Genomic DNA, 108,191 nt, shown 5'->3' on the forward strand with positions numbered 1-108,191 from the left:
GTGTTCGAACGGGTAATTAGCCACAGCCAAAGGCGATGCAATTCGGAACGTGCTCGGTTCAGTGCCTGTTCGACTGCAAGTCGTGTCTGCTGTTCAACTGCACTCTTACTCCGCAAAACCAGTCAATTATTTTTTGGTTTGTGTGTTAATTATGCTGATTATTGTTTGCTGTGCCTCGAAAGAGCTATTGCAGGGGTGTTGCACAGGTCTGTCGTTGGAGCACGCCTTACTTAACGCGGCGGAAGATGTACGTCCGTACAAGACCCCGGAATCGTGTCGAGTTACGCACGGCTGTTGGGGCCGTTATTTTTTTCCCACTTCTTTCGAGCTCACCTGCCTCTGACAGCTGCCACCTGTGGAGTGGGGTGGCGTAGTTGAACCAATTTTATTTGGCGCTCGTTAATGACAACTCGGTTGTGGCTGTGAGGAGCAATTTTAGAACCCTTTTTAAAGCTCACAGAAAACCCTCAGAACGTCCTGACAAACTCTAGCCAGCTCTTCTCCACTGTCGATAATGGAAAGGCGGCTTCCGTTTCAAGCTTGTCTCTCAAACTCCTCCAGACGATTGGAATGCGCCCTCCAAATTCCAGGTAACACGCTAATAGGCCGCTAATCTCGGGGCAACAAAAGGCGAAAATGACAACACCGGCGAAGAAGCCATTTTCACGAGGCTCACCCGTGATAGCAAATGACAGCTGACAAGGCAGAAGTCTGTCGGACCGTCACCCATGCACCTAATCGCCGACCATTACGACCCTTTGCCGTCGAGGATGGGCTCGAAGGATATGCTATCATTTAGCGAAGTCCTTGCCGTTTCGGAGTGTGTGTTTCGTCGAGCAAATGCCTTCTAATTGTTACCATCCCGGTTGGGTAGAGACAACACCCATGCGTTGGTGTTGGTGCTTCGACTTCCCCTCACGCTCCCCCTCGCTTCGTCCTTCTTCCCGCTCACGGTCCACGCCCATCCGCGGAACCGCCGATAGCGACGCTTTCAATTTGCGTTAATCAATGTCAATTTATCTTCGCGCGATTGATTTAATTAGAAAGTTACGAAGCCCAGCCCGGCACGGAAGGCCGGCGGTGGTGAGCTGATTCCCTTCCCTGATCCCTAGCCCAGCCTGGCAGGACACGAGCTTGCGACGCGATGGTGCAAACAAGCCAAACATGCAATTACAAAATTACGCTGCGCTTCACTGCACGACCAGGTGACCAGGAGAGCCAGAGACACGTCGGTGTTGCTCCTTCACCTGGTCCGTGGTCGGTGGGAATGGGCGGCAGAAGTACAATCGTTTCTTCGACACGTCGGGATTCCATCATACCGTGTAATTTAAGCCCTATAATTCCACCCTGCCCACTAGGGGTTGAGGCTCGAGCCCTTGAAGCACGACTCGGGCATTAACGGACGCGATTGGCACATCAATAACAGCCATTTAGTGCGGCCTTTGCTGTGAGTGGTGAGCACGTGGTCGATTTGCTTTTTGGGTTTTTAAATGGTTCAGGATTCTTCGCATGCAATCGAAATCGAACTGACTCATTTTCAGTAGAGCTGCGAAAACATTCAAAATTCTAATACGACGCGCATGTGCCAGAACGAGAGGGAACGATAGCAGAAGAAACCCGTTTCTTTCTGCTTAAAGCTTTTCAAATCTAAAATTACACTCCAACACATAGGGCTGGCAGTGTTAAAAAGAAACTTTGATAAAGAGTAGAATTACGCTTCTTTAAAATAATAGAATAGGCAACAACACAAAACACGCAGAGCAAGGATCACAAAGGGAAAAACCGCTCGATTTAATTAGGTCATTTAAATAGATAATGTTGAAAGCCGGGTGCTTCATGTTGCACAATGGCAGATCTGAAATAATGCTAGATTGATGAGATGCAAACATTTGGGACCGTTTGCCAGCGCTTTTCTCTGTCACAAGGACCAACGCACCCCAACCCACCAACCTCAGGCAACCGTGCGCCTCCATGCACGGTTTTCCCAGACGCCATTTTAGGATCATTAATTTTAGCCGGCGGCAACGTACTGCACTAATGATGTGACGAATTATTCAGTCGTCGAAGCACGGATTACGCGTCTCCTTATACCCGGCTTTCCGGGATGGGGATTAAAGCGCTATTCGCACCCAAAAACGCCTCACTACATCATGCCACATTACGCTACCGTCCATGTACCGAGTCCTTGCAGACCGAGGGAGGAATTGTCTCTTAAATAAATAACACCGAAACAACGACGAACTGTATTTTGTAAACACACTGTTAAACGCCAGGACGTATCAACTCACTGTGTAATTTATTATGAGTCTACGAGATAATGCATTACATGTAGGGTAGAGTATAAGTAAAAGGGTATATGTAAGTTGCATGAGAGCTGTTCGGCGACACACTGACCGGTCTGTCCACGGGGTGGAAGCAAAGCGAGGACGAGCGCTGCCCCGATGGAGTTGAAATACAATAAAGGATAATTTAATAATGGCTACCGGGACAGCTCGAGCCACTCGCCCACGAAGCGCTAAACGGGGTCTAAGATCGATGAAGGAACAAGGACGTCCGGTCGGTGTTCACCTGCGGTACTTTTAGGTCGACTTCGCGGCCAGTCCGGAAGACGGTCCACGTGATTTGCTGGTTGAGGCGTTCGAACGTGCCAACGGTGATGGAGGAACACGTGGTGTGATGCGCAAGGATGCCGCTGAAGAAGGAACGGTGCGTACCGACGGTGTTGATGGGTTGCGAGCCGGTGCAGGGATACGGCTCCTTGGAAGGGTCGTTTGGGCACGCATCAACGGAGCCACTGGTGGGGTCGTTAGAGCTGATGATTGCAAACCCGCTCCATCGACTTTACGCTGCTTTATAGGAGTAGTTGGAGCCGATACGATGTGTGGCAAAGGCGCTACTGTTGGCTTCTCGGTTGTGAAGGTTGATTGGCGCGTCAACACGGTCAGCTGAGTCGGGGACTGTTGCTGTTGCTGCTGCTTAACGCCCTTAGCCTCGGAGGATCTCTGAACCGTTCTACTGGTGAGTGTTGGTTTGACAATCTTTGATGTTACGTTAGTTGCAACCTTCGTGGTCTTCGGTGGGGTCTTTTCGACGGTTTTCCCAACCCCAGAGACTCGCGAACGCACTGAACCAGTATCCGTCGTTGGAACTTTCTTTACGATCTTATTTGGTGCCTTTTCAGCTGGCTTGCTGATCGTGGGACGAGTACGTGACCCAAAGGCTCCCTGAGAAGGAACACCTTCTGTCGTACCGTTCTTCTTCACGACCTTTGGAGAGGCTTTTTCGGTAGCTTTCACACCGACTAGTTTCGAGCGTACAGGAGCAGGAACAACGACGGCACCAACACCTGCAGCGGCTTCCTTCTTCACAACCGATGGAGGCGCCTCTTCTACTAAGCACTTGTTGTCAGCAAATACTGGCCATTCTATAAGTTGCGTTTGGAAGCGTGAAGGATCGCGCAAACGGGGTTGCACGGATGGTTTTGAAACTACCTCTAGTTTGGGTGCATTGCACTGAAATGAGACAACGAAATCCATTCGTCAGTATCCAGGATCTCAAAGGAAGCGTCTCCCACATTCGTCGAACCCAACACACTTACCTCGTCGAGAGACCAATCCTTCTCTACAACGGAATCCATCTTCAGTTGGTCGATTTCTTCAACGATGCTGGGCACGGATATCCGTGAGAGTAGATCCAACTCTTGTTCCACCTTATTGTCCGCACAAAGCAATGCCTGCAATCCACCATCACCTCCAGGTGGCATCAACTTAGCAGAATTACGTCCCAAACGCACACCAGTGAGGACATCCGGCAACTCCGCTCGATGGCTGCTTAACTCACTCAAACTCATCCGAGAAAGGCTATTCAGCTCCACATTGTTGAGATCTGTTTGTGGCGCATCCTCCAAAATCAACGCCTCAAGTGCCGTGAAGCCAAAGGTGGCCGGCACAACGCAACCTGAGGGTAGTTTCCGTTTCTCAAGACCAACTGTGACCGAGCTGCCACTGACTTTACCACCTATCATGAACTGAACCGGCGCTGGCTCCAAAGCCGGTGTTGCCCACACATCCTCCGCCTGTGACACCAAAGCCTGCGTAAGACGCTCTACAGACTGCAGCATCAGCTCTGGATTTTTGTGTTTGTCCGCCACCGAAGCCTCTCCATCGATGTACCGATCGACTGGTAGCACTTGTGATTCACCGGAACAGCTGCTCAGACCGGACAAGGCGCCAACCTCACACCCAATTCCTTCGTTCTCCGTCCTGGTGACCTCGGGACACGTGCCGGCCGCGTTGTTGTTGCTGTTGTAACCGCTGCTCACCGGGGGTTGGCCGGTGCGGCTGTTGTCGGTGGTGCTGGATGCACGCTGGTAACGTCCCGCTAGCCGCTCGCTCGGGGCCACACGTTGGCCACCGACTGGCGGTGTTCGACTGGGTCGCGCTTTTCCTACGCCTGCTGACGCTTCGCAGGCACCGACATCCTTCGACGTCACAGGCGTAGTGCGCAAGTTTTTTGAACCGGCCGGCAACGTGGATGGGCCCGGTTGCTGGTCGGGTCGTGGTACGGGTTCTTCCGGTGGCTTCATCGACGATCGCATCCCTGTCCGGATGCACTCCACTAGCAGCTGATAATCGCCCTCTTGATCCGAGTCATCTGGGATACTGCCACCTGCCGGTGGTCTCTGGCCACCTAAAACGAGTTGTGAAAGAATCGTGAGTCCCGACGGGCGATTTAATGGCTACTAGATCATTGTACCCGTCGGTTCCGGAACCGTTCCGTGGCTCTTGCTGCGTCGTTGGTGCGCTTTATCGCCTTTCCCAGCAATCCCGGCCAGAATGGCCTCATCGAGAATGTACTCGTCCGCTTCGGATTCAATCGACGGTGAGCTAACCAGCCCGGTTGCGATCGGTTCCATCCTACGAAGGAGAGAGAAAACAAACTCACAGTGAGTTGGTGGTCACAAGTAACCCCACAAAAGACACTCACCTGCCACGAGGTGTCCGTTGGACCGCCATCGTGTCGGAAGCAACAGTCAACTCGGACAACGTTGAAACGGTGGAGAAATTACACGGACTGTCCTCAACGTGGAACGGGTTCAACTCGTCATTGGCCATCAACGGCTGCAGGTGTACCGGATTTCGCATCATCTTAAACGGATCACGCTCGCTGTCGACCAACTGTAGTGGCCGCGGTAACAACGACCCCGGATGTAACCCGTCGATCGGATGTTTCGGCTTTGGCATTCCACTCAAGATACACTCCTCCAGCAATCGGTCGTTATTATCCGACAGATTCGAGCTATCATCCGAATCGTCTCCTCCTCGCTCACGGTACCGCAGGAAATGTGGTTCCACCGGATCAACCGGTTCACCCGTCGATTGGCCAGTTGCCAGGTGAGGAAAGGTCGCTGTCGGTGGGTTCTTTTTAGCCGCAGCACTTCGAGCAACCACGCTGCTCATTCCAATACTGATGCAGGACGCAAGCAGTTCGTCATCCTCGCCAGCATCCGAATCTCCGTCGGATCCGGGAACATCGCCAACCTCACCCGCGTTCGCTAGCAACTCCGCCGGATTGGGCAACACCGGAGAAGAGCGCCTATCAACCCGCTCCCCACCAGTTCCATCTTCCACGGTAACATCGCGAGAATCCTCCAGCTCAATGCTCAAATTACTCAAACTAGTCGCGCAGGAGAACTGAGCCGGTGTATGCTCGACGTTGAACTTGCTCACGGTGTCCGCGAATGCGCTCGTTACCGGAGGTCTTTCAGGCACCGGTTTCTCTTTTGGTGGACAACGTCGAGGCGAATGCGCCACCGTTTCAGTCGGTGAATCGGGTAACTCCGACGGAGACATCACGCCAGATGCCATACGACTGAACTCGCTCACGATGGAGCTCTTGTCGTCGGTACAAGCCGGTTCCGCACTCGAAAGTGACCCCATCGAGCTGGTGCGAGAGAACATAAGTGGTGTTTCATCGGCGGTGTTGAGAAATGACACCGATTTGCCGGTGGTCGGTCCTGGTAGGCCACTCTCCGTTGCATCAACCGCTTCAAGCAGATCCACTCCCGGTGGAACAGGTTTACCATCTTCTTCAGGTTGTTTCCCTCCACCACCATCGTGTGGCAGATCCAGGATTCCCAACGAAGCATCACGACTGAAATCTGGTGTTCCTTCCTCGCAGTAATTGTACGGTTTATCGGGGGTGTTGCAACCCAAATCATCCCCAGCTACTTGACCTCGTCCTATAGGAATCGGATTAGACTTGACAACACTCGGTTGCTTAAAGGGAACCGCCGAAGAATCACCAGCATTACTGACTCCACTAGCAGTCCCGGCTGCGGCGGAAGTGGCCCCAACCACGGAGGCTCCTCGTAGGTCACTCATCGAGGTAGCACTCGAGATGATCTGAGGTGTCCCCTCGGTGTAGTAACACTTTACCGAGTCTTCCGGGATCAACATGTTCACCGGATCCGCCCGGTAAGTGTCGCCCTTTTCGTCCTCAGACTCAGACTGGTTCTCGGCGTATCGCAGGGAGTAATCCGTCAACTGATCGATATCCGTTTCCTGGTAATCGTACGATGACTGCTGCATTCCATCCTTCAGTCCATAGTTGATGGGCGTTTCCGGTTCCGCAGCCAATCGCTCGTCCACCAACTCCACGCGGACCGCACTCGGATCCACCGGTTCGGCATCGTCAGACACCTTCCCACCCGCGCTCTCATCCTCACTCAAGTCTTCGTCCTTGCGAGCGTAAAACGCACATCCAAGCTCTTGCTCCATGGCGCGCTGCTTGCGTACGTTTAATCCTGGCAATCCATTTCCCACCGGTTCGGGTGTCTTGCCCGTAGGGACACCTTTCACCGGCAGAACCCCACCGTTTGTCAGCGATGCGGCCACTACTGGGGGCTGCTGGTCGACACCCGTCACTGGGCGATTCTGGAGATTTTTCAGCGCCAACCGGGACCCGTTCGAGATGATGTTGTGCTTGCTGTAGATGAGTGACCGCAGCATCGGTACGGCACCATTCTCCCGCAGGAATTGCTGATCCTCGCCGTTATCACTCGACAAATTTCCGAGTGTTCCGCAAGCGTTGCTCACCACCGTTAAGCTGGGTGATTTTAGCTGATCAAGCAGGATCTTGAGGCAGTTGCGTTCACGCAGCACACGCCGGTACGGCTCACACTGCGCGATGTGACTAGATATGTTGCGCAGGATGCCGCCTGCATTCTCCACGATGCTCATCGTCTTACTCGGCGCCTCGTACGTCAGCAGCTCGATCAGGAACTCGAGTGCACCGGTTACTTCGCAAATGCGTGACCGATTCTGCGAGCAGTGATTTGAAAGGTTCCACAGCGCGGACAGGATCGACTTCAGCGTGTTCTCGACCGTACACCGCATTGCGGCCTCTGTCAACACCTTCACCGTGCCGATTTCGACCAGTGTCTGTTTGGTGACGGTGTCCGCACGCCAGGAAAGGTTACGCAACACGGATGCGGTTACCTGCACCAACTCAGCACACTCGAGCTGAGCAACCAGGGCACGCATGAACTCGCGATTCGCGCACAATAGCGCTTTATTATTGCCCTGTCCGAACGTGAGGTTGGTCAACACCATGCTCGCGTACCGGCGCATCTCGATGCACTTGAGTGCATCCGGAACCGGACCATGTGCCAGGTGATCCAGCTGGATCAGTGACGCAATTGTCTGCAGTGCCCCAAACTGGCACATCGCATGTCGGTGCTCCTCGTCGTAGCTGATTTTGGCCAATGTCCCGATGGCCTGAATCGGATGACGCTCCTGTTCCGGTGGTCCCGACATTCCCGTCTGGCGATCTGCGCTCGGTTCCGACCCAGCAGTCTGCTCCTTCAACAGATCCGTGTAGTCGATAAGCTGGTCAATGAGCCGCAGTACCTTCAACTCACGTCTCACGGACGTCTCGTCCACATTGCAGCGGATAACGTTCACCAGCGCGTGCCGGGCGTTCCGGCGAGCTGCCTCATTTGGCTCATTGTGGATGATGTGCACCAGCAGCGGTACGCAACCGGACCGACGCAATGCCGAACATTTCTCATCGTTCCGGGACAGCTCAAGGAATTTGCTCGACATCTCCAGCACGTTGGTCGAACCCAGCATGGACAGCAGTGAGTAAACGCATTCCATTTTAGGTCCAACCTCCGCCAGGTCGCGATTCAACGAATGGTGTTGTCGGCGGGTCGCACTAACGCGCTCCTTTAGCGGCCAAGTTCCACCGCGGGACCCAACCGCGGGTGGTTGCTTTTTAGTAGTCGACGTCGGCAGGATATTCAGCGCCGTTGTCGCTTCGTAGGACACGTTCATGTGCAGGAGTGGCACCACCGGCAGAGGCTGTACCGGTTCAGCCGGAACGTGTTTATACAGCGGCTCACATTCCGGCTCGTCGGTGGCCGCCTCGTTCGCGAGAGCCACGCCGTTCCATTTGTGGTGCTGTTCGACGAGCTCCGCCGGCGGTTTGTTGTCATAGTCGAGAAAATGCGGCTTCCGGGACAGCCCGCTGTCGGTTAGGTCGCCGAGATTGTCCAACTCCTCGATGCAGCTCTCGAGCTCCAGATCGTCGAGTGAGGAGTCGGGCGGTGAGAGTGTCCTCTTCCCGAGGGAACACAGATTTTCGTCCGAAGGTTTCGGCATAGTACTGCTGCTCGCAAACGCACGTTTACTTCGCCAGTGCGCGATGGCCGCGGCCACATCTGATTGAACTAGAAAGGGAAAGTGTGTAATAGTCTCTTCGCGGCAAGCTACCCGTCCAGGATGCAGCACTATTGCTCATGCATCCGGTGCAGGGTTGCAATCCGACTATGCAAATCCCGGCACACGGTGCACGGTGCATCTCGCGGGCCATGGCCGTTGGGCACACAGCTGCATCCCTTGAATGTTTACACTTTTTAACCACAAAAACACTTCACTTTCGAAACTACACAACCGAGCACTCGTACCTGTACGCGTGGCTATTTACTTCAATTATTCACGATGCCAACCTGGGCAACTATTCCTCTTCCACAATTGCGGCACGAAATTTTGCAATGGCATCGAATACGCCCACTATGATCGATATTTTTTCTCAGCTCTTTCTCCCTTTCATGGCGTTCGGCACAAGCGGCTGAGAGTAGCGTTTTCAAAAGCGGGTCGAATGCTGCAGGTACAACGCAGCTAAGACGACCACTGGTGTTACACACTCGCGATGTATTCCATTATATGTGATCACACTTTTTACACAGCTGTTGCTATTGCAAAGAAGTGTGCTACTTGTGCAACAGCACATCTTTTCAAGTTGTACTAAAATCCACAACTTACGAAAGAGTGTGGCACACGAGTGTGACTCGTGTAGGCTCATCGTTCCACACTCTACTCGTCGTATACAATCTTGCCCCTGGTTGCGAAAATGCCATCCTAACTTTTAGCTGATTATTAGCTGATCAATCCAAATACCCAGGATATGTAAGCACACGTGACACACCACGTGCGTGATATGAAAACTGTACGGCATTAAAGATGTGTTATATAATACATGCGCTTTTATGATAGTTATACACCTGTGCACCCCACGTGCGTCTGTTGTAGAAAGGCATTCTTCGGTTATGCAGCTATAATTATGCGATATTGAGGGAAACGATTACTGCTTTGATACCTGGGATAGCATAAATGACTCATACACGACATTATGTGAACAATGTTATTTTTCTATGCCCAGGCGCATGGCATGTACTAAATTTGATTCTATAAAATTTTATGTGGTACTATAATTTTGTTATAAAATTCCCCTAAAAGTATAACATAGAAAAATCGTTGTCTTGAATAACCGTAAAGTACTAAACTAAATCATGAAAAATATTTTACTTATTTTCTTTTTAATTTTCACAAACACACAAGTACATATTTGAATATGAATTGAAGTAATCATATTCATATTGAATGATAATATTAATATAATCATATTGAATTGATGTAATAGTAAAACTAATCCATCTCGAATATCCCAGCTATTGAAACGAGAAACGTTTTACGAAGCTCCTCTCGTCAATAATTATGAATCTTACGGGAAACTTCATTTCCAGAGTGTATACTTTAACTACAACTGATACAAACCATGGATCTTGTGGATTCAATGATCATTCATGATCAAGTGAGCTACGCATTTACAATCATTCTATGTTTGTACGACCCCATTTTGACCTGTGGTGTTCATCAATCCTATCTTTGATAAAGTTTGTTTTAGATTTTAATACTCAGCATTGCCGACGATCAGTTCATTAGAAATCTGAGATGAATAATCGAACGGTGGTAAACACTACTCTCTAAACAGCGGTAATATTTTCTACGGTTCCGATATCGCTTATCCTATTTTAGCCTACATTTGTTCAACATTTACGACAAGGTTGATGACGCAGCCTCGTGTCCACGGATGCTGGAAGATAAAATTTACCGGATAGCGGTTGAAATAGAAATATAAACATCCTAAGGAAATGCTGAACCTACAAAAGCGTATCTACAGAGACCGCACGAACAGATAATTTCTATGATAATGTTTCCATACGTAAGGATTACGATAGGGATGCGGCTTCTATTGAGCCGCTGCTCAAGTGTGATGAGATAGAGCTCTCACGCCATGACGTGAAATCAGAGAAGTCAGATAAAGTATCATGGTGGCAGCATGTCGAACAAGAGAAGCGCCTTCCTGTGTGAAGCGATGACTGATATTAACTTTTATTTATTTTATACTATTTGAAGCCATGCCTACTACAGCAATTTGTCAGAGATGTCCTCATTGGCAACTATCATTTTACACGGCATTAAACTTTACTGAAACATGCTGAAAAATTCTGAAGAATGATATTTCATAGTTCATAGTCTTAAGCATAATCTGTACCATATTTATATGTCTAAAACATTTTTAATTTATTTTTTTATTGAGCATGCTTGGCTATCTTATGTTATCTGTTGAGGATTTTTATGTTCATCTTTTACTGAATGCATGTTCATGAGGATTTTTATTTCTTCTTTTACTAAATGCAATAATCTGATTAATAAGAGATACACACCTTCAAAAAAAAGTCCATGACATATGAGTAGATAATTTATGTTTTATTGAGATTTCATGTGGTATTTTCTTCTAGCTGCATACAGGACAATGAGTTCACATTAGATTCCAGCTCGGCATCCAGACTTCCTACTGGCCCTGCCGTTCGACGCTTCTAGACGCTATGTGATAACCATAAAATCGTTTCAATCACTCTACTTCTTCCCCCACCTCTTGCTTCTCCGTGTGAGTTTTTTTTATTGTAACGCTTAATGTTGTACAGCTAAGATACATTGCCTACGTGCCTCTTTGGGATTGATTGCCGTTTCGATGAAAAAGTGTTACAAGTCAGTAACACTTATCGAACAACGATAAACACGGCTCGTAGATAACATTCTTCAGCTTGTTGAATCGTTCGCCCCTCTTCTCGATCAACCACCTTGTCGCCCTCTACAATACCGCGATTTGTACGAGATTTGAGGGTAACAATCTACACGCCCGTAAAACATAACATATTCATCTACTGTAACTGAAAAATTAGCTGTAAATTAATAGTGGCAACAGTGGTTTCGGAATTTGCTTTCCGTTATTACATTCCTAATATTGTTTCGGTGTGAAGGGGGTCCGTATTGCGCTCCAAAACACCTGTATTCACTCTGTCAGACACCCCAACAGGAGCTGTACAGTCACACCAGGCTACAGTTCTACGTTAGTAACAAAATTAATATCTTTGCGCGCCCGATAGCCCTTTCTAACCGGGGTGAGATAAACGCTACGGTGTGCCAATGGGCACTCGAAAGCCAGCCTGCTACCCGACACGTCCAGCAAGCGCACACGAAGACCTCGTTGGCTCAGGTACCATAAAGCTAGTCTTGCGTGAGCTGTCACAGATTCGAATCCTGCATCGGGATGCTAGTGATCTTCGACTTACTCGCTGCAGTTGCTCGATTCCCGCTTTATCACCCAACTGTCCATCGAGAGGTTGAGACTGCCCAGTTCAGACTGACCAGGTGATTGTTCACCTGCGGGATGAAGCGCTGCCGGGCTGGCATGGAGCTGTTCTTTCGTCTCTGTGGAGGCACCAACCGTGCTTTCTCCAATACCGCCCGACTCGGAGTTGCTGCATTCCACGAATTCACCGTGTAGACTGGGTAGCACTAGTGTTCTTGGCGAGAACATAGGTAACGTGGACAGACCGAACGTGCCCCGGTTGGCTGCTAGAGAGGCCGCAAGCTTCATCGTCTTGTAGTCCTTGCGCAGGTGCTGCCGGATCTCGGTGTGGCAGTGCTCGTTGTTCGTCACGATGATATCGCCGGTGTCAGTTGTAGTAACGCGCGCCTTGCAGTTGTACTTGCGCGAGAGGTTGCATTGCCAGTACTTCTTGTCCTTGCGGATGTACTGGATGCCGAATGAGTGGCCGTCGTGTACCAGGAGTGGTTTGCCCCGTTGACTCAGCATGAACTCTAGCCGTCCCTGGAACCATTTCTCACCCGGTGAAACTGGAGCAACAGAAGAAGAAACAATGTGTTACGAGACATGTGGAGGGACTAAGGTTTCAGTTCACCAACCGATTTAAAGTGAAGGAGGGCGTACGGAAGAGAAAAACGAATGACGTGATTGAATGGATTTCATGCTCGTAATCTGGCTCGTAATGCCTTACTGCGTTGAGACATTCAACAAATGATTCCAAGATGTAATACGTTGCGAATTCGTATACCCAGGATGTATGTGAACCTCGGTTGCAAACCACAACAAACTACTCTACTATGCTGATGTGGAGTTAAATGAATGGTTACACCTGATGATAAGCCAACTGTTAATGCTGAAATGTATTTGAAAGAATGGAAAGTGCGCTGTATGAAAATGATGAGATTTCGAGTTATTAATTAAAATGCATGTTATACCATGATGAATCTATTTGGGGTCTGGTTCAGGAGCTGCGGAATACGACAAAACAAAGGCAAACATGTACCTAAATACAAAATAGACTAGTTCGGCATGTGAAAATCGATAAAGCAAGTGTTTCAAGATTAGAAGCCATTTCTAGCGCGTTGAAGTGACATGAAGATACCTCAGATCATCAAGTGGATACACTTGAATGGCTTGTCGAACCCTTGCCCAATCTGGCATACAATCTTGATCATTCCACAAATTAGTTTATCCGACAGAGCACGTTTTTCGTACTGCTAGTAATAAATCCACACCGGTACCCGAGCGGAGACTCATCAAGGATCGTCCCAGGTACTTCATCTGACAAACATAATTCCCTATCATTCGGGCTGGATGGCCTAATGAACCCCAAAAAACCATCCCGAAATCGCAGTTATCACGCAGCTCGCTGAAACGAGGTTAGTCGTTAATTAACGACATTAATCGTGACATCAGTGCGGATCAAATGAAGAATCGAAAACGCCAACGAGAAATCGAAACACCAAGATGAGAGCATTCTCGAAGGCTTTGCCGAAGCACACCGCAAACGAGCAAGATAGACGAAATGTAAGATTAATCGGGTGCTTTTTACGCTTCAATCGATCCTGACTCCCGTCAGTTCTTCGCTTCAGCCAGCTAGCCTTATCCCGCGCTCAGTCCGATTATCGTGCGTTGAGACCCGTCCGTGAAAATTGCTGAGACGATGACGCAGGCACATGTCACCGGAATGCGTAAACCTGGCCCAAAAAAAAAATAACGTTAGGAAACGAAGTCAACGGAAACCGGCCATCGGGAGATAACTTCCTCGCGCATCTCGGCATCTATCGTGTCCTAAGCCGGCTTGCGGGCCTTAGGTCTGTTATCGGCTGTGTCATCCGGATCCGAGGAATCATCCTATTCGGAAGTGATTATGAGCGGTACCAGAGTGTTCTACTTTTTGCCTAACTCTCTACCCCTCTCTCAGACCCCCTCCCCCCCCCCCCCTCTCTCTCTCTTTCTCCCTTGTTCCACAAAGAATCTCCCCTTCTGCCTTCCACCCCAGCGAGACTCACAGTAAGGAGCCTGCAGAAGTAAAGAGCGAGGTTGATAAAAATATTTTCGATTCCACCCGTGTCCGAGGAAGCGGGGACACGACGGAAAAGGAAGGAAGACGCAGCGATGGGGGTAAAGTTCAGCCCCTAACCTTCGCCCTCGATCATCCTCGGTACCCTGATGGCGAGAATCGCAGACTTATCTCCCACCCGAAGCTGGCCGGGATGTCGCTGCCCAAATATCATGCGCGGCGCGACTGAGAACAGGCAACTGAGATGTCATGTACTCCTTTTCGAGGAGCGCCCCGGGGAGTCCGCTGCGCAGCACCGACACCAGCCGCCATCGATAGTCAAGCGAGATGGGCGAGAGTGAGGAAAAAAAATAGGTACAAACAAATAAACAACATAAAGGTTATTATCAGCAGCCAGGCTGCTGATCCCGCCATTAGCCGACCCGCCGGAGAACCAAGAGCGGCATCCTCCGATAAGCCCCTGCCTGGATCTGCGCCCCAGGGAAGGTTTTTCTATCTATTCACGCGGACGTCCGATCGGTTGTCTTCATCTGAGCGCTCTGGCTTATTATCTATCGCCTGGATGCGCGTTTACGGCGCGTGGGTTGACGGATCGTACCGCTGTTTGCGCTCGATGTGGAAAAGAGAGCGAGCGAGATAGACAGAGACGGTGGGTTAGCCCAGCACTATCGATGAGTGGTGGGCTTTATCCGTTTTATCAGGTCCACCGACTTATCGGTAATTGAGGGTCACTTTTGCACGGAATTGGGACCTCCTCCCAAGGAGGGGATAAGCCACTGGTCCGAGGACCCACCACTCTATCGAGATCGTCTACCGGTGCTGTCTGTTATGCACCCGATATTGCCCCAACGTTTATCGACGGCCACTTGACAACGGACAGCCCAATTCAGCTCGAATGGAAGGGATTAAGCAAGGGACATTCCTAGCAAAGGGTGATACTAAGAGGCTCGAGATGCTTCTGTAGCACACTACGAGTGGATGTGGCGGTTGCAAGGTCTCAACAAACGACTACTGCCGTCTTCGGTTTCGCTAAACGAGCGGAATGGAGCGTTAGTGATAATAAAAAAAAAGCGTAGATCGAATTGTTGGTAAGGCCTAAGGCAGATCGGCAGCTGAGCGCGAGCAATCAGCGTCAGCAGCCACCGCATAAACAAACGCGCTCTGATGTGCCTGTGTGTGTGATTTTTCCCCTTACTCCTGGTCCCGCGTAACACCACCATCCAAGGCTTCCAAGGAGCCTGGTGGAGGAGAAACAACACTAAAAATGAGATCACAATGCGCAGGAAACGGGCATCCTACCGGGAGAGTGCACATCGGTAACCTTTGGAGGGACCTTTCATGCACAATATTTATGATATTGGCCCGACTGACGTGCCAGCCCGAGGGACGAGACAACGGGGTGAAGGCGAGAAGGGGTGTGAGATCGTCCGGGCGCACTGCATGCACCAAGGGGCTGCGCAAGATGTGCAACTGCGCCGCCGATGATCGAGCGATGTGAGATGAGAAGAGCTTGATATTAGTGCATTTCTAAACAGTAAACACGATCCTTATCACGCGCGCAACCCCACGTTATCACCGGTTGCCAGCAGGATAAACGAGCGAGTTCGAAGCTCGCTGCGCACCGACGAACCCAACGTAGTCTGACAGAAGCACATACTAGAACGTACTAGAGGAGCTGGATACTTACAAGGACCTGTTTTTTCGCGGTGTGGCACGCTGTCACCGTGAGCGTCCGGTAGTGGGCCTTTTCCGGTGGAGACGTCTCCATTGCCCTTCGCCGAGCCCGAAAAGGAGAGCCGACCCATTCCCGGTGAGGCACGTCCAGTGTTGCCAGCTGAAGTTGTGACAAGCGTTGGAGCTAACGAAGACGCCGGAGAGCATACTTCCGGCAGCTTTCGCTTGGCCGGTGCCATGTACTGCTTCGGGATGCGAACGAGTGGGTTGATTCTTCTCTGGCCCAGGCGCACCATTGTTTCGACACTGCTGTCGGAGTTGTCCGAGCAGTCTGCAGATTCATGCTTCAAATAGGGCGCAGCACTGCTGGCACCGACCACTGTGGACGGCTGTTGGTTGACAAGCGCAGCTCCAGCGGTGATGAGATCGGCTTCGGCCGGTTCGGTGTTGGTAGCTGCTGGAGGCTGATGGCCTATAGAGGACCCAAGACACCTCGGGTTGTACGTTAGGTCCTGCGGTAGGGCACTCTCCTGCTGCGAGGTCGGATGCTCGATCTCAATCTCCATCCGTTTGGCCATCAGAGCCACGGAGGTGAACTCCAGATGGAGGGCGGCGTTGATGATCGCTGGAAGATCTTCGGTTTTGAGAGCTGCCTGGCCATGATACACGAAGTCCAGGATAATTTGAAAGATGTAGGGCGAGACATCTTTTAGCACCACTAGAAAGTGAAGGGTGAAATCCAAAGAGCGCATGAAGCAACAATTACACTGAGAATGCGGGAGATAAAAAATAGCAACAACATCTACGGTAAAATAAATCTAACACTCCGAAGAAGTGGAGCTGATGGAGTACAAGGGTACGAACACGTGGTCCCCCCCCCCCACCATCCTTCCTTCCCTCTCTCTCCAGACTCTATCAGTGGGCACACATTGTGGTATCGAAGGCCCAATCGATTTCGCTCCAAACTGAAACGCTCGTTCACTGTCCGATATCACGAATGATAAATCTATTAACAATAATCCCACCGGACACTTCATTACGCTGATATCAGTTTAATGCAGGAATGATAGCCGCGGTAGAGTTGTCCAAACCCTCTACTGCTTGACGCGCGTGCGTGTGTGCGGTTAGCCGAGCCGGGTCCTAGCTGCACGAGCAGAGATAATGCTGTTTCAATTACAGTCCTCACCCAGGGGCCCTGAGCTGATGTCCTCACACGATAGGGACGCGGGAACGCCAACTTATGATACAATGCCTACCTTATGATACAATACCTAGCCCAAAATACAATGTCCGCCCTTTCCAACCGGTGCTCGGGGCGTGTTTATCAAACTGCTTTTAACGGTTATATCAGGCCGTGTATCTACACGCCGGAACGACACTTTATCTCAAGCTAAGGCGATAATTTGTACAATTGAACGTCGAAACAAGTGCAAACACCCAAATCGATCAGATTGAGAAGTACCCGTCGATATATCAGCAGGTTGCGGCTCTGTCTTAATGATCATGATGCAGGATTTGAGCTGAATACTGTGCTTGACTTGTACTATTTTTGATTGACGAATAGTTTTGCTGCAGTAGTTCCAATAGTTCTGTTTTCTGTTTAACAGATTCGATAGTACTCACCTGTTGGGTTTGACGGTGTTCGGGCGAAGAGACTTTTGAAATAACGGCTCGAAGCACTCAGCAATAATCGGTGAGCTGTGAAAGATTGTCCTTCGCACAGGATTGTACAATCTTTCAAATGATCGTTCACTAACAGTTTTTGAACACTGCCGAAAATTTCCTCAAGATGTTCATGCCAAATCACGTTTGTTGTTGACATCGTTTCAACTGTGTCTTGCAAAAGCACATCTACCCAGCGCGAAGAGTTCCGGACGAATGATGAAATCTATCTAGATCAACCACTTCTCAGAGAGCATGGCGTGTACTAAAAGTGTAACGTTTAGTACAAGCTTCGATGGGTACAGAGAGTTATGAGAGTAATTTTTGCCGTATGAAATAATTATCGCTCTGTAAGATTAACATGCGCTTTAGTCTCTCTTCTATCGTGCAGTTTCTAATAATTTTTGCCGATTACTGTGAATTCAACGATATGCGAAAAAAAAGGACATGTATGTTGTATCCTGACTACATTTTGCATCAGATTTGTTTTTGAATTTTCTACCAAAGAAACATTAGGCTGCCCAACGCCTACTATATTACAGACTCTTTAATTGGAGCAAATAAACATCTTCAATGGTATGATAAATTTTTTTTGACTATTTAAAGATGTTTGGTTTGGCTTTTGTGAACTGCCGTTTTAAAAATGATTGGATCTCTTTGCTATATATTCCTTCAAATGTGCGGGCATGATATACAAATTTCTTTTTGACAGATATGACTCCAAACGTTATATTAAATACCCAGAATAGCTGATAAAAGATGTGTTTATGATCATAAAATATAATATTTTAATATACCTGGTTGCATAAAAAATAATAATACATAATCAGATAATACTTGCTACTCGTTTGAAACCTGCCCGTTATAGAGTAATACCAAGCTTGTTGCTTGTACAAGGAACAGACAAAGGCTATTATGCTTTAAAGTTTCATAATCGGAAGAGTAAACGCAAATGGGAGGTTTTCATCGTCTGTCATGCGTCACCCAGCGTCCATCTCACCGTGTACTCCGAATTAAATATTTTTTCAGTGTGTTCACGGTTTTAAGAGTTTCAACATGGGATTTAAAGGCAAAACTAAGGACCGCGAACGTGATCGGGATCGTGATGCAATGAAATCGCGGAGCAATGTAGGTAGCTCCAGCAAACCACGAGAAAAAGAGCGTGAAAAGAAAAGGTATACACAACTTTCATGATCCTTTGCATTATACTGAACAAGACACAACTAGTCGAAACATCAAGCACGCACGATTATGTCAAACATATTGCAGCCAAATTGTTTATGATACATTGTTGATAAATGAATTAATGTACTAAAGAATGTTACATTCTACTTATTTTACTCAGCGGGGAGAACAAGGAGCGCCATTCAGACAGAGGCACTTCTAGCACTAAAGAACGGCATCGCAGTAGAAGCCGTGAGCGCAGTAGCGAACGGGGAAGGGATGGGAGAAGGAGCAAGGAAAGGCATAGGCGGCACAGCAGGCCAAGGGAGGACAGCCGTGAACGCGACCATCGTCGTAGAGAGCATCGGGAGCGACGCAGTAGAAGCCGTAGTCGTGATCGGAAGCATCGTAATCATGAGAAGGAACGGCATCGCTCACGCGAGCATACGGACATCGATGCACCTAAAATGGCTGAGCGGTCCCGTGCAGAAAGCCACGAGAAAGAATATGATTATAAGGGGATTGAATTTACGCAGAACGTCATGGCATCGATGATGCTGACGGCAGCGACAGCGAATGATTTTGCTAAATTACTAAACAGTTATAATCAACAGCAGCAGATCCAGCAGCAACAGCAACAGATACAGACTCAGCAAGCACTGTTCGAACAGCATAACGAGAACAGCTGCTCTTCAATAGGATCGAAGGGTATGTATATGCTGCCTAGATCTTGGTCTTGGGTGCATGACTTCTTGTCCTTGAAGAGACATATTTGATATTTCAACACTTTGCCCCACGTGGGTGACAGCAAATTTCGCGGAACCGGCTTTCAATGTGTTAACAAGTTTGATTTGCATTCTATTTCAGGAGAGAATTGTAACGCAGCGGCAGCAATGGCCAATGGAAACAGCAGCGGTGGTGAAGGGGAATCGTCGCGCAAACGAAAGAAGAAGTCTCGCTGGGCAGGCGGAGACCATGACAAAACATTTATACCCGGTATGCCGACGGTATTGCCATCCACATTGACGCCAGACCAACAGGAAGCGTATTTAGGTTAGTATACCTATAAGGCCATTTCGCAGGACATCGCCAAATAACTCGTTACAGCAGCAGACACTCTAACGCTAATCGTTCGATAATCACGATATGACTGTGCAATTAAGCATTTTAAATTGAAGGTGAATTATAGCATCAACCGAGACAGCGTGCGGCCATCAAACACCGCCTTGGATGGATGCGTATAATCATAGGACGCATAGACACCGTAGAAATCGATTGATTACAAGCATGTTTCTGAATATTTATGTTCAAATTCGTTGTCTTCTTTCCGGAAAACGAATGTATTTCATTTATAGATTATTGTTAAGAAGAAATGGCGTAAGTATGCACCTCGCCCAAATAACGATTCTAGGCCTACGGAGAAAGGTTACAGTTTCTCAATTCATATTGCATTTTGGGCTTTTGGATGCACGCTAATACCGACAAATTACAGCCCGTTCTGTCTTTTCGTGCACGTCCCCATAACTGTTCACGTTTCAGCGTAGCATTCTGAGCGAAACTACGAGTGTCGCAAAAAAGCGTAATGCTGCTGTTTCAGATAGCAGCAAAACAGTACCTGTAACCGGCATTTTTCTCACAGAATGCTGACATAAAATACAGCTCTTATTAATTAACCGTCGGGGGGTTTCCCCTCGTTTTAACTTTCGTTCCATGTTCTATTCCAGTGCAACTGCAAATCGAAGAAATCAGTCGAAAACTCCGCACGGGCGACCTTATGATACCGCAGAATCCGGAAGAAAGGTTAGATTTGTTCTCATTTTCATCTCCATTTCTTCAGCGCACCGTGATTATTAATGAATATTATCCAAAAGATCCCAGTGGGCTCAACCGCCTCTCCGCGGATATTCAATCTGTGAGATTGAATCTCTAAGCTGTGCTTATTAAGTGATTCACATCGGAATCCAAGTCTATTTTGCGGACACATTCTTACATTGCAAAGGAAGTCGTCCGCTGTCGTGCTGTTTGTCGTGAAAGTTAACACGATGTAAATTAGCAAATTTTGTTGGTTATTTCCCAACATTCGCCGAGCGAGACACTAAATTTTTGTGCATAGTTTGAATCGACGGCTAGATTCGCCGCAGGACATTACAGCTGTGCAGATTATGACTTTTGACAAGCGTCGAGTTAATTCATGCTCGTCGCGTCAGCTAGGGCTTATTATTTAGCGGCAAGTGTTACGAATTCACCAACGCTAGGCAATCGTGCCCCTCCACCATATGGCTGGAACAGCATGTGCAATGATAAATTCGACATTTAAGCAATCCATGTATGATTCGGGACGAAAGGGCACCGTTTGCTGGCCACCAACGCTGCAGGATTAATGTCACGTAAGTGGACGACCTGTAACCACGATCACTAACGTTTTCCATTCTTCAACTCTACCGGCTGGTCGACGTGTGAGTTTTCCAGCAGACCCGATCCCGGGACTGGGCCCGATTCTTGAGCCTGGCGTTAAGCGATCCCGACACGTGTTGTGTATGTACCACAGCGTATACCGTCTCATTGCAAAAAAAGGGTTGACCTAGGCCTTGAGCGAACATGCGTCAACATGCGCTGCATTGTAATCTATATTTCTCTTTTACTTGAAGCGGTCTAATTAATTGAGCCAGCTGGTTCAGAGGCGGAGCTTTTCAGTTGGTTTAGTCTTGCGATGCTACCACAGCATAATTCCCAACTCCCACGCCGCCCTCGTCTTTCCGTCTGTTGGCTGGCAAAATATGCACGGCCCATCGTATCAATTCCCTTCTGCGATCAACTCGGACCTGGAACATGGTTCTTACACGCGTTGAGCTCTTAACTGCAGGCTGCGTGCGTACGGTGGTTTTACAGGAGGCACGTGGCAGATGTAGTGGCAAACACAGTACTGAAGTACTGAAGCGGGATGTCGCCGGATCTACGAGATCTGTAAAATGCACCTGTAAATGACGAGATCTGTAAAATGCAAAGTCAAAACGAAAAGCAAACAAACACAAGCCAATACCAGGCGATTAGCACGGCCGACAATTAACATATTCCATTTTTCTTTCTCTTTCTCTAATGAAAACACTTCTCCTTTAAGACCAGGCACAATAATATAATCATTTTAATAATCTTGATTTTTATCCAGTATACCCAGGTTTATGTTTCCGTAGCGATAGCCCTGCCGCATCGTTTAAATGTGGCAAGGGTGGTGTTTCGCTGCCGAAACCGCAAGCATTTACACGAGGCTTATAGCAATTGGGGCCCTCCTGTTCTAATTTCAAAAATAACGTGCATTCATTGTATTTTAAAGGATAGCGATCGTAATCAGTACAGACGTGTTGTAGCAGCGGTGTTCATCCAATGTTGCGCAGGAATGCCCACACGATACAATAGTTTGTCAACCGTTTGATGATCGTATTAATCACTTTCACAATTATGGTCAATTTTTCAGTTTGCGCAGCCACTCGCGTGCCACACCCGGCACCGATCAGCGATCGATAATAATGCATTTTATTTTTCTCGTCTGGTCAAGCGGTCCCGCCCCGGACGTGCATTTTTTCAGTGCGCATTCTGTAACCGTATCCTTCAATCTCGTACCGCACAGATCTCCCTCGCCGGAGCCGATTTACAGTAGCGATGGCAAGCGGTTGAACACGCGTGAATTCCGCACTCGTAAGAAGCTCGAGGAACAGCGCCATCAGCTGATCCAGCGCATGCAGTCCCTCAACCCGGACTTCAAGCCGCCTTCCGATTACAAGTGCGTACGCATGTTGATCATCTGGATCACTTTTGATTAACGCTGTATCATTTCAGGCCACCGGTGATCCGTGTCAGCGATAAGGTTTTGATTCCGCAGGAAGAGTACCCAGACATCAACTTCGTTGGGTTGCTTATTGGGCCACGTGGCAATACGTTGAAAGCGATGGAGAAGGACACCGGGGCGAAGATCATTATCCGTGGCAAGGGCTCGGTGAAGGAGGGTAAGGTGGGCCGCAAGGATGGCCAACCATTGCCGGGTGAGGACGAACCACTGCACGCGTTCATCACGGCAAGCAATCCGGAAGCCGTCAAGAAAGCGGTCGATCGCATCAAGGACGTAATCCGCCAAGGCATCGAGGTGCCAGAGGGCCACAACGATCTGCGCCGGATGCAGCTACGTGAGCTGGCCCAACTGAACGGAACGCTTCGTGAAACGGACGGTCCGCGGTGCAACAACTGCGGTTCGAATGAGCACAAGAGCTGGTTATGTCCGGATAAGCCGAATATTACCAACAACATCGTGTGTTCTGCATGCGGTGGTACGGGCCACATTGCCCGGGATTGTCGCAGCAAGCGCCCGGGTCATGGTGGACCTCCGGCCAGTGGCAATACGGTCACGAAGATTGACGAGGAGTATATGAGCCTGATGGCGGAACTGGGCGAGGCACCACCCCAGGATAGCCACGGGTACGGACATGGTGGTGGTGGTAGCGGTGGTGGTGGAGGTGGTGGTGGTGGTGGTAGCGGTGGAAGCGGAAGCTCCCGTGGCTCTTACAACATGTTCGAGCCACGTTCAGCTCCACGGCCGCTGATGGCCACTCCACATCATCCGCCATCACTGTTGGGAAGCACCTCCCAGAGTAACTCGCAGGCTGCAGGCGGTGGTGGAGGTAATGCGGGTGGTGGTGGTGGTGGTAATGGTCATCACCAGTGGGGTCACGGTTCACAAATGATGCCGCTTCCACCGGCCCCACCGGCTCTGCCAACACCCCCACCACCACCCCCGAGCGTGCCCTCTTTGATGCAATGGACGGCGCAGCCGCCCGCTCCCCCCGGGGAAAATCTTGTCCCTTCACCTCCATCCTCCAGCTCATACGCTAGCTGGAGCAAGGGCTGGTCGCAGGGATCCAATGGCTCGGTGAACGGATTCGTTCCACCGCCACCGGCGTCGGCCCCTCCGCCGCCCCCACTACCCGGGATCCCATCCCACATCTTAGCACCGCCGCCTCCACCACCACCATCCTCCTAGATGCTGCTGGTGTGCGAGTGAGTGCCATATGAATGATATGACAACGCTAGTAGCCATTAGAAAGCTCGGATTCGTGATTTAACCATCCTTGTGTCTGGCGCGTTTCGCACAGATAGATGCTTCGTTGCTGTTCTTACCCACCCCACCCTCCCGCATATTTCCATAGCCAACCAACTCCTGCGCATAAAGCGCCGTAAATGATTCCGTAAAGTGGAAGCCATCGCTTCAAGCTGGGGTTGCTCTTTGAACCCTTATGCGTGCGTCTACGATCAGTCAACTACAAGGCGTAATAGACAATATAATTTTGTCACACGCTCCTTCGCTTACGGTACTATCTCGTACTGTTTTAAAAGTGTATAATATTCTTTTTGTGATGTTTCCATCTGTCAGCTAATTTGCAGGATTTAAAAATATGTTTTTTAATCTTTTATACCTACTCCCCGTATTACGATTATGAGCATTTTCGAGATCGCGACTGGCGGTCTTTCAACGCTCGTCTGGTTTTAATTTTAGGGATTTTGAAATTTTCTATTACTTATACCGATCACGTAACAACCACCATGTAATAATCTTTCGAATAATAAACGTATTTTAGGGCGACTAGATTGCCAGTAATAGCATAAATGCACGTGTTTTCGATTACCGATGACTAATAGAGTGCACCGACACTGCTGCAGGGGTTAGCGAGAATAGATACCGATCACCTCGGATCTAAATCTCGCTACACCTGCGGCAGAGTGCAATCAAAGCGCAGCCTGTCCCCGGTTCGCTGGATGGACACTTCTTTCGAGTGCCAACCTCAAGGACGCCCTGTCAAACCGGAGCCATTCGCTTTCAAGAGCCTGCTACGAATTGTGGCCCCTTGCTAACGAGATCGCTCTGGCTGGGAAGGGACCGTTCGGTGGCGTTCTTGTCTCTGTCTCTGTCTTTATTACCTCATTTTGCAACACCTGCTCTCATGGTAACCAGTTCTTCGGGCGCAGGTTTTGCGTTGGGAATCCCCCTTGCCGAAGGTGTTGGCCACCGTGCGTCTGGGTGGTTCTAGCCGTTCCATTAATTGGGCCTCCATTACCGAAGGGAAATGGCCACGCAGCGAGGGCGTGAAGATGGCGCGAACCCACTAACCGGTGCCACTTTAATTAATGTGGCCCAGGTTGGCTTGATTAAGTGTCCCCAGGCCGGTTACCCAAGCGAACCCCTCGGTGACCGGGCACCAGGGTCTTCTGTTTGGGCACATCAATTTAATTAATGAGTTTCCTTTTCGCAGCATACCATATATGGCACCTGCCGGACCGAGTGTACCACGCGTTGGTACGCGTTGTTGTAATGACCTGCCACTAGCAGCCGTGTCGTCATACTGGGGTGCTCCAGATACTGCTAGGAGCGGTAGCCCTTCTTTCACCGTTTGCCGTCTGTCGGGAATCAGCAGCTCGATGGAATGCGAGAAGTGATCGAACGCACCGTTTCGAAGTGTTGAATCATGTCGCTAGTTGGTCCAGTTTCCGTCTCCGCTTCTGCCAAGCGTGGCTCGTCTCGTGCCAGGTGAGTAATGGGGTTAGATGGGTTCCTATTACGGCAACAGTTGCTCACCGGTTACGTTTTGGGGCCGTATTGTCGTGGCGAATAATAGGTGTCGTATGAAAATTGGCTATTACCATCACCATTGCTTTAATGGTCTCAAGTGGCTCATTTGGGGCTGATGAGAATGAGCTGTGAACGAGCTTTAGTAAGTGCTTCCACTTAAGAGGTGCAGACGTTGGGCGGAAGAACGCCAATCCTGAAAATCAATTACACCGCAAAGCAACATACAGCTTACGTGCCTTTGGCAGGTGAACAGCATTTTCGGTTTCATTTGATGTACTTGAGCGCATTAGATCATTTAAAGGAAAACGAACGAATCAGTTCGTTCAGTATGCAGAGTGAATCGCAAGCTGTAGTTTATTCGAGAATTTAAGATAAATGATTCATGAATCGAAGCAATGGTTAAACTATTTGAAAATGACCGTAATTGGTGTTTGATGGCCACTTCTCCTAGGAGCATACAATTATGCAAGAGGAAACAGCTACCCTTACGCTGCAGTTTAAGTAAACAGGGAGGTTTCAAGCTTGTCTTAAGCTTGTAACTAGCATCACAATTTGCATGTAACGAATTCGTTGGATACATGGAGAGAAAAATACGAATCACTCTCGCTTTTGCTTGTTCCACATCATGATAAAGCTCTCTGTTAATTTCACTCTCGCGATTGGATTGAGCGATCGCACGTGTTTCAGTTCTTCACAGCTTTTCCTCGTTAAAATGGTCGACTGCGATCAAAATCGAACTTTATGCCTTCGGTTGTGGTACAAAAACCCATCGACCTTGTTTATGACAATGGCGAACTTGTGCTCTGGGGGGAAAAAACCCAAATTGTAGAAAAAAAACTGGTTGTTCGTTTTTCTTCACGCGTTCAGCTCGCCCACTGAACTGAATGAAAGCCACAGGCCCTCGAAACGATGCGCTAGGGAGACGCACATGTATGGGACAGCCCTCCACATATGCCAGCCGAGGTCTCGAGCTCACCGAAATCTTGAAACCTTCTCAACCTTGGCGCGGAATCGGTTTCCGAGACACAATCCCATCCATCCGGCCCGCTGGCACCACAACACCCCAGGTCCGTCCCGATAGGTCAGGGCCAGACCGTTACCGCCTAAAACCCACCACCGAGATCACCGCTTTGCCAATTTTGAGCCAACCTAAAGGCACGCTAGTGGCGCTAAGCCCACGAGCATGTGGATCCGTTACGCAAATGGGTACGCGAAAACGGCACGGCAGAGGACGATGGCGTGTGAGACAGGCGAGTGTTGCAGCTCATAAAACAACACACACGCGCATAACTTCTAGCGGTGGGACCCGAAGGACACGATGCTGCCGGTCTCGCATGATGCAGCCATTTCGAGGCGTCCCTTTTTGAGCGTTTTTTTTTTAATTCTTCGTCGAACGGTCGCAACCACTCCGTGGGTCGCTGATTGGATGTCGTGTCGTGCCAAAACGGCAACGAGTCATTAGAAGCGCCCTCAGGTGAGCCAAACCGCCCTCGGGCTGCCCTACGGTCGCTGTCGAGAGGTAGCCTTCGCATCTGCTCGAAAGCACGCCAAGGGTTTGTTGGGGTGGTTGGTGAGACGACGAGGCTTCGTGATTGACATGTTTACCTCCGGGGTAGCGATTTATGAGACCCCGGTAAGATGGCCTTGGTGGTGGATTCGGTTCAAACCCCATTCGCCGACTGGGCAGAGGATCCGAGACCCCAGAAGGCTCTGGAGCGGTGTATCTGGGTGTTGGAAGAAGTGAAGTCATCCGTTAGATCCCGCGCAGAATCCTTCAGAAGTCGACACTGAGCATGAACCGCAAGTGCGCAGCTGAAGAAGCTTCTCGGCCAGCTCGGTGGAAGTACGCACATCTTGCCGAAAACATCCCCAACACGTAAACATGTTTTTCTCGAAACATCAGTGTCGTGTCATCGTCCAAAAGGTCTCGTTAATGCGCCATCGATAATCGATAGATTCTCACGTTGAACTTCCGGATATACATGAGCAGCTCTGGAATTCCCGAATGCTCTTTCAGCCAGAGGCTGATCGACTTCTGGAAATAAATGACCATCTCTAAGGCTCCAACACACCTGCTATCTATCAGCTACCTGCCAGAGGTTCTCGCTCTGCACTTCTAGATGTTCTATAGGGCTTTTGACGCTACATCCGGTCAACGCACGGCTCTCAAGCGCGATGATGCATCAAGCACGTGGTACTACAAAAGCTCACCTGTCAGTGACACACGCCACCAGTCACTCTCGTAGACCAGGGATCGGGGACTGCAACAGGTCGTCGGCATCTTCCGGCATCCCGCAAGTGCTCCCTTCGCCCTTCACCCTTCACCAAGCCTCCCATTCTCCCAGCCAACATCCAGTTCCCCAGGCCCGTGCAATCTCGGCCCAATCTCACGCGCACCCCCATCGCAAGCCTCGCTCAAGGACTCCAAAGTCATGCCCCGCGGATATTACACAACGCGCGCGAGCACTCGAGATCGGCTCATTGCGGCGTTGATGGCGGGAAAATGGCTTCGCCAAGTCGCGTGGAATCGCGCTAGGCAATGTCAGAGTGATCGCGTTGCAGCCAAATCGATTATTTGCAAGTGATGCGCATGCGCACCATCGCAGCCTCGTCGCGGCCAGCGTCAGCGTCTGGAGGGCATCCGATCTGGTACCGGGCAAAACCGGCTCATGCCCTCCGTCGCTCAGGTCGCCTCCGGTGGTGCGCTGCTTTCGTTTCACCCTCTGCGAAAATCGCGCAATGGCGGCGCTTGCGTGGTCGCAATTTCGATTCGAAATGCGCCAATTTGGATGGTCGATTGCGTTTCGGTCCGCTTCTGGTTGCCGTCCGGTTCGTTCTAGTTCGATTTTCCGCGTGGCCGGCCCGCGCCGTTGCCAAATCGTTGGGGGGGAAAATTTGCATTTTTCATGCAACCCCCGCCCATTAGCGGACACGCGGTCAACCTGTTGCTGTGAGAGAAGAGGAGAGGAGAGGAGAGGGGGGAGGGAGAGGGAGAGCGATGAAGGGGGTTAGGCAGGGGCTGGCTTCCTGCCGGCCCATTGGGTTGATATCTCCCGGTTACGCAGTGAGGTTACTCTTGAAGATCAAACTCTGCAGTGAGCACTCTTAAAGCTGGACCTGAGTGGTGACGCACATTTACCGAACAAATGCCTACTTTTCGGTGGCTCAAACATGACCTCAACCACCTTAAAGGGTGCTTCACTTGTTGGCAAGCATCTGATGGTGATGACGGTGCAGCTTCCCAACGCACCCACGCGATCCCGAAGCTCAGAACCGAACGACATAAACGCGAAGGACGACCGCAAATGTGGCGAAAAGGTACGTAATCCGACTCACTTCACGATAGGGCACCAGAAATCGCTCCATTCGAGCAAGCCCAGAGTGGCGCGGGTGCCATTAAGCAGTAAAAATACCCTCGAAACTAGGACGAACGTCAGTGACTCGAGGAAAGCCAGTGGCCGCACGAATGTCTGCATGCGCGACACAAATCCACGCATTGGCGAATATTTATCGCCCGAAGCGGAATCGAATCAAGCCCCAAAGTGAGCACTGTGACGCTAGAACGGACCCCCTAGTCCGGTGGAGTCAATGTAAACGAGTAAGAGAGAGAGAGTGAGAGGGGAAATAAAATGGCGAACGGTAGACCCCCGACACGGGACCTTGGGCCATGCTGCCGTTTTGTGAAAGAAAACAAAGGCACGCGACTACCTCTTGACATTTCAATCACGGACCTGAGCGCTATCTGCTCCTCTACCGTCAGCTGGAGGAGTCTTCCGATGTTGCCGAGTGTCAGGTGGCAGGTGAGGCTCTCTAATGATGGCTGACGTCCCAGTTTTCGAGCCCCGACAAGCTGCAATCAACAAGAGAGTCCACTAGCTCTCGCGCGGATTGGAACTCCAGCAGGTCGATCCAACCTGCAATCGCGGTGAAAGTGCAACCCCGCTTGTACTACTGCCCCCCCTTGGGTAGTGTACACTTCCCAGAGCCTAGAGAGCTGCGCGACCTTATTGTTTTGATTCGTTCGCGCATTCTGCACACGCAACAGCACGTCAGTGAGGTGCGCCCTAGCATTAGCGCATAAGAGTCACGGACGTTACACAATAGGGCACCGTGAGCACACGCTGGACGCAACAGCATGGTATACTCAATACCTAAGCAGGTCTCCAAATGCAGAAAGGATATATGGAGAAGGACTAGGTAGTCCTCCATGTACCGAATCTGCGGTTCCTTGACACCTTATTAGAGCGAAACGATTAGGGCGAAGGACATTCATTGGATGTATATAGGCACAAAATGAGATGCATTCTCCAGCTAAGGCAAGCGATTGGCACTATACGGTAGGCATATTTCTAATTTTGGGGCACCTTCAAGGACGAAAAGTAGGCAAAGAGCTGTCATAAACCGCTGAGAAGATCGGGGAATGGCGAGGATCTGGATCAGTAACGGTAGACCCCTACCAGCAGAGCGAGGTGGTGATTCAAAATCACAGCATTTGCCGAGAAAGGAAAGCCATTTAGCCTCTGGGGTCGTAGCCTACAGCAGCACCGTTGCCTTTTTGAATATATTAAATTCACATTTTTATCGGATTAACACAATCCAAATGAGATGATCGAGTTTTAATGCAATGTAAATCGCACCTCACCGGAGACCAATGATAAGCCTTTTAAAAACAGCTTATTATACGGCGTTTTTCTCCAGGCGGGGTAGATTAGGTCATCGAGATTCGATCAAGCGTCCGTTTGAGGCGCAGTTTGGCGCGTAAACAACTGCGGTACGAAGCTCGCTAACGGCCGCAGGCGCTTCGAATCAATCGCATGTGAAACAAAGTCAACAGCAAATAGAAAAGTCAAGCTCAATACCCTCGTGGGCCTATCTAGAGCTGCTCGACACGTGCATATGTGAGACAGTTAATCCCTGCTCAGTGCATATCCCGAACTACGGCGTGTTGCATAACATAATGCACCGGTGGGCCGGCCGGGCTGCTTGGCCTTGTTCCGTTTGCGTCCTTCCGTCACTATTCCGCCTCTCCTAGGCCTTCAGATCTACCGAAGCACGTTACCGAAACGAGACCATCGCCGGGAGCAGCAGAAGTAACCCAAAAGAAACAACAACCGTGCGCACATTTGGAGAACCGAATTAGGGTCGCGTTCGCGCTGTCGGGCGGCATTTTGCGGCCCGGAATCGGGACCAAAAGGAAACTCGACACACATTAAAGCCCCCCCCCCCCCTGGTTAAGAGAAAGAAAAGAAAAAGGAAAAAAAACATCTCAAAAGCACGGTTCCAGTAAGCCACCCAGGCGACCCCGAAGCGATCACGTGTGCCGATCCTTTTGCCTTGTTGCACCACGCTGCGTAGGTTCTCGGCAGGGGATCCGAAGGGTTGCTAGGGGCATGAAAGAAGAAGCAAAAAAATTGGAGCAAAAAATGCGAGAACTAAACGGGGGGTCTCCTTCTCTTCGCTTCACCCCCCCCCCCCCCTCCGAAGCCCTCATCCCGGTTGATCGAAAACAAAAGTCAAGCGACACCAAATAAAATCGACCGCGCCATTTTATGACCCCACAAACGTCATCGGCTCCATGCGTGCGGGAAAGAGTCCATGCAGCGCAAGGAGGGCCGCAAGGGAAGAACAAAAAGAAGAAGAAGAAGGAAATCGAGAGTAATGTTACATGACGCACGAGGCGGCTGGTGGATATGGTGGAGAGGCTGCAGGTATGTCAGGCTCAAGCCAACCCCGAACACGCGTACCGTTGTGGTGCGGGTCCACAGGGGGGAGTGGAATAATAAAAAAAGCAGAAGAAAAATAAGAAGAAGAACAAGATGAAAATAAAAGTAAAACTACGCCGCAGACCTACATTTCGTAATTGAAGCAATCGCTTCCAATAAACGGACTGATCCGGGGTGGCGGATGGGGTTCAGTTGTGTTTTTTTTGCATCCCCTGTACCCCTGCACCATCGCCATCCGGCTAGCCTTTGACATGCCCAGATGCAAGGGGAAGGATGCGAGAGGGATGCCGAGATGAAGGGAAGCCAGCCGGGGCCGCCCATGGTCGCCTGAAGGTGGACGGAATCCTGTCGATCAACTTTCTACACGCACGATCCGGCCCAATCCGGCGTGGTGGTGGTGGTGGTGGTGGTGGTGGTGGTAGTGGGGGTGCATAATTGGGGTGGAAGGGCTGGTAGAGGGGTGGCACGTGCGGTGGGGTCAAAAAGTCGCAAATTCTGCAACCCTTTCGCTGTGCGAGGGCTGACCAAAGGGCAAAACCAGATCGCCTCGAGCCCAGACGCATTCGACCTCCCACCTAAGCGTTACGCGTAACGACCCACCTTGTTGTTGGGCTTGGCAACGTCCCCAACGCTAAACAAACAAAAAGAAGTCCACCCAACACCCCACGGTCTATGCTGAGCACCTGCGAATTACGAATTGTGAATGCGACAACCCTCCCGAGGCGTTAACGAGCCGGATCGAACACGTGACCTCTTTCGGTGTCCTGACGCACGGTCGGAACGCCATATTGTACCGGGTGCGAGGCTCGAATGCGAATGTACACCTAAAGGAGGTCACTTGTGGCGACTCACACTCAAATTTGGGTGTATTGACGCATGGTTTGTGGGGGATTTGACAGGATTAGAAGCTGTCAATCAGCGGGGGATATATTTACCAACTCAACTCCTTTTGGACGTCCTTCAAAAGGTCCAATTAGATCATTAGAGCACTAAAACCCAAAGATCATTAAGACAGGAGAGCTCGCAAAAGAGGACAAGGCCGTTGGGGGATTTTTCGGGCCTCCCGCCTTGCGGGAATCCCGAGGACAAGGTGAAGGTGAAAGACCAACACTTGGGCACCCCGAAATGGTCCTTCGAACCGGATCCATTCACACCCCGGGGGCTCTCCCGGAATGATGTATATGGTGCCGGTTTCTAACAGACCACGACCATAGCGATCTCTGACCGCTCACTCACCATAGACGGGTGTGTTGTGAGCCAAGCCTGATTTAGGTTAACGCGTGCTTGCGCACCAACGTGTCCGGCTGCGTACACTCGTGCACATTTACGCGCGTATCCTTCGCGGGTGCCCGTGCGTGGTTGTCGGTGACTGGTGGGTTAAACGCAGTCTCCACAAGAAGCTGCTTTTGCACGAGGTTTACCGTACAGCAGAGTGGAATGTTGTGCGAACTGAGGTCAAACACACACACACAGAACGGTTTGAAAGCACGCGTCAGCTGCCAATTTTAAGCTGGATTTTTCTGTATTACAACCTTTAAGCGAAGTGTTTTAATTAACTTCCATGTAATCCGAAGCAGTATGCTCTTAAGCTGATGAGAAGTGTCACGAAAACTCGTGCTCAGTCGAACTTGATGATCTGAGCAGTTGGTTGGATACACGAGCGATAACAACTTCATTTTTGGCATTCTCTCTAGAAATTTGACACTTAGTAACTCATCTCCAAATATCTTCTTTGTTTGATACACCTTCAACCTATAAAAACCCTCCTTTGGGAAGCTGTCAAAGCGACTTGTGAATAGCGTTATCAGCGATAACGCCATCTCCCATCTCTCTCTCTCTCTCGCTTACTCTCTCTCCTCTCACTTTATCTCACACATTTGTTCATAGGAGGCTTTATCGCTTCATCTACGCATCGATCACCGATCCCATTCCACAAAGGGGCGTCGCGCACTGACCTCTGCCAAGGGAACAGGGTGGAAGGAGAGCTAGCCTCTGGCTCCACATACCTTTCACCTCTCGCTTCTACCCTCACACCCCCCACCGCACCCCACAGTCCATAAATCGCGGGCGCTAATTTAAAATCGGAGGATTAAAAATCGCCTTCAGGCGCCTACCGACTCGCGCAGGATCGATTGATGGAGCAGTGGACGAGCGGTGAGACAGGGAAATGAAGGAGGGGGTATCCTAAAGGGGCGTAAACGCGGTGTGGGGTAGCAAAACCGAAAGGTCCGAAAGGTCGCCCCAGCGGCCGCTCTAATTGCGAACCAGCGAAAGGCAGGTGAGAATTTTAATGAAATAAATTCATGAATGACTTTGAGCCGACCGAAAACAGACCCCCCCCCTCCCCCTTCCCCATCCTCCTTTCAACCGTTCTCGGTTTAGAGCCACGCACTCCCTCTCCTCTTCCCCCAAACCCTGCCCACCCACCCGGTGGTTCGTGGAACGCCCGATAGAAGGCGCCTTTCGGCACGCTCGGCAGCGCCCCAATCGGGTCACGCGTGATCCATGATGACGTACACGGCTTGTCGGTCACGGGAGGTTCACGGAGGGGGTGAAAGGGCCCGCGTAGGAAGGGAAAGGGGGACTAATAAGATCACGAAACAGAACCACCGCCAGCTCGAACAGACCGCACAGCTGGTGAATGGGCCTTTGCATAGCATCGATGCTCTATCACTTACCCGGTCTCCCCTGTGCCTTCCTTTCACAGCTCCCCCGCGAGCCACCCCTTCTGTGAGTCACCCCTCTTTCCTCCCTTCCGCTTCTGTTTTCATCTGCCACCGACCAATGACCTCTAGCTGTACTTTTGAAGCACGAACCCCCTTCGCCTTAGAGTGGACCATGCTAGCGGGAGATGAGAAGGGGGAGGAGGGGGAGGGGTGGTGGAATGAGAGGACACAGACAGGGGTTCTAGCAACCCCTGCGCATATCGGCCCGCTCGGGTGCGCGAGTTATGTAATCCTGCGGCTCGTCGGAAGAAGGCGAGAGGATAAAAAGTAAGTAAAAAAATCAACCCCCAGTTTCGGAGCCGGGCGTCCGAAAAGAAAGCCATCTCCAGGACGAGGGTCAAAGCGGGGATGGAGACTTAGTGGTGAAACAGAAGAGGTGGCTTGAATTTTACTGGTGTCGATTCCATAAATAATCGCAATAAAATATTTGCGCCGATCATTATCGGGTGGCACACGAAACAAACGAAAGACATAAACCCGCCTTAGGAGACAACCGAGAGCCAAAAACCACATTCACTGTTTGGGTTTTAGTGCTTTCGGTGGGGTTTATTATGCTCCGCCGGCATGGAGTAGACGATTCGAAGGGGCTCATGAATCACGGGCGTCGTCAAGAAGGCGTTTTACCGTGGGTTTGCGCGTGATGGAGAGCGTTAAACGGGGCAGGTCGAGATCGCCTCGCGAATTTAGCTCCAGATGGTGGAACACCGTGGAGCAGTAGCTGGAACCGAATGGAGTCTGTGTTTTTCGCAAATCATCTAGATAACGAGATGTTGGCGAGCAGTTGATGGTTGAAAAGGTGTCCCAAATGGGCGTTATTCGCATGTTGGAATGATTAGAAGACAGAACTGTAGCTTTGAAGGCGTAATACACGCACGTCTGTCCGTGGAGCGTAGAATGAAGCCTTGCTGAAGTATGTAGAGGTCACATTCACGTGCGGGAATGCCTACACAGTGTCTGAAATCGTGGATCGATAGATATGACTCTTGATTGCTTTAATAATAACACAATTCTTAGATATAGACCTTTTTCTCAACAAAAAAAAACTTGGAGTATTTCCCAATTCCACTGAAGCTGACTGTGCGCTGATGAGATTAGTTTGAGCATAACTCACGTAAACAACTTCTCGAAGACGTCACTGATGTCATCAAGTCAATGTAAACCCCAAGCAATAAATTCCAACACACCACACACGCCAACCGTTATCAAACGGCAGTCCTTAACGGAGCAAACCATCTGGAAAGCCCGGTAGTCCACAACCGCACACGTGCTCTCTTCCGCGAGGCAACGAGAACGAGCCCACCCTGACGAGGAGCATCCTTGAGGATGCAGCCAGCGGTACGGTGGAAAACTCGTACCGAGAGGCAGCATTATAAGCGAAAGCGACTCTGTTACATCAGCTCAGCAGCTATCATAATCATAAATCGGTGCACCGAGCCGAAGACGATGATTTGGACGCGATTGCATCCGCGCGTCTATCGTCTGGCGTTACCATTTAACCCTTCCTAGATCCCTAGTCTGCTTCAACAACCGGCTCGGGCTGGCACTAAAATTAGTCCTTTCAAGTCTCCCGTACGTGGGCGATCGTGCGTACGTCCGTGGGTCTTATCGCGGGCGGGAAAACCCCCCCTCCCAGACAGGGAAATCGGTACGGAAGGAACGTGCCACCATGAGCCAGTGAACCGGGAGAAGGGAGAGAGGAAAAAGGCAAGGGTTGGCTGGAGTTTGCAAAGAAATTGACCATCGCAAGACCGCTCGGTCTCAGTCGAACGCTGGACGTCGTCCAGTTAGCATCACAGCAATAGCCAGCTTAAGACTAAAGGTACACACACACACGCTCTCTCTCACACACACACACACACACGCTGCCGGACATCCCCCGGAGCGAACCCCCAACGGGTGGAAACCGCCAGAGCGCTCGAAAACCGCTCATATCGTGCTTTGAAAACGAAAGACTTCAACTGGCAACAATCAAGCGACGAACCCGGATTGAGCCGGTTCCGGCGTGGTCCGATTGCAGATCTGGAGCTGGCCCGAGGTAACCTTCTTATATCACCGCAACCTTATCCCTTGTCGTGTCCCTGCCGACCCACCCCCTTTCACTTCCATAGCCCCCACGTGCGTGCGAGAGAGAGAGAGAGAGAGAGAGAGAGTGAGGGAAACAAGCGAAGTGAAAGAATCGATGATCGGAATCGGAACGGAAAGTGCCAACCGTTTATGCTCGCGTGAACTAGTGTCTTCAGACGTGTGATTGTATGTGTGCTGGTGTGTACGTGTGACCGTTTTCCCACTCCGTGTATGTGTGTGTGTGTGTGTGTGCAGACGCTGGTGTGCCTGAGCTGAGTGAGTGTGTACGCAAAAGAGAAAGGGAGAATGGTTTTAATATAATTTTTTTTATATTTTCATTCGCTGCTTTTCGGGTCGCGTGGCGGGATGCCGGCAACCAGCGGTAACTTGAGGAGACAGGTTCATGTGTTTTTTTTCCTTTTTTTTGTTCGGAGGGGCTTTTCACGCCGCTTCCTTCCAGCCGCATTGCTATCCCCATTCAATGCAAGCCCCTGCAACCTAACCCCACCGGCGTTGTTCCCTTTCCCACTCGCTTTTCACGCGTTCTCACTCGCACCCGAGCCCACCCCACTCTCTCTCTCTCTCTCTCTCTCGCGCGCGCGCGCTCGATCTGTCGCGGAGCTTCCCTCTCTAAAAGCACCCTTGCGCTGCTGCTGGTGGAGCCTTACGTGCCGTAGCGAATTCGTACGGAGCGCTCAATTCTAGTTGAACCGTTCGCGGCAACGGTTGCGCTTTCTGCAGCTTTTTGGCTCCCGGCGACGCCGTGGTTGGTTGTGTTTTTTTTTGTCAATTTGTGGTGTTGTTTTACTACCATCCCTTTATCCCACCCCTAAAACCCTCGGTTTGTTCTCTCAACCCTTCAATCTCCCGATGTGCCTTTTATTCCCAACATCCTAACGCAACTTACCGACCGAAATGGGATTCTGATCCTTCGCTTGTTTCGTTTCCGTTTCCATTCCACGCTCAACCCAGCCCCAAAGCCGATGGTGTCGAACCAGTGTGACGAGTGAACAAGTGAACAAGAGTGCTCGAGAGAGAGAGAGAGAGAGAGAGAAAAAAAAAATCCTAAAAACAGATAGCCCCCAAAAAAACAGGAGGCTCACCAAACCCACGAGAACGAAAGTTTGAGGGCGCGTAATCGCAAAAGAGAAACTCTCCTCACCCAACTCGGGCTCAACGGGGGAAACACGGTTCGCTTTCCCTGAGAACCCGTCAACTCCCATTTTTCCCGACAGCGCAATCAACTAAGGAGCTGCACCTGACCGCGTGCAACATGTTCAGGTAAGGACCTCTGACTGGTGTTGGTGGTGGAGGTGAAGACAAGCTGCCACAAAAAGAACGTCAGCTCCTGAGCTACCAGAAATTGAAAGTCGCCCCTCTCAACTGATCAACCTGATCGAGGGAAGCTTGGGTTGAAGGTGTTTGAAATAAAATATGACGCGCTGATTGCATCGGTGGCGCCACGAAAAGGGAACGGCTCGTTTTGGGCTTTCATTTGGAAGACCTAACCGAGGCAAGATCCGGCCAAGAGGTCTCAGGAACCGGTGGGAATGGTTACTCACGCCCCAACATTGACCGCGAGCGTGATAATCAGCAACCGGTGAGGCTCAATCTCGCAGCATAAGCGAACGTAACATAAAGAACGCTTCTGCGGTGACAAAGGGGCAGGGGGGGGGGGGTGACATGAGGCTTCGTAAAGGGGAGGGGAGGGGGCTCGATTGAAAGGATGCAAGGCAAGGTTTTTCGAAAGTGACAGTGAAGCACCAAACAAAGCCGGCATCGTTGTGCTGAGAGGCCTCGGGCTCTGCGTATATACGCGCGCGAAACTAACCTGCTTGACAGAAGAACAGTCAGTCCCGAGCGGGTCTGCGGGAGGTCATTTGCCACCCCTTCCCTCTCCGCTCCTTCTTCCTGTGGCTCCGTGCAGGTGTGAGGTGCAATAGATTTCAAGTAGGCCACCATCGACTCGGTGCCATCTGGCTCGTTTGCTTCCTTCGGCACGTTTGCGCCATTTTCGCGCACGTAAAGGGGGTAAGGGGGACAAAGGAGAAGGGTGTGAAACAAAGACGCATCACTGCACGAAAAGAAGGTGCTCTTTTTTCTTTCTTGCTCGCTTGCTGCCTCACTGATGAGTTGTTGATGCGCTGGAAAATGGAACGTGTCGTCGCCATCTTTATGGCGCTTGTTGGAGCGATCCCATTTGTCAATGGAAAGGGGGGGGGGGCATGGAAGCGGGTGATGACAAGGGGGTGACGGTATGGTTTCCACGGGTCACACCACCACCCTTTTCTGTGGCCTTCCCAACAAAGATGCGCTCGCAATAGAGGCCACAGCGATCAAGTGATCAGCTTCTTCCCCCGAATTTATGCAATTACGTAACTACGTAAAAGGGTTAGGTGTTGGAGGGGGGTGAGGGGTGAGGGGTGAGAGTTCAGGAGAACGGTGTAGCTGACCCATGAGTCAAACTGCGATCTCAGATCAACGTGAACCACGTGAAGGTGTACGAGTGCGTGTCAAAAGAAGGCGTCATCTTCCTTGTTCACGATGGAAGGGTCAAGACCGACAGTTCGGTGACACCTCATGCGGACGTGGGAAAGGCGAGGGCTTCGCGTCATTTATTTTCACGGTAGTTAAGCATCGCCCGGACGTTTGTGAGCGATTTTCGAGTAGCTCAGAGCGGAAGGTGTTAATTTTAACAGCTCTACTATCCAAAGCTGGCAACCGAGTATTTACGGCACGAAACGGGGCTCAGATCACATTTCATTTCCCACCTTACTCGGATCCTCTAGTACTACGGTGAATGTGATCATCTCACTCCGCGGAATTCAAGCATCCTCTGGATTGAATTTCTGGTCTCGCTGCAGAACCTCATTCGACCTCATAAACGTTCAAAATTTCGGCTTCTACGGCTCAGTTCGTAAGTAGCCCAAGCGAACGGTACAATTCGAGAGAGTTGTCGCCTCTTTCGAGAGCCCATTCAACATCCCCCCCCCCCCTCCACCCTTCGCATTCCCAGGACGGTTTCCAAGCACTTATCAATCCAAGCTCCACGAAGCAAACAGCATTAAGGTTCGCATTCTAAACCATCGGGACATCGATAGGACGCTAATGCGCTGTCACGGCTTAGCAGCGAAACAGGCAGCTATCTGGCTGTTGACTCACCGCAACCGATCGCCTTCTTCAGGGTCTATGCTATCTCTAACGGTGGTTGATGCTGCCGCCTGGTGCCCATTCTTTCGACAGGTGGTGGAGAGGATTTCTTCTCGCTCGGCTTCGCTTGTTTATTTATGTGTTTTCACCCCGGCTTTCTCCCGAGCCGGCCTTCTTTGGCTTGCGCACCAATTCACACACACACACACACACACACACACACACACACGTGCGCGTGTATCGCACCGATTGTCACCCCGATCTGGCATTCCGATCGACACCGCCACGGGACCGTTTTCGCCCATTTTCATGCCATTAACCCCGTTCGGCGGGTTTTATCCGGCTCGAAAAACCACGACCCGGTGGGTTTGATCAAAGGGTGGTTTGCCGCAGGGTGGGGGGGTGTGCGTCCCCATCCCCCCTTCTACCAGATAAGCCGGAACCCGGCCAACCCTCGCCCGGTTGCTGGAGGACACGGCCTCGAGAACCGATTTTTATAGCTTACCAGCAAGGGTGGATGAACTCGACACCCTGCAAGGCCACACTGGGGTGTGTTTCACAACCCCTAAACACCAAATCGCGGTCCCAAAATCGTGTCCAGTTTTGAGTGGCGTTCTCCCTCGCGAGAATGGATTCGTTTTAGCAACGAGCTCACGTAAAGCAGGCTTCTCCCTCATTGGAAGCCGTTGCGAAAGCTGCCTCTCGCTGGATGCTGCCACGGGGTTCGAAGATTAATTGCGCCAGTTCAGCGCCACCCCCCGAAAAAAAATGAAAAAAAAATAAATGAATATTCCGTCGCCCAGCGGCATGCCAAACAATTCACCTTTAGCACAATGCACTTAACCGACCGGAAAAGTGGCCCGGGGGTGAGCTTTATTTGAAGACGAAAGTGCAGCCCAACCAGCCACCAACATACCCCCCCCCCGCCTCCCCCTCCTCTCTCCTCCCATGAGTTGGTCGATTGCATTTGCTACAATTAAACCACTGTGTGCCTTTCTTTCAAGCCAAGGCTGGCCCGCGAAGGTGTTCGCTCCATAAAATTAACATTTAATGTCTCGCGATCGCGATTGCGACACCGCACGTCTGGGATGCGACTCGTTGCATTACTCTGTCTCGTTTCTTTATGGGAGGTGGGGGAGTTGTTTCATCTTCTCGCGCGGAAGCGTGGGCACGCGAGGATCCGCGCGCAATTCGCCACAATTCGGCACCATTTGTTTGTACACGATTCCCAGCAGATGCTGGAAAGTCTCACCCTTACGATGTGAAGGGTAGCAACCGCACAATGGCCACTTTCACGGTACCCATCACGAACGTCGTGCCTGGCGGGAAGGAGGGCGGCCAATTCGCGGAAAAACCACACGAAAAATTAACCTCCGTTGGCTTCCCATTCAATGGATCTCTCCCATTCCGGCTTGTGGGGCTATCTAAAAAGTGAGCTTTCTGAACACTCAAAGAGGTGATTGTTCGATTGTGAGCTTGATCGTGCCAATAAAACAAATATCAAACGCCGAAATCGGCCAAACAAAGTCACAAAATCCCGCGCTTCGAAGTACACGTCTAAACGATGAAACAATTCCCGCGCCCCTAATATTGCCTAGGAGTGAGAGTGAGAGGGTGGGGGGAGGGGGGCGTGACGTAACCGGGGGTAGTTCGGACAACCCCCTCCCTCTCGCCGGTTCCGAAAGCGAATGTGACCCGCCCCGGGGTGGAGTGATCACTTTTATTTTCTCGGGCTATTTATTTAGTACGCCTTCAGGCGAATCGCAAGTACGCGGATGAGACATTTGGCTGAAACGGTAGCGTGGTTTTATTAGCGACCTCATAAAACCCTCGCAGCGTGTCTGGCGATCGTTTCGCAACCCGCAAATGCGTCCTTTTGGGGGGCATTTCATTGCACAATTCCCTCGCGAGTTGCGTGCCCCTTTTTTGAGCTGCGTACTTTTCGTTACTTCTGCATTCTAAAGTACGCATCCAATTTTTGAAATATATGCATACGATGCACATTGGACAGAACGACTTCTAGCACCTTTATGAAAGGTGGTACAAATTTCGTAGGCAATGCCGTATCAGCCTTACCATAGCCTTCCCCCTTAGTACACGCGGAAACCCGCTTTTACGGTCCGCTACTCGCCTGCAATAGTAAGCGAAGCGCTAGTTTCACTTTCGATTTGCATCTGCGTGCTTCCACTGCAAAGAAGTGGCCGCTGTTGCTCTCTGCGGTCGTATAAATAAGCGTCATTCGATCGTGCATGCCTTGGCTAACGTTTGCAGCTATAAAAACCTCTTCTGTGCAGGCAAAGAAAGGTCTCCGAACGAGCTCCGACGCTATCATCCCACAAAACAAGCCCCAAACAAGGCCCCTGAGGCAACGTGCACGTGTCGAAAGTTGGTGTCGGTGACGCTGGGGAGGTCATCAACTGTTTTATGTTCGAGTTTTTGTTTAGTTCGATATTAGGGCGCACAAAACAGCGTTCATTAAATACCAATTCGAGCTAACTCATTATTTGAAAAAAAAATAAACCCTAACCGGCATGAGAAATGGCGCCTACCCGGCCCCGTAGGGCTCGTGCTCGCCCAATTTCACGGTCGATGTCGTTGCCCTTACGTGCAGCTTCCACCGCAGGCCCTTCGTGCGCGGAAAACCACTCCAAAAGGGTGGGGCCGGTTTGGGTTTTGCTTCGCCAGCTGAACTCCTCGACCTCGAAAGGCTTCCACCCGGGGGAACTGGATTCACCATTTTCGGACCGCACCATCTGGACCGGGCATTTCCCTTTCACTCACGGGTGTTGTGGAGCGACGAGGGAAGCAAGAAGGTGCCGGTTGTAAGGGTGCCCGTTTCCGGATATCAGGATGGCTCAACCGGGAAACGCGAGCTTTTACTTTCCTCCCCAAGCCGGAATGTGCTGCGGTGGGTTATCTGGTTTCGAGATCGGGTTTTTTTGTCACTTCTTGCTTACCCTCAACCCCTTTCGAAGGGGTACCTTTTTCAAAAGCCATCTTCAACCCTCCCTCTGCGCCAGGCGGGAAAGCGCCAAACCGGGTGCGTGTGTGCTCGCGCGGTAAAACATTAAACCGAACGGAGGCCAAGGGAAAAATACCGAAGTGCCCAGTGAAAAGGCAAACACCCAGGGGGGGGGGGTCGCGCACAGGGGTAGCAGGAAGGGGCGGAAAAACCCTCACCACAGAACCGCCACGGCCAGGAGCGGGTCAGCCAACGCGTGCTGGTGTCGCGTGCGTCAGCCGTGGCTCATTTTCCCGTCACCAGCGCGTTTTTCCGCCCATTACGCTCAGGTTTCGGTGAACGTGGTGATAGGGTGAGGTTGCATGAGGAGGAGGGGGGGGGAGGAGGAAAGGGTGAGTGAGGCAACTTCGGTTGCAGTTAGAAAGTGCAGCGAAATCGGATGCGTTTTATCGTTTCTCCGGCTGGCGGTTATTTATTTGTGCTTTTCTTGCCCATTATATTTTCCCCCACACCGGGTGATTGCACGCGAGACAGAACGTCCCCAGGGGGTTTTTGGGGTAGCCGGAGAGCAGGAAAAGGGGGAGAGTTGGCTCAATTGCCACGAGAAAGGGCGTGGGATAGCCAGTAACCCACCCGGGGTCGGGTGAAAGGCAAACGGGCAGGAGTAGGTAAATTGTAGCGACCACCAATCGGGAGGAACATCGTTGCATAATGCTTTGACTTGGCGACTCCCTTCTGACACTTTTTAAACACCAAAACGAAGGTGTTCAGATGCCGAGAGGGACGACATTTTTTTTTGGTACACCAAAACGAGCCCACACAAGGCCAGATGTCAAATATAGACAGCTTCTTATGGATGCAATCGAGTCTGCATGGTGAAACGTTCCACAAAGCTGCTTTTTATGGAATGCATCTAATAGTTCGATTTGGAAATGGTACATTCGGTTGACATTGGATGTAAATGAGCTGTTGGAGGCACGTTTACTGCTTTGTCATTTAGCTAACTAAAAGTGTAGCTAACGGCTGCACTCTCCGAAAATGGCAAAGAAAGTGCAGTAAAGCAATTAGCACCCTCTGCATATACCTAGACGATCTTCTGCATGCGCCATAAAGCTTCCATTGACCATCTCGATAAGAGCACTCAAGAGTGATTCACTACGGAGTCTAGTACACCTCCCAGAAAGCACACCTTCGCCACAACACGCTCTGCAAAAATGATGTAAAACTCAAGCACGAAGAAGGTATCCCACTCGACACCATTTTTGCGCCTTCGCTCCCGTCTTCTTTCCAATTATCATAATTCATGCGCAACACCTTCTCCCTTCGATTTCCTCTGATGCGGGAAGAGCTGTTAAGGGCCTCTCGCTCTCTATCTCTCTCACACACACACACAAACAGCAGAGTGGCCCTACGCGGCAGGACCTAACCGATCACCGGTGAGATGATGCAATGCCCGCGCGGGCAACAAACGAACCCCAACCACCAGCCTATCTGGGTTAACGTGATGCGAATCGAATCCCTTTCGGATTTTGCGCGCAACCACCGCGTGCTTGCCCCTTCAAGAAGAATGAACCTTCGCCTAACAATCGAAAGCCGCAACACCGGCTGACAAGCTGCTGCAACTCTGCAAACGGTGGAGATCGACGCCGAGAGACTGCGTATACTCGGCCCGTAAGCGAGCGCCCCCTAGCGGGCGATAATGACACCGGGGGGACGTCAGCAGAGCCCTGCTGACCTGATTGTGGGCTCCTCATTACATACGCGATCGGTTGCGGTTTTCCACGCGGCATGCCGTTTCATTATGTGCCGCCTGTATCTGCCGCACCATCTTGCCCAATCGGCATCCGTCGCCGGCGGTTGTCGATCGTATGCTCGGTTAATATTGATTTAACGGTGTGTCTCCTTCGACCGGTGCGAGAATGCGCAACGCAGAATGGCCACGTGCAGTCATTTTGTTTTTTTTTCTGTCAATTTTTTGTGCTGCTGTTACTGCTGCATGTATAATCAAATGCGCGACCGCGAACGGTTGGGACGGATGGAAAATCGGGACAAAAAACGAGAGAAAAAAAAGGAGGCCCTTCGGCACCGATATGTTCGCCTTGTCCTCTCACACCGGAAGGCCCTCTTGCAGGGGCCCGGTCGCTCCAGATACGGCCCTACGCAATGGCGTGCCCATGCTGACCGCATTCGCATTCGTGTGGGCTTGCGTACTGAGCATTGACGAAAGTGAAAGTAACGCGGATCGTGTCCAGGACCGGTTTCGATGCAGCAGTCGTTCGAGGATTCGCATGCGACATCACGCATAGGGACTGGTTTTAATGTTGCGTGAGGTCCGGTACGGTTCTGCCCCTCGGGGACGTCGGGATTGTGTCCTCCCGCTGAAGTTCCGCTGTGCGTCTCCAACTCCACCAGCTGACTGAGCGAGTTCCTGGAGTCGAAAATGTAACGAGCAAGAGTGAGAACGTAACCCACGAAGGACGGGAAAAACTTTTTTGCTCTTTAAAGGGCCGACAGCCCAGGCCCAGGGTGAACCAAGGTCTTAACGAACAAAAGCGTTACGATCGTGAGGGCTACTGGTCGATTTAAAGAGCATATTCTGCGCAAGATCCAGCAGAGCGTCCTTGGAGAATAGTTGGTTTTGTGTGCAACATGTCAATTAAGATTTTATCCTATTCCCAAGCTGAACTGCTCCCATGGTTTTTGGGGTCACTTTGGTCTACCACATTCGTGTGCCTAGTTGGTCCTTAGAGAGTTAGAGAGCTAGGCTAGCTTAAACATCTTTCAAATTAACTGATCCCACGCTACCCGCAGGTTACTGGCAATAGCTGCGGCTATTGCAGTCGCCGGTATCGATGGTCAGTTTTTGGCCTTCGACCAACATGCAACGGAGTGTGCCTTGTACGTGAACGGACCTGGAAAGTCGTCCGCCTTCGACTACAATCTGAACCTGTTCCGCGGTACCATGTAAGTAACGGGGAAGGCGGAGATGAAAAGCAATATAGCCGAGCCTTACTAACTCCCGGATCTGAATCTTTACAGCGCTCCTCTGCACGCCGAACCGACCACCTGTATTACGTACGATGCCATTAACCAGGCGTACCTGGATGCCCGGAAGCGGATCCGAGTGTCGCAGCCGAAAGGCGACTGGAAGACGGAGGACATCGCAACAGTCGGTGAGCTGCTGCTGGACATCTCGATCCAGCTAGCTCGCACGTAAGTGGTTCTTCTCTCACGCTCTGTGATCTGGTGTACTTCGAAGCTGACTGATGTTATTTCACAGGTACGGTCTGTCGTATGAGGAGATTGAGAAGGGTCTTCCCTCGATTGACACCTCGAAGACGCTCATCCGGGAGGTGTGTCCAGCGTTCCTGTCCGGTGTTGAGTGTCGTCCAGGCAAGTACCGACGTGTGGACGGTCTCTGCAACAACCTGAAGCACCCAACCTGGGGTGCGGCGATGACTCCTTTCCAGCGACTAATCGGACCACTGTACTCGGACGGTATCAACGCCCCTCGCATCTCGATCACTGGCCACGACCTGCCACTGTCCCGTGTTGTCTCACGTACGATCCACCCTGACGAGGGTTACCATGACCACGCCGGTACGGTGTTCGTCATCGCCTGGGGTCAGTTCATGGACCACGACTTCACGCTAACCGCAACACCGCTCGATCCGATCAACCGCAACGACCCTGAAGAATGCTGCAAGAGACCTCCCCACCTGAAGCACCCGTACTGTAACGAAATCCGCGTCCCAGACGACGACTACTTCTACCGCCTGTTCAACGTCAAGTGCATCGACTTCGTGCGTGGCTTCCCATCTCCACGAGCCGGTTGCCGATTGGGATCACGCCAGCAGTTCAACACGCTAACCTCCGTCATCGATGGCAACACGATCTACGGTGTAAACGAGAAGTTCACGCGCAAGCTCCGTACCGGCTATAACGGGCTGTTGCGCATGAACCCGGTGTTCGCTGAGTACGGATTGAAGGATCTGCTTCCGTTGAAGCTGGACGTCCCGGATGAGGGTTGCACGCGCCCGAACAAGAGCATGTTCTGCTTCGAAGCTGGTGAGATCCGTGTCAACGAACAGCTGGTGTTGACCTGCATGCACACGCTGTTGGCACGCGAACATAATCGCATCGCAACCGAGCTTGGCAAGATCAACCCGCACTGGGACGATGAGACACTGTTCCAGGAGTCACGTCGCATCAACATCGCAATCATCCAGCACATCACGTACAACGAGTTCCTACCAATCCTGCTCGGCAAGGAGGTGATGGAGAAGTTCGGCCTGCTCACGCAGAAGGAGGGCTACTGGGATGGTTACGATGAGAACGTCAACCCGGCCATTATCGACTCGTTCGCGTCGGCTGCGTTCCGATTTGGGCACTCCCTGTTGCCAACTGCTGTTGAGCGCTGGTCGAAGGCACACAAGTTCATCGCCTCCAAGCGACTGTCAGACCTGATCCGACGTCCGTACGACCTGTACCGTGCCGGTGTGTACGATGAGTACCTGATGGGGCTGATGAACCAGGTTGCGCAGGCCATGGACGACTCGATCACGCAGGAGGTCACCAATCACCTGTTCAAGAAGGAGGGTGCCCGCTTCGGTATGGATCTGGTGTCGTTCAACATGCAACGTGGCCGCGAATTCGGTGTACCCGGCTACATGGAGTTCCGCAAGTTCTGCGGTCTGCCTGCGTCGGATAACTTCGAGGAGCTGTTTGGTTCCATGCCCAACGAAACCGTGCGACGCTACGAGAGCATCTTTGAGTGAGTATTCGTGTCGGGTTTTGTTGGAGAACCCCTCTCTAACGCGAACTTTCTACATGCGAACTATTGCAGTCACCCAGCTGACGTGGATCTGTGGTCTGGTGGAGTGTCCGAGCGGTCACTACCGGGTTCAATGCTGGGACCGACCTTTGCGTGTATCATCGCCACGCAGTTCAGCTACGTCCGGCGTGGAGACCGCTTCTGGTATGAGCTGCCAAACCAGCCATCCTCATTCACGCCCGAACAGCTTCAGGAGATCCGTAAGGCGAAGCTCGCCCGACTGATCTGCGACAACACCGACCTGATCGACACCGTGCAGATCTACCCGATGGTGCTGCCCGATCACGAAATGTAAGACGCCCTTGTACGCTGCCCGCTTTCACCTTAATCTAATGCGCTCTGTCCTCTACTCACGACAGCAACCCACGAGTGCCATGCAAGAGCGGAATTCTTCCATCAATCGATCTGTCGAAATGGGCCGACTATGGTCACGAAACTCATTCTCCCCATCAATACGTAAGTAAAGCCGAGCCGTGAGGACCTACTGCAGGTTCAGATATGTCGAATGAGTAGCGCGTTTCTTCACCCTTCACGCTTCATTTGCAGCAATTCCTGAACGACATCCCGGAGACGATCGGATTCAAATAAATGCGCGTAACGGACGCTAACCAGAGACGTTCGCCGCTCTGTACGCTGAGATTCTAGAATTAACCCAACCCTTTCCGGCTTTCCTGGCCGAACGAACCCCAACGTACCCCCCGCTCACCTAGCATTTAGCCATCTACTCTTCTTGTCCCCGCTGTCTCATTGTATTATACACATTTCAAGATTGTTTCGAATCGCGTCCTTTCTCCTCAACATTGTTACTTGCGAGCACTCGATCGATGCTCCTGAACGCATTTAGCCGAGGTACTCCTCGGCACAGACACCACTAGACAATAGTGGACCTTGGGAAGGACGATCTCCGGGAACGGAAAAACCCTGTGTGTCCTGCTGCGATGTGCCTGATGACGCCCTCTGGAGTATCACCAATGCCAGGGAAATGTATCCGAACCGGACATCTGCTCTTCATTTGACACCAACGTCATCGCCATCGAATGCACATTCCACTAGTGTTGATAATCCACCTAAGCTCGGACGTAACAGACCTTGCAACTCATCCACAGGGTTACACGGGCCACGGTTAGAGGTTTCCATAGGCCGCAGCCGAATACGCAGCACGTCCTGCTCGCCACGAATGTTTTTCACCTTAAGACAATTTATATATAAATACATTTATTCTGTTTCCCTTTTTTTTATTATTTTTATTATATTGTTTAGAACGGCCCTTGTTTTGTGTAATATTTATGTAAATAATAAATTGTTCGATCAAATGGGTACGTGCGTTTTTCGCTGTGTAGCGGATGGTTATTAACATGTCCATAATAATGATAAAAAGGAACATGATTCGAAAAATGTAGTAACTAAAACATTGACAAAGACTTCAATTCTCTTTATGGTTTTCATCGAACAAAAATTCGCTTATCAGACAATGCAAGGAACAATCAAAAATAAAAATCAGAGTAAACCAATTCGCTACAGTACGTACAGCCCTTAACGAATGATTGAATATACAACGCCACTCGGCCTCATTCGAAATCATTGTGCATGGCCTGAAAGGCTAGGAAAGGTTCATCAGTCTCGTCTAGATTCAGTTGAACCAGACGTCCAGCACTACTCGGAAGGAACACGACTTTTCCGAATTTGAGCTCGGTTTTCGCACCTGAAACCTCAAGCACTCCTTTCCCACCGACAATTAGCAAAATAGATCCGTTCATCGGATTGCTGACGGTATACTCGCGGACGTTCGTTGGCAGTCGAATTTCCGCCACGGCAAAGTCTTTAACCGGAGGAATGAACGTTCTCGTGTACGGTTGTACGCTTGGTTGCAGCAGCTTCGGTTGGAAAAGCATACTCTCGCCGGGAGAGCAACTATACGAGACCAGCCGGAGGAGCGTGTCGACATCCTTGAACTTCGGTGTTAGGCCTGCCCGCACCACGTTGTCGGAGCAAGCCATACATTCTACGCAATCTCCGTCAAGGTAGGCATGTGGTACGTTCGCGGCCAAGTAGATAGCCTGTCCCGGCGCCAGGCGAAGATAGTTAAGAAAGTAAATCGAGAGTACGCCTACGTCACACCCAAAGTCGGCATACAGTTGAAGGAATAGCTGCTGTATCTCCGATGGCTCGGCATCTTGCAACCGGCCGACCATGCTCTCGATGCACTTATCAATGCTGGTGGGGTCGCTGTGCATCAATCGCTCGTAGGCGACTTTGACCGCCGTTTCCGTTTTGTTCTGAAACTCCTGGAAAACGTCGTCGCCAAGTAGTGCTCGAAGCTCTACCGATTCGGCTAACAAGCTCGCTATTTGCGGGTATGGCCGAAAACCACACAACGCCTGAAAATCACAACGCCTGAAAATCTGTCAATGCTATGGCCAGCTCTGGCTTGTGATTGGAATCCTTGTAAATGTCGGGAAACTGATGGTGAAGCTTTTCCGCTTCTGCCTGCAAAGGAACGGAAACATTTAGCAGAATAGCTTTATGGTGAACCCATGCTTCTTTACCTTGTCCGGATGCACCTGAACGCTGAGAGCCTTCCTGATACTCAACACTTTCAATAGAAAAGGCAACCTTCCTTCGTCCATTCCCAACATGCCAGCCGGGTCTTTTCGTATAACCTCATCCAGACTTGTGCGATCCCCTTTTATGGTAGCCGGCCCATTAATGTGATCTCCCATCCACAGTTCTGCGTACGGACAGTCGGCTTTTATCTCCAGCTCTTTACTATTCGCTTTGGCGAGCTGAGCAACAAACGACTGTAGGCCGAGCTTGCCCCATTCGTAGCATTTTACGTTGCCAACCAATTCCATTGCTCTGGTTACCAATTCGTCAGTATCGGTTGGTCTAGAACTTTTTTATATGCCAAATGGCAAAAGAGCGTATTGTGATTTTTTAATTCACTTAAGAGAAATCGAATATTTCAGCCACGGTTTTAACTACCTGACATATTTTGACATTAATGCGTAATCAGATTCCATCATAACATCACATAGAATACAGGACGAAGAAGGTTGGCTCATAGCATTTATCCCCGTTTTTTAACAATTAAATACTTATTGGGCTACATATTTTAACATTTATTGCTATTTTTCAATAGTAACAAGTTTGTTTACCAAGATAATAATATGGTATAAAATAAATCGAAAGCTGCATACGACATTTAATATGGCATTTGTGTTTAAAAGTTTACATATTTGTAAACAACGGTCTGTCAAGAATTGCAAGCAATTGTCAAACTATAAACCATTCGTCTCAAATCAAACACCATCACCAAGTCACCAACATACGCTAAATTGTTAAAGGCCGAAGAGAAATCAACCATTTGATTCGCGAGTTAAATATCATCTAAACTACTAAATTCCGATTGGTCAAAATTGTTTAAAATATATTGTGCTGTTTTTTATTATTGTGAAGGTTCAAAACTGCCTGGAAATTTTTCAATAATACTTTTTTCTCTAAACGGTATAGTATCCAGTTTTCGGAATTCAAAAGCCGAATACTGAGTAATATAATATTAATATATATTTTCTGCATAGATAGGTAAACTTTAAAACGTCGAAAGTAACGAATTGCCTGGAGATCAAGATCGCTTAAGGAAGATTTTTGTATAATTTCTTGGTAAACAACGGGAAGGACCTTTACGTGTGATCTACAACTAGTATTTTGATTGCATTGAAGGTAAGTTAGATTGAACGGCAGTGCAGTAATATAGGTAATAGCATATTTATTATACAAATTTACATTTACTATTCTGATAGATTATTTTGGTAGCTTAGCTCTAGTCACGTAGGCTTCGGCATTTTACCTGTACCACCATTCTCATACGAAGAAACGATCTAACGACCATCAAAGATTGATCTTTTCCATAGGCACTTTGTGGGTTGTAAAGATTCAACGTCGCCTGGACTTAGGACGCCTATTTCTCACAACATTTGCAAGTTAGCATTATACATTTAACTATGATTACCAACATGTTTCAATACTTCTCCCTACTTCAGATGACCAACCGACCGGGGTACTTCAGTTACGGCATCGGTGATACTATATCGTCGCGTCAACAGGCCCTTGTAAATAATCAATTTTCTTCCGACGTTACGTTCCTTGTCGGACCCGAGAAAAAACGAATCTACGCACACAAAATCTTCCTCACTCTAGCGTCCGAGTACTTCTATGTTATGTTTCATGGCAACTTTGTCGAAGCGAAGAAGGATGAGGTGGTGCTGGAGGATGTCGATCCGGATGTGTTTTTGGTGATCTTGCGTTACATATATTCAAGGAATGTGGAAATTACTCTCGACAATGCGCGGAATATTTTTGACTACGCTCAGAAGTACATGCTACCCGAACTGATAGAGCAGCTAGGCCAGTTTCTTGTAAGCAGGGTAGACAGTTCATCTGTACTGCGGATTTTTAAAGATAACAGCCATTACGACTATTCCGAAGTAAACGAAGCCTGCCTATTCATAATACAAGATAATCCTGTGTTCTACTTCAACCACGAAGATTTCACTACTATCGACATGGGTAGGCTGAGCAAGATACTTCGCTTGAATAAAATAAACTGTACCATTGATCAGTTACAAAACGCGCTTGAAATCTGGGAAGCAGCCAACATCGACAGTGACGTGAGTGAGCTACGAATGCATTTAAAAGGTAGTGATAGATGGTACAATTGTGACAAGTTAGTTATCTTTGGAACGCAGGAAATTGTCAATGGGAGCGAAGATACCGAACAAAAGTTTGAGTTAATATCGAAAAAGCCGGTATCAATATATGGGTTGGGAGTATATATAATGTCGAAGGTAGATGTGATCTCGATACAACTCAAAATATTCGACGAAAACGAAGAGATAAGCTCGAACGTGTTTGAGTATATCAACAAATCTACGTACAATATGCATGCGGTAGATTTCTTTTTTGAAGAGATCGTGTTACACCCACATATATTATATTGCATCTCTATTGAACCATCTTCACCATTGAAGAAAGTTATGTTCAAAAAAACTGAAATGTTCCATGAAAAGATAAAATTGAAATTTTGGAACAGAATGTTTTTTATGAACACTGCAACAGCACATATATATTGCAAAGAAAATGTTGGATTTGATGCCCGAGAAGAAGAAACTGAAAGTACAAGCGCAATAACTAACCGTATATTATAAAAAAATTTTATTTCCGACCACTCATTTCAGCCAAATTGTAGCCCTTGGAAAACATATGGTACCATCCATGGTAAATTTACATGTAAATTAAGGCTATAAGTAAAAAAGACTAATTGGCTTATGTTAATCGAATATGTGTCAACTATTTTTGTTTCCTATGTGCTGCAAAATATCACAAAAACTTGATATATAAATAAATATATATATATATATATATATATATATATATATATATATATATATATATATATATATATATATATATATATATATATATATATATATATATATATATATATATATATAAAATTAAACCGATCCTCGATTTTATAGCAGTTTAGGGTTCTTGATAAATTCATTTCCAATTGTTTATGGCATTTCATTGTCATGAATTATACAAGTCCAGCTATAATAATCTTACCTCTTGTAAATGTTTGTTCCTTCGTCCCAGTCCTGTTTAACCAATTTAAAACATTTGTACTATTCCATTAAATTTAATAAATTCAACATTATATAAAAGTAATATACATTTATATATGAATATATTTATATATGTATACATATTTATATTTATATATTATATATATATATATATATATATATATATATATATATATATATATATATATATATATATATATATATATATATATATATATATATATATACATATTTATATATATATATATATATATATATATATATATATATATATATATATATATATATATATATATATATATATATATATATATATATTATACATATATAAATATATTTATTCATATATAAATGTACATTAGTTATATATTTGTTGAATTTATTAAATTTAATGGAGTAGTACAAATGTTTTAAATTGGTTAAACAGGACTGGGACGAAGGAACAAACATTTACAAATGGTAAGATTATTATAGCTGGACTTGTATAATTCATGACAATGAACTGCCATAAACAATATGAAATGAATTTTACAAGAACCCTAAACTGCCATAAAATCGAGGATCGGTTTTATTTTTTCGTTGATCGTGACAACGCTAAGACGCAAAAAGTCAATTGCAAGAAATCTAACACATAATTTTCCAGCAATTCGAAGCAGACGCTTATTTTCTACAATTTAAGGTTGAACAGATATTGGAAACAAGGTGAGTTAAATTAAACATTTAAGCGGTGAGTGTTTTTCCCTTATCAAGGCCATAGCATATTTATTATCATTATTTCTGCAGTAGCAGAAACGAAATACAGCACTGTGCCTAGCTTTTGCCATCATACACGCATGTAGAAAGGATTGTGGTGATAAATGTGCAGTGCTCAAAGATTCAACGATTCATAGGGCGTGTGTTACAAGTGGGGTTTTAACGTATACGTACTTTTCAATCCAATATTGGCAAACAGATTTACAAATCAATTTGCTTAGGCTTAGGATGCTTATTTCACAAAGCATATTTTCATTATACTTTTAACTACAATTACCAACATGTTTCATTGCTGTTCCCTAATTCAGATGACCAACCAACCGGAGTTCTTCAGCTACGGCGTCAACGATACTATATCGACGCGTCGCGAGGCCCTTGTAAATAATCAATTTTCTTCCGACGTTACGTTCCTTGTCGGACCCGAGAAAAAACGAATCTACGGACACAAAATGTTCCTCACTGTAGCCTCCGAGTATTTCTATGCTATGTTTTATGACAGCAATCCGGATAACAATGAATATATTGTCGAGGATGTCGATCCGGACGTGTTTTTGGTGATCTTGCGTTTTATATATTCAAAGACTGTGGCACTCACTCTCGACAATGTTCGGAATATTTTTGACTTTTCCAAGAAGTGCCAGTTAACCGAGCTGTTAAAGGTTATAGAAAAGTTTCTGTTCGATGAGATCCTGATCGCAACTACACTTAGAATTTTCCAAGATAACGCACATTATGGCTTCTCTCCAATAGACCAGGCCTGCCTAAACAACATCAGTAAAAATGCCTCATTATTTTTTAAACACAAAGATTTCACTACTATCGACATAGGTAGGCTGTACAAGATTTTTCACATGAATGAAATAAACTGCACCAATGAACAGTTGCAAAAGGCGCTTCAAACCTGGCATGCAGCCAACAGCGACAGTGATGTGAGCGAGCTGCAGATGCTTTTGCTGAATATTGAAAGACGATACCCCTGTGACAAGATAATGCTTTTTGGAAAAATTAGTTTTGATACCCGCAATGAAACCACGACTATAGTCCAGATAACATCCAATAACTTCGTATCAGTATTCGGTTTCGGATTGAAATTTAAGTCCAAGTTTAATACGATCGATATACATATTAAAATATTCGATGAGGACGGCATTATTGCCGAAAACGATTTGGAGTTTGTCAACCACCATTATTTTTCCGTTCAATCCACAGATATCTTTTTCAATGAAGTCAAATTTTTTCCGTTATCTAAATATCGAATCGTGATCAAATCATCATCTACAATGAAGAATGTTGTTATCCATGAGCCTCAAATTTGTCACGAAGATATAAACGTGAAATTCCGTTATTTACATACTGACAAGACTTATAAAGAAGCTTCTATCATCTCTTGTATCTACTGTGAGGAGTTTGACTTGTTTTAAACACGGTTAGAGGAAACGGCTACAAAAGCACGATTTAATTGAAGAACTATATGTTATTATGTTTAATTCGGCCGCTTGTAACACTTAGTCGTACTCCGCTCCAGATGGTAGCGTATTATAGCTCTTGGAATTCAGTGTAATGCATCATTTGTTTTTGAACACCCATACTAAAAATAAGTTGAAATATTAATAAGACATTTATTTTTTGTCTACGTTGAATGAGTTTTCAGCTCAACTGATCTATTTTTTTACTTACTTGCCGACACATGAAAACATTGTATTTAATATTTTCTGTTTCAACTTATCATACCATCGTTATTTGAAACTGTAAGAATGAAAAAATCAGAAATATTGTTCATTGCAACAAATTAATTCACCCATACTTATTAAACTACACTACTCTGTCAAATCGTGCAGCACCAATACTGAGTTTGAAAACTATTTTACTTGTTCCATTACATTTAAGAGCTTATCCAATATTCGGAGAGGACTTGTTCCGTTACGTTTAAGAGCTTATCCAATATTCCTTTAAGAGCTTATCCAATAAAATTGAAAATATATTAGACTAAGTTAAAAGTATATTTTTTTCTCAGTTCTCGGTTTGCAAGTGCCATGAGGTGTGCTCATTCTAGCCTATATCAGAGCTTTGTCCCTCCTGAAGTTAAAAGAGGATTTCATTCATGCATCAAACAAATCAAATCAACACGGACTAATAGCCAAACATCTAAAACCAAATGGAAAGTTTTACCGAGTTTTAACCTTTCGTCTTATGCGAGATCAGATATAGAGTTTTGAAGGTAACACAGCTGAATCCACACGAGCGAGGTTTTCTCTGTTTGTTCATACTATGGGAGCAATAATTCGAAAATAAAATATATATTACTTCATTCTTATTATACATTCTATTTCTACGATGTGGTGTAGCCACTTCAATGTAGGGTGTTCAAAATACGGCCTGAGACCTGATGTGGGGGACAACGATAGCTGTCTTGTCAAAATCAACTTGTGCACTTATTGATCCCAGATCTTGATTTTTCATCGTATACGAAATTATCGGAAATGGAAACTAGCATTATTTATTGTAATGACGGTATTGTGTGTATATCCCAGAATAAAAAATTTTCTTACCGATTCAGCCTTCTGGTCATCGATTCTAGCCTCTTGGCATGCAGTACTGCCCATTTGTTCCGAAAGTGGTTCATTTCAGGTGCAATGTTGAGCCTCTTCGTCACCTTTGGTTGAAAACTTCCCGATCCGCCAATCTGTAACGGGGCCAGAGCATGAAGCTGAATGTTCTAGCTTTAGAAGCAGATGAAGATAAAGTAGTGTTTCGAGATGATTGTCGCTATTGAGCTTTGCACAGACGTCCTCTGGGTGGGCATTATTCTTTTCCAAAGCGATGGTGCAATTAATCCGCAAAAAGCGTCATCAGCTTCCAAGTGAATCGTCCAAACATCCGGAGAACAGCAAGACAGCTAGACACAGCCTGGAGCTGTGTTTATTGCGTTGGTTTGCCGCCAGATGTAGGTGCGTGGATACAAGCAACGCAGATGCATGCGCATGCGTGTAACGCACGGAAAAAAGCAAGCGTAAGTGATATTTGCGACGCGTATTCGGAGAGAAAGACTCTGGGAGTACGCACACTAACAAATACCAAAGATGAGTTCTTCTTCTTTTTCATGCAGTAGCAATTGGCTGATTCAAAAACTTGATTTGAGTACATGCGCTAGGGGGGTTTATATATATATATATATATATATATATATATATATATATATATATATATATATATATATATATATATATATATATATGCGTATATAAATACATATATATTTATTTATATTTATATATATATCTATAAATCTTGATATATATTTTTCTTTATTTCGATATATTTTTTTATGGCGGATGATTGAAAATATTTCGCAAATATTATTGACGTATGCTAAAAGATTCTCGATGATTTATTTTGTTGGTTTGTTATTTTTTAATAATACAAACTACTAACCGTAAACTAACATCAATGTTAATTATCCATTCTCGAAATGTTAAAAATAAATTTTCGTGATCGATTGAAATACATATATATATATATATATATATATATATATATATATATATATATATATATATATATATATATATATATATATATATATATATATATATATATATATATATATATATATATATATATATATATATATATATTTATATATATATATATATATATATATATATATATATATATATATATATATATATATATATATATATATATATATATAATAAATATATATATATATATATATATATATATATATATATATATATATATATATATATATATATATATATATATATATATATATATATATATATATATATATATATATATATATATATATATATATATATATATATATATTATATAAATGTTCAATAGTAATATATTTGTTGGATTTATTAAATTTAATGGAGTAGTACAAATGTTTTAAATTGGTTAAACAGGACTGGGACGAAGGAAGAAACATTTACAAATGGTAAGATTATTATAGCTGGACTTGTATAATTCATGACAATGAACTGCTATAAACAATTTGAAATGAATTTTACAAGAACCCTAAACTGCCATAAAATCCAGGATCGGTTTTATTTCATCGTTGATCGTGACAACACTTAGACGCAAAAAGGGAATGGCCAGAAATCTAACACATAATTTTCCAGCAATTCGAAGCAGACGCTTATTTTCTACAATTTAAGGTTGAACAGATATTGGAAACAAGGTGAGTTAAATTAAACATTTAAGTGGTGAGTGTTTTTCCCTTATCAAGGCCATAGCATGTTTATTATCATTGTTTCTGCAGTAGCAGAAACGAAATACAGCATTGTGCCTAGCTTTTGCCATCATACACGCATGTAGAAAGGATTGTGGTGATAAATGTGCAGTGCTCAAAGATTCAACGATTCATAGGGCGTGTGTTACAAGTGGGGTTTTAACGTATACGTACTTTTCAATCCAATATTGGCAAACAGATTTACAAATCAATTTGCTTAGGCTTAGGATGCTTATTTCGCAAAGCATATTTTCATTATACTTTTAACTACAATTACCAACATGTTTCATTGCTGTTCCCTAATTCAGATGACCAACCGACCGGAGTTCTTCAGCTACGGCGCCAACGATACTATATCGTCGCGTCAACAGGCCCTTGTAAATAATCAATTTTCTTCCGACGTTACGTTCCTTGTCGGACCCGAGAAAAAACGAATCTACGGACACAAAATGTTCCTCACTGTAGCCTCCCAGTACTTCTATCTTATGTTTTATGGCAGCCTTAACAATCCGGATAACAATGAATATATTGTTGAGGGTGTCGAACCGGATGTGTTCGAGGAAGTCTTGCGTTACATGTATTCAAAGACTGTGGCACTCACTCTCGACAATGTTCGGAATATTTTTGACTTTTCCAAGAAGTGCCAGTTAACCGAGCTGTTGCAGACCATAGAAAAGTTTCTACGCAATGAGATTAACAGAGCAACTACACTTAGAATTTTCCAAGATAACGCACATTACGGCTACTCCGCAATAGACCAGGCCTGCCTAAACAATATCAGAAAAAATACTTCATGCTACTTGAACAACGAAGATTTCACTAATATCAACATGGATAGGCTGAACAAAATTCTTCACATGAATGAAATAAACTGCACCACTGAACAGTTGCAAAAGGCGCTTGAAACCTGGCACGCAGCCAACAGCGACAGTGATGTAAGCGAGCTGCGGATGCTTTTGCGGGTTAGTAATAGACGATACCCCTGTGACAAGATAATGCTTTTTGGAAAAGTTAACTTTGATTCCCGTGATGAAACCACGTCTACAGTCCAAATAACATCCAAAGAGTGCGTAACAATATTCGGTTTCGGATTGAAATTTATTTCCGATATTGATACGATCAGGCTACATATTGAAATATACAATGAGGACGACATTCAGATTGCCTTAAAAAAATTCGAGTTTGTCAACAAACAGAAGTTAACCGTTCAATCTACAGATATCTTTTTCAGTGCAGTCAAATTTGTTCCGTTATCAAAATATCGCATCGTGATCAGATCATCTACAATGAGGAAAGTTCTTACTAATGAGCCTAAAACTTATCACGATGCAATAAAAGCGAAATTCCGTCATTTACATACTGACATGACATTTAAAGATGCTTCTATCATCTCTTACATCTACTGTGAGCAGTTCAACTTGTTTGAAATACGGTAAGAGGAAACGGCTACAAAAGCACGATTTAATTGAAGAACTATATGTTATTATGTTAAATTCGGCCGCTTGTAACACTTAGTCGTACTCCGCTCCAGATGGTAGCGTATTATAGCTCTTGGAATTCAGTGTAATGCATCATTTGTTTTTGAACACCCATACTAAAAATAAGTTGAAATATTAATAAGACATTTATTTTTTGTCTACGTTGAATGAGTTTTCAGCTCAACTGATCTATTTTTTTACTTACTTGCCGACACATGAAAACATTGTATTTAATATTTTCTGTTTCAACTTATCATACCATCGTTATTTGAAACTGTAAGAATGAAAAAATCAGAAATATTGTTCATTGCAACAAATTAATTCACCCATACTTATTAAACTACACTACTCTGTCAAATCGTGCAGCACCAATACTGAGTTTGAAAACTATTTTACTTGTTCCATTACATTTAAGAGCTTATCCAATATTCGGAGAGGACTTGTTCCGTTACGTTTAAGAGCTTATCCAATATTCCTTTAAGAGCTTATCCAATAAAATTGAAAATATATTAGACTAAGTTAAAAGTATATTTTTTTCTCAGTTCTCGGTTTGCAAGTGCCATGAGGTGTGCTCATTCTAGCCTATATCAGAGCTTTGTCCCTCCTGAAGTTAAAAGAGGATTTCATTCATGCATCAAACAAATCAAATCAACACGGACTAATAGCCAAACATCTAAAACCAAATGGAAAGTTTTACCGAGTTTTAACCTTTCGTCTTATGCGAGATCAGATATAGAGTTTTGAAGGTAACACAGCTGAATCCACACGAGCGAGGTTTTCTCTGTTTGTTCATACTATGGGAGCAATAATTCGAAAATAAAATATATATTACTTCATTCTTATTATACATTCTATTTCTACGATGTGGTGTAGCCACTTCAATGTAGGGTGTTCAAAATACGGCCTGAGACCTGATGTGGGGGACAACGATAGCTGTCTTGCAAAATCAACTTGTGCACTTATTGATCCCAGATCTTGATTTTTCATCGTATACGAAATTATCGGAAATGGAAACTAGCATTATATATTGTAATGACGGTATTGTGTGTATATCCCAGAATAAAAAATTTTCTTACCGATTCAGCCTTCTGGTCATCGATTCTAGCCTCTTGGCATGCAGTACTGCTCATTTGTTCCGAAAGTGGTTCATTTCAGGTGCAATGTTGAGCCTCTTCGTCACCTTTGGTTGAAAACTTCCCAATCCGCCAATCTGTAACGGGGCCAGAGCATGAAGCTGAATGTTCTAGCTTTAGAAGCAGATGAAGATAAAGTAGTGTTTCGAGATGATTGTCGCTATTGAGCTTTGCACAGACGTCCTCTGGGTGGGCATTATTCTTTTCCAAAGCGATGGTGCAATTAATCCGCAAAAAGCGTCATCAGCTTCCAAGTGAATCGTCCAAACATCCGGAGAACAGCAAGACAGCTAGACACAGCCTGGAGCTGTGTTTATTGCGTTGGTTTGCCGCCAGATGTAGGTGCGTGGATACAAGCAACGCAGATGCATGCGCATGCGTGTAACGCACGGAAAAAAGCAAGCGTAAGTGATATTTGCGACGCGTATTCGGAGAGAAAGACTCTGGGAGTACGCACACTAACAAATACCAAAGATGAGTTCTTCTTCTTTTTCATGCAGTAACAATTGGCTGATTCATAAACTTGATTTGAGTACCTGCGCTTGGGTGATACACATTCCCTATGCAGCAAACGGTTCCATCCATAACACACACTACTACATAGGCGTCGGTGGAAACGTTCGCTCCAGATTGCAGGGCTAATTGTCATAACAAAGGTTTCGGTTGCAGCTCCTTGGGCTGGTACCGTCGATTGAAAATTATATCTAGCTTGATGTTTTGTATTATACTTTACCTGTTTACTAACTGCAGAAATCGTAAAAGGAGTATGAATTTGAAAAGAAACTAAGACTAAGCCTATAATAGAAAACTCTATTGTATGATAACTGAGAAGCATTGTAAACTAATATGGTGGTGAGAGAAATGTCACTGCTACACGTTATCATACAGCTCTTTCAAGAACCACAACATAATTGATCTAAAATGTCAAAACTCAGGTGATGGATGCTCTAATTTCTCTTCAAATCATATCCTTGATGATGGCAATCTCGCTTGCCTTTTGGTCGTGCACACGCTTCTGATGTGAAACGCACATCTCTCATTGCCGAAATTTACTTGGTCGTTGGAAATGACATCAATATGACGTTAGGAGTTTTCGGGTTGCTACGATTTTGCACCTTTCTATGATCACTCTTTATCTCGTGCCGTTTAAACGGGCCTTAACAGAACCCAAGCGGGCTGTAGCTTGGGTGCACTCAAATTGACGACAATGCACTCGATACACACCCAGCCAGCAGTCACTCATGACGCATCGCACGCACACTCCCACTCTCCTTCACGATGAGCCGCACCCAGCACACTCCACACTAGTGCGTGACACTGTCATCCATTTCTTAATGATGTTGTATCTTACAATCAGCTTCCTGCAGACAAACCAGAGTCCACTGCAGAGAGCCTTCCAGTGTGTTTCAGCAACAGGCGCCGATACACGACACAAAACGGCCATTTCACGCACGGCCAACGCGAGTATCCCACACTAGTGTGCTCGTTGTAGCCTCGCCGTAACTCAGAGTGACCAGCCCGGTCGGGTGCCTGCCAAACCGCGGACCGGAATCCACTCCATTCATATCACTCACGCCCTGCGTGCTGGGGCGCTCGTGCAGTGAGTCGTGAAGTTTCAACAGGGTGTGTAATCGGAGCCAGTCTCGAACGTACGCACCGCACTCCGGACGCTGGTGAGGTTCTACTTCCGGTACGCACTTCCCCCGTGAACCGTGGCCACCATTCCGCTTACGAGGTGCTTCCCTGTGACCCCGCTGGAGGGCGTGTGTGAGCAACAGTGCCAGTGCGTCCCTTGTTTCCAGCCTCCCTTCTCGGGGGGAAGGAATGCGAACATCGCCCTCGTTCTTTAACTTACACGCACCCCGACGGCTTGTGCATCGCCGCGGCCCTAGCTACGCGCGTGTGTTTCTCTACCAGTGCGTGTGCAAGTGCTTGTGCGTGCGTGCCTGTGCGCGTGTGTGTGTGTTTGTGTATAGCTGGATGAACGGAAGAGCCAAACGAAGAAGAACAGCCATAGTGGGCGGTTTTGTGGGTTCGGTGAAACGCGCTAGAGTTGGACAGGTTCTGGAGCCGGGAGCCCCACAGAAGCCCTTCTGCACCAACCGTGTGGGTGTGTAGGGCATATCAGGAGAAGATCAAAGCAGGGAGAGAGCCGTCATTCTCGGCACGCACCACGAGACGGGCTGTTGCTTAGCGAGAGCCTACGTGCGTACGCATACATGTGTACGTTCGCACGCGCGTGCCTCTGCTGGCGCGCGCGCGTGTGTATGTGTGTGTGTGTGTGTGTGGTGGTAGCGACTCGGTTTCCACCTTTTTGTTGCTCATCCGTTGTTTGCCGATTGTCTTTTTTGTCGGTGTATTCTCCGTCCAACTCGCTGTTCGTCCTTTTTCTTTTTCACTGGTGTCGGCGAAAGTTGCCCAAGTAGAAAGAACCCATCGTCCTGCAACCTTCAACCACAGCCCTTCCGCAAGCAACCAAAACCAGCAACCAAATGAGAAAGAACAAAAGAAGAATAAAACAAGCGCAGAACAACGCTCTTCCATCAACCATTGCAGTTTACTCCTTCCCAACATGGCCCAACAACCTGGCTATCGGGGGAAGGGGAGGACTGAGAGGACAACCTTCGTCCTTCGTCCTACGTCCTTCATCCCTTCGACATTGCAAATGAAGCTCTGTAACTATTCCAACAAACGCTGGCAACGATATCTCTGCTTTCGAGCGGACATTCTTGACAACACACTCTCGCTCACACACACGCGCGCGTGGTGCAATTTAGCTGCAGGCCCTACGGGTGGAACACGGACGGAAAAGTCAACCCCAACAATAGGACGCCACCCGTTCGAGAGCCCTTCTCCGTTGGGAGGCCCTTGCTTTCTTTTCCTCTGTCCGACCGCTGGGTGGTGCGTTTTTTATTTGCGCGCCTGTGTTTATGAGTGTGTGCGTGTGTGCATGTGGTGTGTATCTTTTGTTTGTTTGCAAGCGAGAAAGAAGAAGCAAAAGCGCCGCGAAATATCGTGGGAAAAGCTGCAGGCGGCTGGCCCTTCCACCCACTTCGTCCAAGCTCTGCTCGTTGACAACACAATTTTGCAACTATCAACCCGGGCTGGTAACCCTGCTGGAGCCTGCGAGCCGTCGTTCTGTGATTTGAATAATTAAGGACCCGTTGGTGCGGTCTCGTTGCATTTTTTAAAAATGTTTTTGCTCCCAGCAAACGTTTGCTCGTCCTTACAACCTTCTCGGTCCCATCGTATTTATCCTTTTCGCTCCCTTTCTTACCAGGTGTTCGCTTGTTCGTTTATGCATTGCGTTTGGAAGGTCCGCGTGATCCTCGCGAAGCTAGAAGGCGCGTCCCATTCGCTGCTGCTGCTGCTGCTACTGTGTTTATGTGAAGTGCGTGTAGGCTTTGTTAGTGTGTGTATGTGTGTGTGCGTGCGCGTGTGCGTTGGTGCTTTTTTTTCTGTTCTTCGAGAAGTGCATCCGACGGACTTGGCAGCATCCGTCAGGCACGCATGATCGCTGCGTGTCCGATTGGTTGCGTACGGAAGCGGTGGTTGCGTGCGTGAGCAGCCTGAAAACGTAAACAACCAGATCATCTGTCAGATCGGCTAGTTCGAGGTGAAACCGTCCCGTTTGGTCATTTCTGCCCAATGCGACCCGATCGAATCGGCCGGGTGTTGCAGCACGATCAACCACATCAATCCGCACGCTAAACGCTCTTATCCGGCAAGATCGGGCACATCCTAAATTTGCCACACAGCTCCCCAACCGCTGGGTGTAGCTCGTCGGGACAGTCGCAAGGACGAGAGAGAGAGAGTGTTTTGACAAATAGTGAAAGCTAGCGCCTGCCTGCCCAAAATACGATCGCTGGATCGGTGAGAACTACCGTGACGACGACGACCAAGACGACGACGACGACGACGACGACGGTGGCGAACGCGTCCTTTGTCTCAACGCACCCGCCCCGACAACCGCCGCCAGGATGTTCAAGTATATACCGATGTTCAAGGGATGCAACCGGCAGATCGAGTACGTCGACAATCGGCACTCGTCGCTGCCGAATGTGCCGGAGGAGATCTTCCGCTACTCCAACAGCCTGGAGGAGCTGTTGCTCGACGCGAACCACATCCGCGATCTGCCCAAGGTAGGTGTGCCTGCGCGTGTTCTATCGCAAACCTTCATCAGCCCTTTTTTAACCACCCGATCAGTTCCGCACACTCACGAGAGTGTGCATCGAATCGAAGGAGTTACACACGCGCCCTGCTTGCGACCTGGCTGGCATCCGCTTATCTCAACACACTGCCGTCCTCGGAGAAGCACGTGTGTGTGTGTGGCTTATCGAAACACATTTGCGATTTTGCTTTCCCGATTTGTTGCCGTAAAGGTGGGAAGGGCGCGCATGCCCGCTTTATCAATGGAAGAATGCAGAAGAAGCAACAAAGAGGAACCGAAGACGGGCAGGCTTAGCGCAGACGTTTCGGAACAAAAAGGGCCACCCTTTTTGCGAATGGCGTGAGGCGCCGGTTTGTGGAAAAATGTTCACCTACTCGCTTTGTGAACAAAAGGTGTACGATACGTACGAGAGACGGTTACGTTCTCTTTCCCTCGTTCGTTACCGCGCATCGTGTCCATTCGGTGGAGTACATTGATCCCGTAGGGTTTTGCCTACCCTTTGATCGGCGTTTCTTTCTCGTCTACTCCATTCGTCAATTCGTCCCCCTTTCGTCAACGACGGTGGCATTTAAACGGCCTGACGCGACCAGCTGACTGGTTTTTTTTGTCATTCACCATTCGTGCTTCACTATTGAAGCATCATAGCAGACCTGGTCTAACAGAAGAAGCAGAATGCGAGCTGGCCAACAGTTGTTTTCCCGAAACCGATCGACCATTGCAAAGCCGCTCGTTTTTTTTCTTTCTTTTTTTGACCATGGCGCCGTGTTTATCCGTTGGTCGCGCTTTGCTCACGTCAAACACTTCCACGACTTGTATATGTGGCGCTAGTGCCTAGAGGGAGGCAATACGAGGGACCATAAACATAACAATAATAATAACAATAAAAGCAACATCCGTGCTGCGGTAAATTCCCACCAAAATCAACACTCGCCCAGGGCCGCGCGATCGTTGGACCGCTTTTGGTCCCACTGGCCCTCTTGCTGGCGTGTCATTCGTGTTTTCTTTCGCTTCACTGTAGCTTCTTTTGTTTTTCTTTTTTGTGTTTTTTGGTTGCTTCGAGCGGCATGTGTCCCGCGAAGAAACACTCCCGATTTCGCGGTTTTTGGCTCCAACCGTGGAGTGGAATGTTCCGATACGGTGGTGTGAAAGGGACACCCCATCGTAGTGCCTCTCGTTCTGAGTCATAAAAAAAGCACAACGAAAGCAGGAAAATGCGGCTACGATCGCGGTGATGGAAGAGAACAGGGGGGACCGAGCGAAAGAGGAAGGCGACGATCGCGCGGATGGAAAAGAAAAAGAGAGATAGATCGAAAGAGATCGTGGAAAAAAGGGTGATCGAGAGAAAGCACACGAGCGAGAGAGCAAGAGAGTGCGATCGTTTCCGCAAGAGTGTTCCATTGAATTTCATATTTTCTCCAGCGGCAGCCGCTTGACAGTCGCGGGCGCTGTTTTGGGGGTGGTGAGGGTGCAGGGAGACCCGTTTTCTAACCCACCCCTCCCATCACCCACCACCCACCACCCCATGACCAACCATTTGAGCCTCAACGACCGCGATGACGATGACGATGACGACACCGTACGTGTTCTCTAGTAGTCTTTTTTTTTCTCCTGTATTTTTCTTTCAACCCCCTTTCCATTGGTGTGCGTGAGTGCGTCTGGTTTCGTTCCGTGGCGTGTTACCTTTCCACGCCCTTACGCGGTTCGACGTTCGCTGGAAACGGTAAAAAATGTCCGTTGCCACCGTGTAAAAAAAAATGCTGCTGCCACCTCGGCTTCGATCATTTAGATCGTCTGCTTTACAATCCGTGGCTCATCTCCGAGTGCCTCGCTCCGTTGTGTTAGTGTACATGCCCAGGTTGATGAGCTGCTGGAACACCTCCCGCACGTGATGTTGGTTGATGGAAATTTGGCAAACCCCGGGAAAGTATGTCCCCTAGCGATCGAGCGACGAGAAGCTAGCTGTTTGGCATTGTTCCGGAGATCGCATCAGGTCCTAGAAGCGGGAATATGCGTCCCGATCCGCGATCAACCCAGCTCGAATTGAGGCCATTCGATGGAGCATGAAATGTATACAGGTTGGGCAAACAAATATAAGCCTGCAGTTTTCTTTCCCATCGTGCATGCAAAACCAAGCTAGACGATCGATTTGGCCCTGTTACTCTGTTCGCTTGTGGCACATTTCAAGGATCATGAAATAGACTCATTTGGTTATGTATGCCATCAGTTTTTATACCGCTATTAGGTGTGTCGCTACGATTACTACAACATTTTATATCGGTTCGTTACGTCAGGTGTCTGTTTACAGGCCCGAGTGTACGGAGCCACATGCTAAATGCCGGCCCTACGTGGTTTATTACGCCTCATCTGTCGCTAACTAACGTCTTGAACCGTATCCAAAGTAACCGCAGATGAAACGACGCTGAGGAGTCCGGAACAATGCAATTACTTGGGCATGATGTGCACATTTAAAGTAAATTGTTTTTTCCGCTTTTCCAACAATGCATGTGGTTGCATTCTGGACACGCGATTTTCGCTACTCTCTCACAAGAGTTTGTAAAGTAACGTCATGGATCAGCTCGTTGCAAACGGCTCTTAAATATCAGCGCCACTTTAGCTGGTAGCATACGAAAAGAGCGGAAATTCTGCCGCATTCCTGTGGCTTAAATGAGGACACCGTTTTGGACGGATGCACCAATGCGATCTAGCGAACCCATTGTGCGGCGTCTCTACCCATCCACGATGCGCTTGTGTGTATGTGTGTGTGCCGGGAAGCCATAGAAACGACGCGTAGAGAAATCAGTTTTCCACCTTCAACCAACTCCCGGTGGCGTTCTTTCTCCCATCGCCTGTTTGCTCCGTTCCGGTCAAGTACACCCGCCACAAGTAACGCGAGTGTTTCCAGAGTCCGGTCTCATTGTCTGACAACCGCGTGTCTGTGTGTGTGCGGGCGAGAGAGAGAAAGAGAGAGTGAGATAGAATGAGGGATACAAAGTACAGTCGCGTTTCCGAATATCATTGATGGCTAGTGCGATCAGTTGATCGTACTCGGGTGATCGTACATTGCGCCTGCACTACTACTGCTTCTGCAATGGACATGGAAGTTGGCGCTAATCGTGCTTGATGTACTGTTCCGACAGGCTGTGACAACCAAACAGGCTTGTCCGGTTACGTACTGCAGCATGTCACGTCAATTACTAGCCCTATTTCACGCATACAGTGTAAGAGGACGCGAACCGCCTACCAGCGAGGATTGGCTGTGATTTATCGCTCAACACCGGCAACACTTGGGTTGGATAGGTGAAGATGTCAGTCCGCTTCTTGGGAGAGGCTCAAACCCTTAACCTTAGCGCAACACCGCAACAATGATGGATCGACATCGAACGTAACGATTTCGACATCCACTTTGCGTTGGTTTGTTTGACTCGAGGAACTTCACGCAAAGATATGCGATGAGGTCTTTAGGCACGTATTCAGGTAGGCTGTGGAGCGGGTCTACTTCAAATGTCAAGCTAACGTGATCTAACGATGTCATTCAACGCTAATCAGTGTGTAAATAGTGCTAGGGCTGGAAATTTCCAGTACTGTTTGGAAAGGTATCAAACTGTGGATCAACTACTCCTCGGCACGCGCTGATAAGCTAGATAACCTAGAAGAACGCATAGTCTCCGCTTTCCCAGGCAGGCGTTGGTTACAATTACAATTTGTTGAAGTCAATCTGTTGAATCTGAGGTATTATCTGGAGGTCTTCAGCACACTTTTGAGGTTGTAATCATTTGGAAGACTTCCTCAACCTACATGAAAATGGCGTCTCTCTCGAATCTTCATCTCGTGCTACTGGACGAGATGCCAAGGTCTATGTTCCGGACTCTCCTGTAAGCGAGCAGAAGTTGAACATCGAAGCTCGAAAATGGGCGTTCAAATTATTACTGGAACATGCGTTTCTAGCCTTCACTCTTCTTACCAGATTTGCGTATCGAGTCCTTCTCCCTAGGGTGCTTCAAGTCCTCCCTCTCTCACTCTCTCCCTCCCCCCACTCCATCTCCCTTTGTGTACTCCTCCCATAGGAAAGTTGTTTCCGCCGGAGCAATAAATCAATATATTGATGGGCGATAAAAATTGCATGTTTTCCCCTGGTTCGCGGGACTCCCTTTCGCACGCATGCCTCGTGTGTTCTAATCGCTCCTGCAGGGTGAGTCCCTTACCTGTGGGTGGGTGGGCCAGGTGGGAAAGGGCCGCACTAACGCGGTAAAGCGCAGTAAAACGCTCATAATTGCATCGACGCGCTTGAGCCCACGTTCGGGTGCTCTGTTTCGCAAGCGAAGGCAAACAAACAAAAGCCCACCCACCCGTCCACCCGTTCACCCTTCACCCTGTAAAGCCTATCCCTACGTTGGCAGTGGGCCAAAAATAAAACCCACCCACTCACCCACCTACTGGGTCGTCCTTATTTCGCGTTCTTCCGCGGCCTCGGGCACTTGTTGGAGCACTTTCGCCCATTTGTGTCCTGGTCAGGAAAGGTAGGAGTGTGGGACAAGCGAAGGGAAGAGTGCGAAGGGGGGCCCACAACCCACGGTGAAGTGACTCTTGCGTGGACGTACCAGGACAGGACAATTCGCAAGGATATGTGCCGAGGCCAAATCCCGGAAGCCATTTAAGCCTTTGCGAGATGTGGGGTGGGTGGGAAGAGCTAGGGCTAGCGCTAGGGCTCGGGTTAGTATCAATCCAATTCGAAATGAGCATGCTCCCCGCTCTCATCCCCCTCCTCCTCCTCCTCCACCGTCTCCTACCCATGCTCACCGTAGCATCGCCCACTCGACCTGTCAGGACGAAACTGGGCCCTTTTTCATTGTCCTGGGTTGCTGAGAGAAAACTAATAATAACAGCGCACCGTTTCGCTGTTTTCCCTTTTTTCTCTCCCCATCTTCCACTCCCCCCCCCCTCTCCTCTTCTCACACATACCCACCAACCACACGTTCGCTTTTCTCCGTTGCCAGGACCCAAGGGAGGACCTTCATTCTTTCCGCTTCGTTCCCTTCCGGTCGCCATGCAATTTGGAGTCATTCGTGTATGTGCGCGGGTGTGGGAGGGAAAGGGGTTACTTCCCGTGACCCGATTCCGGCCACCGGCGGTCCCGTGGATCCGGATTTGGGCTTTTCCACCCCAAAAATAAGCGAGAAAGGGCTTGGCCTACATAATCCGCGTTGTAACGTTGGCTTACAGGGCTTCCGGAGGATGGCAAGGATCTCGTTGCATCCCCGCTTCCACCCTTCCTCCCACCAAGGGCATCGATTGGTTTTTCCACCCACCATTCCCTCACCCCCACGGTGTTCCATCGCAAAATGCAGCTTGTACGGGTGTTGGAGGAGCGAAACAAGAGAATGATGAGGAAAACACACCCACACGGACACTCGGGGCCTGTGCACCGAAAACCATTAACCTCTCAGGCTTCCCTCGCACCCACTCGCCCACCTCATCCTTCTCGTCCTCGTCCTGAGGGGATGAAACGCCTCCGTGGGTGGGCGCCATTTCCGTTCCACAGGAGGCGGGTGGAGAGGGAGCGGAGAGGGAGTGAGGGTGAGCGTATGTTTCCTGTTGCTCTTCCTCGGCAGCTGCACTTTCGCATGGAGCCACTACCCTTCCTTCAACTCTCCTCCCCGCTTCCGCACGCTCGAGGCGAGTTGGAGCCGATTTTTCCGAGCGACCCAAGTGGGTGGGGCGAGCGGGAGGAGGAGGATGGAAAAACATTTAATTGAATTGGAAATGTTTGAATGCGGGGTGAGGAGATGGGGTCGGGTGAAGTGTTGCTGCGCTTCGCAGCACGGATTGTTTGGTTCCGGCGTTCTCACCGCAGGGGAAGGAGGTGGAAGTGGAATGGTTTACTCTTCCCTTTCCCGAGCATCCCTCCAACACAATTGCAACTGCATTTGAATGCAGTTTGTTTGGTTTTCCTGCCATTCTTCGTGTTGCAAACACGCCGCCTCCATCGGGGCCGCATTGTGTTTGTATCGTTGTTGTAGTTGTTTTTTTTGCTCATTTACTTCAGGGAAGGGAGGTGGGGTGAAGAAGAGGAGGGGGAAGGGTGGGGAAGGTGCAGGAGTACCGCCTGCAGCCAGCCGGTCGTCGGTTGTGGTTAATTTCGCGCGGTCTCAATCGAAACGGGCACACGAAATCAGCTTCCTTTGTGAGCTTTGGAAAAACCCGGCACCATTGGGAACGAATTTTTCCAACCCCATTTTCCCGGTGGGCACCGTCAACCTGCAGAACCAATGGCTAACCCAAAGTCGACGGTTCTGTGACAAATTGAGCCCACCGAATTGGGTCGCTTCGTGGATTCGTGTTTGAAAAAAAAGTCCACCGCGGAAAATGGTCTCTTGCGGGGAGAAAACCTCGACGCTCGACGGCTGCACGTTTCGAGTTAGAGCTCTTTGGAAAATGGAGCTGCTTCGCCTGATGCCACGCGCACAGATCGCAGCTCGCAGCTCGCTTCCTTTTATTGCACCGGAAACAGCCGGCAAAGGAAGCTTAAAACGCATTATCGAAGCAAATTCCATCACGAACACGAGACGATCCAGCGCAAACAATCGGACGTGCTTGGCCTTGGGTTTTGCTTGTGATTGCATTCGTTATCACGTCATCGGTTCCTTGCACTATGCTTCCATGCTGCAAAAAAAGGAAAGGAGGTTAGGTTTTGCTTGCTGCTCGAAGATGTCGAAGTTCACGGGCACAAAACGCGAGCTCATAATTCCACGGCTAGTGCTCGAATAATGAAGCGTAAAATGCGTTAATAAACTCGCTCAATCGCTCGTGCCGCTGATAAATGGGAAAATGTACCTTTTATGGGGGCGTGGTGGGGGTGGTGGTGGAGGGAGAAGGTTGCTTTTCTTTTATTAACACCGTTAATGTAATGCAAAATGTCGCCCAATGGCTTTATTGGCGTTTCATTGCGTTTCACGCAACGATCAAACGAATCCGTCCAGCTTTCCCTGGTTTTCATTTAATGAAATGAGGGAGCAAAAAAATGGGGCTCCCTCTCATTCAACTCCCAACCCCCCCCCCCTCCCACCCACCATTCGCCATTGGAAACATTGTTTGCTCTTTCGTTCCGGGCGCAAATGGCGGCGACATTTCCCAGGCGGACCTTCGGCGCCGAATGCCGGAGTGTTATTATAAAGAGAATGCGTCAGTGCATTTTCCGATCTGGGTGGGATTTTTGTTCGTTGTTGTATGCTTCCACCCTCGCTCATCTCGTTCCCTTCCCGCTGCCCGCGCGCTCCATGTGTACGCACTTGTGCCGGTTCGCATCCACTCCGGGCTGGAATCAATTCACATTAATTTAATTTTAGCTATGATGGCTCGACGCGCTTCCTATTAGCACAGCTGGCCGCAGGCTGTTTCGCTCATTTACTGGCCATCCGGAAAATCATTCCACCCTCTCAAACCCCTCTCCAACCCACCCGTCGGCCACACATTCGTTCGCTGCGAAAAACTTCACTCCAGGAGTTTTGTTTCGCCTGCGCTTACCTATTTTGGCCGGGAAAATGCCCCCGGCGTTTGGGGGAAAAAAGCGTACACCGAACCAGGATGAGCTGCTGGCGTTGTGTACGTATGTGTGGGTGTGTGAGTGTTTTCATTCCCCGGAAAAATGGGGTGCGATTGACAACAGCCAAACGAGCTAACGCAGTTTTGATCCAATTAGCGAGTCTGTGGCGGAGTCAATGTCGCTGCTAAATGGAGGAAATTGAGCCCGGAAAATGCCCCACCGGCTCAGCATCCGTATCACTTTGCATACTCGTTTCCTGCCTCTCTCTCCCTCTCTCTCACTCCCCCTTGTCTGTCTGTGTCATCCGTGGGCGGTTGCAATGTAATTTAATTATTTTACATCATTTCACCGGAATCGGCAGCCAACTGCACAGAGCTCTACAATTCTCTCATTCTTTCTCTCTTTCTCTTTCTTTCATGCAGAGCTTTTTTCGTCTCTATCGGCTGCGGAAGCTCGGACTGAGCGACAATGACATTATCAAAATTCCATCCGACATACAGAACTTTGTCAATCTGGTCGAGCTGGACGTGTCGAGAAATGGTGAGTTTGTTGAATATTGTGCTGGTTTTCCATTCGAGCTGGTTGTTTCATCGTTCCATTTCTCGCTTGCATCCTTCGCACAGAAATCGGCGACATTCCCGAGGACATCAAGCATCTGCGCAGCCTGCAGATAGCGGACTTCAGCTCCAACCCCATCTCGCGGCTACCGGCCGGTTTTACCCAGCTGCGGAATCTAACCGTGCTCGGTCTGAACGATATGTCGCTCATCTCGCTGCCGCAGGACTTCGGCTGGTAAGTATCTGGGTGAAGGATGGGTTGGAGGTTTGGGAACATCAAACGCGAACCCTCGATTATCTCTGTGGTGTAGCCACCGAACCGGAACCTTTGTGCCCATTCGTGTGGCTTTAAACCGCTTTTCCTGAGCGCCCATTGGGAAGCAAGCCAACATGGGGCCATTTTCCGACGAAAGGGACGCTTGTCTTGTCAGGTGCTCAACACCTTTCGGGTTGTGGAGTGTTTTTTTGTCGTTTTCAAGCGTGTCGAATGCGCCTTCAAGGGCTTGCAAGTGGAGAGACTCCTCGAAGTGTGGATATAAACAAGCGTACGGCATGGCTCCTTTACGCTACTATCAAATGCGTTGCGCTCACTGATGAGATTCGTCTCCAAGGTATACTGTAGTAGAGAAGGGGAAAAACGACAGCAATACCGACTGCCTGAATCTCGTAGCATACTTGAGAGAAGACAACCTAGTCTTGACACACCGGAAGCTGTGCCATTAGCTGTGAGATAGCAGCTTTCCGGCGTCAGTTGCTTGCTGCTTCCGGAGCCGATCCACACTAACCGGTGCTTTTCTCGCTCTCTTTGCTGTCAAACAGCCTCTCGAAGCTGGTGTCACTGGAGCTGCGGGAGAACCTGCTGAAGAACCTACCGGAGTCAATTAGCCAGCTGACGAAGCTGGAGCGTCTGGATCTGGGTGACAACGAAATCGACGAGCTTCCGTCGCATCTAGGCTACCTGCCATCACTGCAGGAGCTCTGGCTCGACCACAACCAGCTGCAACGGTTGCCCCCTGAGTTGGGTCTGCTAAAGAAGCTGGTCTGTCTGGATGTGTCCGAGAACCGGCTCGAGGAGCTGCCAGAGGAGATTGGTGGGCTCGAGTGTCTGACTGATCTACACCTGTCACAGAACCTGCTCGAGACGCTCCCGAATGGGGTGTCTCGACTGACGAACCTGTCGATCCTGAAGCTGGATCAAAACCGGCTTCACACGCTCAACGACAGCATCGGTTGTTGCGTGCACATGCAGGAGCTCATCCTGACGGAGAACTTCCTGAGCGAGCTGCCATCGACTGTTGGCAACATGCTGGGTTTGAACAACCTCAATGTGGACCGCAACTCGCTGGTGGCGATCCCGAGCGAACTTGGCAACTGCCGGCAGCTTGGGGTGTTGTGTCTTCGCGAGAACAAACTCACTCGGCTGCCAGCAGAGCTCGGGAACTGCAGTGAACTGCATGTACTGGACGTGTCTGGCAATCTCCTTCAACACCTGCCGTACTCGCTCGTGAACCTGCAGTTGAAGGCGGTCTGGTTGTCTGAGAACCAGTCGCAACCGGTGCCAACGTTCCAGCCGGATGTCGATGAGGCGACCAATGAGCAGGTGTTGACGTGCTTCCTTCTGCCGCAGCAGCGTTACGTTCCATCGAACCCGAGCCAGCGTGAGGACACGGACTCGGAGAATTGGGAAGAACGTGAGGCCTCCAGGACGCACTCTGTCAAGTTCACGGAAGACTTCGGTGCGGACCGGGACACGCCGTTTGTGCGTCAGAACACACCCCATCCGAAAGAGCTCAAGATGAAGGCACACAAGCTGTTCGCGAAGGAGCGCAAATCGGATGACATGTCCGGCAATTTGGACACCTTGTCCGAGGAGTCCGCCTCACGACCGTCACTGTTGAATCGGTCTGGTTATGGAGCTGCCACGATGGAAGATATCCAGGGTGCAATGCCACACGATGAGGAAGCTGGTGAGGCGGTAGTGGCCACAGGCGCAACGGGGACATCAGCTACGGAACCGGGATCGGATGATGCACCGGATGATGATGATGATGGGTATGAGAAGCGCGTCGGATTCGAGGTGAATGATGACCAGGAGTACGACGCAGATCGGCAGCAGTATGATGAGGGTGATGAACTTGCTGGTGGCAAGAAGCCAATTTCCAAGCTGCACCGCAGGTACACCTTCTACTCTACCCCTAGTGTAGCAAGTGCGTCCAACTAAACTTAACTTCCTTTGCTTCCTTCCTACACCTGCTTCCGTCAGAGATACTCCACACCACTTGAAGAACAAGCGAGTACATCACACCATCACCGATAAGAACACGAACCTGATGTTTACGTCCTTGAAGCTGAAGGAGATGACACCCCCGAAGCTTGATGAACATCCTGTGCTGGAACAGACACCTCCCGTAGCCGAAGGTAGGTGATGGTACTAACCAACTCCCAAGGGTTCGAACTCCAGCGTCTGATGTCACGTTCAAGGGTTTATTTTGGAAAGGCCAACCTTTCGAACAGAACCGTGTCCAGCTCGATCGTAGGCAGGCATTACGTCACTTCCAAGGTGTATTGCATCATCATGTGGTGTATTTCGTTCCATCCTCAAGTGCCACCGTTGAGTGAGTGTGTGGCATTCCGTCCGATCGTGCTCGGAGTAGTTGGCAACATTCCGATCTTCGTCATCGTGTTGGAAGCGATAAGATAAGCTTCTCCTCGAGCCGTTTATACTGCTGCATGTGTCACGCGTGTTTTGGGAAGCGGCGTGTATGTGGAGATGTGGTTTTTTTTCGGTGCCCTTTTGCTGCCTTTTAACCTCGGTGCCGGAAGTCGCACAAAGGGTGCGGTGCCTGTTTGGAAACGGCAGAGTAAACAGATCAGGTGCTTCAGCCATTTTTCCACCATGACAGCAGCAGTAGTAAACGTTGCGGACAAACATGGCGGCTACGTGGTGTGGAACAGTTCACACCTGATCATGTACCGTGCACAGGTAGCACGTTGGGTGATGGTAATTAGCATTGAAGGGTGTGAGTACCGAAGGCCGCCCTTGGGTTTCGGGCCCTCTCCTCAGTCCCACCCGTTGGCGTAATGGTTAGCGACAACAATGCAATGGCGACGACATGGCATTTAGCGCGAGCATACACCGAGCTCTAGCTCACATTTATGTGACCAACTCTGGCTCGGTGTTGCAGGTTGCAGAGACCTCCCGGACAGATAAGGTGAGGCGCGAGGGTTCGATAAACATTAAATTAAACACACCGCCGACCTTACCTGCCCAACTATGCCACTCGCTCTCGCCTTGTGCGTACGTGAGTGCGTGCCTACCATGCATGTGTATGCGTGTGTGTGTGTGTGTGTGTGTGTGTGTGTGGTGCTGCATAAGCAAAGACAAACAATCGGTTTGCTTCATCGCCCTCAACATCAACCCCTTTTTTTCACCACCCCTTACTATGAGGGGCGGCGACAACATCGCTTCCTCCCTACACGACCATTTTGTGTCAAGGTTTTTTTTCTCTCTTTTTCGCTTTTTTTGTTCTGTGTGTGTAGTACGCCGAATCGCGATGAGTGTGGTTTATGTTTTTCCGCCCTCCTCCCCTGACCCCTCTTGCTTCTTCTCCTTCTTCTGCGGTTCCACCCCGATAGAGGGACGTACGATTCTGGGGCGTTGTAACCTGCTGCCAGGTTGTGTCGCTTATCTCGACATTCGTTAAGATGACGCATACCTCCAGTGGTGTCGAAGCTTGCCCTTGGTACGATAGTGTTTTATCGAGCGGTTTGATTGCGTTGCAGCGAATCTCGTGATGCAGCCAACCATGGGCTGTAAACCCGACCACCGGAAGACGAGCTTCTATTGCAACTGTTAGCTTCCTTTCGAAGGAATAGAACAAGGAGATCGAGAGAGAGAGAGAGAGAGAGAGAGAGAGAGAGAGCGCGACACTTCCGGATGTGTGTCGAGTGGAGCATAATTTAACTTGGGCTCTTATTTCACCATCACGATAACGAGTGCCCATTTTACAGTAGCAATAATGGCACGATTACATGTTCCAGAGTTGAGGGATGTGCTTAATTGATGTCGAAGCATGCGAACGACGTAGCAGGTACAATCGAGTGCTTCGGTGTCAGTCTGTCTGAGTGTCTAGACTTTAACGACCACGGCACGAGACGGTCCGGTAATCTCGTGCCGTGACATTAAGTGACGTTCCTTTAATGGCTCCCAGAAGATGTGTCTGAGCAAAAAGAAAAGGACGTTAAACCTTCCCGGGAGGAGTACCGTTTATGGGCAAGATTTTTATTGTTGGTTCATTTGATGGTTGAGCGAATTCTCGCGTCCAACGAATCCTTTCCGGTTGGTAGCGGATTTCCGCTTCGCCAACCCTGCGAAAAAAAACCCTCCAATATCCACCTGCCAAGGGAAGCTCGAGCTCGACTTCACGCTGTATTGCTCCACGTTTCCAACACGAGCGATAACGCTTTTATCAGGGCTCGCCCTTATCAAGACCTGCGGCCAGCTCATCGTTTCGCGGATCCCGCGGATGCTCCCGACAGGTTGACAAATCACCTGAAGCGTTTCTGCTGCGAGGTTCACCAATCGTCCTCGTCGTCATCCTCGTTGGTCTACGTGCGACGCTGAATCGACACACAACTAGACCTGACCTGTGGCCAAAGCAATAGGTCACAATCCAGCTCAAGACCCACCCAGGACAGTTGCCCACCCAATCAAACCGCGAATAGTCGGGCCGCGTGAGTCAACATCACCAGCATCTTTCCAGGGGGGAGTGCGCTTAAGTGGTGCCGCTAATTGAAGGTGAAAATTGGGTTGCTCCAATTAGTGGGGTGTGAACCCTGGCCCAACCAGAGGCCCTTCAGCCGTGGCGGATGCGTGGTGGGTGGGGTGTGGTGGTGTGCGTGTGAGTACTTGCGCCATTTGCGCCATTTGCGCCATTTGCTTACACGTGTAATCGTCTCGGGGCGTAGTTGCGAGACGTTCTTAGTTCTGCGACACCATTTGCTGCGACTCCATCGCTCCATCGTTCGAGGATATGTACTCGGTGAAGTTTAAGGTGAAGGACAGCGGTAAGGGTGTGACAGGACGGAGAGGTCGTCCACTTTCCCGCCGTTCGTCAGGTGCATCCTCGTTCCGTTCGAACCTGTCCTCGTTGGGTGGAGGCGGCACCAGCAATGGCTTCACACCACCCGCTAGCATCCTGGCGAATGGGAAGAAAAAAAACACCCGAAAGGACGACAAACGCAGGATACGCATCATCACAGCGGTACAGGATGGGACGGCAGTTCCCGTGGGTAAGGGCGGTATTGCCCTAACATCGTCGTTGTTTGGGAAGCGGAAAGTCTACGGTAAGCGAGATAATGCACCACGCGATAGCGCTGGAATCCCGATAAGGCAACCAGCAAGCCGTGAGTTGTGAGTGAACTACTGCATGGGGTGCGCTTTCTGCGGCTCTAGCTGTTGGCCTTTTACCAGGCCCGCAAGTGTGTTGTTGGCGATGAACCGATAGGTATAAGTGCTGAAATGAACGCTGTGAAACGTGACAAACATGAGCGTCCCTTGCAGTTGTTTGTTTTGTATCAGGAAGCCACCAGAAATCGCTGTTTATAGTCAGTAAACCTTGCCGAGCCAATCCCTAGGTAATGTCCAGGCCAGTGCGCAGTAAACCTCGTTAGGAACTCTTGATTCCGAGTGATTTCATGGGACCATTCTTCTCGAGTAGCTCACCGTTTCACACAGCGTATTAACACAGAAGTCATTCTAGCTTTTTGAGGTGATGACGGCGCTCGAGATATTGCAGATGGGTGAAAATTACTCCCCTCGAAGGGAGGGCCTGCCAAATTAGCAACAGCTCGGGAAAACCCCGTGTCCGCTTGGGTAACCAAATTTATGGCAGTATTTGTGGTACACCAGTTGTTTACAAATTGACCACAAATATAGGGCCACCTTCAGGGCCGGACAAACATCGATCGGAAGTGCACCACGCGAACGATTGCATCACTGCAGCGTATTAACACGTTCACAGCTCGTAAAGTCCAAGGTCGTCAGTCCGCAGGGTGTAGTACTCGCACATTGTCGCTGTTTGGGTAATAAACACTCGCGCACATTGTGCTACATTTGAGGGCATGGATAACTGACACCTTCCGTCGATTGGAGTTCGAATGTCCCGGGTTCCCGACATCATCGCAAGGAACTGTTTAATGAACGCTCTTATTTTGACTTGTAGACACCCTCGACACGTACACGTCGTTGAAGGAAGAACGCCTGGAGATCCACATCGAGCGCACATCCGCAGGTCTCGGGCTGAGCATCGCCGGTGGCCGTGGTTCCACCCCGTTTAAGGGCGATGACGAGGGCATTTTCATCTCTCGCGTCACCGAAAAAGGTCCTGCCGATATGGCCGGGCTAAAGGTCGGCGATAAGGTGAGTAGAAACCGCAGTTTCGGTCGTTACCAAGCAAGCTGTTAACACTCCATTTGCTTCCCCCACAGGTCCTGAAGGTAAACGGAATCTCGGTAGAGGACGCCGATCACTACGATGCGGTAGAGGTGCTAAAGGCATGTGGTTCGGTATTGGTGCTGTTCATCGCCCGTGAGATGACGCGCCTGATTGGCCATCCGGTGTTCGATGATACCGGTTCGGTGGCACAGATCAGTGTGGCTGATCCGGATGGTCTAGCTAAGGCACCTCCACCGTTGTTAGGTGCTCCTCTAGGTGTGCCACTCGTTGAGGGTAGTGTTCCACCCTACCTAGGGGCACTTTCACCCAATACGGTTGGACTTCCGAATGGCAACACTGGCACCGGGCTGGACCTGCCAAATGGTAACGAAATAACGCAAAAGATCATCCTGCACACGACGCTGATCCGTGATCAGATCGGGCAGGGGTTGGGTTTCAGTATCGCCGGTGGTAAGGGCCATGCCCCATTTAAGGACGGCTCGGAAGGGATCTACATCTCGCGTCTCACCGAGAATGGGGTCGCACACAAGGATGGCAAGATCATGGTTGGCGATCGGGTGCTAGCGGTAAGCTTCCTGCTCTATCCTGCCAGCGTGTTCTGTAGCTCGAGTACTCACGCGAGATGTCCTTTTTTTCAACACATGTCCTTTTAGATAAACGGCGTGGATATTACGAATGCACATCACGACTACGCAGTGCAGCTATTGACGGATCATCAGCGCTTTGTGCGACTTGTAGTACAACGTGAGGTGAAAGGCCCTCTGGAACCTCTGCATAGCCCGCGTAGTCCTATCGTTGGCCCCAATCGTCCTGGCGCATACATGCCCAATCGTCTTGGTAAGCTTCCGAAAGCGTCACCTACATTCCCGGAAGATGTCCTAAGCGTACTAACTGCTTACATCTGCCTTTGCAGCATCCTCGTACACCGGTTACCGGCGTTCGAATGAAGACAGCCAAGAACCCCAGGGTCATCCGGTCGAGCAGGTGAAATCACCCGACCCGGAAGGACCAAAAGGTGGCACCGAGGATCACCAACACCAGCAAAAGGTAACTGGCGGGGCTAATGCACTCTCACCTAGCGCCTCATATGCACCGCACACGCCATCAGCCACCCTGCAGGGTCCGCCCCTGCCTGCACCGCGTACAGTATTAATGCAAACCGTAAATAACAAGCACCCCGCCGGGGGCCACGACACCGCGAAGGGCCCCAATGGCGTCCCGCACCAGCCACTTCCGGATCAGCAATCGGGCCCTCTCGAACCGGTCACGAATGTGGCCACTAACAACGGCGTTGTAGCGCACGCCGCTAGCGACGACCCGCAGGTAAGTCACCCGGGCGTACCTAGGTGCGTGCCTGTGTGTGTGTCTGCACGGATTTTGGTCCACTTCCGGTTGGACCGCCGCTCGATAGCTGCTCCCGTCGTTCCGGAATCGGATGTTTCGCGCACCTTTCGGATCGGAACCGGTTGCCGGTTTGGTTCGTTTCTGTTTGCGCCCCCTCCCCGTCCCTCTTACCCTTCTTCCTCCCCGTGCCCTTTGCACGTGTGTGTTTGTGTGCGTGTTGTGTGAAGCCTGGCACGCGTAGCACGAGAATGTTCGCTTCAACCGCCCAACCTGCCTGCTTGTCGTTTGTTGGCACCATCACCCACCGGTTGGGAGATGTTTCACCCCTTTTCCCACTCACTCTCACACCTACCCCCCCCCCCCCCTCCCCCGCCAACCCTTGTATCCTTCAAGAACACCACCAACACACGCCACCATTAACACTTTCATCCGCAGCTCACGCTTAACCGATTCACCCAAAAAAAAACAAATTAAAAAAGGACCGACGGACAGCTCGACAGCTTTCCCGCATCATGCCACATTCGTAACACCAATACATACGACCCGCGCCGTAACCACAGCATGCCCTAATCCATGGTTTTCCCTTTTTCTCTTTTGTTTCTTTCTCCACATATGTATCTCCCCTCTCGTTGCTGTTGCTCCTGCCACGCCCCGCGGTGACCTCTGTACATGCGCATCGCCTGCTCATTCTAATACTCGCGTCCCTGTTTTCCCAATCCATACCCCCCCCTCTCTCTCTCTCCCAACCAACCCGTTTCTGTAACTCCCTTACTGCCATTTTCCTCGATCTCTCGTGCGCGTGCATGTGTGATCTGTATATGCTTGCGTTTGTTTGTACTTGCGTGTGTGTGTGTGTGGGTGTTTGGTGGGTGTATGTGTGTTCGCGATCAACGAATCCTTACCGTGCTGAATACGGGTTTGGTTCGATTTTTCCTCCACACCGGAACGAACAAAAAAAACCCGGAAAAACCTTTACCAACAACAACAACCGATATCAACAACACTCTACATCAACAACGCTCTCAACATCGCCTGCCCCCCACCACCGGAACCTTCTTCCTCACCGGAACTCTCACCATCGCCCTCCTCCCTCCCCCCCCCCCCACCATTACCAATCCCTACCGCAGGTTGCAGCCAGGCCCATGACCAGCGCAGACTTTCAGGCCATGATACCGTCTCACTTTATCAGCGGCGGCCGGCAGGTGACCGTGGACAAGTCCGACCACGGACCCTCGGTCACGGTCACGGTGCAGAAAGCCGTGCCGGACATGCCGATGTTGCCACCGGCACCGACCGAGCTCGGCACCGTCACGGAAACGATTACCAAGTCGACGTTCACTGAGACGGTAATGACCCGGGTCACTGACAATCGCTTATTGGAACCACTAATCAGCGAGGTAAAATACATTATCCCAAAACCAGCAGCCACACAGCGAATCTCGAACAGCCCGCCATATGCCAAACAACACCTGTTGCGCATCCTCTCTAAAAAGCTCTAAAAAACATTGGCGCTCGAGACGGGCCTCTATCCTGTCGCGTGAAGGCCTGTCTATGGTGTCTTGCTAATTGCTCTTCTAAAGTCGACTCACACGCGGCCGACGTGGTTTGGTTGATTTACGCCATTTTTAATGCTCACTCTTTCACGAATAATGCTGCGTGTTTTGGCAGATTAATTTTCGCTTCTGTAGGAGAAGGTTCCTGCACCAGGGCTTGCATAGGACATGGTTGCAAACGGTTTCTTTTTTCTCTTGTATCATGACACCCAACACTCATCAACATCTGCGCTCGGCAAGATGTGTGTTAACACCACTGACCGCACTTGCATTGCACGCCATTGTCGAGCTTTCCAACGCTTTTCTCGCTCTCTCTCTCTCTCGTAATAATACTGGACGCGATGCTCACTTCCATCTACCAGGAAGATATAACCTAAGTTTCGAGCTAAGGCTGCCTAAGGCCTACAAACGAAAGGACACCTCAAGATATGTTAATCTTGCTTGGTTTCTCGTCCCACATGGACTTCTAATTCGTGCGCCAACTAATGAGCGTGGCTTGGTGAAGATGGCTGCTAAACAGCTGACAGCTATGATCGATCTCGAATGTCCGCTTATATTATTAACAGTAACAAAGCCCGATTATAATCCTCCCACCTGTCACTCATTCGCTAGTCAAACATCCTTTTTGTGTGCTGTCTCGCCGTTACGCACGCGCGTGTGTTTGTGTGTTTGATTGGGTTGGAGCAAACACACAAACGCGCTCTACTGCGAGCACTTAACTTCCGCCCTGACCCTCACGCTCCATCATCCATATAGTGCCGGCCATCAACCTAAAACCCCTCTTACGAGGCTGCACTTCTCGACCATCCTTACATACAACCGGGTATACTGTTCACGTCGCATCTGAGCCCACTAAGGTGCGCATCTGACGCTACCTGAGGCGGTCTCACTATCCTTCCGTTGTTCTATCTGCGCTCTGTTTGTGCGCGATCTTATGTGATCGGTTGAACATACCTTATTAAAGTCACCCACAACACCTGTGCTCTTCTTTCGCCCTTCGCTTCAACGCACATTTGTGAACCACAGGAAGTTATCCTGCCGAAAGATCAAGGATCGCTAGGCTTCAGTATTATCGGAGGCACCGACCATTCCTGCACCCCGTTTGGGGCCAACGAGCCAGGAATCTTCATTTCGCATGTACGTATCTGCTGTCTAGTAAGCGCTCTAGAAGTGCAAGTGTTCTAATGTCAGGTGTTCATCGTTCCTTTCAGATCGTGGCCGGCGGAATTGCGGCACTGTCCGGTAAACTGCGCATGGGCGATCGCATACTGAAGGTGAACGGAACTGACGTGACACAGGCCACCCATCAGGAGGCCGTGATGGAACTGCTGCGACCCTGCGATGACATCAAGTTGACGGTACAACACGATCCGCTACCGGCGGGCTTCCAGGTGCGTTAACACCCTTTACTGACTCACAAGCTCTCTATCTGCTCGTCAACGCCTGTGACGCACTGGCATGGTTGGAAGGATCTGCGCCTGCAGTACTGCAGGATCCTCAGTACTGCTTCTGGCTCTGGAGGTGCACGCACCCACACATCACACGCCGTATCGCTACGCGGTAGAACTCTATCTATAGTTGCGCTTTCTCTTTGTTTCTCTTTGTACGATCTTTTCCTTCCGGTCTCGTTCGCAATACGCCTAACATTCCACACTGCTCTCCGTCATTCCATACTCAGCATTTTGAAATAGTTGCATTGAACACTGAGGTACGTAAATGCGATCGCCGTTCAGTGTTGGCCTGCTTTCGTTCTTCTTCTGCCTTTAGCCGAGCCCTTTCCATAATTTAACGTTTGCCCCCAACGGGCTATCTGATGTTTTCTTACCGAACCCCGAATGTTCTCCCTAAGTGTGTAGTGTATCGACACAAACCGCCTGGGAGGAGTGATCCCACTAGCGGAGTATAGTGCATGCGACTACTTATGTTGGTTTCGTATCGAGAATGCCATCTATGTTGTATGATTTTGGCCCTAAAGGGTCGTATGTCCACGGTAGAGCAACACCAAACAACCGGGTTCATCTTCTAACGCATTTCTGTTGCATCATCCCTATCGCAGGAAGTACACCTAAACAAGCAAGATGGAGAGCGGCTCGGCATGCATATCAAGGGTGGCCTGAATGGGCAACGTGGCAACCCGCTGGACAACGCCGACGAAGGTGTGTTCATCTCCAAAATCAACACGAATGGAGCCGCTAAACGTGATGGTCGGCTACGTGTCGGAATGCGCATCCTTGAAGTGAACGGATTGTCGTTGCTCGGTGCCACGCACCAGGAAGCAGTCGATGCCTTACGAGCATCCGGCAGCAAGCTTCATCTCGTCGTGTGCAAGGGCTATGAGAAGTCGGATCTACTACATCTAACCGGTAGTGCCGGTGGCATGAGCACTGGGCTGATCAACAATGGCGATAGTACCAGAATCGGTAAGTCCACGAGAGTTCTTCATCTTCGGCCATCTTTGCTCATACGCTTGCTCTTGGTTCTAGGGTCGCATGCGTCGGAAACGGGATCAGAGTTCAGCCAGAGTGTGTCCAGCCTAGACCGGGATGATTCGGTGATAATGGCCGAGACGCACCGTAAGCTGAGTGTGGACAAAATTGACGAAGAGGTGCCGACGAAGCTCGTGGCTGAGTCCTTCGAACAGCCGGAAGTCACCTCGCAGGCCCTCATCAGTGTCAATCCTAGCGATCAGCAGGTGGCAATCGGTCCCAAGGAAAAAAGTACTCCCGAGAAGGTATGTGTGTCCCAGGACATATGATCCAAGAGATTGTTACTTACTAGAAGTTGTATTAATGTTACCTCTTCCCAAAGGTACTGGACATAGTGCGTGCAGCCGAATCCTTGGCCCTCGGTGGTCAACTGATCGAAAATGGACCACCAAAATCACCGACTGAGGTCACCTCCGAGCCGCTGCAAAAAACAACCACCATCGTGATGTCCAAGCACACCCTCGACACCCAGGCACCTCAGGTAACTACCGCTTCCTTGAATGGGCCCTGAACACCTGCTGGTTGTAGGCGCCGTCATGCCTTCTGTTATATATATAAATATCTCTCTCCACCGAATGTGTTCGTGCTTCCTTCATTCCGCTTTTCTGGGCCTATGTGTATGTGTCTGATAAAGTATTGACAAAAAAACTGTACATTGCAAGGGATCGCTGGTCCGTGGATAACAAAAACAAGGGATGAAGGATCTTTGCTAATTAGATGTGTTAATTGGAAGACCCCCCGAAGGCACATGCACATACAATCCGTTCGTCGACGCTACCTCTGGAGCAGCAGAGGCTATCAAACACTATCCAAAGGCTCACATCTTTTCCCTCCCACATACACGCTCTCGAACACACCCACATATACACAGTTATCGTTCCTTACACATTTAATACTGATTTGCTTATCGTTTTGTAATTATCTTCTTACGGTCAAACATCTCCGTTTTGTTTACGCTGAATTATTTTACGAAAAGCGGTAACATTGAGCGGTGTTGAATTGGCCGATGTTTCGAAGGGTCATTTGATTTCGTGAAATTACTTTTCTATATCGTTTGGTGTTTTCCGTTCTTTGTAATATGTTGAGTAGAGAGAACTTCAGTCTTAACCGGCTTCTACGATAGGAAATCAACGAGGCAATCAAATTGTATCAGAAGTCGTATAAAGTTGATATTCCTCCGACAAACTTGCAGTGTCCTTTGGCAATGTCTGCCATGTTCCTAACACTGAACCTACTAAGATCCGAGCCATAAATTTTGTTTCTAGCTGGGTGATGCAAACGCAGTGGCAGATAAAAAATGGATGCTTTTTATAACTGCAACACGTATTTAATTTATGTACGCTTTGAACTAATTAAGTCACTATGAATTTGCTAGCAATTAGATGTAAGAAAGTAAGGACCATTGTACTTAAACGCTTGAAATGCTAGTTTTGTTTCTGCGAATAATATTAGTAATTTAACCTAATATTTGTCTCCAAATGAGCTCGTCTTATTCCCCACTAACTGTCGAAGGCAAGGCGCTGCCAATGTAACAGTATTTTTGTTGGAAAATCCAAGCTGGCTTTTGCTTTTCGTCGAATGTAGCTCCGTTGTCACAGTAATTGCCTCTTACGGTGCTCGAGTTTTGTCTTATTTTGGTTGTTCTTTTGAATCTTTTGAGCGTTGCTTTTTGCGTTCGTTTGGTTTTGGTTTTTGGATTTCTTTCACTTTTCCGCCACCTCCAAGACACACTATCCAAACGAATGAGCTATCCCTTTGAGCAACATGTCGTCCCAATGTTTTCTAGGTTTTTGGAATTGGAACGATCTAAATCAATCTCTCTTTTTCTCTCTCTTTCTCTTTCTCTCTCTCTCTCTCTCTCTCTCTCAATTCTATTTTCACTTTTACCACTCCACTCGATCCGTTCTGTTTTGCGGGCTGAATCTGTTTTGTTGTTTTCTTTTTCAAATTAATTTTTGCTCCACCCATGTCACCGGTTTTCCCTGCAGTTACGTACATCGACAAACAATCTTCCATAATATTAGTTTTATTTTTATACAACTAACGAAGACTGAGATATTATAATTTAGCGAAATATCCAATTGATAGGAACAATTTGGCAATTCCGAGACCGGTCGGAAGGCATTGGCCGTCGGCGGCCAGGGGTCGACCAGGGTGGTACTATTTCCGTTCGACTATTCGAGACCCGGCGCGCCGGTGACCAACACAGACGCCACACAGGACGTTGGGGAATACGCTGAGAAGGGCCAACCCTTCTTGATTTCACGACTTATGACGCGCAGGGACGCGTACTGGTCGCACTAAGCGAAATGGTGTCGAACCTATTACTAATTGTCACTGAACGAAGCTTAGAGAGAAGAAAGGATTCGTCGCGTCTTCTGGCGGAAGACGTAGTGATCGAACAGCAGCACGAGCCGGGGAGCCTAGGTGGATGTGTGTGTGTGTTTTCAAAGTGTCATTAACAATCGTAACTGTCTCAAGAATACCGACTATGTAGCAAACTCACTCACTATATGAACCTGCCATTCGCGGTGCCACCGCAGTGTGGTGTGGAGAGCGCGTTTGTAATTTATACCTTTTGATGTTTCCATATATATGTATATAGCTATATATATACGGGGAGATTTAGCTAGACTTTTTGTATCCGTTTTTGTCCGGAGCAAAACCGAAACAGAACCAATGTTTGCTGGCTAAAAAATACAAAAAGAAACAACACTAAACAAAGTAAAGTAACGTACAAAACTGAGCGGACAAATCACCTGACGTCGCGAACCCCGTGCCACGTGCACGAGGTGTTGGTCTGTTATACACGCGTAGATGCATAGAAGAGGTGTTTATTTTTCACGACGTTGCGAACTAGATCTAGGAACCTAGCCAGGCGAAGGTTCGCGCTTTGTTTCTTCCTTGTTACTTGACGCGAGGCTCTACGGCGCATCTCGAATGAAATTCACGCGTCACGTGGTAGGGGAAGATGGGCGCATGGCGCTCGTGCTCCTGCCATTTTCTCCGGGATGTTTCCCATCCCGACGATAACCCACCCTTGTTGCTGTGTTACGTTTTGTGTCTGCAGGAGCAGAGCTTCCTGTGGTGAAAGTAGCTTGAGATCGTTTGATTTTTGTTAGAACAGTGAGATAGAGCGATAGTAGATGAAACAGGTACGACCTGTGGATGCTGTGGGTGTGCAGGGGTGGGAGGGTGCAAACTCCTAACCGCACAACCTCCCACCGTCTCCACCATCGTTCATTAGAATCCTTTCAGATGTGTCGGTTGGGCTGATCGCGACCTTATTAAGCCACAGACGCTTAGTGTGAAATTATATTCATATACACCAACCACTAGGCTCGGACTCTTTTCCGCCTTTACTGAGAGGAGTTGATGCTCCTATACTCTGATTATTAGCAGATCAGGAGTTGCACGCGGTCGTGAAAGCGAGCTGTCGGAGCTAGCGAACTACAATTTAACAAGGGGATCAATAATCGCTGTAGATGCGAATCCACGCGCATCCCCTCCACCAACATCCCCTTTCCTTCGTCCCTCAGCCATGGGGCAAGGGCTGGTGGGACTCTATTCTTCCCTCGCTCTCAAAAGGTCTCCGCATAGATGGAACCGATGCAAAAAAGGGAAGTAAAACAAAAATGAAGCTTAAATTTAAAAAAATAAACAAATAAAAAACACACACCCTCTCTCACCGAACAAACACACACGAGACCCATCCCGAAGAACCGCTAGGTCCTGAAAACCCCGTTCCCCATACTATGTGTGCGCAGCGCCCCCTCTCGGTGGGATCGCAAACTAATCCAGAAGCTGTTTCCTACCGTGTAGATGTTTTGTACGTCGCCTCGAATGGATGTTTAGGTTAAGCGCGTAACTGGAATTGTTTCCCGTTGAGGGATAAAGCGGGGTGGGAGGGAGAGGCGCCAAAGAAGAGGGTGGCGTCGTTTTCCGTCACTCGACACTTTTGGTTTCCTTCTCCTTTTGTCACGGCCGGCGGAGGCGGGCAAACAAAATGGGTTTCAAATATGCGTATAATTAACTGTTGCACTGGAGAAAGCGCCGCCTTAGCGTGTAAGACGACGTAGTACACCCTACTAGAGGGGTCGGCCATCGGTGGGAGGGAGCTTTTTCACGCAGCCACCCTTCCCGCCCGAATCGATGCGAAAATGGCGAATCCAAGATGGCGCACCGATCGTTCGCTGGCAGACTACGATTTTCACATAAGATCGCACGCGTGGCTGTGTGAGTGTCTGCCTGTAAGTGTGTGTGTGCGTGTATGTGGGTGTTTGTGTGTGTGTATGTATCAGTGTGTTGTAGGTGTGCCCCGGTTTGTGAATTCATTTCCCCCGAAGGATAAGAAAACTCAAACTCAAAGCACCTCCTGCGGATGTCATTGGAGATGTTAGGCGGGTGATGTTATTTTTCTGCGTTTTTTGTTGCCGGATCCATTGTTGCCGTTTTGACGACCGGACTAAACTAGCTGTTCTCGAGAGCTTTGTTGCACGCGGGAGTGTGTTTCGGTTTCGTTTCCATTATTGGCTCTGAATTCATGCCCAGCAAACCGCCGTCGAGGCACACCATCACACCAATGCCCATGTGGTTCTTTGTTGACTTGACACTCCGCGAAACATCCTTGCCACCCGAAACCGAACCGAGTAATCCTCGCGCACGACTCCGGTAATGTTAAAGGCATACTTCGTGTTACTACTTCGTGTACAGTACGTATGTATTCTCTCGCTAATAGTTACTAAAAGTCTACGGTTTGCTGGATGTGTGGCGTTTTTGCTCACCTTTGGTTATGCCTGCGATGTCACGCTGTCAGGCAAGATGCAGCACCGCTTCTTCCTTGATATATGAACCTCGCACAATCGCATTGTCGTTAGATTGCACCCTGTTCTGCTTGTGCGGCGCGCTCACTGAAGGAGTTGGCGTTTTAGAGAAGAGGATAAGGATGTGGAGGATTCATGAGATCATTTCTGCATCCAGTGTAGATTTTGAAACCTTCTGTTCCAGATCCATACTTCCACTTTGCTTCCTTCTGTTCAAGTACGACCGAAAAGCTCCACAAAATGTGTAGGTTTCGTGCGATTTTCACGAAGATGACTTTCTGAACGTGTCAGAAAGCGAGCATATCATTCGTAGGTGTTGCTCACTCCTCGAATATGATGTAGATTGGTAATCCTGCAAGGAAACTCCTCATGTACGAAGCTAAGCAACCGATGCGAAGTTAGACTCAAACATGTAGGGGTAACCTTTGCAGTTTGATATCGATTTTGTGGAACTTTTCAGGCGTACACACGAGGAAGCCAGAGACCTGTCTGACACTCGCTGTTTCAGTTTGAACGGTCGCTGAGCACGACGGGGCCATCCACAGTGGCACCGCCACATAGGAGGGAAAGAAGGACAGAGTTAACCGTGTTAGATAATCTTTTGCCTTTCACTATATTGTTGAACATTGTAACTGGCATCGGTGGATTATATACATATATACTTATATAGAGGAAAACCCCAAACAACAGAAACAAAACCTGCATAACCATGGGAACTGTTGAACACGCACGCATCCCAACATGTGCGAGCGGATATTGTAGCTGTCGGAGAGGGCTGGGGAACAACTGCCCTTACTCGTTGGTTCCTGTAAGGTTCCAGCTGGTGCAGCAAACTTGAAACAAAATTTGCCAAATCGTTAAATTGAGCTAGTCTGAGGAAGAAGCTGAACAAAAAACACACACCATCGTAGCACAGGCAGGCAGACCGATTGGAGAGAAAAGAACCTTCACAATAATTGTTGAATAAAATCCTTGTAGCCAACATCAACGGAATGGAAACAAATACATATTGACGAGCAGTTGCTTTCTTTTACGGTGTTTGAAGAAAAGAAAAAAAAGACAAATGGTTGTTTTTTGTCCTCTTTTGTTACTTGGACCCTGCATCACGTTACATTTGTTTCTAATTTTCTTTTTGTCGCATGGAAAAGTGATCCAAGCTACGCACCATGTTGTGGACATTCCCAACAATAGCTCATCTGTAGAAAGCTCGTTCAAAAAGGTTTAAAAACGAAACCTTACCTCAAAGCTTTATATTCATAGCTATTCGTGTCTCAGCTCCTTGCTTCGAATTTTAAAAGAATGTCCTTAAAAAGCGTCATATTTTGCAAATGTGAAAATAACATTTTTTTTTCGGGCGCAAACTGAATGGCTTCCACGGATGAACTGTTGTAGACGATCCTTTTTATTATTTCTTAATCCTTTTATGTCGATTGGCGCGTTTAGTTGTTCTGTTCCACTTCCCCAACCGCTTGCCCATTCAGTTTCTCTTTTGGATGAGTTTCTCTAGGACGATTAGACACAGCGTCTGTTAGAAAAAAAGACAGCCAGTTTGGTCGAGCGGTTCCAGAGCCGGAACAGACGCGAAATCATCGGAAAGCCTCTGGGAGATCGGTAATTATAAGCGTCCAAATTTCTTTTCCTGGCGTTATTGTTGCTCATACTGTTTAAACTTTTCGTTCAAATGCTACCCACTTTTTTCTACAACTCTCGGTCCGTATGTAGTAGTTCGTTGGCGATGTTACTCGTATCCTTAAAATTGTGTCCCTTTTCTCTTTTGTCTCTTTGTCGTGAAACATTTCGAGGTGAAACAATCCTTCCTGGGAAGGGATTCGTTCTGATTTTGCTGGGCCAGCTTTCGGTGGATGTTTTGCGTTTCTTCCACGTATTTCATCTTTACAGTTGGCTAACGAAACAATTAATATTGAGCTTTATTACCTAAAACTCCTTATCATAGGTGTTTAATGTTTATAGTTTGTTACGTGTCTATTATAGTTGTATTTAGGTTTATTGCTCACTCAGCTCCATTGTCTTTCATCCTTACGTTGTTGTATGTTTGTTCAATGTTTTGCGTTTTTTTTGTCATCGATCATAGTTGATATGTTACGTTCGATCATGTCGCCTACATTACCAGTTTGTTTTGTAACTACCACTGAAAATCCTTAAAGTATACCGATTTGGTTGGACTGCATGAGGAATTATTCTACTTGTTGAATTTGCAATCAAGAGTCATTTTATACTACCCAAACATAATGCTCTCAAATATCTTTCTATACCACTCAAAAAAAAACACTTTATGAACATAAACTATAGTTCTTTTTTGACGCCTACTGTGGAGTTTAATTCAGCTCTGCTATAGTCCAGAATTATTCATAACAATAAAAACGAATGATACCTCATGAAGTCAAGACAAATTCTAATATCCACTACATTCTGATCCCGTTGAATACAATCATGTTATGTGTAGCTCGTAATCGCCATTACATTAATACTGCTTCCGGTTCCTGGCACCATATCGCTGCACCCAGTTCATGCTCCCTGTCCTATACGTCCTGTTCTCATATTATCTCTCTTTCTCTTTGCATATGCGCTCTCTACTTCCCTGCCGATTCGTTCAATTCGACCCGATATCTGGTGTCGTTACTGCATAAAAAAAACCCAAACGAATAAAAACACACACCCCAAATATGCAATCTGTAGGTCGAACGCCGCTTCGGAAGCGTACGGTCGTTGTCGCATGCGAACGAACCTCCCAACTCCTCAATTAACTCCTCCACTGTAGCAAACCTCGATGTCAGTACTAACCATCCCAAGGGCGAGCAGAAGATTGTGCGGCCCCACCGACCACCACCGCCACCACCACCCTTTGCCGCGTCATCATCCACCAACATTCACGCCCCGGGCAAGGTTCTGGACACCCCACCGCCGCTACCCACTCAACCACCTCCGAGGTTGTCGGGCGAATCCACCGTGACACACCGGAAATCGGTCAGCTTCGACCTGCACGAGGACACACACGGGTTTGATACGGCGCTCCACCACGCCCGGGCTGCCTTTTCCGGATCTGCACCTCCACCTGACTTGAAAGGTATTCTGCGAGCGAGTAGCCCTTCTTCGACGACTCGCAGCAGTAGCTCGACACCCGAAGGTAGCCATCCTGAGCGAAGGGTTATGGTGGCTAACATCGACTCCGATCCCGACACCGATTCCGACACCGAAACCGACTCCGACACCGATTCCGACACCTCAGCAACGGCCATCTTGGGAAACGCGACGGAGCCGCCATCTGGTGGCGAGAAAGCTGGTCCTATCCGACGAGCTGAGGTTGTTCGCAACCAGGCTGCACGTACTTTGCAGGAGGAGTTCGGCAAGGGTGACTTAGTGGTGTGTGAGCATGACGAGGCGACGAACACGATCCGGGAGGTGTCCGTAGGATCTCGTACGGAGCGTCTAGAGATACTGTCGGCCAAATTCGAGACGTTACCGACCAAACGAACGGCCCAGTTCGTGCACGAGAACACACCGAACAACCTGCTCGTACCGGACGAAATACACCGTCAGGTGTTGCTCGAGGAGAACGACGTGCGCAACAAGATGTTGGCACAATACGCACAGTACACGGGAACACCGATACCACATCCCCATCATCATCTTTCGGGTGAACCGGTTGGTAGAGTCCCATCCCCTTACTTATATGACAGCAGTTCCTCGTCAGTGTCACCTTTACCACATTACGTTCCTGGCGGCTATGATCCGATGCATCACCACCAACATCAACACCACCAGCTAAAACCGGCTGAGTACGGCTACCATCAACTACCAGCGCAAATCTACCCACCGGTGCAGATCCTGCCCGTACACTACGCCAAGTTGCCGACTCCACAACACACCATCTACACCTACGCCTCTGGTTCGGTACCTGTTAGTCACGCTCCGATCATGTCCCTCGCAGCCACCAGCCCACCGTTGCCGTATGTGCCCCCCCAATACCACCATGTTGCGCCCTCCCACATCGTGTCCCATCCGGCGTACGTCGGTGTACCATCGACCAGTATGACCGGTGGCACGTACGTGTCTTCTGCACATCCACCTGTCAGCCATACGCCGGGGTCTGCTCATATGCCGGTGAGTGTTCCGACACGGCTTCGGCAGCCGCCAGCCGACTAGGGCGAACCACCGTTGGCCTCCAGCGCACGCAACACACGCACATCCACGCACACAGACACGCTCCAACACCGCATCGTGTGTATGTGTAGGTGGTAGATGGACACAGGGCAAGTGCCAACCGACGGGTGTTCCCACTCCACGGGGTCTCGGGAGGGAAGAAAGAGCAAGGATTCTTCCCGACATGTTAGAAACACATACGTGCGCGCGCGCACACACACACTCGCACAGGTGCAAGGTCCTGGCAGGCACCGAGTGGATCATCGTCATGCCATCGTTAGGTTGTAAGCTCATCACCTCATCACCATCATTCACTACTCATCGGTTGATTGAGATTCAACGCGTGTTGCCTACCGTTCGTGCGCGCCATCGCACAGTGCCAAGACATCACTTTAACCCAGCAGCAATCCTGCCAGGCTCTCGTCTTTCTTCGAATCGCCCTTCATTCTTCATGTATGTCTCATGTGTAGCTAACGAGCACGATAGTGAAGCAGCGAAAAAAAGAGAAACATATCCACAATACCACCTCAATTGTCGGGAGGATAGAGTCATAGATCCTGCAGTAGCTAGTATTGTAAAATGAGAAGTGCAATAGTTCTAGCAGTAGCAGTAGTTGTTGTCGTATTGTAGCATTTTTACTTTTTCTTACTAACATGTTTCTATTAACCTGGGTACGTGCTAAGTTTCTTGCTATCGAATAAATGTCGTTCCCAAAGCTGCATTCGAAGACGATTTTCATGTCAGCCATGTTGTTTCGGAGGGTTTCGTGGAATTTTCCGCACGCGAAACGCCTAGTGTAATGTGAGTTCATTGTTGTGTTAATATATAGCAAAACTATTTTGCCATCCATCTCACTTATATTTAAGCGTATACTAAGCTCGTTTACCTTGGAACATGGAGCAGCGTGGACATCACAGTTGAGTTCTTTCTGTTATTTTGGCTGCCATTTACCGGTGCATGCGCTTTGGGGTTTCGTTTTCTTTGATTAATGTTGGACCTCAATTGTCCCAGTTCGGGTTTGCAGCATTACCCGGCCTGCTCACCACCAGCACACATCACAACGATACCTAGCAGGATCGCAACCACTTGGCCAACCGAACAACTGCCTTGTGGGAACTGACCCTGGAATATGGATCTTGTGGACTTCTGCCATAATCGAGCAAACCTCAAATTTATCTCCACAACCTCAATGGATTCTTTGCAGCTGTTTACTGAATGTGTTTGTTCTTGACTCCTTCTCCACAGTCACCTCCGATGGGACCGAAGACGCCAAAGAGTGTGTCAGATAAGAAGCGCTTCTTCGAGAACGCAATGGAGGATCAGCAGAAACCCACTCCCAAATCAGGTTTGAAGCACATCACGCACAGTATAATTCGCTTATCTTGATGCACTTCTCGTTTTCCTCATTGCAGATAAAGTCTTCTCCTTTCTATCACAAGATGAGGTAGAAAAGTTAAGGCAGGAAGAGGAGCGCAAGATCGCAACGCTAGGTGTAAACCAGCGTTTCGGTGCAGATCAGGACGACGAGGATGATGAAGACGATCGGTCAGATTCTGGAGAGCCGGATAAGGCGATCACGCCTGGGGACAAGTCCGACATCAATGACAATAACATGAGGTACGTACTGACCAGGGACGAGCCCTTCGAGCCGCCAATCGTGCCCTTCCCGCAAAGTACGCAAGAGCCTCTCGGGTCCGCTTTAGCACGAACCGAGGACGAGCGAGGAGTTAGAGTGGAGACGTAGCAGTAGCTCGGGCGATGCATCTCACTCACCACTACCATCCCTATCTCGCACCGTTCCGTTAGTGGTCGAGGGTTTTTATCCTTCCAACGGGCTAGCTGGCCATAGATTACCGCTTTTACACTAGCGTTCTTATGATCTTGTTGCTCCTTTTTTGGGATGTGCTCACTTTGGACTTTATCTATCTATTCATCTGTCTAGCTCTCGTTTTATGACGTATCAGGAATAACACTAGATTACTAATCGCGTGCGCGGAGATAAGAACACAAATCACTCTCTTACAGCCACATAAGTACACAAACTGTCTAGCTATCCACTTACCTCTAAAGACACTCTACACGCGTCTACGTATTAAGATTTGTTCGTACTAGTGTGTAATAGTTGCTGATTTAAACCTAACCTTTTCACCTTGTACTTCCTCCAGGAACCCGTTGGCAGAAATTGACGCTGTATTTAGAACATAAATCCCCGATGCACTAACCAACTCTCCCACTCCAAGAATCCAAACGAAACCACATCCGCTGCGTGACAGCGGTCCTGATCGGGACGTCACGCTCACTCGTGCTGCATTGGGCGCTCTGTTGTCCATGTTTGCCTATCTCTAGCCTATCTCTTCCATCTGTCACTGTCACGAATGCGTGTCCGCTTTCCTGGCGCATCACGCCTCGTATGTGCTGCAGCTAAGATTTCCCTCTCTATAATTTCCACCGTACATTCCTCTTCTTTTACGTGACGAATCGTATACACCTAACGAGGTAGCCAGTAGACGGGAACCACTCCACCCTACGGAAAGGTGGATTCCCGGCTTTTTAACTTTATTTTAACGTGTCCATGTTTTGTCTAAGTGTAGGTATCTGTTAGATGAGAATAGTTTACACCAGCTCACTGACGAGTCTGTGCCCTTCTCGCTCCCGGAGCAAGATGCAAGAATCCTTTCCAAGTATATTTTTTTGTTTAAGCGTTTGTTGTAATCCTTGTGACGAAGTTTCGTCTAGCAATGACTTATCCAAGCCACTCGTACCTAGAGGATTGCGCTCTGGACCGCGCTGTACATTCATTGTCGCGCTGAATGTTGTTTCTGCATGTTAAAGCCTGTCTCGTTGCATCAAGCACTTATCGTGTCATAGACTTAAGCTAGTTCAGTTGCACTTCACTGCAGCATGCGTTATACCTCAGCAATAGCTAGGGAATGTTCGGGAACAGCCCAACCCTTCGGTAGGGTAGTCCCGGCATTCATCTCAAACTGTTGAACCTTCCCTTGATCGATCGACAATCGATACTACATGTACGTATGAAACTGTTTCGATTTTAATCTGTCCGTATTTTAGCTGCTACTGTTACACATATGAATGTATCATACACGTATATTACGACAACGTGTGGCCAATCGATAACAGAGCGGTAGCCAAATCAAACGAAACTATCCCTAATTTTATTTCGTTCATTCGTCGACATTCGAAATATATATTTTTTTGTAAATACCTCTTGAATGGATTTTTAGTGATAATAATAAAACTAATTATTGTATGCTTGCAATACGCTCTGTCTCTCTTTCATTTCCTCCTATCATTATCCCGCATCATACTTGTAATAAGTAGGGTTAGAGGGGTTGTTATTTTCTATATATTTATACAATTTATTCGCTACTTCTAGAGAGTTCTGATGGGATTCATGGCTTCCCTGTCCACTATTTTGAATTTCGGGACCGTTGTGGGTGTTGTAAATTTCCCTTACCTTCTCCTACTCTACTCTCCACCCAATAACTCAATACAGTTAGATGGCAGAGCCTTCGTGTGGCATAGCGCTCTGTTGAAAACAAAAAAGAATAAGAGCCGAAGGAATAGAAGTGTTACCGATCACTGGGCCAGCTGTGGCTACCTTAAGAGGAGGTGGGATGTCGAAATTTTGGTCCTTGCTGTTATTTGACGAGCAAGAAAATGATTGCGACCAGAATTGGCATATCCATCTGACACACCTTATCGCGTTCTCTCTCTATCTTTCTCTCTCTCTCTCTCTCTCTCTCTCTCTCTCTGTCACTCTTCCTCGCTCTATCTGTCTGTGTTTCTTCTGGTGCCCCTCGAGCCCGGCGGCACGCTTGAACATGCTTTCATTCGCGCTCAAAATATGTCCCCGGCTTTGCGCGTACGCTTGCGACATCTAACTTATATTTGGATATGAAACCTCAATCTCACCCCTTTTAACAATGCAACCTCACAATCGTGAACGGCGCCGAACGAAACCAATTACCGAAAAACAAACCCCGACCCAAATAAAATGGTAAACGAAACCGAATGACATATAAAAAAACATATGTACGCCTCAATAAACGTGCACACACCTAACCAAACTGGTGGTGGTGTGCATTCGTGGGGGGAACGTACTGCGGACATCTACCAGGGAGGAGTCTTCTGTACGATCCGGAGTTGCCGATGAATCCAGGGTGTCAGGATCGCTACTGACGTCACCACTTGTCAAAACACCCATGAGTCGAATTCCAATTCGAACGGTGAATGCCGAGAAGAGGGCTCGTGCCAGCAACTGTCTGCCACCGGAGTACGACGAGTCCAAGCTGAGTCCGTCCGAGATACGGGCACTGAGGTAGGTTGGATCTGCCATCTTACTTTCAAACACACCTAACGCTGTCTTACACCTTTTGCAGAGCTCAGAAGAGGGCGGCTTGGAGACAGGCGCGTTTAAAATCACTTGAGAACGACGCCCTGCAAGCTCAGATCATGATCCAGACGATGAACGCCGCTGGTCTGAACAACGAATCGTCTGCGAGTGCGGGTGATATCGTTGACGGTGATGCCAATCAACAACCGACAGGGATATCTCCTCCACCAATCAATGACAAGGAGGTATGTAAGCAAGGATCTTAACTCCAACGAAGAACCTAACAATTACTCCTATTTTTTTAGAAACGAGAGGTCTGGCGGCAGAATCTTCTGCAGTCACTCGAAAGTGACGCTCTACAGGCACAGATGATGATCCAGACAATAAACTCCAATACATCTGGTGATGAGGCAAGCGTGAACGACAGTGTTGATGGTATCGGGTTGTCAACCCAACGGCAACAATCGACCCGAAGCTCCCCACCACCGACCATCGACGAAGAGGTAAGTAAGCAATAGAAATGTCACCTGTGTGAACTAGCTACTAGTTGTCTAGAACGTCGAAAAGCATCGCATAACCCCTGCGATGCGATGAAAATGCTCCCCAAAATACGCCTGGATCGTCCTTTTGTGTCCTTATTCTCACCCCCCAACACTTTCTTGACTCTCGACTTCCCTGTCCTTTCGGTGACCCTTGTAATTCGTACACCACCACACACAAACCCCACGTTAGCTGGTACAACGTGAGTACAACGACGGCAAGGACATCGACGACTTGACGGAGGATGGCACCGATCGGCTGCATCAGCGATTCCCACGGCTCGCAGTGAAGTCGCGACCGGGCAACGAGGTGGTCGTGCGTGAAACGGAGACGATCGTAGAAGAGAAGGTGACCCGCCGCACCGAAGAGGCTCCCGGTGGAGGTGTACGAACCGTTGAGTACATTGAGAAGGTCATCGAAACCGAGGTTAGAATGTGGGCCTTGTGGTATCTACGTACGAAACGCACACACACATACACCCACGAACACCTACACCCACATCCCACGCACCACACGTAGTGGCACTCCAGTTCGCAGTAGTTCGCAGACGTCGCTTATGTAGGCCTCTTCGCAAGCTCGCTTCGCTCCCAACGCACCGAACAGACTGTAGACTAGCCGGACACGTAGTGAGACATCCTGGGTGGGATTAGGTTAGGGTTTAGTTGCAAAACGTAGCCGGAAGCAGTTAGTCTCCTGAACGCTTATCAAGACAGCGCTGCATGCACCTGCTCCTCCACGTACACTAGATCCTGCGCCATTTTTGTTCCGTTCGTTGGTTTATTCCGATCATCAGCACCGCGTGTTTTTTTATTTTTCATTATATACCTTAAATTACCTCACATTAAGAGGTATCCCTGTCTGCGATTTACATTTTGTGTGTGGTGATTCACATCCCTTTTGCCACTCGTTACAGGTGGAGACGATGAGAGAGAAGATCATCATGTTCGAGCTGGAAGATGCCTCGTCTGGGGATGGCGAACGAGACACTAAACCTGGGCAGGAACCTGTAGCAACACCTACAGAGGAGACACAGACCGAACAGCCGCAGAAACCGGAAGCGGTCCCTCTGCAGACGATCGTGGAGGTAATCAACCCAATGTTGGCAGGTGATGGTCATCCGCATGACATCGCTATTGGCCGGTACAACGACGTTGCGTACGGTGATGACTCACTGGCAGCCAACCCGCTCGAATACGGCCGGTTTGCGTATGAACATGGTGCGTACGAGTCCATCAACGACAAGATGAAGCACGTCCTGCGCGAACTGAAGCAGAACGAGAAGGTGCGGCAGAGCCTGTCACGGAGTTTGACAGAGGACGAGATAGCGGCGTTGCAGGCTGCCGATGGAACTGCAGAAGAGGAAGATCACGAGGAAGAAGAAGAAGAGCTGGAGCTGGAAGAGGAGGAGGAACCGGAACGATACGAGGAGAAGACGGGCGCAATCGGGACGGTGTTTATGGTGCGTGAACGGCTCATCAACGATTTCTACACCCATCAGAGTGACCTCGCACAGGAGCAACAGCAGCAACAGCGGAAGTACAACCAGAAGCTGCTAGAGGACGCGTCCTATCGTGACTGCGAGGTGATAACGAACCCGAACGCCGAGGGCTTTTCCCAGGTGTTCGACAACCATTCCGGCCAGCTGTATCAGCAGTCGTTGCAGTCGGAGAAGCTGCGTGCGGTGTTCGGCAGTGATGGCGAGGACGACGACAAGGACGATGACAAGGACGATGAGGATGAGGAGCGGGATGACCAGCGAAACGGAAATGCCGGAACCGATGGTATGATGCCTGTGAGAGTGGCTGACGACACTACCACTACTGTGCGGGCCTCACCATCTCCACCGCCTCCAGCTTCAGCAACTACCGGAGCCACCGGGGCTAACAAGCGGAAGAAGCGAAAGGGCAAGAAGAAGAAGTGAACACCGGTAGAGCCTGTTTCCGAGACGATGACGACGACGATGACGACGATGATCCGTATCTTCCAGGAGCGCCGGCTCCTTAGATAAATGTAGACGATGTAAACGTGTACCGGCACGGTGTTAGGAAGTACTGTCAAGGATGCGTTTCCGGTTGCGGGAGCTATAGTCAGGCGTCGAGGGCAGCTGTTTCGGCACACGAGATAGAGAGACGTAGAAGCAGATTACTTTTCCAATTAATATTACTTCCTTTTTTTAAACCCCCTATTATTAACGGTTCGAAGCCCGACGCGGCCTCGCGTGTAGGCGATAATGATAATTTATCCTTCAGTTTCGGCCGTTCTGGTCTTTGAGTAATTCGTTTAATTTATACGCCTACTACGCGCCTACGGTAGTGAGTGTGAGTGTTTTATTAATATTATTATAATAATTATTATTATCATTATCAGTTGCAATAATTATCCTCTAACGAATTCGCTCTTCGCCTCTTCATACGTTAATGAGCGCAAATATCTCATAATATTTATCGCGACTTATGCATTTGCACATGTTTTCGGTGTGTAATATTATGGTTTCGTTTTTTTACATCTAAATCTCTCGACTCGATATTGCTTTACACAAGATTATAGTATAGTAAGGAGCGTGAGCGCGTGTAAAAAGGATGTGCAAGAAGCATTTCGACCGGCCAAGGTCAAGGCCTTCCGGTCACCATTCCGCTTGTCGCATTCGAGCAGCATTCGATTTTTTAAATATATTTTCCCCTGCTCTATTCTACCGCTCCTCTTTGTATGCCCTTCTACGCCCTGTTTCGAACATGTTAGGATAATTTTTTTTTCTTTAAATTTACTCAACCGACGCGAGTCAGTCCTCCCTCCATTTCCGGTATGGCAATGTGTAAGCCGGCGAAATAAAACGAATCATGTAACTTAACCGTGCTGGTGTGTCTGTTTGTGGCATTGAAAGAAAGCGGGAGTTCGCTCGATTGAGTGGTTGATTGCAGAAGCTGGATCGTTGACTCGATGTCCCCGAATGGTAGGTTCGTCCCTTAGTAGGGTTGATCGTACAGGGTGTCCTAGTGTGACTCCTGCAACACCTTCTTGGACGGTTTGCTCAGCACGCGGATAACGCTGGCCCGGTTGTTGACACTCTTCTTGCCACCTGTCGTCTTCTTCTCCAGCGTGCCGTTCTCGGTTGACAAACCCATCATCGGGCTACCGCTCTTGAGCCGCTGATGCTGAAATGGAACCGATGTTGATGGGCGAATATGGCTTAGTTGGTGTGCAACACATCAAACAGTAGCAGAACCATCATGGCACAGATCCACGAGATCCTGTCAACCCTAGAATACTGCCTTACCTTGCTGTTGCTGCAACCCTTCTCACGTTCCATCAGTTTGTCCTTATAGTCAATGTCCTTCTTGTCGTTAGGAGTTCCATATGGCATCGCCAGAGATCCTACCTTATCCGAACCGTAAGCATTCTTTCCGAGACCGGACTTCTCCAGTAGTTCCTTGTGATCGACGTGGCCGGTTCCATCCAGGTGGTATCCATCTGCGGCTCCACCGTGTGTTGAGTGGTGTGACGCTCCAACACCTCCATCCAGCTCATACTCAGCTGACGACGACGGAGGAGGCTTCTTTGGACCGCCAGGTGGCTTCCCGTGGTGCGAGTAGTCACCCAATACACCTGCCGCCGACGGGATCTGCGAGATGTCCAAAATCAGGTTCTCCTTCTCGGGCTTCGTAATGATGTAGTTGACACAGATCACCGTCTGATCGTTCATATTCTTCGTCTGGCAAACCATCGTGCAGCAGGACTGAATCCAGAAGTAGCCCGCGTTCTTGTTCAGTATGCGGTAGAATGGTGTCAACACCTGGCCCTTCTGGATGACTGTAAGCATCCAGTGTTGGTAGAGGTTAGTGCTTTGTCATGACCGATAAGAGGACATGTACTTACGCTCACTGTGGCTCTTCTTGAGCTTATGTGCGTCCTGTCCATGGCACAGGGTGTAAATACTCTTGCCATTCAGCTCGTCAGCAGTGTAATCCAGAAAGCTGGAAATCCTACCGAACAGTGAGATCGAGGGGCATGGCAATTGGTTCAAATTTCCCACTGAAGGTACCCTTTCTCCCTTCCACACCTACCTGTTCTCGCAGTGAATGATTGTGAGGTCGAGGCTGGTCCGGAAGACGAACATATCCGATTCGAGCTTGATCTCGTGCAGAGACGGTGGAGGCAGTGCAATACCGATCCCCACCATCCCGATCACCGTCTGCTTGTCACCATGCGATGACTCATCTGCCCCTACACCGACACCCTGACCCACCGCCGCTGGACCCTTCTTGCGAAGGTGACACAGGAGCAGAATCACTCTGTAGCCAGATGACTTGAAGTGACAGCCACGTTTGGTGAGCGTTGACTTCATGCGAATGCAGAACGCCCGGTCATCGCCCTCATACGACTCACCCGGCAACAGGCCCTTAGTACCTGGCGCATCCTTGCCGAGCTTCAGCACAGTAGATTTCTCTGGTGGTTCATCACCATACCCGCCATATGCCGCGTATTCTGCGCCTTTCTTGATCCCCAACTGCTGCTCTACCTCACCATGGTCGCTCTTGTGCACGTAATCGAAGATACTACTGCCCGTCATCTCAACCTGCGACAATCCAAGGTAGATGGAAACCGTCTCAGAGATGTACAGGAAGCGTCCATCCACCCCAGTCGAAATGGCGAACCCGTCCAACGACTGCAGGATGTGCGTCCCGAGGTGTGTCTCGAACATCTCGTTGAAGTACTGCGGTGCGTTGTAGCTCTGGAAACCGAGTGGTTCCTTGCACCAGGACGGCACACCATTTTCGCTGAACTCCTTCAGCTTCAGGTAGCTGATTGTCAGCCGAATGATGGAGGCCTTGTCAAGCTGACTAGTGATGGCCGCTGGTAGAGGCAACATCTTCGCCAGCTCGTAGAACTCGTAATTCTCCTTTCCCCGGCGTGACCTGGCCGCATCGCGTGACTTCTCCTTCCGCAGCTCAATCAGGCTGGTAGAAGAGTCGTACGTAGGTGTTAGAAAGCCGCCAAAACCCTTCCCAGAGGTGTCTGAAATATGTAAAGCCGTACTTACCCGGGCTCGACCGTCGCCAGGTTGCTCGCAACGCCCGTGTTGTGACCCTGGATGGAGGAGTACGTGATCGGGCAGAAGTCCTGCCCAGAGACGATCCACGAGTGCGGAAAGCCGGAGTTGCTCATGCTCAGGGCGTTCGACATGATTTGTGATGAACGGTGGAAATTGCTATACTCGACTTGCAAGGAGGAGAAAGGGAACATAATGCTGAAAGCAACGACAGTTTTACTGGTACTGGTCCGGATTACTTCCACCACGTTTCTCGGTGTTACAACCGGAACACTCCACCAGGCTACATTTAGGAAGGAGTTTTCTTTTTTTTACGTGGAATTCATCCAAAAGTGACCCTCGCGTGGTGTGGAATCGATTTTGAGAAAGCATTTTTGGAAGCCCGTTTTCGGGTGGAAAATTTGAATTTTAGCGAACCGTTTTTCGCGGCTGCAACGGCCAACACTTGGCCAAGGGTGGCCACCACTTGGAGGTGGAAAAAACAAACCTTATTTTATCTCAAAAAAGCCTCCAACATCACGGACACAGCGGAATTTTCTTCCAGCCAAGCAAACGAAGTGGGCCCATTTTCGATGTTAGCATTTTAAACAAAATACGTTAATGAGCTCCCCTTAGTGTTGAGCCGTCTGGGCTGCACTTTCGCGTTTGCCGTTTATCAAAACCACTGTACTTACGAATTCAGCTCCAGTTCCGTCGTGTTTGCGGTCCCACTCGAGTTTTGTCACGATTTTTACACTTGAAACGCTGCTTTTCTCTGCACGCGAATTCAAACACGTTTTCAATTGCACATTTTCCAGTGCGTGCTGCACTCGTCCTGTGGTGAGATATGAACGACGGTAGCGCTCCTGCCAACGTGGGTGGTGAACTCATGAACTACTCGGAACTCAGTTTGAGTGTGGGCACCCAAGAGTTGCTTGACTCAATGAACTGGGGTTTAGTTAAACAGCTCAGTGGAATACCGATCGATGAGTTCATTTTATCGTTAAAAAAACAACTAATTACATTATTTAATCAGCTTACGATAAAGAATATACATAGAAATAAATAAAAGTGACTTCCTAAACATTTTCTATAGACTAACTTTATCGTATCATGTACGAAAGGTTAAAGATAAATTATATAAAAATATTTAATTATTCCTTCATTTCATTTCACCCTGGCTTTACCATCACCACTCAAAATGAGTGCCACTTGAATTGAAAACAAACCCCTGTGAGTTACGGAATCTGCACTCACTTTTGGTGAAAGTTCGTTGCACGGCATGAGTGCCAGCGATGTGAACATCCCACAATCGATTTAAACTGCCCCCTGCATGGTGCTTATTTGTAAAAGCAGTCAGCAAAGGAATTGTTTTGCTCGTAAATAACATCGAATCAGTAATATTTTTTGTAATTAAAGGATATATAATCTTGACAACAATTCTTGCAATTAAATTATACCTGTAAATTAAAAATAAGCCATACACATAAGCTTCTAGAAAGGATGGTTTGAAATAATAATAGCCATTCAATCATTATTTTTTATATTGACAACCAAGGGTTTTTCTTAAATTACTAATTTTAAATGCGAAAGACGCTTCCACTTGTTCATTTTTCACATCAAAATAAAATCGCTTTGAAGCAATTTCTCGAATTATCGCTTGAAGGATAGCATCTGAAGATAGAGTACCTGTAATTCGTTTAAAGCATAACCACTCGTAGAAGCTTCCTCAAGACGTATTATTTCAAGCGTATCAAAGAACTCTTCGTTCGTTGCCCATAGCAACTAGCATAGTTGTCCATAGTAACCAATAGTAGGCATTCTGACATACTTTCTTGTACCAATGTTTTATTCTTCTACGACGCCTCGCCATTGCCGCTTTGAGAGACTGTAATACCTCGAACATTCCTTCATGGAACTTTAATTTTGTCGAGCATCCTGTTTCATAACACCACATCAACCTGCAAATCCTAGCAGTTATTAGATTATCTAGCTGAAACAGATTTGTAGCAGCTTAGCTTTTACCGACGATTTTTTTTCATGTCATCTGATATGCTTTCCTAGCTCTTCTCGATCATCCGGCTTTTTGAAAGCACATCAATAGGTAGAGTAAATTTATAGAAAAATAGCACACAACACAAAGCATACCAGCAAACGCTTTATTATCTCGATATGCTGGTAAATTCAAATCTATGCCATTTTTGAACCACCCCGGATGTTCCGAAGCCCGGATGAACGCGAGCCCGCCGTCAAATGAATGACATATCGAGTGACAACGGGAGCGCCTACGGTTGTGAGTCAGTGTGTGTGTGTGTGTGTGTGTGTGAGTGCGCGCGATTGTTTTGATCGGTGCTGCCTGCGAGCTAGGCACTGCTCGAAGTGATGTCGAATATTGTGCAAATTTCGCGAAGGAAATAATCCTCGGTTAGGGACAATCGCGGTTAGGGACAATCGTTCAGTGAAGCAGCGTGGGTGCGTGTGCACGAGTCTCGCGAGTGCCATTCGGTTGCAGGTGACTTGTGAGCAAGTTTTCATTGAGCCCCATTTCCCATTTTCCACCATTATTTCCTCAGGACCAGTTTGGTCACCAACTTCCTGGTTGCTGGTTTCGCTCTCGTAACCAGGGGCGCTGTGCCGCAAAACAGCGAGTCCTTGGCATGATCCGGATTCAGCGCGCCTTTTAGGAGGTGTGTCCCGTTTTTGGGTTACGGTCAACCACCAACGGTTCGCCTTTGTCCACGGTGGCACACCAATGGTCAGCCGTTCAACAAAGAACCACCTCGCGAGACACGAGACACCGGTTCGCCTTGAGATCCGTTTTCGTTTCGTTCGTGGCCGGGATTGCGGGAAAACGACGGTTCCGGTGTGCCATAGCCCGATTCACCGAGACACCCGGGACACACACGCGCGCACACATCCATGCTGTCACGCACGCACGCACACGCGCACCACAGCTCCTTGGCGGGGATTTTTGGTGGTGGTCATCAGTGCGCAGGTACGGCAAACGGGCGTGAAAATCATCGCAGTTCGGAGCAGGGCCGCGACAAGCGCGAAAGGGGGTAATTTTTCCGTCCGAGCGCGACTCCGCAGTGAGGCGACTTTTCACGCAAGCACGCACGCACGCACGCCTCGGAGTTGGTCGTGCAGCAGCGACGGACGTGTGGTGCGTTCGTTTCCCAGGGGGAGTGTGAAGAAGAAGAGCTGGGAAATCCCGGCACAAGGGAAGTCAAAGGACCCGCAAAGGACAGTGCGTGTGCGTGTGTGCGCGTGTGTGTGTGGTGAACCGGAAACGCCACCAGTCCGCGTGGAGTGGCCAATTTTCCTCCACGTACGCGAGTGAACTCGTGGAAAACCTGACCTGGCAACCCGCGTGTTCGTGTGTCCGTGTGCGTGTGTGTGTGTGGTTTGGTGGTGGGTGGGAAAGGACCTCCGAGGGCAGGAAGCCATCCGCTTCCCACCCTCGCCACGGGGTGCCGGTCGGTCGCAACGATCGATTTCCGGCCAGAGAAAAGTCGGCATTGGGTAATCACGTCAAGTGTGACCAAAACGAGCAACGAACGGCCATTGCCCACCTTGGGAGGGGTAAAATGGGGGGGAGGGAGCTGGGGTGGCTTCTTTGCGCCCTTTTCCTCCGTTTGTTTGCCCTTTCCCCCAGCGGTTTCGCTGAAAATGCGTGCGAACGAGGTGCGGGAAGCAGCATTGTGTCTGCAGGTGTCGGGCAAAATGCTATTTATATTGCCGTTCAAACATCTCAGGGAACGGGGTGAGGGGGGTGGGGGAGGCGGTGGGGGTACAGGGAAATCACACTCACATACCAGAAGTGAAAAGAGGAGGAAAAAAAATGCTTCAACAACCACAGGAAATAAAGAGGGCTGAAGAGGAAAAAGAGGAGAGAAAGCAAAAATGAAAAAAAAAAAATGAAAAACGAATCCAAAAGCGGAACACTCCGCGTTTTGCGGAAGCGTGGGTCCATTTCCTTTTTGCCACCCTATTTGGCCTACTTCCTCCCCCTCCCAGCAAACCCGCTGTCTTCTGCTGTCCTTAGACACACACACACATAGACACAAAGACGTCAGGCCGAACGTTTGCCGGGGTCGGTGGAAAATGGGCAGCACAATAGAAAAAGAAAAGAAAACCCCGCAACAAAGCTTCGATAAAGACACCTTCTTCAGGGACGTTTGCCGGGCGCGACCCACATTAATGCTGGGACCGATAACGCTTCGGTGCATCCATTCCCTGAAGGGCCTGAAAGGTCCTTCCCGGTCCTTGGGCTGATGAGAAATTTAAAAAGAAAAAAACAAGCAAACCCCCCCCCCCTTGAGACCGCAAAGCAGCCTTCTTCCGAGGTTTCGTTCCGTTCCAACAAAAAAAAGGGGAGCAGTACCATGTGCCTCTCTCTCTCTCTCTCTCTCTTTATTTCTCTCGCATAACCTCTCGCTCTCTCCGTGCGCACATGTGTGAGAAAAGGGGGGGGGGGGGGATAGCGTGATTAGTGAATCGATTTCGAGCCTGCAACCTGCGAAAGGATTCGCGGATCTGCTGCTTTTCGGTTTCGTCCTTTCGTGACGTGTGTGCACGTGTGCGTCTGTGTGTGTGTTGAGTGAACAATAAAGAGTTCAGAGAAAGGAACTTCACGTATTCCGACACACAAGAACGGTTCTCTGTTGGAGCATACGGCCGAAACATCATCCACCAGGATCCACGCATCCTGACGCAGGTCCTTTTCGTATCCCACCTGGTGGGGCTGCTTCAATCAAAGCAACGTTCAACAAACGATCCAATCATTCAACGCGTTTCGGGGCAGCTCCATCAAACGCCTTCATCAACGTGCCAAGGTGCCAGAAAAAAGGGGGCGGAATGTCCTGCTCGCAAGGACATTCGCTCGTTCACACGCGAACGTGTGACGTCGCCTGTCGCTGAAGTCATCCGCAATCCCTGTGGTTACCACGTGTGCATGTGTGCATGTGTGTGTGGGTGCGTTTTCTCATTAATTTGAGTAAAACAACCCATTCACATTAACGCCTAATGTTTGTGCCTCTTCCGTGAGGACGATGCGATGGCTCCTGGAAGTCGATTGTTTTATCCTTTTTCCTTTATGGCTTTTTTTTCGGAGGAAAAACGCCCAACTTTTCGCGTGACAACCGAACAGGATTAGCGGTTCGGGTCTGGAACGCCAAAGGACACCTCCCAAAGCGCCCTGCCCTGTTTCGGCGCAGCTTTCTCTCACACTGTACTCTCCTAGTCTCTCTCTCTCTCTTTCTCTCACCAGTGTGCTCCCCTTTGGTGGTTTCCTTCT

At 48.7% G+C, this 108,191-nt stretch overlaps 9 protein-coding genes across 9 annotated transcripts; 5 read left to right on the top strand and 4 right to left on the bottom strand.

Annotated features, from left to right (window-relative positions):
- Positions 1–3,639: 3,639 nt before the first annotated feature.
- On the bottom strand, positions 3,640–8,663 carry LOC128728415 (adenomatous polyposis coli protein-like). Its single transcript, XM_053822039.1, has 4 exons — positions 4,987–8,663; positions 4,756–4,916; positions 4,015–4,689; positions 3,640–3,665 (listed from the first exon to the last, which is right to left on the bottom strand). The coding sequence occupies exons 1-4, from the start codon at positions 8,661–8,663 to the stop codon at positions 3,640–3,642; spliced, it is 4,539 nt and encodes a 1,512-aa protein (XP_053678014.1).
- A 3,313-nt stretch (positions 8,664–11,976) lies between these two features.
- On the bottom strand, positions 11,977–17,537 carry LOC128728416 (protein bric-a-brac 2-like). The gene is made up of 4 exons (XM_053822040.1): positions 17,339–17,537; positions 15,925–16,433; positions 12,153–12,549; positions 11,977–12,110 (listed from the first exon to the last, which is right to left on the bottom strand). The coding sequence occupies exons 1-4, from the start codon at positions 17,535–17,537 to the stop codon at positions 11,977–11,979; spliced, it is 1,239 nt and encodes a 412-aa protein (XP_053678015.1).
- A 4,421-nt stretch (positions 17,538–21,958) lies between these two features.
- LOC128728339 (splicing factor 1-like) lies at positions 21,959–24,184 on the top strand. Its single transcript, XM_053821963.1, has 2 exons — positions 21,959–22,319; positions 22,376–24,184. The coding sequence occupies exons 1-2, from the start codon at positions 22,066–22,068 to the stop codon at positions 23,568–23,570; spliced, it is 1,449 nt and encodes a 482-aa protein (XP_053677938.1). The 5' UTR covers positions 21,959–22,065; the 3' UTR covers positions 23,571–24,184.
- An 11,315-nt stretch (positions 24,185–35,499) lies between these two features.
- On the top strand, positions 35,500–47,925 carry LOC128728794 (peroxidase). Its single transcript, XM_053822440.1, has 8 exons — positions 35,500–35,638; positions 36,640–36,948; positions 44,591–44,743; positions 44,819–44,992; positions 45,060–46,553; positions 46,626–46,904; positions 46,973–47,069; positions 47,160–47,925. Exons 2-8 carry the CDS (start codon positions 36,941–36,943, stop codon positions 47,199–47,201), a joined length of 2,247 nt encoding a protein of 748 aa, XP_053678415.1. The 5' UTR covers positions 35,500–35,638; positions 36,640–36,940; the 3' UTR covers positions 47,202–47,925.
- Positions 47,882–49,465, bottom strand: LOC128728795 (mannose-6-phosphate isomerase). The gene is given in 3 exon segments (XM_053822441.1): positions 47,882–49,000; positions 49,002–49,100; positions 49,160–49,465. Coding segments are annotated over 3 exon segments (1,224 nt in total). The 3' UTR covers positions 47,882–48,181.
- Positions 49,466–50,626: 1,161 nt separating this feature from the next.
- Positions 50,627–51,817, top strand: LOC128728419 (uncharacterized). The gene has a single exon (XM_053822042.1). The coding sequence runs from the start codon at positions 50,627–50,629 to the stop codon at positions 51,815–51,817; it is 1,191 nt and encodes a 396-aa protein (XP_053678017.1).
- A 5,763-nt stretch (positions 51,818–57,580) lies between these two features.
- On the top strand, positions 57,581–58,708 carry LOC128728420 (BTB/POZ domain-containing protein 3-like). The gene is made up of 2 exons (XM_053822043.1): positions 57,581–58,207; positions 58,685–58,708. Exons 1-2 carry the CDS (start codon positions 57,581–57,583, stop codon positions 58,706–58,708), a joined length of 651 nt encoding a protein of 216 aa, XP_053678018.1.
- Positions 58,709–63,863: 5,155 nt separating this feature from the next.
- On the top strand, positions 63,864–100,131 carry LOC128728421 (protein lap4-like). The gene is made up of 24 exons (XM_053822044.1): positions 63,864–64,025; positions 72,017–72,134; positions 72,218–72,386; positions 72,971–74,326; positions 74,415–74,569; positions 78,376–78,572; positions 78,641–79,174; positions 79,262–79,445; positions 79,522–79,931; positions 81,080–81,349; positions 82,532–82,642; positions 82,717–82,896; positions 83,184–83,213; positions 83,562–83,925; positions 83,989–84,236; positions 84,314–84,472; positions 91,512–92,936; positions 94,221–94,320; positions 94,388–94,592; positions 97,114–97,314; positions 97,376–97,574; positions 97,635–97,832; positions 98,062–98,295; positions 98,783–100,131. Exons 1-24 carry the CDS (start codon positions 63,864–63,866, stop codon positions 99,788–99,790), a joined length of 8,217 nt encoding a protein of 2,738 aa, XP_053678019.1. The 3' UTR covers positions 99,791–100,131.
- Positions 100,132–100,710: 579 nt separating this feature from the next.
- LOC128728833 (protein trachealess-like) lies at positions 100,711–103,110 on the bottom strand. Its single transcript, XM_053822481.1, has 5 exons — positions 102,908–103,110; positions 101,931–102,824; positions 101,743–101,849; positions 101,144–101,676; positions 100,711–101,021 (listed from the first exon to the last, which is right to left on the bottom strand). The coding sequence occupies exons 1-5, from the start codon at positions 103,108–103,110 to the stop codon at positions 100,860–100,862; spliced, it is 1,899 nt and encodes a 632-aa protein (XP_053678456.1). The 3' UTR covers positions 100,711–100,859.
- Between the last annotated feature and the right edge of the window lie 5,081 nt (positions 103,111–108,191).

Source organism: Anopheles nili, chromosome X, assembly GCF_943737925.1.
Source record: "Anopheles nili chromosome X, idAnoNiliSN_F5_01, whole genome shotgun sequence".
In the NCBI taxonomy this organism is placed as follows: Eukaryota; Metazoa; Arthropoda; class Insecta; order Diptera; family Culicidae; genus Anopheles; species Anopheles nili.

Coding starts and splice junctions, on each gene's coding strand:
- LOC128728415 (XM_053822039.1), bottom strand. CDS start 8,663: ATGCCGAAACCTTCGGACGAAAATCTGTGTTCCCTCGGGAAGAGGACA. Junction 4,690..4,755: donor AACGGTTCCGGAACCGACGG/GTACAATGATCT, acceptor AACTCGTTTTAG/GTGGCCAGAGACCACCGGCA. Junction 3,666..4,014: donor GGTTCAGTTCATGATAGGTG/GTAAAGTCAGTG, acceptor ATCCGTGCCCAG/CATCGTTGAAGAAATCGACC.
- LOC128728416 (XM_053822040.1), bottom strand. CDS start 17,537: ATGTCAACAACAAACGTGATTTGGCATGAACATCTTGAGGAAATTTTC. Junction 16,434..17,338: donor AACACCGTCAAACCCAACAG/GTGAGTACTATC, acceptor TTCACTTTCTAG/TGGTGCTAAAAGATGTCTCG. Junction 12,111..12,152: donor CAGCAACTCCGAGTCGGGCG/GTATTGGAGAAA, acceptor CAGAGACGAAAG/AACAGCTCCATGCCAGCCCG.
- LOC128728339 (XM_053821963.1), top strand. CDS start 22,066: ATGCATTTTATTTTTCTCGTCTGGTCAAGCGGTCCCGCCCCGGACGTG. Junction 22,320..22,375: donor AAGCCGCCTTCCGATTACAA/GTGCGTACGCAT, acceptor GTATCATTTCAG/GCCACCGGTGATCCGTGTCA.
- LOC128728794 (XM_053822440.1), top strand. Junction 44,744..44,818: donor AACCTGTTCCGCGGTACCAT/GTAAGTAACGGG, acceptor GAATCTTTACAG/CGCTCCTCTGCACGCCGAAC. Junction 44,993..45,059: donor TCGATCCAGCTAGCTCGCAC/GTAAGTGGTTCT, acceptor GTTATTTCACAG/GTACGGTCTGTCGTATGAGG.
- LOC128728419 (XM_053822042.1), top strand. CDS start 50,627: ATGTTTCAATACTTCTCCCTACTTCAGATGACCAACCGACCGGGGTAC.
- LOC128728420 (XM_053822043.1), top strand. CDS start 57,581: ATGACCAACCGACCGGAGTTCTTCAGCTACGGCGCCAACGATACTATA. Junction 58,208..58,684: donor CAGCCAACAGCGACAGTGAT/GTAAGCGAGCTG, acceptor TACTGTGAGCAG/TTCAACTTGTTTGAAATACG.
- LOC128728421 (XM_053822044.1), top strand. CDS start 63,864: ATGTTCAAGTATATACCGATGTTCAAGGGATGCAACCGGCAGATCGAG. Junction 79,932..81,079: donor CCGCTAGCGACGACCCGCAG/GTAAGTCACCCG, acceptor TCCCTACCGCAG/GTTGCAGCCAGGCCCATGAC. Junction 98,296..98,782: donor AGAAGGTCATCGAAACCGAG/GTTAGAATGTGG, acceptor CACTCGTTACAG/GTGGAGACGATGAGAGAGAA.
- LOC128728833 (XM_053822481.1), bottom strand. CDS start 103,110: ATGTTCCCTTTCTCCTCCTTGCAAGTCGAGTATAGCAATTTCCACCGT. Junction 102,825..102,907: donor CTGGCGACGGTCGAGCCCGG/GTAAGTACGGCT, acceptor CTCTTCTACCAG/CCTGATTGAGCTGCGGAAGG. Junction 101,022..101,143: donor AGGGTTGCAGCAACAGCAAG/GTAAGGCAGTAT, acceptor GTTCCATTTCAG/CATCAGCGGCTCAAGAGCGG.